The sequence below is a fragment of the Chironomus tepperi genome, unplaced genomic scaffold (genome assembly GCF_022539635.2).
Source record: "Chironomus tepperi strain 1889 unplaced genomic scaffold, CSIRO-AGI_Ctep_v1 contig_85, whole genome shotgun sequence".
Classification (NCBI taxonomy): Eukaryota; Metazoa; Arthropoda; class Insecta; order Diptera; family Chironomidae; genus Chironomus; species Chironomus tepperi.
In genome coordinates, this window is record NW_027226207.1 from 1,481,140 (window position 1) to 1,610,406 (window position 129,267).

The 129,267-nt window shown below is 31.1% G+C and overlaps 1 protein-coding gene across 1 annotated transcript; it reads left to right on the forward strand.

Moving 5' to 3' along the window:
• The first annotated feature begins 1,035 nt into the window (after positions 1 to 1,035).
• Positions 1,036 to 93,571, forward strand: side-V (sidestep V). The gene is made up of 20 exons (XM_070634431.1): positions 1,036 to 1,533; positions 14,200 to 14,994; positions 48,518 to 48,665; positions 58,173 to 58,319; positions 61,568 to 61,629; positions 61,705 to 61,818; positions 63,672 to 63,802; positions 64,058 to 64,130; positions 82,081 to 82,232; positions 82,307 to 82,460; positions 82,719 to 83,003; positions 83,234 to 83,325; positions 83,508 to 83,949; positions 87,597 to 87,709; positions 87,790 to 87,885; positions 88,012 to 88,096; positions 89,449 to 89,567; positions 89,836 to 89,935; positions 91,331 to 91,479; positions 91,702 to 93,571. The coding sequence occupies exons 2-20, from the start codon at positions 14,796 to 14,798 to the stop codon at positions 92,203 to 92,205; spliced, it is 3,165 nt and encodes a 1,054-aa protein (XP_070490532.1). The 5' UTR covers positions 1,036 to 1,533; positions 14,200 to 14,795; the 3' UTR covers positions 92,206 to 93,571.
• The last annotated feature ends 35,696 nt before the right edge of the window (positions 93,572 to 129,267 follow it).

Consider the following 129,267-nt stretch of genomic DNA (forward strand, 5'->3'; position numbering starts at 1 on the left):
ATTAACAAGGCATCATTAAAATTTGATTTGTCTTTGTTAATTTTTAACGCCTATACTCAACTGCCAGTCGTTGATAAAATAAACAAAATCCTGTGAATATTTGGAATTAATTTAACTATTTAAATTTTTCAATACCACAACACAAAAAAACCATCAAACATGTTTGCTTAATGTTTGACGGCTCTGTAAACAATTGTCGATAAATTTGATATGCAAAGAGAAAGAGAGAATGGATGTATGCAGCATACGAGGTGAAATGGGAGAAAATAATGAATGGATGTTTGTAGATATAATTTTAAAGAACTCTTTTTTAGCACCTACCACAAAATTCCCTTTTATTTTTGCTACACAATAAATACAATCAATTGATTCTTTAGGGCGAAGAAGCTTGTATCTATGAAAATGTTTTGAGGGAGAATCAGGCTGGCAAAAAGGTATGAGAGTTGTGAATTGAGAGTTGAGTTAGGGTTCGGATGTGAATTTGTATGGAGGTAAAAAGGATATTTTTGATTTCTACGAGGATATTCGAGTTTTGTACTTAATATTGCTGTAGATTATTCTACGTCCGTTGACTCTCAATTTTAGTAATTTCCCTCTCAATTCCATTTTTTACTCTCATTTCACAAAAGTAGAAAATGTCATAAATTGATGTAGAAAAGTGTAGATTTTTACTTTGTTGCTCTCATGATGAATAATACATTTATGGGACAGTTGACTTGAATATTTTATGAATAATATGAAGGAATTCCGATATTTTTGCCAAATTTTTCACATTTTTCAAATATTTTCATCTCGAAAAAATTCACAAAAATTCCCCAAATCAAAAATATTTCAAACATGCACAACAGAAAAAGTCCAAACAATCATCCACTTACCTTACCGCACACACTTCTCTCATCTTCTCAATTTCTATGCTCTTCTCTCTCTTCTCACATTTCGGTCGTACGTATAAACCAAAATTCACCAAAGAAGAAATATCAAGACATTTTTACTCGAGTATTCGAGTGTTAAAGTCGCGTAAGAGAACCGCTTTAGTATCGCGTACTAGAAAAAAAAATTTGTGGATATAAAAAAAAAATTCTATGAAGGATATTAAGCCTAAATATCAAGTGAATGTGGATGTCAATAAATAATAATACTGAAATTAAAGTTTAATTGTATAATGGAAGTGATTTAAGTGAAGGAATATATTGAGGAATTGAGAAGAATATATATTATCAAAAATCGATAAGAACGTTCAGTCGCTTGAAGGCACAAGAAGTGATTTTCGTGTTGCATGCCTGTGTCGTGTAAAAATGTATAACAAAAAAAAATAAATATTTTTAAAAGGAATAAAGTGTGTATGAAAATTTGACGAGAAAACTTACATGTTAACCCTTAACAGGAAAGAATATAAAATTTTTTCCACATTGTGGCTTATCAAAGAATAAAAACCCAAGCACTGGATGGAATATCTTTTTTGTGGATGTGCAAATAATTCAATGGATTTATAATAAAAAAAATTGTTGAGTCAAGTGGATGCTGAGGAAAAAAGTATGTTGAATAAATTTTCAACAAGTGATTAACTGCCAATAAAATTATTATTGTTGATTGTGCAGAAGGAAGAAAAAATTTTATTAAATTAAGGCAATGTTAAATATTGTCTGAATAATGTGATGATGAATTGTTTGTTGAATAATTATTGAGGGAATAATTTCGTTAAAAGTTGACTATTCTGTCGATGATAATTTATAATTGGACTAATTAGAATAAAATCGAAAAATTATTTTGTTGACAGTTTTAATTTTATGTTTTAAAATTTCTAATTGGTGCTTTGCCTGATCGGCTTCCAAATATGTCAATTAGTGGTCAGAAATTGAATTTTTGAAATATTGTGGAATAATAATGAACTGATTATTGCTGGCTATTGTTACTATTTTAGTGCAAGAATTCATTGGGATTGAAATAATTTTCAAAAACCAATAATTATTTAAATTTCGGAAAATGTTTGAAAATAATTAAATATAGTTGAGCTTATTGAATTTAAAAACTTAAAAAAAATTGAAAAATTTAATAAAACTAAAAAAATTAAATTTAAAAGATTTAAATTTTAAGAAAGTTTTGAACTTTTAAAATCTTTTGAAATTTAAAAATTTGAAAATCTTTTTAAATTTTAAAAATTTAAAATATTTTGAGATTTTAAAAATTTAAAATCCTTAAAAAACAATTTTTCAAAGTTGAAAATTAAAAAAAACGAAAGTTTTTAAATTAAAAAAAAAACCGAAAAATAAAATCTTAAAATTTCTAAAATTGAAGTGAGAAAATTTTAAATTTGAAAATTTCAATTTAAATAATTTTAAAATTCAAACAACTTAATTTAACATCCAATGAGTTAAAAATTACCTTTTATCCAGCAATCTCTATTATACTCTAAACAGCCTGCAGACAAAATCACAATTAAGCTAATTTAACAACAAATTTTCAATCTATTCAAATTGATTTATGTTATCAACAATAATAAAATAGAGTTATCTCCAAGTTATATCCATCAAATAAATTGCAAATTTATAGGATTATACAATCTGTTTGTATCGACACAAAGAATTCAATATTGAAAAATTGTTAAGCGTATCCTCAGGATAGCAAATTAATTTAATTTATAGGATGCGAATTTTCTCTTGATGTAAATTTATCATTTACAATGTTGCAGCTATTGGTTTTGATACTAACGGCAACAACTTTTTCTATAAATATTTTCTGTACAAGAGGTTTCATTTTAATTAAAATGATTAAATCGTTAATCAGTTCAGAAAATAATTAATTTTGTGGCAATTCAATTATGTGAATTTGAATATTTGCCAACTTCCGAAAAGTGGTTTGAATTTAATGCTGTTATTTTGCTGATTATGCTATAAATTTAATTTTCTATAAGAAATTTTAGAAAATTAAATTTTGCAAAAATTTAAAAGTTTGAAAAATCTTTTTAATTTCAAATAATTTTAAAGATTGAAATAAATATTTTAAGAATTTAAATATCTTAAAAGTTTTAAATGTTCAAAAAATTTAAAAAATTGAAACTTTTAAAAAATTTGAAAAGTCTAAAAAATTTGAAAAATTCAAAAAATTTAAAGTTGAAAAAATTAAAAATTCAAAATTTTCAAATAATTCAAAAAATTGAAAAAATTTAAAAAAATTTGAAAAACTAGAAAATTTGAAAAATTTAAGAGTTCAAAAGAGTTTGAATTCAACAATTAAATTTGACAAAAAATAAACTTTTAATTGTTAGAATTTTCTTCCTGAAAACCCCCAATTTAAAAAATTCTCATAATTGAAATTAACTGAAAATTACAAACCACAATCTCACAACTGGATAACAAAATGTTAGGACAAAACATTTCAATACATTATGTCATGTCATTTTTGAAATTTTTATTAGATCAGAAAAACTTTTGACATCAAATGAAATTTTTATGAGCTCATACAACAAATACTAATCGAAATGAAAATCGAACAGGCTTTAATATTCATTCATATTCATTGGCTTTCCATAATTCTCACAATCAATATTTGAATATTGACTGATTGATTAATAAGTGATATGAAAATTGTTTGGTAAATTTCAAAAGTAATTTATGTTGTATTAGGAAAATTGTCATGATGGTCATTTTTTATCGTAAACTTCTTAGCAACAGCCTACATATATTCAATTTATCAAGATCTTTTCGAATACCTCTATTTCGTTGGGATTAAATAAGAATTTCCCAATTTGTTGATTGGGAACAAATTAGTTTTTATTGAATTCGTAGTAAGCATTTGAATATTAAATAATTACTTTTTCCTGGAAAGGATGATGAATGATAAGTTTAACGATTATCCCTAGATAGTCGTCTTTGTAAATAGAATTCAAGTCTGAGCTTGACTCAATTCGTCTCGACTCCTTTATCTTCAAGTCCATGACTCATAAAAGATAAAGGAAGAGAAATTACATTTGCACAAGAAAAAGTAAATCCAAAATTTGTTCAATATACCTAATCTGAAGATAAAATTCCTGAAAATCACCATAAAATGCTTATCTTTAAAAATATTTTATGTAGCACTTGTGTAGCACTGATTCATCTTTTATTTGCATAAATAAACAAAAAATCTTACATATGCTCTACAATGACAATCCATAAGAATATAAATGTGTTATACATATGGAAACTTCTGGTTCATAGCTAGTCTACCTCAAATTCCAATTTCTCAAATTGCCCCACAAATATGGGACAGCAATAAATATTAAATTAAGAGTCAGCCAATATCCTAACTTTAATAAAAGTAATGTGACAAAGTATGAAAAATTCTAACAGAAAATGAGTAATTTGATAATAAATTTCCCAAGAAACATTACACTCATCCCAACATGCTACATTACCACTTCAAAAATTGCTCATATGGTGCCACTTGAGATACATACAATAAATTCAAATTTATCACAAGAAATAATCTTCATGTAAGAAAAAATTTCATTCCTTTAAAAATGAATCAAAAAAAAAAAAGTAAATAAATGATGACAAAAATGTTCATGACGATAGAATAACAGTCGTAAATTTCACTCATCATCCTTTCCCCATTCAAGATGGCAAATATGGTGACGTATGATATAAATCAATAAAATTATTTTTTTTATTAAAATTATTACGGATAATCCAGTGGGAAGGTGAAGAAAAAATTATTTCCATTTTTTTATAGCATCACACAATCATAAATATTAGATGCATCAATGTGAATGACATAAAATTGGGATAAAGAAGAATATATTCTTTTTTTATGAGTAATACGTAAATTGATAGAAGGAATGAAAATGTTACTAGCCATAATGATGAAGGAAAAGGAATACGTTTCGATAAACATCATATAGGTCATAAAGTATTTACTTTTCTTCACTTTCGTTACGTTTGTTATTAGCATCTTTTGTGGGAAATGTGAGATTAATGGCATCAGATAGTCGATTACTGTGAATTTGTTCTTGATTTGTAATTCAGAATCAATAAATTGTAATCAAATAATCTCTATGGCAGAGCAGCTGACTCGAGTTTTACATGGAGTAGAGTTGACTAGAGTGAACTAGAGTCTAGACTAGAATTGACTAGAGTTAACTAGAGTCGACTGTAGTTGACTAGAGTTGACTAGGGTTGACTAGAGTTGACTAGAGTCGACTAAAGTCGACTAGAGTAGTGTGTTTAAGGGGCATAAGACCCGAGCAAAACAAAATATGATAAGCAGTTTAAACAGACTTACAGTTCGGTCTAACTTTCAAATGACTTCCAAATGGCTACATTACTGGTGTTGCACGTGTTGGAACCAATAAAATTTTAATTAAATTCAAGACATTTCTCCCCAAAATGTTGTAACAATTGCAAGAAAAGCACTTGACTCTCCTCCAGAACAACAAAACATTTTACTTCATCGCCATTACTTTAAATAGTATCTCTCTAGGGACATAATAATAAACTTAACATATTAAGACACGTTCCCTTAACAAAAATTCTGAAAAAATTCCAAACACTCACAAAAAATGCGCTAAAGTCAAACCTCACAGAAAGTCATTTCATAACAATCATTTCTCCTTTCCTTCCACTCTGACAGCGAAGTATCAACATATCCATATTATATTAGATAGGCAAAAAAAAGTAAGAAGAATACGTAGTTGGAATAATGAAGAAAATGTGAGAAGTATCTAATATGAAATTTGATACCAGCTGAATGTTGTAGCAACAAACATAACAAAAAAAAAAGATGAGATGAAGAAGAAGGAAAGGCACAAAAAAAATTAATTTAGTGTTCCTTAATGCTCAAAGGAAGAAATGAAAAACGACGAAACATAAATTTTATGTTATGAAAGTGAGACTGTCTAAACCCCATCCAGCGAAATGAGTGTGTAAAGAGAAAGGAGGGGTGGTTTATGGATTTTAATATGATCCATCCACGAGAGTGGTAGTGCAGCATAATTTGTTTATTTTTCCATAAAAACATATAAAAGTACATTATGAATTCTAAGCACAACAACAACGTGTACGGTTGAAATTTAATTCATTGTTTGTAGCAAGTACAAGAAATATGTGAAATTTTTATGTTTCATGCATGATGCGTAAAAATATTCTTCATTCCTGCTTGCTCGCTTATTCCAAAAAAAATGTGTTTTTGACATTCAATAAGTTGATTGAGTCATGAGTACAGTAATAATTTTTAAAAGATTCTTTTTTCAACCCCTACGAAAAATTTTTAGACAGTTTTGTTGAAAATAAACACGATTGTGTTGAGTCAGACATGAACAGATTTGTTTTAAAATCCATTCCCAAAAAAGAAACAACATGTCATGTGAAATTTGTTAAAATAAAATTTTATGTAGAACAAAAATAGGCAGTTCTGCATGTCAAATTAGTTTTCCAAGTAAATTTTTTCAAAAAATAGTTTGAAGCATTTTTGACTGAATAATTATGGGTTTGATGTCTATACTGCTTACTGTTGGTGTATTTTGGACATACTCTTAGGTTCAGTCGTGTTTAAAAAGTAATGTTCTTTATAACTTGATATTAGTGTCATGACTACAATGGTTGAATAACCGATGGCTGATTAATTTGGGCTTTGATGACTTGATGGATATTTTGGGATGTTGTTCTTTGGTGGTTTTGTTTGTTTTTGAGGCTATGTTTGTACTTTGGTAGTTTGTTGATATCTTCCTAGAAATTTGGCAAATGTAGGGTTTCTGAAGTCATTAATGGCTAACGGCACTCAAAAGTCATGTTCAAAGTTATGCTGAAATATTTCCTGATGCAATGGGCTTGCAAAACTTTAAATTAGAATCTTAAATTGACTTGAATTTAAATTAAATCCAGTCGAATTTTTCATATTCAATCCTAGTATACATCGAGTTTTAAGAATATTCAAAATCAATTTTTTGAAATTTTAAATTAAAATCCAGTTAACCAACAATTTGATCTAAATTCCTAATTTCTAATCAATATTAAACCTTAACCTTCCTTTAAAAATTTCTAGAACTTTTTTCAAATTAATTTTTAATTTTTTTCAAATTAAATTCAGCAAATTACTTGCACAATTACCAAATGAATTAAAGATTTAACTCAAATTTAATTTCTTAAGAATTTTCGAGTAATCTTTAACTTTTTTTTGCCTTCGTGGAAAGATGATATGAATATTCCAATTAGGATTTATGAAGAATTTTTTTCATTTGTTGTAAAATTTTGTTCTTTTCTGAGAAGTCGAATTTCTGTGAAAAATTTAAAAATTTTTTGCATAAAAATTTATCATTTTAAATTGCAAATTTTTATGAAATATTTTAAGAAAAATTGAAATTTGTTTGCTTCAAGGTTGCTCTTACTGTAGAAGGATTTGAAATTGAATGAACAATTTAGTCGATATTTTAATGATTATTGGTTTCTTAGAATTAATTTGAAAGTCAAATATTTTTTTTAGGGTTTGAAGTAGAGTTAAGATGACTCGATTCCTTAAGCTCCTTAACGCCTACGAGTATGAATCAAAGTAATTTGACATTTACAAGAGTAAAGTCAACTGAATGAGAAACTAAGTTGAGTTTCGTAGCCTTTTGTCAAAGTGAAGTCGATTTTGTTTAAATCGAGTTAACATTGAAAATCTAAATTTTTTAAAATCTAGCAAAATTCAATTGATTTTTGTTTAATTTAAGAATTCAGAATTCAAAGCTATTGGAACTTTCTAGACAGCATTTGAAAGTCTTCATATTTTGAATAAATTCAGCAGAATTTAAGACTAATTATCAATCTTTGCGCGTAGGAAGTTTTGTTTTAAGTATGGATTCGATCTCTAACTGCGAATATTCCACTGAAAAAAATTAAAAACTTTATATGGATTCAATCTTATTACTCATGTATCAATTTCAAGTTCAAGTGAAGTTTTGGCCAAGTTTTGACCTTATCAGACATCTCTCAGCTCCTTCCAAGTTTTGAAAACTAAAGAAATATCTCTTCGTCAACTGATGCCATAATGACTGACAATTTTTGTCTCCTGAATAACTTATTATTTTCCTTCAAAAAAAAAAAATAACTTTTATGACATTTTGGAATCAAAAAGTTTTCATATTGACTCTCATAATGCTCATTGTTCCCCACTTTGACATTTTAAAAACTTTTCATCTTTCGTATTTTAAGATGGAATAAAATATTGCAGCCACTTTTACCAAAGCTTATGTCATATTTCAAAAGTTATAAAGAATTCAATTTTTCATATAGGGTAAAAATAAGTTAAAGTCAAAGTTTATTAAAAATTCAACTTCCAAAGTTTCCCAACCTAGCATCAAAATTTTATGACACCACAGAATGAAAAAAAAGGAGTCGTCTTGCCTCATAATCAATTATACCATCATATGCTTAACTCATGAAATATGTATAAATAACGAATATGCTACCAGTTACTTAACTAAAGTACTATACGTATTTGTATTTTACATGCATTCATTAAACACATAAAAATATATCCTAAAGTGATTTTTCATGCTCGCATACGGAAAAAGAAGTGAAGGAGGAAAGAATTGAAATTTATGAATTATGAATGTGATGAAAGGAATTTAAATTATTTCTTCATGCCATACACGATGGCATAAAAGGAGATAAAAATAAAAATAAAAATTAAGAACGTGAAATTTCCATGACACATTCGAAAATCTCTTTTTGTTCTTCTTGTTCCTTCATCTGCGTTCTTTTCATTTCTTTCTCAATGTTATTTTTTTTTGAAAAATTAATTAACATAAATGAAAAATATTTTTCCATGGAAAATTTTCACTAAAATCGCTCTTCAATTTTAATTAGGGCACATTTTTATGCATTTTGCCTGTCTTTGTGCCAGCATTCCTCGTTCTGTGGATGTTTATTCGAGTCGACATTGAAGAATTTTCTGCTTATCTGCTTTGTATTTATTTGACTTTGTGTCTATTTGACTATTCATACATTTGACTAGCTGCCTATTTGACTATACACTTATCTGCTTAGTAATCTATGACTTATCATCTAGATATTTATTTCTTTGTCTATGCAGTAAGCCGCTAGTCAATTGCAGTTGGAATTATTGATGTGAATTTAATTTATTGAGCTTTGATTGGTCTTGTAATCACTTCTGTAGCTTTTAACTTAGGAGCCACTAAGTAGAAAATAGGAATTAGATGAATTTACATAAATTTCTTCGTCTTTATTGTCGAAATATTTCTATTGAGGGGACTAACAACCATAAAAGGGGAACATCAACTAATTGAATTCGCATACATGATTTGAATATAAAATAGCCGTTGATATATTCTCAGCAAATGTCTCAAATGAAGATACAGCGACCATAATACAAATTTCAAGTTCGCATCATCCTCAGATTCACGCTTACTTCCTCAAGCAAGTAATTCCATTAGCTAATTTCATTCAACATTCAGCATTCCTCAAATGCGTCAAAGTCATCCCAAATATTCAGCGAGAGACTCCATCAGAAGTAAAAAAAAAAACTTTATTTTTTTGTATGTATGAGTGTGCTCGTGACCCCGGGAACAAGGCATGTGGAAATATTTTTTCATTGCGCCTGAAAGCATTCTCATGGATGTGTCACGCACGTTTTTCCTCATAAAACATTTTCTTGCTTTTAAAAAATAAAAGGAACAAAAAATGCGAAAAGTATACGAAAAATGCTATCGCAAGCGTATTTTTGTGACAATAATTTCAAAATATTTTAAGGATGACTGGTCTGGGGAGAGTTAAAGTTTAATTTTATTGATTCTAATGATGATTTTCATGCAATGCCGATGTAGTGCTAGTCATTACAGAAAATTATTCATGCCTACTTTCAATAGCTGCCCAAAAAAAATGTGGAACGAGTAGAAATTAATAATTTTATTATGTATACAACAGAACATGGCATGTCTATAAGCATGAAACATGAGAAAGTGAAGAAAGAGAGAGACAGAGAATGTAGAATAGAAAAAAATTATGCTTGGACTATCCATTCTGAATAGAAATGACTAATTTGTAGAAGAACAAACTATTGTATGAGAAGAAATTTATGAAGCATGGCACTTCATGCATAGAGATATGATATATATGAGAACGAAATAAATTGCTCGATACAAACATTTATCTATAAAGTCTCTATGTAGATACAATGAGTGTGTTTCTATCTATCCATGATTCCCAAATATAAAAATTAGGAAAGATAATATTTTAACTAGGGAATGTTGAGTATATATTCATGAGATCCAGAAGTTATGAGAAAATTGAGTTTCTCTGATTTTGTTGAATATTTTGTGGCAATTAAATTTCCTCAAGTTTATGAGAACGTGCTGCCTTTATTGCTGTTGCTGTAAAATATATCATTGGATTAATTTTTTTTTTTCACTTTTTTCCTTTAAATATCAGAATTTTTGGAACTGAATCACGTTCATGTACAAACTCTTTGACTGGATGATTGTATTTATTCCATAGGGGCGATCATTACTGATGTTCTTCTTAAAATGAAGCACTAGCAAGCGGTTTTAGTTATGAAAATTATTTAGGTGAGGTGATTAGTCAATGGCTGACTCTGTAGACCTGACTATTGTGGTGATTGAAGCCCAAACTATAGTCAAATACTTAAGAAGACCATACTGATCAATTAGACACTTGAAGCTAGCTCTATCGCTGTCTCTAGTTTCCAAATTCACAATACCGAGGACAATATAAGCACATCCTTCTCAAACCACACAGAACGTGAGACATCACATCCATATAATCCCAAACAAATCGCATTTTCGTTATAAATCCTACAAACATCACGGCTTGTTGCTCGCTATCAAACCAAAACCAAAATAAACGATTTTCATTCTGTCGTTCCTGACTTTTTTAACTGTAATGAAAAATTTCGTCACCGAGTGCATCCAACGTGTGATTTAAAAACACAGAGTGACATTGTAAATTCAATTTCTGTTTTTGTTCTGAACTTTATTTACTTCCAATTCCTTTTTTATGCTGCTAGAATGGAAAATAAGAAAGGAGGATTTTTCGAGAGACTTTCAAATTAACAAGACTCGATACTTCCGTACCCTTTTTAATTTCCGTTGTTGCTTGCGAAAAATTGTATAATCTTCGGAAATATCAGCGAATCCTTCAGCAAAAAAGCAGAAATAATGAAGAAAATTAAAATCATAATAACGATGAGAATTAGAGTTTGTTCTGCTTAATTTTCTTATTTTTCGGGAAATTGTTTTTGTGCCCTGAAAACTTTTAAAATATACTTTTTTTTTCTACTCGACATACTTCCTGATATTTTATTCATATTATTTTTTTGTGATAGACATTGTCGAATTTATGACGGATTTTCTGTTATTTTTTAGAGAATTTTTCAATTTTTTTTGGATGAATTTCAAGCATTTATTTAGCAATATTTATCGTGTTGAATATTTTGTCAGGAACAAGCAGTTTTCAGCTAGCCAAATAAATCGAAATCTATTCACATACACCACCAACCCTACTCAAATAATCACAATTGAGACATCAACAGCACCAAATAAATTACAAATCATAGAAATTTTTCTAAAATTCAATTCTTAAATTTACATAATTTAATTTCCGACATGTGTGCAGAAAAAATAGAATTTTATTCATGGGAAGTCGCAGCATTGCTTCTTTCCTTTATCCCTGCTGTGTGTGCTAGCTTGATGCAAATTAACTGACGTGCTCTGGTTTATTTTAAAGAGCAAAAAAACAGAAATGAATTGATTTAATTTGCAATTTGCTATTATTTTATAAGGAGTCAGCATTAAAAAAAGATTTTATTTAAATTTTTAAGACTTTTTTTGTTGATTTTTAAATTGTGCGGTCGGTTGTTGCTGATTCGAAGGTAGTAATAACAGAAGAAAATTAGGTGGGGGTTTCAGAGGCGTAATCAGAAGTTTTGTTTTAGCAGATTGAAAATTCTTTCCAAAAAGGAGGGTGACCTCCAACCTATCCCCCCCACTTGAACACGCCTCTGAGGGTTCTAGTGAACTAAAATTCTAAAAGTTAGGTTTGAATTCTCAATTAAAATTTGACAGAGGATCCGATTTCTCTCGGAAATCCAGGCTTTGTCAGTTCCTTTTATGCTTAACAGTAGCAGTCATGTTGGAGACAATTCGAAGCAACAACCAAGAAGTTCTCTCTCAAATCCGACTATTCTGTCCGCAAAGCTACTAAGTAGTCTTCATTGCAATAGCTGTAGATTAGCTTGTTTACTCACTTATTCCGCTGTCCGTAAACTCAATTGTGATTAATTGCTTCCCTTAGATAAATAATATCCCATATAAAGTACATCACAACCTCTATCAACCGACTCATCTAATGATACAAATAATTATAAAACCATAATATATTTTTAAATCAACAGATCTAGTTCTTATGCTACTCAAGACAATAATCAGAAGAATTAACTTATTTAAATAATTTTTATGAGTCAAATTCTATCACATAAATCCCCATTTTTTACGACATTTCCCAGCACTCATCATCTACATTCTAAACATTACCACAAAATATGCTCAAAAAACTAATTAAAATCCATCAAGACTAAATTTCATATCCATTAAAATTTAACTAAAAACAGACAAATATGCAGTCACAGTAAAAAACAGACAAAATAACTCTAGAAAAAAGAAAATTCCTTTATATGAGACATCAAAAAATTTCTATGGTCTGATAACAGTAAAATATTTTTTAGTGATTCATGTCGCCTCCAATAAAAATGAAAGACATTTCAAGTTGATTCTTAACGAAAATTGACAGTTCAAAGGTCTATGCCGAGAATTGAATTTCTACTTATATTTTTCGTCTATCTATCTCGGAGGGATGTTTGAGATGGCACTTATCGGGTAGTTTGAAATGAAAGATTGCAAACGTTGCTGTAGCTTCTCCTCAATTTATTAACTCTTATCACCTTTTTATCAGTTTACTTCCAATCTCTTTTGTGTCGTCCCTTTTTTTTTGCTTCTACTCTAGTTGTCTTGACTGATGACTGTAAGGGATTCATGTCAGTTTCCTGGTAAACGACCATGACATTTATACTTTAAGGACATTGCTACTTTATATTTTTGTGCACATTTTTAAAGTTAATTTCCACAGTGACTTTCTTTATTGCTGGATAATGAGCATATTTTTCAACCCAAACTAATTCCACAAGTTCTGTAAAAAGAATTTCCATTTTAAAAAAATGAGAAACTTTTGAGCATCCGAGGAGGAAAAGAAGTATTCAAGAAGTTCCTTAACTTTTTTTTAACGCTTCCTTCGTTCTTATTCATTCATTCATTCATTCATTTATTATGGCTAGTGAATCCAATTATGATATAAAAAAAAACGAGAGTGAGACGAAGAATCGTAAAGGAGGAAAAAAAATTATCGCAACATAAATTGGCAGAGCACTCATGCGATGAATGAGAAGAGATAAGGGCGTGAATTAGGGAGAATTAAACTAAAAATTATTAATCATCACATTCTTATGAGCGACGCTTCTGCAAATAATAATTTTATTGAGCACTAACCGCATTTTTAGAGATCATACAGTATTGGAAAAATTGTGGTGGATAGGCGTGGTTGGCAACTTATCTGAAATAGAATCTTAGCATGTTCTTCTGTTGTCTATGGTGTGACATCTTTTGGATGGAGTTGACTATGATGTAGTCTAAGATAAAGATCATTATCTGCAGAATTGATATTACTTTTGAGACATTCGAAATCAATTTCGAAAAATTCGAATTTTGTTCTGAAAATTTTGAATTTAATTCCGAAAATTTTGAATTTCGAATCCTTCGAAATTGATTTAGAATTGCTCATTTTGAAGAAGTTAGTTTCGAGTTTTCAAAATTGAATTAAAATTTTTGGAAATTAATTTCGAATTGCTCAGAATGAAGTTTCGAATCATTCGAAAATGTATATGAATTCAACTTAAAACTGCAGAATACAACTTTAACAAGCCAACCAAAACTTTCTTAAAACTTTAGCTTCACTTTGTAACAAGATCATACCCCAGAGAGTTAGATTCTCATTCAACTTAATGGCCACCTCAAGTAAATTACACGAAATCTGTGTCAATCACCACCAAAGTTTCCAATTCTGTATTTTAATGAACAAAAAATCTTTTACATTAAAATTAAATTGAAACTCTTTCACAATTTTTATATTTTTCGTTCTTCTTTTCATCTTTTTGCAGTTATCTCAAACACATCGTCTTCTTCTTTAGAAGGAAAAAAACATAAAAAGTTATCTCGTTATGCGGACCACCATTTACTCAATTATCATCATCAACATCATTGCATCGTTATGAATTGAAATTAAAAAGGCGCTCAATTAAGTGCAAAAAGCAGAACAGAAGAGAATCGGAGAAAAAAAATGATGAAACGTAACATATTTTTGTGCTGCATCGCGTAAAAACAATGAATGAAGAAGAAAAGTAATACTAATGAAAAGAATAAGTGAATTGTAAGTGAATTAAATGAATCAAAAATAATTTTTTTTTGTTCTTCACAAACCGAGTTGAATGATGTTGAAGGAAGTGAAAAAACATTAAAAAAAGTAAGAAATAAGCTATAAAAAAGTGCAGGAGAATCATCTGTCTCTAGAATGATAATTAAGTGTAGTGAATTTGAGAGGAAAAGGCAGAGATAAAAATTAAAATATATAGCATAAAAAAACAAGTGGATAGAATTAAGTGAATTTAATCCACAAAAATACATAAAAAAATCGTTCAGTATATATCTAAATGTGTATTATTAATGGTGTGTAGCTGCAAAAGCAGTGGAATCGACAATGGTCAAATTAAAAAATAATTATCATCACTGCAGCAGTACAAGGATTAGAAATGTAACAACACTGCTCACATCATCGTCTTTCAAACGATGGATTATTCTACTCTTTCTATTGTATAAGTTGGATTATAAAGATTATTATTGTTATGGAATCAGTAGTGTAAGCAGTGGCAACTCTGCAGCATCAAATAATGAAAACGGTAAGAATCTACCATTGACCTTTTTCTGTTCATTTATTTTATTCGTCCTCCCAAACAATTTCCATTCGTTGTTCATCCTACTGCCATGTTGCCCAGGAGAAATCGATTGAAATATACTCACGTGTGGATGTCTGGGGCGCAATAAGCTAAATTTGATTAGAGAAATTGAATTATTTTCGAAATTTTATGAATTTGTCTTTAAATTGCTGACTGTTTCTATATTTAATCACTGGAAGAATTGCCAGTAATGCATATAAAGCTTCTTTAAGCACAATAAGACTTTAAATCTCCTTAAAAGTAACATAATTTGAGAATTTTTGTAATGAAAACAAGAAAAACTGTTTTGCGTGAAGTTGGATTTGGATTCTCAAAATTTCAAAAAAAATTGTAACGGACAAATGTGAAAATCTTTTAAAAATTGGTATCCAGCTTCCAAACCTGCCCAAACTACTCTGCACGATTACAAATATCTGCCCAAAAGTCACGCTAAACATCCATATATTCATACTTATTTGTTGAAAGTCAATTTATTATCCAGACATCCTTTTTTCTTATTCCACATCATGAGCTCTTCGATAGCTTAAGGGTGTATCGAGGAGTATAGAACATAAAAACAACAACAACATCTATTAAATTGTATATTTTTCATAATCATCATTTTTTGCCGAATCTCCTTTCAAACTATATAAAGAAAGAGAAAAAAAATAATAAAAATGGAAATGGAATAGAAATAATCCAATAAATGCCAAAGGCTTCTTACAACAAAACAGATAAAATACAATAAGGAGTTTGAAAATCGAGTAGGTTTTTTATTTGGCTACTGTTTGTTTAATATTCTTCGTATCATCCGAATTTATTGGTATTGAACAGAAATGAGAGGATTTTAAGATTTAGAAGATTGTCGGAATGTTTTATGGCGAAAGCTACTGACAAGTGAGAGAAAAGTTTGATCACTTTGCTGTCTGTTGATGTTGCTGATTAAGTGGAAAAGTAATTATAAAGCATTAGGACAGTGGTGGGCAACCTATGTGATGTGGCACATTAGTATTGACGAAGAACTAGCTGTGAGTCGCATGCCGTGTGTAGCTTCGGTCGTAGCTTATCATTAAGATGTGCCGTGGCACAAAAAAGGTTGGGCAGCACTGCATAAGACTGTTAGATTATGGATATATAATCCACTTCTATGAGTTGAGTCTCAAATGTCCATAACCTTACAAAATCCTTAGACACACTTCACAGAAGTTGTCCTTTCAATTCATAAGTCAACTTCCAAATCCCCACAAGTCATCGTCCTTATAAAATATTCAACCACAACTTACTTCCAATTATCAAAAAAATCAAAGTCAACCATAAATTTTCATTGTCCACAAAAAAAAGTTGACATACACAAAAAAAGAACTTAACAAACCAACAAGTTCATTCCTCGTCGTTCGCCAAATACCACAAAGACCGCAAGAATAGAACGCGTACACAAAAGAGATTCCCGCATATAATTTATTTGAGTAAATTGAATGTGAGCACAAAAAATATAATAAAGATTCCTCCGTAGTTTGAAGGATGATTGTCGAGCAATTTTTGCCAATTAACCACACACAAACTGAATATAAAGACTCAATAATAAATGAATATAAATAAAAAAAAAAGGCACCAAGTACTTGCGACTTGAAATAACAATGATTGTCATTTGTTCGTACTCACAAGTTTTTTTAAGCACCAAACCAATTCCAGAAGCCATTTATCTAAGATAAAAACATGATTTTTGTTTCTTTACTTATTCTTCTCGGTTTTTTGTATGTTGGGTGGGAGTTAAGGCACAGCAGCAAAACACAAAAAAATCATCTTGAAGTGGGTCGTTCACTTATTACGTAACACTTTAAAGAAGAAGGGAGTCGAGATTATGTTAAGCTTCAAATGATCGAAAAGAGTGGGTGGGCCTCTGGTCAGGGTCAGAAAGTCGGTTCCGCAACATGTGTACGGACCCCAAAGAGAAAAATGGAAATGGCAATTTAATTTTCGTATCCATAAAGAAGCGATCTTTTTGAGTTCAGATAACAGACTTGTTTTAAGTAAAGCAAAAAAAGGAATTGCGTACGCTTTTTATGTATCACTAAAAAAAAATTTGTTTTGCAAATTCCCAAGAAAGACACCGAAGTGAAGACAAGGCAAGATGGAGAAAAAAAGGGTCTATAAATCAAACAGTCGCAGAGACGATACGGCGTAGGATGAATACGGTTTATTTGACCAGAAATGTCACTATGGTTGGAGCATTTTATGGAATTATCATCGTAAGCTCTTAATTTACTTTTAAAAAAGGATGATTGTTTGAAATTTGGCTGATGAATCCTATCAAAATGTCGTAAATTGTTAGAACTTTTTTTACGGTTTCCAATTTTTAAGGACACAATTTGTCACAATCTGCGTCATTTTTAAGGGAAATAAAAATAATACTCAGCAAAAGTTATGTCAGTTAAAAATATATCCATTGACTGCGCACCAGAAAATGCTTCCATCCTAAATAAATTCCAAATTTACACGAGACAATCAAATCAAAAGGATTCTCATCCTACTCAACATTTTATCACAATTCACATCACTCAAAAAATCAACAATAATCCAAAAATATATATAAAGTCGACCTACGTATTGTAAAGGAACTAAATATAGCCATCAGATATTCTTAAGCATCGCAAAAAATCGCTCATGACAATCATAAATTCAGGGATGGAATTAGGGACATAAATATATCAATTTTATAGCTTGTGATGCATCATACCCTCCGTAGCTGCATCCCTGACTACAATGTTGCTAATATGAATTGATAACAAAGCAAATAAATTTGTAATATTTTTTATATGCCATTCTTTATTGTTGATTCATTTTTTTTGCACGACATGAAATTTTTGTCGCTGCCGTTGTCGAATGCTGTATGTCTGTGCAGTATACAATGCCAATTTTCCAATCACTGAGTCAGTGGGAAATCACTTTATTACAGAAAAATTCAATTTCTAGTTGAGTAAGTTGAAGGTTTTGAGCTAATTTTGTCAGAGTGCCTTAGGTCTTAAGGGATGTGATGAGACATTGAATGGTATTGAATGGATACGTCTTGAAAGTTCTAGCAATCCTCGCAAGACTAATAGCCCACTCGGTTGATTCATTGACTTCAATAAAGTTAAAGTTTGGATTTTAATGTAGGCAGCTTTATAAAGTCACGAAAGAGAAAATTGTGGAATTTTATTCAGATCATTAAAGGATATTTGCTGCATGAAACACCTGAAATCATAGAAATGGAATCGGTGGCTTATATGGTAGATCGTTGGCCTAACTTGCCAAAGGTCCTTAGTTCGATGTTCATCATTAGTTTGTGAAGTTCAATGTTGATTTCATCCGATTCTGACATAAAGCTTGCTTCAGGTTTTGGGTAGTAATGCTTGAGTTTTTGACATTAAGCTGTGCCTCCTTTGATACGTATAAATACCCTAACAGGCAATAAACCATTACAATACCTTAAAGAAGGCTCTTAGTGGTCTTAGGGATAAGAATTTATCACTTTATGCCCACATCCATTAAAAGCGCCAATCCCACAAACTCACATTACATTCCCAACTTGTCGATGCTGTTGCTGCTTTTTTTATTCATAAATATAGAATTGAGAATGCAATAAAAAGGTATGAAGAGCGAAAAAGCATTGAGACAACCGTGTTTTAGCAACACATAACAAAAAAAAAGTAATATAATGCCATTGAATACAATTGAATCAGTATCGCAAATAAATCATTCGTGAGAATGCTTGTCGACGCGCTTTATGAAAAGAGGAGATGAAATAATAAATAAATAAATAAATAAATAAAATAAGACATGTGTACATACTCGAAGATTTTTTTGAACATGTTCATTAAGGCATGAGTACAGAATAGTTCTGGCGCCTGACAAATTTTCTACTTAACTGACTCCAGTTACAGGATGAAGTGAGGTAATATATCGCGAGCATTATTTTAAGGCACATGTGAAACTAATGGGTGTTTTATACTGTTTATTGGATATTAGGATATTGGATTCTATTCAGCTTATTGCCGCTTGAGAGGCTTCTTCTTTACGACTTTTTTTTCTTTTACTTCCTTTATGTCTCTCATACCCGATAGATTTTATCCTCATCTATCATACATTGAATAAACCATCTACATCGTCAATTGATGGTAAAATATTTATGACAACAGCATTATCGATCACCGTCATATCCGCAAATTAAAGGGGATAGTATGGCATGTTTCATTCATGAAAATGTGTAAGGCGCAATAACATGCAAATAGTCAAATTTTATTAAATTCATTCAGGCAGTCAACTAGAATTGATTAATCATTCCAGCTATAAACTAGCCTTGTATGCAGTCGACTAGTCAGTCATCTAAAGTGAAAGTGATATCTCATGTATTGTGCTAAGCCATTCTTTAAATAAATTGCTATACGTTTTCCATTAAGGCAGGCATCCTTCGCCAATATCCGAACATTTGCCGCCATTTCTATTTTTATCGTTTTTTAACAAGCTTTCCTGCCTGCTCTTACATATAGTTCTACTTATGACATACAATAAAATCACTTTGTATGCGTGAGCAATGACAGCCTACAAGTGATAATTACATGACATATTTTTAACATTGTTACTTCCAATTATTTAAAAATTAACATGCACAACCGTAGTTAATAAATAGAAGAGAAGCACAGTCAGCGGCTTAATGATTTTGATGTGCTTTGTGTGGACTTTTTTACATTTGATTGCACAATTCATGAAAAAAAAGGCACAGTAAAGTGAGAAAACGTGTCATTCATGCTCAACTTTTTAATGATTGTTTGCACATTCAATCAAAATTCCATATGAGAATTTTTGCTCCTTGCCTTGTGGCTTTATTCTTTGTTTTATTTGTTCAGATGCTAATTGATGCATGTTTTATGTGCTGAATATGAGTCATACAGTCAAGTCTTTTATTACAGTTATTATATTATCGGGTCAAAACATAAAAATGTAAGTCAAATGATCCTTTTTTTGGGTCACATTAATTTGGATATAGAGTCATATTGACTGACTTGATATGGCTTGTGTGGTCTCTAGTGGCATTTTTATTTGTCTGACAGTGAATCTACAGAAAATTAATGATTTTGGTGATTTGGGAGTTTGTTTGACGATTTGGCTGATTAATTACTGATTTGAAGTCTTTTGGGGATCTAGCTTTACTTTAGACAGGAAATAGATTTCCTCCATTATATTTTCTTAGCATTCATGCAAGTGAGAAGGAAAGAGAAAGCTTCATAATGTCCAAATTTACCTTCAAACGATTATTCATCAAATTTAATAGACACTGACTCAGCATAAATTTATCCGCATTGATTTTGAGACTTAATCGCTTGCCAATAACCAATTTCAAGTACAACAATAACAAATAACATGTGGTACCCCAATAGACAAGGAGTATGCTCATAAAATTGAGCAGGTTGCTCATTTAGCTGACTATAACTCATTGTCTGGTAAGGATATCCAGTAGAATAGCTCTAAAGCCTCTAAAAGACGCTCATGCTGCCCATACACAGCAATAACTTCATTACCTAATTTCATTATCAGTACTTATTTTTATGTACATATAATAAAGGAATGGAGAATGACTCGTTCCTTTTGAGTAAGGCAACAGCATATAAAACGGAACACAAGTGTACAAAATATAATGTCAAATGTCAAAATTGCTTTTTCCCTTTTTTTTTGTGCTGCTTCACGTAGTCCAAAAAAGATATAGCATTTCTCTCCATTTTCTAAAGTAACAAGACATTAATAATATTTATCGGAATAGGAAGGGCTGATAAAAGGCTAAAGCCATAGTTTATCATACATTATTCTCATGCTTACTTCGTTACTTCCTCACGTACCTTTATCTCACTCTCCACTCGATGACTAATTACAAAACAATTTTCTTTCTTTTCTATGTACTTATTCATAAGCAAAAAAGCATTAACATGAACAAGAGGAGTCATGTTTAACAATTTTTAAAAAGTAAATATGGTGTGCTGTATGCAGAAGAACTTTTTTGTAACAAAAAAAATATTTCCATGTTAAAATAAGAAGTATAAAAATTCAAACAATATAAAAACATAAGATGCAACATAAAAGGGCGTTCTTATGAAATATAAATAATTTCGCTTATTTTTCTTGCATTGAAGCGGATTCTTGTGTATTTATCTTATTCTGTAAAGCAGATAAAAAGGGATTCTTATGGATTTTTACAACAAAATGTTCTTCTTCTTTATTAAATCTAAAATTTATTTGTTTCTTTAAAAGCAAACTTATTTTGTGTTTGTTTTTGCAGCTTTAAAATTATTTCAGCATATTTTGCTGTGAAAATAATATTCTCACTTGTTTTGACATGTCAATGGGGGAGCTGAGATGAACAAAATTGTGTATTTATGAATTTTTATCATATTTTGTACCGTACTGCGATGTTAAATTAAAATAATCTGTTAATAAATTGGAAAATGAATTTAATTGAATATATTTTTGGTCTAGGTTGGCTATGATGTTTTGGTGATGGAGCTTGAAGTTGGCTCGGTTTGACTTGAATGAAGTTGGTTTAACTTATTTTCAGTTTAGATTAAAATTATCCATTTTATTTGATGTCAACTTCAAGTAAATCGATTCAAACGCCAACTTCGATGCCAATTTTCAATCAATTTCATTGATTTTGATGTAAAATTCCTGCAATTTTAATCTATTTTGCACCAACTTCAAGTTATTGATTTTGAAGCTAACTTCATTGCAATCATAAAGAACTTTAAAACTCCTTATATTCATCAGATTCAATTCAAATTCAATTTTATTGATCCTATTACGTTGCAGCAGCATATCGATAGCTAGAAGAAATTGCATAAATCCACAACTCGTTGAAATTTTCAATTTAAATAATCCAATAACCTAAAAACTCTGTGACATTCATCTTTAAAAATTTTAAAGCAAACATTATCGATCGAAAATAAAGCTCAAAGCTGAATAAAAATCTTAAATTTGTTCTTCATCTTTCCACAAAAACCCAGTGAGCTTGAGTTTCATCATGAAATATAAATCCAATGAAAAATAATCATGAGAAATGAATCTGATGCGAAGAAATCTGTCGTCGACTTAGTCATTATCAATATAAATTTCTCAATATCAATTTAAATCATTCCTAATGATTTCATTGCATAATAAATTAAAGAATAAATGACAGAAAAAATGAAAAACACATGTTGGAAAAAAAAAGTCTGCATGCATACGTCGGAACGCATAAAATATTTTCCTATTTGCTCTGTGCCATGATATTTGTTTTATATGTATGCTTGCTATTGAAATAACTTTATAGAGAAAATAAATAATAAAAAATCTTGTATTATGCTCGGCACAATCAAACACTTGTGTGTTAAACAGAAAAATATGAAAAGCATTATGTTTTTATGCTGACTTATGTATGGCAAATAAAAGTTTCGATTTCAGAGTTAACAGAACTAATTTTTTGTGTTTATGCTGTATTTGTATAATACAATAATACAATACCCCATTCCGAATTTTTGAGGCAAAAATGAAAAACTAACAAATAAGATATAATACATACGTAATAAAAAAAAGGGAACCATCCAGAACCAGGCCATGGTTATTTCTTCCTCCAACATAAATAAAAATAACAAAAGCACAGGAAAAAAAAATATTTTATGACCCGAGATATACGGCATTGTCATATGGCAGTCATGTGAATTAAATGAACATATTGCATGACATGACTTGTATGTTTTATTGGCTGAATGGAGCAATTGCCATGTGATTGGGTAATTAAGGAGTTTATTGTTGAAACAAACGGCATCAAGTTCGAATCTTGGTCTTGAAAAATTGTTCAGAAATGTGCAGATTTGAAGTAGATATCCTGGATTGACCTAGTTATATATGTTGAGTCAACTACGAGCAGACATTGAGTCAATACGAGTCAAACAACTACATAGTCTGGAATAGGAACCTTCAAGCTCCTTCCTGATTAGTTCCTTAAGTGATACTGCTTGGTTATAACCTCAAATAGCCAAATCATCAATATTCTCACTATAGCTTGCTGAAAACTAGCATTTTTACAGCATAGCTTCCTTCCGGTCATCATGTCCACTCATGTGCCTCTCGGTGCTGACACAAAAAATCATGCTGGTGAATAAATAATTTTTAAATTAAGCAAATTTTTTTTATTTTTTGTTTTTGCTCCTGAGGCTTGCAAACATAAAATCACTGTTTGCACTAAATGGATGTATGAACAGAATACAAAAAAAAACCTTGGATATGTTCCATATGAAAATAAAGCTTATTTGATAAATCTACCAACAAATACGATATTAATGAAAATAGATGGTTATGAGTTCCTTATGTCAATATGAATTTAATTTGAAATCGGTAATGGTTTATGATGTTATTTTATGGAAATGTCGTGTTTGGCATTTAAAATTGAGAATTTTTCCCACGATTCCTACACAGAAATGTTTTTGGCATCTCTATCCATGCTGTACATTTTCTAAAGCCCTCATACCTTTTTTATTATATTAACATCATTTTTTAGCTGCTGAAAATTCCAGAGCTACTTCCACTTATCACTACACTGTATGATTAAGCACCCATATTCACTTAGCATGGCATCAGCAATCCACAAAATTTTGTATTTTAACACCGCAGATGCCATAGAATTTCCGAGAATATTCCAAAATTAAACTTCGAAAATATTGCTGAATTCGTCCACAAAGCATATTTGCTACGAGAACCATTTTCAAATTTAAGTGCGATGCGGAAAGTTTTTCACGACATATTAAAATGCTTCCATTGAGCATTTTACAATGCCGCAGTAGATTTAATAGTTGTTATAAAACTGATAGTAAAATATCACATTATCCTGAATATAAATTCTTCAGCAGCAACAGATAAATTCATGTTGCTGGATAATAGAATGGGGAATGGATATAGGTGCTCATTCTCCCGAATAAATGAGCAGCATTCTCTACCTTTTTTGTATTTCATTTGAATAATCAACAGTAATGTTACTCCCATGTTTCTGTACGTTGGTAAGGATAATGAATTCTCATTCCATTCTCGCGAGATTTCTTACTTTGCGTACAGATAGTGCCACATAGCTACAGAATCACAAGCAGCAGCAAAAAAAAAATGCTCAGCTACATCTTTGTTATTAATGAAACATAATTTGTATAGAGATGTTTTTTCCGTCTCCTTTTTTTGCCATGCCTTAGCATCCTCATAACATGACATTGATAATATATGTGACTTAACACACGCTTCTATGTATTTTTTATTTATCGTTGCTATTTGACTTAAAATATATAAGAATATGTATACGTAATATTTTCTTTCGTTTTTCGCATGTTTGTTGATATATCCATTACTCTTGAGAATATACATACCTAACATCTCTAACTCATTTGTTGTCTTCCTTTTCTCATATCGCCTTTTATCATTTAACCTTCTTTTTTGTCTTATGTGTTTTTTGTTCTTATTTAACTAGGTTAGGAAGACAATTGATGGGTTGATTGTTGGTAGTTTGACGGTGCTTCCGATTTTGAGATTGGAATGTGCATGATGTGGGTTTTTGGCTTTGGGATCGTTCTACGTTCGCTCTTTAATCCTTGAATATGATCATAGGTTATAGCTTCCTTAATAGGATTCGAACCCAAATATTTAATATTATTGAGCTCGATGTGGTCCATGTCCTTAACTAGGAAACATTTCTAATTATGACACTGACAAGAAGCTATTCACTTAATACGCAGCCAGAAAAATCCACTTTTTGGAACCAGTCGACTTCAAACTCTGACAATACTAAATATGTAAGCCAGCACAGCATCTCTTCGTTCACTAATGTTATAGCAACCTCTAAAATAGAATGACAAGAACGACACGAGGCTCCATAGCTCAGTCCACATGGATTTGCGAGTTCAAATGAATTTGTCTACTGTGTCAGTCACTTGGGTAATAAAGTACAGCTTTATATATTTCTATACCTTTTAAATTAACGTACAAAGGCCAATTTCCTTTAACTTTCATTTATTATGTGACTCACGCTCATCACACAGAGCAGCGTCTATTTTGGTACTCTTAAATAATTCACAAAGTATAATCCACAAGCAATGTTACCATGGGAATTTTCAGAATGAAGCATAAGAAACGAAAACTAATCCCTGATTTGAATTTAAGTACCAAAGAGTCTCTCCCCCAAAAACAAAGTAATAACTCAACTAATTAGGACAGCAGCAAATAAATGCGTTAAAATCAACTTTTACAATTTTTCTTTCTTATTTGTGCTGTGATAAAGGAATGAGAAAATGAGAATTATTTAGAGAAATTACATAAATTGCTTGCCATCTTCCGTAACAAATGTTCTCCACCTACAATTCAGTGCTTTATATTTTTTTGTTGCTTAAACAAAACTTTTTCTTATTCTTTATACTTTTTTTTTGCTTTTGCTTTGAATTCATCGACAGTAATAAAAGAAAAATTAGGAATAAAAAAGCTCATGAAGGAGGAAGAAGAAGTAAAAATAAAAGCAAAAAAAGTATAAAAAAATGTTAATATGCGGAAAATTTTTTCTCTACCATGATGAGGGTACTTTTAGGACAACTTACGACGATGATGATGGCGTTGGACACGAAGAACATGCCTTCAACCATGAATGAATAAATAAACGAAGATGACGATAGAAAGAAGTAAAGTCATTTATTTTGAGACTTACTCTACGTACGTACGTTTGCTTTTAATAATATTTTTGTTTTTCGTGGATTTTTTTATGAGCTTGGGAAATTGGGAAATGTGGACAAGTTTGTCTACTTGATCGCATGCAGATGTGATTTCTTATTTCTATTAATTTATGAATTTTTCATAAATTTTTGACAGTTGATTTTAGAAAATTCAAATTTTTTGACAGTCGACTTTGATTCAAACTCGAATCTTTGACTGTCGAGTTTCGAAATTCAAATTTTTTGACGGTTGATTTTCGAAAATTCAAATTTTTTTACTGTCGAGTTTCGAAAATTCAAATTTTTGACAGTTGATTTTCAAAAATTCAATTTTTTTGACAGTTGATTTTCAAAAATTCAATTTTTTGACAGTTGACTTTCGAAAATTTAAATTTTTTGACAGTTGATTTTCAAAAATTCAAATTTTTTGACAGTTGATTTTTGAAAATTCAAAATTTTTTCGACCGTTAATTTTTCAAAATCAATAAATGGAACTTCCCATCCCATAAACAACAAAACAACTCAACTTGCTTCAAAAAAATTATTTGTCGTGACTCTTCAAGGAGAAAAGGAAGTAGAAAATTTTCCGTTTCTGTATGATTTAACAAGTTTCTCGTCTGAAGTTTGTGAAAATATTTAACAAAAAAAAAGAAAATTTTTTTCATTCCGCTGTGCAAGTTAATATTAGGAAAATTTCTCAAATCGTCAAGCAATGTTCAAAAGAATCTAAAATATTTTCAATTTTGTGTAAAATATAAGCAAAGTAAGTACTTGAGGGGATTCAATGAAAATTATCTTACGCTTCATATTTAAATGATAATGAACCCGGGTAGATCAAAAGTTTCATTTCTTTTTTTTTTGCGTGCGGCTGTAAAATATTTTTCATACTCAAATACTCTTGGGAATGTCTCCTTGGCACTCGGAACAATGAAAATCTTCAAATAATGAAGTAAGAAACACCACAAATTACCAAGTTTGTTTAAATAATAAAATGAGGGGTTCAAACAGACAAAAAATGTCGATTATAAAGTTTTTACAACTCATTTATAATTTAAATATATGCTTTAATGCTCATCGGGCATAGTTCAACAGATAGTTAAGAGATTAATGTGAGAAAATATTTTATTTTTTTTAAACATAAGCTCGTACTGTTGAAAACTGTGCTGGAATGGATCAAGTAATTGAATGCTGGAAAATTTCTCATCTCAAAAATTTTCCGTTTATTTTTCATTTTTTTGAGCAAACTTTTCCGTCTGTTAACAAAAAGTTTAGCTCAAATAGTTATCCTACATTACATGAAATAATTATTCTGATGTGTATGGTTTCTGCTCGACTTGAGTTGCTTTATCCTTAAAACTTTTTGTATGAAAATAATGAGAGCTATGCTGAATGGATGTTATTTTTTTCAGCTTCTCTGAGGAATTTGTGAGTTAGTGTGCAATTATAAAATTTGTATGCAGCTGAGTATTATGGAGTATTTAATTAAAATGAGTTATTTGTTGTTTAACATGATGCGGATTATGGTGAGAGTTTGTACTAACTCGAAATAGCTACCACAATGTAGGTTTATTGGAGGAAATTAGTCGATGTCATCCTACACCGTGGTGACTTCTGTTCAGAAAGATAGTGGCTTTCATGTTATGGGCTGTTATGAGGGTTAAGACAGGCTTTAGGTTTGGTAGAGCAAGAATTAGGGGAGCAATACTTCATTCTTGACGATATGCATGCCATATGCATTCAAATGTCAAATTTCGTACTTATGACTCAATGATTGGCTGTTTCTGTCTCAGGCAGACCCAAAGTGACCTTAATCCAACTAGAATCCTGAGCCTCAAAACTATAGACACACAATGGCACTTGATATTGATAGAATCTAAATCTAAGTATTGAATAGCAACTAAATATCCAATTCAGACACTTAATAATAATTAAAAAGAGCAATTTAATATCCAAAATCATGAAAAACAAAACTGTAAATCCGTCAATTTAAAAATAATGTAAACGACCACATGATAATCTCAAGCTTCTGTAATTTCAAACCACAAAGTGAAAAAAAATGCCGATCTATAATTTTATACAAAAAAATTAAATCGAAAATAGCTCTTAATTAGCTCATCATAATATTCAGCCACACATAAACTGTTAAGCCGCCCATAACATTGAATAAATTCGAATTTCCACTCATCTCAAGTGGGCTTGATACTTTTAAAGTGAACGAGAAAGATTACGGATAAAAAAAATTTAAATGTACATAAAGATAAGAGAATTAATGCTCAGATCAGCATACACTAAACTGCCTGCTCTTGTGAAAATTTTCTTTAACGCATTAATTTTTATCTTACAACAATAACTTTTTTGACTTTTTTTTCTCACACGACACAGCCATGAAACAATCTCAGCATTAAACTGTGAGAGGCGAAACATAATGTTATGAGATGCTGAAAGAAAGCCATTAAAATTAATCGAACAGCTTCAGGGCGAACAGAACACTGCCATTATCACTTAATTTCATTTAAGGGAAAAGAGAAACTCAATTAAAGGTCCACTAACTAATTAAGATATCGAATAAAAAATTAGTTTTTTTTTATAATAAATTAATCAAGTGCTTCAGCACATCGCCTTGAATGAATGCATATTCTAATTATAAAATCAATTTAATAACCAAATTCTGAAGCCGTTCAACAAGGTATCAGGAGATGATTGGATGTTAGGTCACACTATTGCACTCCCATAGAGGCTGGCCAGCTTCACTAGTTAGTAACTTATTCTTGTGAAGTATGTAATTTCATACAAAAGTTAGAAACTTGCTCTTGTGAAGTATGTAATTTCATAAAAAAGTTTCAAAAATTGGAAACTTGCACTTGTAAAGTATGTAATTTCATACAAAAAGTCTCAAAAATTAGAATCTTGCTCTTGTGAAGTATTTAATTTCTCAATTTCAATAATTTAACTCATTCCGAATTACGTAACATCTTAACGTCCCCTTTTAGAATTTATATGTTCTCTGCGTCTCTCTGTTGGTGACCTTACACAAATTTCTTATAGAATATTAAAGAAGCAAGTGATGGAAAATAATAATAATCATAAAAAGCGACAAAAGATAGTCAATGAATAAATTTTCTCACTCGAATTACATTTTGTGTTTCAAAAAGTCTTCTTATTATTCTCGATTTTCTCATTCTTCCTTAATTCTTCTTCAATTTTTATTTTTATTTCTCTATTGACTTTTTTGTTTAATTTATATTAAAGTCGTTTTTGGAAATATTTATTTTAAATAGTTGAGGAACTATTTCTCGTCTTGTTTTTTGGAGCATCATGAAAGGGGTTCGATCTGTAAATTACTATCTAATTTATAGATGTAATCTTAGCCTTTCCTTTCTACACGTTAAAGTGAGCATAAGAAAAAAGGGAACCAATCAAATAATCGATAAATTTATTGAATAATACGCTTTATTGAACGTAGTCTATTCGGTATGTGTGTTTATAGTTAGCTTGAGATTATGCTGTATGTTGATGCTGTTTAGGAAATGACTTTTTATCAATTCAAAAAAAAATTATAAATTTGAAAAAAAAAAAAACAATTTAAAGCAATCAGATAATAAGTTAATTTTATATTGAAAATTATAAGATTCAAACTTCAGAAACTTTGCAAATTTTTAAATCTTTCAAACATGCAATTAAATTACATTTTGATAATTTAACGAAATTTCGATTACATTCCAGAAATTCTCTTCAATTCCTCAATCTCTTCACCTAGAAAAATGCTTACCATAATTCCTCAATCCCAATAAACTATCATACTCAATTTGCCTAATGGTAAAAAATGAAATAAGAGACATAATTGGAAAAAGGTACACAAAACCCGACCATTTATCAGCGGTGGTATCTTCAATCACAATATAGGAAATGTTAATTTATTATATCCAAATTCATCTATGGGATAGATATTGAGTCAGAATGTTTGGGCCGAAGATAAAGATATAAATATAAGAGAGAAAATTAACATAAAGCTATTCACGAAAGATGAGATGAGTAGAAGGAATCGAAAAAATAGGTGTAAATGGTAGACAAAGGATCATTTAATCAATTGCCGTTGAATGCGCATATGTAATGGTATCATTTATCGACATATAAATAAACAATTGTATTACACTGTTATTGTATTCGATTGTATGTATATACAAATAAATACGAATTTAATAGAATATAAAAGCGTTTGTTTTATGTATGATCCAATAAAAGCACCTTTAGCAATACATTCTAATCGATATTCTATTCATTTATTCACAAAATTGAGGGTGCGCCATTATCTATCCGCTTTTAAAGTTCATGTTTGCTTTAAAATTCTATGCTTGCGGCACCAAAAAATGTGTAAATTTTCATTCTGACATCGATCACTTTCCATAATGTACAATGTTTCCATAACTGACATTGCATGCAAAAAGGTTTCAAATTCACGCATTAATGACCAAAAGGGCAATAACATTAGAAGATTTACAACTAAGCTATAATTATCGATTATTGTCAATTAATTTATTGACATGGGGGGCTTTTAAGAGCAATAAACATTGAATTGTAAATAATTGTTCTGTGCAAATATGAACTTAAACATGTTGCAGACGTGCTGGGTCGAATTAATTATTCAATTACCAAAAACATCCTTCAAAGTATGCCATTTAATTAGGAGAGTTTATGGCAAACACATGAGTGAGGTAAATTTAAACTTTTATGTTGAGAATCACTCCACAGTTTTGGTTTTAAAGCACCATGGTAATGCCTTTTTTGAAAAAAAAATTTTTCTATCATGCCACGCTGCATCATGGTAAATTAAAATCCTCTTTTCCTCTCTCTTTAACCACCCACTCGTACTCTCGTCTATCACTTATGTCGATAATTTTCTAGCTTCATTTCACGTACAGCCTATAATCAATCATTTAATTAGCTTTCTCAATTTGAAAACAATTTTTGAAGCCGTCTGAATCAGGAACATAAAAACTTTTTAGTGTCATTTTCTGAAGGATATAGGATGTGATGGATGTTGTTTGTCTGTTTGTCTATAATGACTCTATTGGCTTACTAACTCTGTTGTAGGGTGATTTACTATAGGATTTAGGATCTAATGCATAAAAATTGACACTGTTTGCCTGCTTACTAGTTTGTCTAATGCTTTAAGGCTTGAAATGACTTTTCTATGAAGTTATTGCTCTACTGAAGCTATTTGGCTATTCAAGCCACGACTCTTTGGCATACTCTAGCTAAATACAAAGATTAGCACTACTAGTACCGAATTGTTTACACACCATCGATGCTAAGCTCCGGAACTAGACTTATTTCGGCTCTGATACTGAAAATCTTAACATTCTCACCCAGTTTGCTTATAGATTTATGAATTACTATGAATCACCATTAGTTTGGTGCTTATCTACAATATCAAGCAATTACCCCTAGACTAATCAAATGCGCTTCCAGCTCTCATACCTGTAATCATCATCCCTAACACAAAAAGTTCCAAACGTAAAGAAGAATAAAATCTTGATAAAGTTTATAGCTTAAACTTTGATAATGACACAAAGGAGTGTAACGATGTTATTTAATCGATTGAGATAGCTAATGCAGGAGCCTCAAGGGTGAAAGACTCAACCCGCATGAGTAAGCAAAAGCTTTCAAAAAACAAATAGATGTATCGAGTGAGAGAAATAAATAAAAAAAAAACTTTAAACAATCACTTGATAAACGTTCAATCGTAATAAAATCATTCACTCTCGTTCCTTTCGTGCCATATCCTTTATTTCTTCCTTTCGCACAATTGAATTTTGAAAAAAAGAGAAACATTGAATTTTTATGAAGCAAAAGATCCTTGATAATTTTGCTTAAATTGCTCGCTCGTGTCTCAATGAATTTTCATTTTTGCTTCTTCGTCGTGAATGCTTCACACTTTTTAGTGCCATTTTGGGATATAAATTGAGTTTTAGGGTCAATTTGTGTAGTGTGGCTGGGTTGATAGTTAGTCGGCTGATATGAATTTTAATTTGACAGTCACATACATAATTTAGGCAGTGAACTAATGAAGTCAGGTTTATATGTATGTCTGCAGTCTGTCAAAATTAGTCATGATCCTTGATGGCCGCACGTCACAGACCTTGACGAAATAATTGGACAAGCAAGGATGAGTTCGATTCTCAAAATTACTCAATGCATGAACCGCCTTATGGAATTTCCTATGAATCGTATCTCAAAATCCCCTTTTAAATCCCCAAAATATGCATCAATATCAATAGTTCTGCAGAGTCTACAATAAAAATAGATCCGGAACTGATTTTAGCCAGCAGCGCTTCCACTTAATCTATTAAAAATGCGCTCATCTCGTCAATTTTTTAACGACTATTCATGAACTTTTGTTCTATAAAAAGGCAATATAGCTACGCTTTCAATCATCGTATCTTTCCAGCCAAATTCTATTGTATATTGAACGAAATGAAAATAGAAAATTGAGGAAAAAGAGCGCAAGAAAAGTTCTGAAAATTTCCATTTAGATGAAACGAGACATTTGTATTCTCAAGCGCTTAAAGGATTTCAGTATCTGAGGTAACGATGCTCTTCAAAAAATGTTGTTCATAAATGAGATAAATGTTGCCAATAAAGGAAGTATTTCGACCTTGAAACATACCTAAAATAATTTCAAATATCTCATTTGTCATAGAAACGATTGGGATTCCATTCTTATTGCCCCTTTTTTATGCCTTCTTCATTCTGTATGAATGATATCTTATTTTGATTTAAGCATCATTTCATGTTTTGCCTTTTTGTGGTTCCTTCTAAATACAATCAAGCAAATGTATTGAAGATGAAGGATATTGCGTTGATATTATCTCTTGGGTGGGAGGAATAGGAACGCAATTTATGTGAATTACTGGGAATCTTGAGTAATGCTGTCATTATTTTGTAACTGGCAAGGTTGTTACTAAGATTCAGGAATCAATCCAGAATTTCGAATCAATTTCGAATACTTTCGAACAGTTCAATTTGAAATTGTAATCAATTTCGAATTTTCGAAAAATCGAATTTTCGAAAATCAATTTCGAAAATTTTCGAAAATCAACTTTTAACTTGGAAATTAAATTTCGAATACATCCTAAGATGCAGCTCAAATTATTTAAGCAAATGTATTCATTGAAACATCAATAAACAGCTTTTCCTACTTTGTAGCAAACAAAAGTCATCAAAATAATCGGATTGGGCGTCATTCAGTCATTGACTGACTTGAATGTTTATTGAATATACAAGTCTTGACCAAAAAGAAGCATACCATATCATATAATGGTTCTATTTTCACCGCAGGATCATAATTCATGCACATATTCATTATTATGGCTGTTAAAGGCTATAAAGAATGAGAGCCCTTGTTGTTTTGGCGTTTTTTTAATTCAATAACGAATTCGGAAGTTGATCATATTTTATGTTGAAAAAGCTATACTTATTCCACATACACATAAACGTCAATTTTCAAGCAGTCCTGAATGAGAATCTCTTTTTTTTTTGCTGGTTGTTCTAATTTTTTTCCCATTATTGTATATATTTTGCTTTCTGAAGGCCTCACATTTTTCATAACTTCGTGTGTTGCTTTTCTGCCTTTTTCCTTCCTTTTAGCCACGCTGTGTTGTGGTCTCATTTATTTTTTTTACCAAGCTATTGCTACTTTTTTTTCATTCTTTTCGCTTCTATTTGTACGGAAAAAGGAGAACTCTATGTCTGTGTGGTACACAAAAAAATTAGCACATGTTGAAAATAAAGTTGAACAATTTATTGAGTTTTTGCGTGATTTTTTTGAATATTTTTCTTTACTGCCACTTTTACTTTCATTTCGTTTTGGGGACTATTACGACATATACAGCAACAACAAAAAAAATAACAAAATTTGAAATACCTAATAAAATGAATGAAGAAATATTTTACTCTATTATGTTTTTTGGAGCTACCACATATATACTACTCAATAAGAACATTTTGACTTGATCCCTAGCCATTTTTCATGGGAACGAAAGCTAATTGGAAATGCTTTTACAATGTTTATTTATATTCTATGATTATGTCAAGGGGAAATAATTTGGTGAAAATTACCGAAAAATTGGTATAAAAAATTATTTTTTTTGGTATCATGCCTTATTTTTTTGTTTCATTAGACTTGGTCTAGCTCGTCTATGAAATTTATTATGGAACAGATTTTTTATTATATTATTTATAATTCTTGTATAATTCACAACATTAGTCTGTCATTGTTGGAATTTCCAATTGCTACTTTTTATTTCAAGGCTCATTACATTGGGAGAGCATGCTGCCTGCAGATAAAATGTGCGTGCGAATTATCCATTAAGTGAATTTTTTTCTTGAGTACTCCGAAAATTGAAGTTAACAATTCCGTATATTGCCAAGACGCCCCGTCAATATTCAAAATGTACAATGAAAGCTAAACTGAAATGGGTTCTGTGAATTTGGGGAATTCTTGGAGAGTTGGAATGAGATATGATAAATAAACACGTATTTTTCTTAAGGAAGGAGTAACTCCCCTACAGCAAGTAAATGACTTAAAGCAAATAAAAAAGGTTGTAAGTGAAATTGTTTGTTTCTTTTATAAACAACGATTATCAAAAGAAATTGATGTTTTGTATCGAATAATGTCAGTTTCGAACATTAAAAATTCATTTTCGAAAATTGTTTGTTTACATTCTCACATCACGATTTTGAATTGAATTTATTGCTTCATTTTTTATTTATTCGATGTTTAATTAGTAAAAGTTTGTATAAAAAGGAGGAGCAAAGCTTGTAATTACATATTTTGACTACTAAATTACTTAGAAATGCTAAATTTTGTAAAAATTACATTGTGTAGCTTTCGAAAATCGAAAAAATTCCAAACAAAACCTCAAAATAGAAAATTTTAAACATAAAAATTCCATACAATTTTCATCTCAATTTAAAGTCCAGAATTCACATTAAATCACTGCAATAAACATAAAAATGAACATCAAATTTTCATTCATAAGCTCATCCCCAACGATGTCAAACGGGCCAACATTGCTAATGTAATTAAAATTCTAATCAATATTTTATACAATTTTATATCAAAACAGCAATAAAAATTTGGCATGAATGAATATAAACTACACCATTAAAAAATCACAGCCATTAAAATTTTTTTATGGCTTTTGAACATTCAAAAATAATTAATTTACCTACAGCTCATGTTACAGACTCCCCAAAAAAATCATTTAATTAGCACCAAAAAAAAGTCATATTTAGGAATAATAAAAACAAGTTTACTGTTAATTGATTTTAATTACCATGGAAATGATGACAAAATTGGTAAAACAAACAAGACTTCGCGTTTCTTTGATTAGAAGAAATAGTCAGTTCCATTGAACTTTATTCGAAGAATCTCAATAAAGTCGTAATTGATTTATTTATACATAGTACAGACATACAATGGTTTCAAGGTGCGTGAACTTTTGACATGCTAAGATGCTTGAAATAATCTAATTAAAAAGTATAAAAATATCAATAAGATAGTCAATAGAATGTGTTGGATGGAATTTAATTAAAGAGGTGAACAAAATAGACACGTACATGTGATTGTAGAAATGAAGTGAAGCTTGTATGTCTTATAATTATTTTTGTGTACTTAATAAATTTTACTGTGCTAGTTTATTTCCACTTAGGGATGTCTTGTGAATAGACTCGACGAGCAGATACTTTAGTAGAAATAAATAATGGCTATTTTAAAATGAAAAACGTACTGTAATGTTTGCTAATTAGCAATTACGAGCGACGTCTATTGAATATACAATAGATTGCTCTAAAGATTTATTTTTATATTAGAGATCTTCTTGTGGTTATGGTACTTAATACCAAAGTCACCATCATTTGAATTTTTAATTCGATGTTGTGTTTAGATTTATTGCTCGTTGGGGCAGGACCGAGCATAAAATTAACGAACATGAATACGAAAGCATTAATAAAAATTTGATATGTTTAGTGACAGAGCTGGATTTTGGGGATTTAGACTTATTTAGTAGGATTTGAGCTCCAACATTGAATTTAAAGACTTTTGAGTATTTCTCTGAGATTCTTGCAATTCAATCCTTTCCCAAAATTGACTCTGCGCTACATAAAATCAGCTAGATTCCCATCCCGGAACCACAAAATAACAAAACATTAAAAAATTTAATCTCCGCACTAAAATATTTTTTGACATAACTAAATACTGCTAATATGTTTTAATCTACCGCGACATGAACAGTTTAATACCTCATTGCCAAACGTAAAGAGCTTTAATATGCGTAAAATTAGTGACATTCCTAAGCTCTAATGTCAATCTCATATTGATGTATTTGTATTGATATATGGGTACTCAAGATTGATGCTGTGTAACCTTACACGGAGATCTTAATGTCGTACAATTGAAGAGTGAACTGGCAATTGCATGAAGTATGTCAGGTTTGATGAAATTCGGTCAATTTCTATACACATGTCAAAATTATTGCTATTCCAGTTTCATGTTAGCGTGCTTGTAAACTCTAATAAAAATTACATTTCCTCAGTTAGCCCTAATGACATTGAATCACAAAAAAAGCAATAAATGCGACGCAGATAGAATCAATTGATTAATTCCATGAAGAAAAAGTGTGTTAAAATCACAAAACATCCCACAAAACTTTCCCGAAAAACAATAAAAGTGTCAAGCTCTCAACTAGTCTATAAATAACTTAATAAGAAAGCAAATGGAATTGACGAAAATAAATAAAATTGTTGAAAAATGCTAAAAGTGTTTGACAATCCATAAACAGCTCCTACAACATTTTCGACAAGTACAATTGAGCTAATTGTGATGGAAATGACATCATAAAAATTATTGTCGACAAGATTGAAGTGATTTTCATAGTCTGATTGTCGTCAAGTTCCAAATTTTTTTTTTTTGGAATTTCCACACCATTGGTGTGAGGTAATTGCCTGACTGACATTTCAGCTACAAGGAAAAATATTTTTCAAATGAAAATTAATTAAACTTTTTCAATTAATCTCAATACAAAATATTGCTTACGGAATCATTCTAAAATAAATTGAAGCTTACGTTCTGCTAACATCCAGCATTTCTAATCGAACAAAAGGAATGAAAATGAAAAAAGTTTTTTATTATTTCAAGTCATAAAAACTTTTTAAAATTGTTTATATGAACAAAAATATAAAACAAAAAGAGGAATGGACAATACACAATACTGGGTATGCATATACCATATTATCGAATAACGTGAAGCAGATGACTTGCAATTCAACAAACACTGGTTTTTTACAATCGTACAGTTCACATATGTTCTCACACAGAATGAAACAAAAAAAAAAAATAAAATGATGAAAACAAATTGCTTCTCTTCGTGCTCAAATGGATGAGTTATCGGTTTAAAATAATAATAATAATGTGTATTAATGGATGAATGGGACCATTCTGTTAAGGCGAGCTGGTTTTTAAAATTAATTTATTTTTTAAAATAATTTTTCCCGTGCATTTTTTTGAATTGACTTTTGGGTGTTTTAAGAATGAGAAATTGCTTCACACTTACGGATATTTTATTATTTATATTCGTGTGGTCTCCTGGGGGTTGAATAAATTTTAGAGCTACTTAGAGAATTTTAATTTTTTTTTTGTTGGCTTGGTAGCAGTGTTGATTTATTGGCACTTTCGTTGTATCGCTTGAATTTTTGATACATGCAATGATTAATAAGATCGATCTTAAGTAGGAATCGAACTAAAATCATCACAATATAGAGAGTACAAAGAGCCTATTCTGAGCCAATTGGCTTCAGAGATCCTATTCTTCTACTGTCAGATATACCTATATGACTTGATACTACCAAATTCAACTGTAATCCGACACTACAGAGAGTATACCTTCTAGAGAGTAGAAACTCTATGCAATTCTTGGCCATGTCAGCTACAATATTTAAAGTGACTGGTCAATTTGCCTGTTACAGAGATTCGAACTCACATCTTGATATAATAGTAGCATTTTAGACTCTTAATCAACTCTCTGACCACTCGACTACTAAAGGACATCTTCACAAACTGACAACATCTTCTTCATAAACCTCAATCCTATCCATCAGATCTTGAAGTCAACTTTAATTCAATAATAAGTCAATTCCCCTTCACAAAATTGCAGTCAACTTCTAGTTTTAATATCTAATTTACCAACTCTTCTCATTTTTAATAAGATTACCCTCTTAATTCTCAAAATTCCTCATAATTATAGTCAAATACAAAATTCTTAAATGTCCACAAACTGACTTAATACAAACAACCAACAAGATTTCTAGAAATTTATAATCAGATTAAAATTCAATCGAGACTAGAAATCCCCTAACTTAAAGTAGACCATAAATCGGTCATTTGATCAGGCAGAGAGGCCCTTCAGACATCTCGAAGAATGCATAATGCATGTTTATTGAGCATTAGATATAAGAACAAACGAAACAAAAAACGAAAATGGAGAGTAATGAATTTTTAATATATATTTTTGTAAGCCATCTGTGCCTTCTTATGTGTCTTCTTTTTAACTTTTGTTAGCATTTAGCATATGTAAATATACCTTAACACAAAAGGGAAGTAAAGAACCCAAATATATAAATCCTTTTCTGTTCTCTTTTTTCGGCATCGCGTTCACAGAGACGAAAAAAAAAATCCAATTTTTTCAATGGCACAGAAAGAAATTTTAATGATTAATAATTAAAGGGCAAGACACAGTATTGAATGGTTACTAAATTAGAATTTTACCATTTGTTCTTGAACACATTTGGAGGGGTTTATGTTGCCTTTTGTGTCATTATAAATTATGCCGAGTCAGAAACTTTTAATTTTTTTTTCCTTTTGTTCTTTCTTTATGTGATTTTTGGTGCAGGTTATGTTGGAAATGGCTGTTTTGATTGCGTCAGTCTGTTCACTATTCATTCGGCCAGTCTGTCCGTCAGTCTGTTCATTACTCTTTAAGCCAATCTGTTCACTAGTATTTCGGCCAGTGTACTCACTAGACTTTCGGTCAGTGTGTCCGTCAGTCTATTCACTAGTCTTTCGGCCAGTCTGTCCGCCAATCTGTTCACTAGTCTTTCGACCGATCTGTCCGTCGGCTTGTACACTAGTCTCTTGGCCAGTGTGCTCACTAGACTTTCGGTCAGTTTGTCCGTCAATATTTTCACTACTCTTTCGACCAGTTTGTTCACTAGTCTTTGGGCCAGTTCATCTGTCCGTCAGTCTGTCCGTCAGTCTGACCGTCAGTCTGTCCATCAGTCTGTCCGTCAGTCTGTCCGTCAGTCTGTCCGTCAATATGTCCGTCAGTCTATCCCTCAGTCTGCGTTTCAGTTGATCTAAAATACCAAAATCTATATCAATTATACTTTGCCGTTTCAAGAGCAGTCTTTTGTGTAGCATAAATTTTTGTGTTCGGAAACAGCACGTTTAGAATATATTTATGAATAAATAATGAATAATAAGACATACAAGCACGTGAGACTCTCATTTGAACAAAATTTTTAGAGGCGGAGATGAAAAAAAAAACTTTTTTTTGGATTTGATTTCATTTTGATTGCTAATAGAAACGTATTTGCTGCTTTTCTTCGCTCTGCTTCTGTAATTTTTACTTCTTGTTTTCAAACAAGCCTAATAATAATCATCTCGCATGCTATTTTTATATTGTTGTCATAACAATATTGTTTTTGATGTTGAAATTTCGCTTTATAATATGAATTTACATAATTGATACAAATTAACTCACAACAAAAGATTAACATCGATTATTGATGAGATAAGCACGAAATGATGATAACTTTTATTGCTTTGTCATTTTTCGAATATTTTTCTCGTGCCTTTGTTGAGTAGAATGTGTGAATGGGTATAAATTGATATAAATCGAGATGCTGATTGCTTCATCATGTATTCGGAATTGGACTTGTGAATTGGAATTGATTGTAGCTTATTTTTTGGGTCTTTCTTTTGGGTAATGCTGTATTGTTATATAGTTTTGGAAATAAATTGCATATTTTTGGTATTTTCTATACTATGTTAAGCTAATACTGTCAAACTAGATTCCAAATTCTATGCTTTAAGCTAGTTTTTGGATTTATAAAATAATCAACATAGATAGTCGAAGATTCAAACTTTAAAATGAAGTAGCTTGACTCTTGCGAACCGCCAATAATCCTGATTAATGACCAGAAACCACAAAGTTATTCAAAAACAACTGAATTAGCAAATATTTAATATTCATGGCTTGTACCATTGATCACATTCATTATATGAGTGTGGCCTGATATGGTCAGACATAAATTCCATAATATTGACACTTACTTGGATTTTAAAATGTTGATGATACTTGAATATGTTGCTGTATAACTCATGTGGACAGATTTTGATTTTCAATATGAAAGAAGTGTTTGTGGACAACGTTGGTTCAGAACTGCTCAACTTCATCCAATATTCGAACCTTCATGTCGAACTTGATTCTTAAAAACTGTTGGGGCAGTAAAAATTGCTCAAGTCTTTGTACCGAACTCAACCCTGTAAAACAGTTGAAATGATATAATTCAAATTAATAACTTTCTATCCAAATTCTATCTTAAACAGCATATTAACAAATTTTTTGATCAGTAGGCAGCTGCTAATTATGAAAAATATTTACAACGGAACGAAAATTATGAATAATTTATAGATTAATCTCTAACATCTTGCTGATAACCAAACGATTTCTTATATGATTATTGAAAAATCCGACAGGAGATCTTTCAGGTTTTGAAAATAAATTTCTCAAGCCGACTATGATTTTGTATCAAAAAATAATCTAGATTTTACAAGAAATATTTCTAGTTCTGAATGTATCTGACACATGCTGAATTCCAAATTCTCTCTAATGAAACAATTTTCATTCAAATAGCCTCAGAAAAGTTACCAAAAATTTTATTTATGAGGTTTTTATGCCCATAGAATCAGTAGAATGAGTTTTTGAATGAAAAGGTTCATTTCATAATTCTATTTACTCAGAACAAGAACTTCTAAAAATAACATTCGTCCTCAACACATAACTTTTAGTATTCATAGAATTCATCATCCGATTTGGTGCTTAAAATTGAGTCAAATTCAGTTTTCCAAGTAAGAATATTGCAAAATACCAATACTGTACTTGAAACAGGGTAAAGACCTTACCTTATTCTCCGGTAGAAACTAATAAATAATATACAGACATCCCCTAATAAATATTGAGTATTTACGATCAAACCAACGCAAAGTTTGAAAATATGCAACAATAAAGAAATCAAAGCAACCACAAAATTAAATTTACATAAAAAATTATGAATAATTAAAAAAAGAAAGTTTAAGGGTTGAAGGTTCAAAAGGAAAAACTTCTTCCTACAAGTCTGAGAATTTAAGGATTGTGGAATAATATTGGTCTACGATGAGTTTCAACAAAGTTGCGTTTAACCTTTGCCATCTTTAAAGCATAATATTTTTGTATTTAAGGGTAATTTTAATCAATATTGCTGGAAGGTTAGATGAAAGTAATGAACAGCCAAGAGGAAGAAACTCGGAAGTATAAGAAAAATTGAGGAAAATTGCCTAAAAACTTGGTGAGTTGACAAAAAAGAGTTTGTTCAAATTGGGGTTGATTATTTGTTACGAAAAGGGGAGCTGGGTCGATTTTCCGATTCCGACTGATACGGTTCAATAGTACACTTGGTACGGAAAAGTGCACTCATACCAGTGGTCTACCTATACCACCACCAGAGTAATCGGTTTGAGGGCTAGTAATCGAGGTTCGAGTCAAAGTTGGTTAAAAAGAGCTTAAAGCAGGCATTGTTGCTAGCTTTTCGCCACATTAGCCTTCAATTTGACGCTGTCGTATCCTTTCCCAGAAATTTCCCAGAAACCCCATTAGAAGTCTGCAATATCCACAATATTCAATATTTCCATTGACAACCTTTATGAATGACCCCCAAAACCCAGAAAATAAATTGAAAATAAATTTCATAAAAAGATTTTACCTTTTTGTGTCTTTGTGTGCCTTAAAGTCAAAATTAAACTACAAAGCATCAAAACTTTGAAAGTTCATTAAACTGCTGTCAAAACAGAACAGAGCATTTCCTAGCCCCCTCATAAACCCGCAAAAGAAAAGATTCAATTTCTTCTTCCCATTTTCCTATCCCTCTCGTGTCAATAGCAACGATGAGCATTAAAAGGTCTTCCTCCAAGTAATTCACATTTTCCCTATTATGAAAATTGTTTTTCACGAAAATTTTTAAAAAGAAAATTTTTGTGCCCGTTAGCGAAAAATAAAGGAATGAGTAACACTTTTTTATTACCTCATTTTCACATCAGCAGACATCGTTCCTTTATCTCTCTGTGAGCGAGCATATGCTGTTGCTTTAATTAATAACAAAAAGGAAAATTATTATCATGAAAAACTTTTTACTAACCCACAAAAATTGTTTATTATTTTTTGGATATAAAATTATGTTTTTTTTGGTTCCCGTCAAGCATTTCATCCGGGAAGGTAGTCGGAAGGGTTATATGGGATGCAAAATTTAAGAGATTTTTGAATTTATGTCACAGAAAACCAAAGGAATTTAGTCTAAAATTGTGTCAGGAAGGGTCTTGGGAGGGTGACCCCGATTCCAATCCATCCTAGGTACGTCCCTGTTCACATCACTCGATTTAAGCCTTAATCCTATATATAATATGAAAAATTAATTTATTTTTAACTTTCGTTAAACGAAATCATTTTAAAATAATTTACTAGTGCGTGAAAATGGTCTAGATATGATGAATGTGCGGATTTAAAAATTGCCTGCGTGATTTTTTCACGAAAAATATCTTAATTGCTATTTCCCTCACACCCATATGGCTTGAAAAAGAACACAGACAGATTTTTATGTCGAAACGTTTTCCAGATATACGTTTAATATTTTTCCCACTCATATTCACGCTATGCGCCAATTTTACTTCCCTTTTCAATGATTTTCCTCTTCAAAATTTTCACTTTTCTCACATTGGAATTTTCGTTTCTGATTTTTTCCGTAGAAAATCGGATTTTTGAGTTTGGATTAATGAATATTTTAGGCAATTATGACTGAAAAAGGACAAATTTCTATGCCGAATTCAATTCACAATCTAATCTTGCCTTCCTGGAATCTAGCCCGGGAATGATGATGAATGGAGCTGAAAATGACTTCAATGTTGACGTTGATGAGCTTGTGTGCAACTGCACATAACTGTGTAGGAGTTTGACATTCTAAACACTCCACAACAGTTGCTTTGTCGTTGCCATTGACCATTGCCATACAGACCATTAACTTACTTACTTACGATGCTGGCTGTTCAGATTATCTGTGATCCATGGCCTCTCTCAGTTGACATCAAAAACTGGCTTAGTTATCTCATGCTCTATCGCTGGATGTTCATTGCCAATTACCAATACCAAATGCTTCACTGCTTCCATCAATAGTCTTTTTCTAAGCCTCTCAGTTAGCTCTAAAGCTCGGTGACTGCCTTTTGCCAACTATCAATACCGATACTTCTTGTATCTAGCTACAGCCTCTCTTCAAGCCTCTCATACCCTCTCACACCACTGATTGAATTCAAGACATTGAGTTCAAACTAAGTTTCACCCAAAAACATTGATAACTTTAAGATAACGATTAGTAAGTGTGAAGTTAACGACATTAACACATCTCAATATGGCACAAAGCATATACTAAAAAATGTGTCACGTCGTCTGCGAGAGGAGAAAAACAAGCAAAACTTTTCACATAAAATTTTCATTATGAAATCATTAAATTGTCAAGTTTTCATTACAATTCAATAAGGCATTGACTTGCTTCCCCCCCAAAAAAAAAACTTTTTACTTACTTACTATCTCCTTAATTTATATTTTTTCTCTTTCATCTTTAAATTAAAGTGCGCAATTATATATATATAATTTTAGTCACGTCGTCAACATCACAAAGACATCTGATTTTCTTATTTTCATTTCCCACGTCACTTGGCGTTTTCATGTCAATGACTATAATCTGTATGCAGAATATAGACTGGAATAAAAGGTTTAATGAGCAAACAAGAAAACGAAATCCAATGAAAAATCATTTTCCGACAAAAGTGTCAGAAAAAGGCAATCGATCGATTGTATCAATGTCAAATAACTATGAGTGCCGAAAATTAATTTCATCGAGAGAAAATTGAACATAAATTTAATGAAATTTATTGCAAAAACTAATCAAAAAAAAGAGAGAAGGAATAACAAATAGAATGAAAATAAATCATTTTCTTCTTCGTCTTCTTCTCACCCGGACGATGTCTTTTTGCTTTGATGGATTTCAATTAATCATTATTAAAGGCGCGCACACAGGGAGAATGAGAGGAAGGAAAGAAAACGATGTCGAAATTTTGGAAAGATTTAAAAATTAGTGAAGATGTGGTCGGATTTGGGTGATTAAGGCGCAGTTCTATGTGGGATAAGAAAATTGAGGAAGATAGAAGCATCAAAAGGGAAATTTAAAAAATAACGGTCAAAAAATATTTGAAAAATAACGGTCGATAAATGTTTGAACAGTCAAAATGTTTTCTAGAAAGACATTGATTAAGAATATTTAAGACATTCCTTCTTGCAATGCAAAATCTGCCATTTGCAGTCATAGACTTCCCTGTTAATCCATCCTACAACTTCTAATTTAACATGCAAAAAGTAGAAACGTCAAGTTTTACGTTACGTAATCTTACGTACGTTTTTCTACTTTACGTAATTTTACGTACGTTTTTCTACGAACTTTTAAATACTTTTAAACTCGAAATCAAAGAACTAGACAAACTGTTGCCAACAGTAACATCATTCACACAATAAATTACTCTGGAAAATACATCGACTGAGAGTGAAATGACTGATTTGAATACTGAAAATGTGGTTTACTTTTCCGGTATTGCGTACGAACGAGAAGATGAAAAAAAAGGCGAAATTAATTTGATGCCTTTCAAAACTCATCAACGATGGGCATGTCTAAATAATCTTCAAGTTAATTAATTTCATAATTGATTGAAATGATGTCTTTCAACTTGAGAATCGATCAGTTAAGTTCTCTTTTTTTTGAGTATTTAGCCAAAATTTCAATCTCCTGTTTTGTGTAATAGATAAATTAAATCAGTCAGAACTTTATTGAGATTTCTGTTGATTAATTGAAAATGATTTATGGAAATGGATAGAAATGGAAATCTCAACTCTATTCATCCGTAAATATTTCATAATTTATCTTTATTTAAAATACTTTTTTTTTATAATTTTCATAATCAAACATAGCAGAATACAGCTATTCATATAAAAAAGTTATTTTTTTTATGGTCAGATCTAAATATTTGTTGAGATGACAAGGAAAATAAACGAAAAAAAAAACATAATTTTTTGGTTCATCAATCATTCTTGAAAGAAGGTTGAATCATGGAAATAGATTATCCAAATTTTTCATCTATTATTTACCAAGTCAAAAAATTTTCATTCAACTTTTTTTTTTAAATCATCACTTTGTTAATCTAATTCATTAGCGGCAACAGCGAATCATTGTCGGTCTTTTATGCGTTTACAAAATGAATTATTCAGTTTAAATGTCGAAGTTGAAGATGAGAGTTGTAAATTAATGTTGGAATATTCACACCGTTGAAATTATGTTCTGTAATTGATTGCTTTAAGCTTTAAATTCACTCAAAATGAAGCATTGCATAAAATTTATTCAAAATAAAGCATCGCTTTACAAAATAAATCATTGTTTTAAAAGCATCGCTTTATAATTCGTCTTAACTGATGCATTGCTTCCAAAGCATCGCTTTAAACGAATTCAAAAATAAATTCCAACACTATTCAATCCCAAATCATTTCCCACTTAAAATCTCAACTTTCACTTTATCCTACCTACATCACGAAATTACGGTTCGAACATAAGGGAGCATAAGACTCTAAAATATTTATAAGCGAGAATAGAATCATACAAGGAATTAAGTCGAAGAAAAATAGAAATAGAAAAGGCAGAAGTCACGAGGGAATGTCACAAATGTCGTTTAAGTCTGGATTACATCAATTTCCATCTACATTTTTCTCGTTTTTCTAATGCTTCCGATGAAAAAATAAATCTCAGAATGTATCTTATCATGTGAAGCTGTTAATGTAACCTTCCTTTAAATGACGCACATCTATAGGATTATCGGGTATATTTGGAATGTCAAATAGAATAATGACAAAACAGGATTGACGTCGTTACCTCGACTCGAATTTTCATCGAATGTTTCTGCTTTATTGAACAGAACTGAGAGGAAAAAATTCGTTTTTTTTTTGTTATTTGTAAAATGTTAGACATGATTGATAGAAGGAAACTTTATGACATTTGTAGAAATTAATAAGGAAAAAGTTTTTCAATTCCTGTCTATTAGCATTCACATGTGTCGATAATAACTTAATGCTGCTGTTTTTTGCTAACGAATGCCAGGTGTGGGCAACATTTGTGCTAGCAAAAATGCTATGAACCGTATGCCTTGATCGAGGCTTACCACTAAGGTGTGCCACAAAAAGCAAAAGGTTGCCCACCACTGATGTATACTGTATGAATTTATACAGCCTTTTGTGTAAACATTTAATGACTTTTTTCTGCTTCGAAAAATTTTTCTTTCCGATTCCTTCGGCAATTTTTCGATATCCTTCTTCTTCATCACTTTTATTGATTTTGTTCATTTTACTTTTGTCAAATGTTGACACAATTTTTCGTCGATTTATCATAACATTTATTGTCATACGACAAATTTGCTTTCCTCTTTTTACAACATCCTCAACAAGCAAGCAGAAATATCTTAGGTCAAGCAAAAAAACACAGGAACTCTCACATGTATGAAGGACTGTAGACATTTTCTTTTGATTATAAATGAAGGCAAAAAGTAGCAACTATATGAGGCGAAGGAAAAAGGGTCATTTTTGGAGCTATTTGTTTAACTTTCTAAATGACAAGGCACTTTTTTCATATATTCGAATGAATAGATGTTCAAATAAAACAAAAAAAAAAATATATATGCAGCATATCCCCTGATGGTTCGTAATATCACGTAAAATGTAGAGCATGAAATTCAATGCGTTGACACTTTACTTGAGCGAAAAGAGAATAATTATGGGTTATTCGAACTTTGATAAATATTTGCAATGGACTTTATTACATGCTGTGAGTCTTGATGACAAGCTTTAAGCTGTTCATTCAACGGGTGTTGAATTTTCTCTTTTTTCGTATTGTAATGGCTGTTTTAGCTGCGTTGATTAGGACTATGTGATTGCTATCAAAAATTAAAGAACTAATGGAAGAACTAATATATATTACGCGTTTTCTTGTGTTTTTGTGCTGGAATGTGATATTCCACATTGCTATCTATGGAAGTAGGTTAATGTTAGTTTAAAATGTTCATTTTATGAGTTTTTCATCACTTTTTGAGGTTTTGTTTACAAAAAATTGACATTTAAAATTTGTCCTTTTTGGTCACATTTGTTGGGATTTGTTGGTATTTCTAGCTTTGCTCCGGGCATAAAAATAGAAGTGAAAGACTCTGAAAATATTAAAGTTTGTAATTTAGCCACAATTTGATGTCAAAAACTCGATGTGGAAAATGTAAACAAAGAATTTTTTAACTTAACCAAAAATTCAACCATAACATTCGGACAGTAAAATCAGACGTCCAATCCTTGACAAAATCACTTCTTCACCAAATCCCAACAAAAAAGAATTATTTATCAAGCAAGTCTCTTTGAATATAATTTGAAGTTTCTCTTGTGCAACGTGCCATGACTTATTGATTTCACATTTATTCCCCAATCAATATGAAAGCTCTTTCTTATTCAAATAATAAAATTTGTATGGCTTTATATCAACAGAATAATACAAAAAAAAATTATGGAAATATCATCGAAACAACCATAAACCTTTCCAAAGTGGACTAACAGAATGAATTTATGTATTTAGGAGAAATTGAGGAATTCTCTCTGTTCCTTTCTGACATTGCTATCGTATTCCTTTATAATACCATTGCTACTTCAATTGTTTTGACAATAAAAGAGGGAAGAACAAAAAAAAGATTCAGCATGAATGGAAAAGGAAAGGATTGAATGGTATCAGAGATTAAAATTCTTTTCCTTTTTTTGTCGATTCAGGGATTGTGAAGGATCATTTTAAGTAGCTTTAAAGTGTTGTAGATTTGTTTATATGAAAAAGATTTAAATCCACTTGAATTTGTCGTCTCATTCGCCATTCATGTTCTGTAATCTAGAAAGAAGCTTTCCCAGAAGAATCATATCCTTTTTAGGAGGAGGAAGTTGAGGCAACCCTGTTGCAGTCACAAAAAAGCTTTCACTTTTTTTGTAAGACACACATGCTCATATGATGATGTACCTACATGCCAACTGCTGGCTAAAAATGAAAGCAAAAAAAAATTTGAATGAATCCTTTCCAATTTCTCTTGTCGACTTTTTTTGTGTGTGTATGATGTACCTAAATACATTTGGATATCATTGAAATTTGCTGGAAAGGACAATAAATTGATATTTTGTCATGCATGCAAATTTTGACGTTGAAAAAGGCACAATGTATGCTGTAAGCAAAAAAAACTAAATTAAATTTTCTGTATCTTTTAACTTTCATTCCAGGTCCACTGTCGGAGGTGCAAAGTGCGACAGGATTAGATGTAACTTTACCATGTGATTTATTTCCCACAACATTATCATCACCTTTAGCACAAGATAAAGTAACGTTGGTAATTTGGTACAAAGAAGGCAATCAGAAGCCGATTTACTCGTGAGTATCTTCCTTAATGTTATATTTATGTTTACGTAATTACCCGTTTACCTAATATCGAGATACGCAGATGTATTGGGCAATGGAGAACAATATCATTTACTAAGTCATGAGTCATGACGATAAAAAGCTCTTTGCGTCAAACTTCTTCCTCCCTTTTTTTACAGTGCTATTTTATATAAACTTCCGCCTACATAAAAGTATACGTATATACGCATAAAGTACTAAAGCTTTATGTCATCATTTTAGTTAACTTTTCTTTTTTTATTTCCATTTCTTTTGCGAACAAAACTTTTTGCGCACACATAATTTTGCTGAATCAACTGTGTTATTTTTAATGATATATTTTCATAGAATCAAGCATGGCATTAAAGCGTATACATCAAAGGGGGTCGTTTGCTCATTACGTTCATGGTGAAGGAGGAGGGAAGGGGTTTGTTAGAATTTAAACCAGTCGTGGGCAACCTGTGTGTCGCGGCAAATACCGTGTGCAGCTTAGATCAGGCGTATGACCAAAGTATGCCGCAACAAATAAAAGGTTGTCCACCTCTGATTTAAACAATAGAAATTCTGAGAATTTAAATTGCTCAGTTTAGTTCAAAAAGCTCATAAATCTGTGACGTAATAAGCAAACAGCCCCAAATATAGAACTCTTTTTAAATTATTACGAATGAATGTAAAGCTCATGAGCTAAAGCCAAATTCATAAATTATTCATCTATTTCTTAATAATTCTTTAAGTAGGTTGGATATACCTCTTGACTTTATTTCTCATCTTCTTCATTTTCCATTTTTTTTTTTTTTTTTGATATTTTGTCATGACATAAAACAAATGTAGCATGACAATTGAGACATTACGTAAAAATATATATACTAGAAATCTCTTCCTTAAAGCATGACGTTGCTGAAAAATCTTAAGTGATTATTTCTGTTTAAATTGTTGCGTTTCGTGATTTATTATGCGCGGCATGGATTACTTATAATGATGATGCTGTTTTGATATGATGAGAGATGACTTTTATTAGTACTATTAGGTACTTGACTGTAGTATGGAATTCTTAGAATTTATGATATATTGTGATTAATCGATAAATATTGAATATTTGGGTATCCTTGCAGTGGTTAAGGACAATAAAGATTAGAATAAGGTGTGAAGCATAGTGAAGGATTTGAACTTCTCGAGAAATGGGGCAGATCCACCTTAGACCACTTTATAAGTTACATAACCACTTTATAAATGTGGTCAACTATTGCTTGTAGAGATTATTACAGTTAACCTCTATCCTTTGAGCTCATAAGGTAGTTTAAGCTAATAAAGACTATTACGTCATTACCCCACATTTAATCAAGTGACGCAATGTCAGACTTTTCATCATAAATCGCAATAAAATTCTTGGAAAAGCTATTGTCAGAGTTATTGTTTGCATGTCCTGTTTTGTTTGCATTATGGGTACAATAAAGTACCAAACATTAAGTTTCTTGGTATAGAATCATAAAATTAAACAAAAGTTACTAAAGAAAAAATAATAAAGTACTAGTCATAGCCAGATATAGTAGATTCTCAATTTTCGGTTCAATTCCTGCCTGAATCTCAAAATTCACCTGAACTTGTCTAAATCAAAGCTTTATCATGATTTATGATTCATAAAAGCTCCCCTTGTAGGCTGAAAATCTACAAAAAGTTCAAAGTTCAAGGACATGCAATTAAGATATCTAGTCAAAGTTTGTCGCTTCCAAAAATTACTAAGTAACAACTTATCATATTAATTCGAACCTATAATTAATAATTTAAGAATCAATCTTGTTCATTATTAAATCCTTTTAGCGCCAAACTCCCAATTTAATATTTAATTCTACTCTTTCAGCCCACACGCCTCTAAGAACAAGGCTTGAATGAACAAAAAATTCTTTTAAATTTTCTACGAAAGAATTAAAAATTGATTCGATGGAAAATACCTAACGACAAAGAAAATTATATATTAAATTCCTAATGCCTATTTTCTTTTCCCTTTGTACAATGGCTTTATACCATCTAATAAATCCCAAAGCCGACATTCTCGGATTCTTTTTTGAGAATATAAGAAAAAGCGACTCCAATAATCGCACGAAATCTCGAAAATCGATTTCAACACGCAAACCAACTTAACAGAAATTAAATTGGATAAAATGAATCAATCAATCAATTTTGATCTTGTTACTTATATACCTGTAAATAGGGGTATGACATTACATTAGCAAGGCTGAATGGTGGCAATTTGGTATAATAGCATGGTTAGAATGTGATCGAAAAATATATTTATTCTTTTTTTTCCTTTATTTCCTAAGGATTTTGTGTAAAACAAAATATTCAACAATTGACATTCAATTTTAATGAAAGGCTGGATGATTGGACGGTTGACAGGATGACAAATTGGATGATTAAATGGGTGTTTGATGACTTTGAGAATGTATTTTTGCTTTTTTATTTTTTTGTTAAACAGTTCAATGGCTGGATTGACTTGAGAGTGATGTGTGGGATTGTTGACATTATTGGTCACTTATTGACTGCACGAATCGATGAATTGGTTCTTTTAGATGGTCAATCGTTAGTATTTTGTATGAACGAATAGGATGTGTGAGGTTTTGTTCTCAATTTCAATCACCAGACCATCAATTGCAGTCATTGTGAATGTATAGAGAGGTTACTTTGTTTTTACGTCCATTCTGAAGCCACAGCTCTTAACAAAATAGAAGCTATACCTAAAATACACAAAAAGAATCCTAAAGCATCTAAATTAAAGCAGTCAAGGGAACCGAAAATGTTTACATAAACAAATAACTCAAAAGCATCTCACCGACCAGAAAAGTGACCGCAAAATGGCACAAAACAAATCTATTACCCAAAAGATTGCCTTAAGCACCAATTTTCTATTTATATCAAATTCCTCCTCCACCATAAAAACACAATAAACCAAAATCTCTGCCTGTTATTGCGATTTACAGCAAGGAATTTATTTTTTTTTGCTCCCTCCATCTCCTCTCCTACACGAACAGAAAAGTGTATTTACGGCAAGTCCATATCCAAAGTAATTTCCTATTCTCATTTTTATTCCAAATATTTCCACAAAGTTCACGTGACTGCAATTTTGCGTTCTATAACTAAAATTGAAATGGACTCTCTTGTCGACATAATTTCTTGTAGACTGTCTAACGTCTGCACGATTTCTATTTTTTTTTTTTTTTGAAAAATAACTTCAAGAGGCGCTATTTTGATTTCATTGTGAGGCAATCGAGCAAGCTTCCTTCCTCCTGACTCGTTTTGTTATGTTTTTAATTTCTTTTAGTAAGCTATGATATGATCAGGTACAGTGGTGGATTAGGGGAGCTATGCATGAAATTGTTTGGCACTTATTGGTTACTCAGATGAATAATTTGGTTCTTTTGGAATGGGGAATTCATAGATTTTTGTTGCAATGGATGGGGATGGGAGGGATTATACTCTCAGTTGGGAACTTTGGATCATAGAATTACAGTACTTGTGAACATTGTTCGAATCCTTATCATATTGACGGCACACTTATTAATAGATTTAAAGGGTTGAGGAGATTGATCTCGGATGGGAATCGAACCTCCGCAGTGATACAGTTTTCCGGTCTATTGCTGTACCACTCGGCCACAAAGGCCTAATTCTTGCAAAGGCAAATCCGCCTATTTAAGGCTCGATACCACAGATTCAGCTCTGCTCACACACTTCACTCGGCTACTCGGCATTACTCTCACACTCGGAGATTCGCCTTTATATGGTCCGATATTATAGACTCCTTTGTGCTCAGACACCACACTTGTATTATCCAATCCCGACAGACTCAGCGATTTCCACAAGAACTTGTCAAAATCATGAAAGTCTACCTTAAATCCTAACTCCGCCACTGACCAGCTTACAAAACTTAAACCAAGCAAGAAGGGAAGTCGATTTAATTTCTACACAAAAAATCATAAAATACGAGTTTAGCATAACAGAAATCCAAAGCGTCATAAAGCGATGCAAGCTGGTCTAGTAGTTGAAGAATGTGTAAATATAAATAGATGTTGGGGGAGTTCTTTTGATAATACTGACTGAAAAAGAAAGATTTTCAAAGCAAAAAACAGAAAGTATGGGTGGTTGGCTTTATTAGCTTCATAAAATTATTTCTTGTTTCCCGCTATACTCTCGCATCGTTTCCTCATTCATTTCTTTATTTGGCTTAATAAAAGTCATAAATAATAAAGTGGATTACACAATAAACGACGATGAAGTGACTTTGCTTTTTGGCTTCCATACATTTTTTGTCTTTTAGTGTCATTGCTTCATATTACAACACCCCTTAATTTTAATTTACTCATCGTTCTAAGTCGTTGTCATTGTTGTAAGTGACTATAGCCGTGGCTGTGTATTAAATATGTATGTACAGAGAAGAGCAAAAAAAAAATTTTTTTAAATGCTTTTATTTTTATTCACATAGCACATCTTATTCCTTAACTCTGTGCTGTTGTGTTGTCTTTAAAGAATTAAAGAATAAAAGGAAGACTTTAACATTAAAAAAAAATCCCTCAAAGTTTATTCTTCCTATGTTCTTTTTTCGAGGGGGATTGTTGTTGGTTTTGTGCTGTATTTTTAACTTTTTTCCTTTTGTTGTATGAAATGGACTCTTGAGAATAACAAATAAGGATTATAACGGGATAGAAATATGGGCAGGATTGCTTTCATGGTTTTTGATTTAGACAGACTTTATTTAAGAATTTATTATTAATGCTAGGGAAGCTGAGCTGAGATTAATCTAAATTGGGCGGAATTACATTCAAAACTGCTTACACTTCCTATTATTCGGAGTTTATGTGGTGTTGGGGTAGAGCAGAGTCTGGAGTATCAAGTCATATGTAGGTCAATCTGGCAAATCAAGAGTTACTCCTCTGTGGTCAAGTTGGTTAGAATTTAAAAGCTGTAGCTCACTATTTTGTAAGAGCGTGGGTTTGATTCTCATCAGATGCGACAGTAGAGAGACTCCTGTACTATCCCTAGTATCCAAGTTGCCAACACTGAGTAGCTGTGTGTCTCTTCATTCCCCATCCTTCAACTTCTAAAGTGTATCACTTAAATGTAGTAGGCGTTATAAAGATTGACAATTTATTTCTATAAAGCCACCTTCCCCCTTCGCAACAAAACATTTGCCTTATGAACTCTATCCCATGTTATCATGCAGCCATAGAAGGAGTAAAAAAATGAGAGAAATTTTTTTTTATTATAATAAATTGCGTTAATGTCTATAAAGCTCTTAGCTTCACATTTATTTCTCTGTATTTCCTTTATCTATGTTCCATGAGATAACCTATATAAAGCCGCTCTTATTCTTTCCATACCATGTTGTGTTTTTCTTTATATTCGTGTAATTATTTTAAAAAAAGAATATAATTAAAAAGGTTTGAAGAAATTATGCTGGGAAAAAAAAGAAGAGACTCTTCAATGATAGACAGATGAAAAAAGCATTTCTGAAAGAATTCCTTTGTTAATAGCTTAAAGGGATGAAAAAAGTTTTAATTTTGTTTTTAAATCTGCTGGAAATATGTAAATATTTTTAAGCGAAATTTTGTTAGTTTTGATGATAAAAATTGTATTTTAGTTGCTGGTGCTGGATAGAAAGGAATTGTTTGAAAGAATTTTGGGTATTCTTATTATTTTACAACACTATCAAGTGGATTTCCATCTAAAAAAATGTGCAAAATTTCTATTTAGACCTTCCAGAAATCCTAATCCTTACAACAACATCCCATCTGTACTTCAACGAAAATCATTTTATGTGAAAAACTTTACTGTGCCATTTATAGCGTGCCTAACATTCTTATTTTTTTATCACAAATGTATTTTAGGTAGTAAATTTGGCAGCTTTTTTGTGTTTTATTCAAGTTTTATCTTAACACCGATATAGGATTATGATTTTGAATAGTTTATGCTAATGCATTATTGACATAAATCTTATGGCAGCAATAAAAGATATCTGTGCAAAATTTTACTGAGTTATTGCCTTTTGTCTTGCAATCGTGAACTAATAAATTTGAAATTTATTTAGTTTTATTACCTAATGGCCTAGTTTAGGGTGGATATAAAAAAATCAATAAAATATTTCGTCTAGCCATTTTTGTGGCTTAATTTTGAAGAAGTGTGAACTTTTATTTAGTTTAAGCATGACTAACGGCTTTTAAAAATTCGAATTTTTACAACATTTTTCTAAATAGTTTAGACAACAAATTTACAAATTTCGGACTTTCTACTATCATTATATGAATAAAACTGATCTTAGTAGCTTTGCTCACTATTTTTTAACATTTTGCAATCAATTGAACATCAATTGAACTGCAAATAAGGATTTTATTACCGCTCAAAATCTTCAAGTGAGAATGTAAACAAATCATTTTCAAATCTCGATTCTAAATTCAATTGCATTAAGAGTTCCAAGAAGATTCAGAATAAAGTCTGTCTGCACACAAAATCCAAATTTCCAAAAATAACCTAACCAGCTCAATATGATGAACGAATTATCATAAATATTTTGATCTGTTCCTCATTCTCTTCTGATTTAACAGCAATCTGATTGAATAGCAATTTCAATGCATATTAAAATGAAAAATTCATAATCCATAAATATGGTATTAGCCTTAAGCAATCATCAATTTTGAAGACTTAATCACTGCATCGTTTAAATTTTATTGTTTTGCGAACATTTTTGATAAACTCATAAAATCGAATTGCAATTTATATCCAACTGCAAATATTAACTACTAGTGGACGTGCTCGTTATGGATCTAGAGAGTATAATTTGTTTGTTTTGAGAAGTTCTTACCTTTTCGTTTTGCAAACAAGATTCAAAACCAAATACTATATAGTTTAATCATTGCAATGCAATACAATAAGTGCTTTCAAGGATATATCAGGCATTAAATTTTCAATAATACAGCACATTTTCATTCTCATCTGTTTGCTGAAAAAGCAGCACAATTGAGCAAAGACAATCGCTTATTCATGAGATAATCTGAAAGATTAAATTCTCAAAATAAAGAAAAGAAATCAATAGAATCATCAAATGTTGAAGGAACTGAATGTTGAAAAGGGAAAAAATATATAAAAATCGAATTTCTTTACTTGCTTATCGGTTGTTCATTAAACTTTATCTTTTCGATATATTTACTTGATATGTTTATTTACTTTTTTAAAGAAATGAACTTCATCGTTTCTTCACTTCCCTCTTAACATTCACATATGCATAGAATTAAACATTTATTGACTTTACATGAGTAAACATGAAAAAGAAGAGGGGGAAGCGAAAGTAGATTTAAGAAGCAAAAATAAACTCATTACATCAGCTGGTTTCCGGAACAACTTGAAAGAGATGAATTTTTTTTTGTGACTTTTTCTTCAAAATTTCTCATAAGACTCTAATCACTTCTGATTTTAAATGAAATGAGATTATATATTCAATGAATCGATATTTTAATGGAATTTTAATCTCAATATTGAAATTGAATTTCTCTTGTGGATGTAAACTGGAACAAACAAAAAATTGATTAAGGAGATTAGATGTTGTAAGTGAGTCAAGGTTCTTGTGGATTTCAAAGTGTTTTATGTTGTGGGATGAATAAGCAATTATGTAACTTAGTAGGTCAGTTATTAGATTAGGATTATTTAATTTTATGCTGATTTGGATGAGTTTGGAAGATGAACTGGATGTTGCATGTTGATTTTGTATCTGTGGTTGATATTGAGACATTCGGAATGTTTTCTGGATTTGTAATTTTGATTTTCTGATATTGAAACTTTCGATGGATGATTCCATCTTAGATTCAAATATGGTATAGATCCTGGATCTGTATCTGATCTAGGTTGCTATAAAATGCTTTCCATCTAGCTCTATTGCTAGCTGTATAGCAAAGTTTGTACAAATTATTTTTTTTTTGCATCTATCTGAGATAAATCTTCTCTTAGAGCCGTCCTACCCCATGCTGCTCATCATGTAATACATACTGCAGTTTAACTCTATACTCCTCTAGTAATTTTCGTGAAAAATTTCATTAATTTCCCTTTATTATGAAAATAAATTTAATTAAACACGATTCATCGTTAACACAATTTCCTTAACATTTTCACTTGAATGCACCACAAACGCGAATGTCCGAGAAATAAACAAATACACTTCATTTCCTTTAAACTCTCACTCCCATAAAAAACAATTTTATTTTTATTACAAAAAAACTTAGTAAGAATTTCTTGTATTAAAAAACTTTTGAAAATTATTTCCTTATTCTGCAGATTCTACTTAGAAATTCATGGAGCGAAAATTGAGAAGATATTATTTTACAGTAGAAAAACTTTATAACTAACGCAATTCCTTTTTGACGATGAAAAATTATCTGCATTTTATAAGGAAATTTCTCTTGCATTACAAAATGAAGAATTTTCATCTCCTTTAGTAATTGATAGCAAGCTTTGTGCGAATCTTTACAATACGAACTTGAAAGTAAAATATAAACTGAGCACAAAAGGAAGCACAGAAAAAATAAAATGTTGGATGTTCTTTCTCTTTGAATGACTTGAATCTTATCTTATTAAAAGTTCATTTCAAATCCCAATGGACAGTTCCACTACTTTGAGCTGGAGAATTTTGTTTGAGACTGTAAAGGAATATAAAGGAGGAATCTGTTGATTATAATTTCTGAGAAGTTGTAACTGCATAATTTTACAAGGAACTCGCTATCATTGGGGAAACTTGAAATCTTTTGAAGAGATTTGACCTTAGAACTTGGAGCATAACGAACTAGAGCTTGAAGTCGACTGGAATCCACACAAAATTGGAGTCGATTTCGAGCTCTGGGACGAAATTGACCCTCTTTAGATCCATTTTCTTTTCTGAATAAGCTTTTACATACTTCTGACTTGTTTTCAATCACATTCTTGGAAGATATAAGTCATTTGTATGATTTTATCTACAATGTAGTCTTATATACAAAGCATTGACCTTCAGACATCATCTCAAATAAAAAATATGTAGATAATACCCAAAAGACTACCTTATAAGTCTTATCAGAACTCAAACAAAAGTTTAACCTTCAAAATCACCTGAATATTCAGCATAAAGGAGGTGTGACGTCATTGCAACTTCTTAAACTGTTCTAAAAAACAAAAAAGTTTTGATTGACCTTTAAAAATATCCATATTTTCAATATGCTGCTACCCTTATAGATGTGCATCTCAATTTCCAAGAAGTAAATTTTCGGGTACAGTAAGTTCATTCATGATATTTTGTCTGTGGGCTTGCTGTAGGCAAGAATTTCTTTTGATGAATGAATTTCGAATACCTTTTGATGTTATAGCTGCCATGGTTAATATGTATTTCAAATAAAAACCCACACATGACAATGACTTAGATGCTGATATTATAATGAAATTAATTTTTAAATAAATTTAAGGAAATAACCGAAAATATTTTTAATTTATTTGCAGTTTTGATGCCCGAGGGAAGAGCTTACAGGAAGCTGTGCATTGGCAAGATGACATAGTGTTGAGATCAAAGGCCTACTTTTATTATGACACCATCCCGCCAGCATTAAAAATTAAGAATGTCTCAACAGAGAATGTTGGCATTTATAGGTAAATATAAAGTTTTAAAAAATGAATAGAAAATCATTCAAGAGGATGCATATATGCTTCATTAAAGTAAATTATATTTGTTCTATTGAACGCAGAAAGAACAATCATCTTCTTATTCGTCTCATGTCGCTTTATGCGTCTTTTGAGAAATAAGAGAAATGAATGGAACAACAAAGAAACAAATAAGCACGAAAATGCAAACAATAGAATATCATTTTGTGTGTACTTCTCGTTTTAGAACATGAAAATTAAATTAAAATAATAGAGAAGAAAGAAAATCGATTGAAATTGCTGTCGAAAATTCAAGAGGTAAACAACTGTGGTGAAGATAAAGAAGAAGTTTATAAATCGATTTTATTCTTCCTATTTCCTTTCTCTTCTCGGCTTAAATTTCCTTTTGTTTTGTTGATCTTTTTTTTTCTTCTTATAAACGTGAGTATTATTATCACATTTATAAAACAGTATGCTGTAGGCATTCACATAATCATACAATTAAAATTCTGTGTTCTATACCTATGATGATTCGGTTGTTAAACTTGCTTTGTCTTAATAAGATCCAATTATAATTTTTATTCGATTAATAATTGTAGTTTAATTCATAATCGAATACTATAACTGAAAATTTAAATTTAAAAATTGAATTTTTGAAAATCGTTTTATTTTCTCACTTGGAGATTTTGGACTTCATTTTTGGCTTAATTTCATGTTTCTCAGCTATTTAAATGATTGTAAATTGTTAAAAAAGAGTGAGCAAAGCATTAAATATCATTTTTGTACAGTTAATGAACTTGCATTGATAAAAAAAATCCCAAATTTCAATAGTTTCTAAAAATTCAAAATTGATTTTGTAAAATTGACAATAATTCAAATAAATATCATCCGTTATCGTTCATAATACTCAGTAACACTTAAATGTTGTAAATAATTCATCTAATATTACTTATAACTTCTTCAATTGTTCACTATAATACAATAAAATAGTAAAGTTTTATTATTTGTGTCTGGGTGTTCTTTAGTTCACTTCCTATTAGGAATATCCATAATAATAAACATTGATTATTCCATTCATTCGTCTTTCGTCTCACAAATAAGTTCCTGAGAAATTTCACAACTCTATATCTATTTTATTTACTATTTAAAACCAAAATGCATAACAAGACTTTTCCTTCAGACCTTAAAGGCATTCATATGATGAGCTGGAAATGAATAATGAAGAACTTTTCATTTGTATCGCTTAGAAAATCGTAAATGTGGGATTGGATCAATTTTTAGTTTATTAAATATTTATCAAAGACTTCAGCAACATGGGAATTCATTGTGTATCTTTGCATACATATTCTTTGAATATTTTATTTACAAAATGCTTCTAACTTTATACGAGATGTAAGCAGGTATATTGTAAATTGTTCAAAATATATACAGTGCTGTTTGAATAAATAAATAGAAAATGTATCCAGATATTATGTGATTATATACTAAGGGAAACCCACATTGGATTTAGAAAACGGTAGACGTATAACAAACAAATTAGCAAAGAGAATTTTTGTGCAGGGGGGAGCTTGCTCCGGGGTAAAAGAAGCAACAGCTCTGTAGAGGATTGAATTTAGGAGTTGTATACAAGGTCATGCCAAATTCGAGTCAGAAAGGCTTTAATATACGGATTACAATCCCATTGTCAGGTAGATCCATAGCGATATCTTATCTTACTAGAGGAAACCAAACATTCATAGTTGCAGACCCCGAATTCCCAAATTTCTGTTTGTATTTATCTTCAAAGGCTGATGCATGAATAAACCGAAAATAAATCTCTTGTGTTACATTATGCGACTTTGCTTTTATTCGACAAAATTAATAATAAACTTGAATAAATCTCAACAAATGTATTCATATATTTTAATGAAACAACTATTAATAGATAATTTTAACTTGTTGACAGATTAAGTTGTTGAGAATTTCATAATTTAATGTTATATCACAACCTGTGGACAAAATCAGATGCTTGTTTAAGCATGAATTTTTGGAAATTAGGATCTAAATTTTCTGCATGAAATTTCAATTCTCGCATTTGCAAAATTATCATGTTGAAATGCCTGAGGATTTACAATAAATTAGGAAATTGTTCAACACCTACAGATTTCTTATTCGTTTAAATGCTTTTTCCGATTGATTACTTCAATCTTGACCGACTTGAGTCAATTAAGAAAATGGTGAGAAAATAAAATTGAGATTGATCAATTAGAAATTGGACCGAGATGCATATTGTCTGTTAGGAAGATGGTAAAGTTGCTGGGATTAGCTTACATAGTCTAATTGACACTTAGTGAACATGGTGATGTCTCCATCCGTAACTTTCCCTGACAGACAACACTATGCTCTTGTGAGCTTGCTCTACTTAAATATATTAGTCAAGTATGCTTGCGAGCATTACTCTCAGCTTGCCTAACTCTTGAGAGCACCCTCTTTGCCTGCTAGGGTATGTCATGTACGGTTCAGACTGTCACATAAAAGGCTAAGACATTGTCTATCGTCTACAATTCAAGCAAGAACTACAAAACTCAAATCCATACCCATTCCTTGCTCGGGCATGTCAATCAATTGAATGTTAATTTAATCGACAAATATAAAAGTAAAGACAGCAATTAAGTAATTATATCTGAATTGCATGACATTAATGAAGAATTCTCTGCTATTTCAAGAATCACAAAAATTGTCTGCATTTTCGAGCTTGAAAGTCTCTGCAATTTAATTTTGCATCATCATCTTTTGTCGTAATAGCTACACAACAAAATTGTATTTAAGGTTCCATTCGTCGTTCTACATTTTGTATATGATTTCATCAAAGGAAATGCTCAACAATCATTCATTTCTCAGTGACATAAAATTTGCATTTTCATGCAGTCTGCAGTCAAAAATAAAGCTTATGAATAATGTTTAATTAACAAATTTTATTGATTTTTCAGTCATTAAACATGAAATTTTCATTTATTTAATGATTATATTTATTATTTTAATGAAGCATAAATGCATTAAATAATTAAATTGTATCGTGTGTCTCGAAGAATTGTGCCAATTTATCATAACCTAAATTCACAACCTGTCGATATTTCAATAACAAAATGATTTTAGACATTTAATGCAAATATTTCTCTCTTTTCCTTCCTTTTCAATTTCCATCTCTGTGTGATACTATTTTCACATGCATAACATCGTATGTACAATAAAAAAAAATGTTATTATTCTCATGCCAGATGTCGAGTTGATTTTCAAAAAACACCGACAAAAAATTGTAGAATAAATCTGTCAGTTCTGGGTGAGTATTCAATTTATAAAGTTTTATTTTTATTACATTTCTTAATCCCCAATTTTCATTTTCTTCTTCCTTTAGTTCCTCCTACACATTTAGAGATATTAAACGAACATGGAAGTGTCGTGTCGAATAGTGTAATTGGACCCTACAAGGAGGGATCAAGTGTGAATATAACATGTATATCGAGTGGTGGTAAGTACCGTGCTTACATATCTATCTATCTCTTGAAATGATGGTACAAATGAGGAACATGACATACATACATTCCACCTATGTACTGCTCTCTTTAACATACAATTACATCATTTCTATCCTTTCATTTCCGTTATTGCTTTTATGGACTTGAATTTACATAATATTATGACTTTAGAGTCGTTTTATATTCTCAAAATGATATTCTTATGTCTGGCTTGATGCTGCTCACTGTTACACCCCGAACATCATATTCATGAACTGAAATGGAAGAGAATCCTGAGATTTAAAGACATTGAAATTTAAATGAGATTTTCTTCTTATTCATTTCTGGTTCTGCTTTTTATGCGAGTTTTATAGAATATTTGGAGGTTAAGTGCTCATTTTGTTTTGGTTTTTTTCTATTTTTATTCTAAGCAAGTCATTTCGTTTAATGCCGTTGGTTGTAAATTTTAATGCTGATAGCATTAAGCTTTTGGTGGATTTTTTATTGACTTTTTGCATTGTTTTATTTAATTGTATAGTAAAAGCTAAACACCTTGAAGTTGACTTTGGGTGATATGAAGTTGGCTTTGGATGATTTGAAGTTGGCTTTTGGTTACTTGAAGTTAACGTCGATGAAATTGTCAAGGAAATTGAAGTTAGAAATTCTAGTTCTGACTCAAAATGCGCTTGATCCAAAAATCAATAATAACTGACTTACTTCGCATTCTTCTCTTTAAACATCAGCCTCTCCTTTCATATTCAAAAATGTAACGCAATCTGCTACTTATTTGTCGCATACATTAGCCTCAAAATTCAGAAAAAAAGAGTAGTTTAGACGATGAATAACCCGATTATAGTAATAAAAGGCGTTACAAATGCCATAAAGCACAATATAAATTATTAGATATCATAACCCCAAGAGCTATGTAAATTTTCTTTTAAAAATAAAGAATCATTTACAGCGTCAGCAGGAGAAAAAATGTCATTTCATTCTTTCCATTTCTCATCCACATCGCTATTGTCTCCGAAATATTATTACACGGTGCCGAAAAGAATAAATAAATATTAATCTTGTCACATAAACATAATAAAAGTTTATCTAAATTACACGGTTGTGACAAATTTCTTATGCTTTATTATTATATTGCTCATTAATTTTTCAAAAAAAATTGTATTTTTTATGGCCCAAGCTTTAAATTCCTTTTTTTTCTGAGAGGAGTCAAGGCAATTTGTTTCTTTTACAAATTTAATATATGACCTTTTTGATGACTGAGGCTTGCGTATTCGGTATGAGATGATAAATTATTAACAAAACTACTTAGAATGAAAAATTGAATAAATTAAAAAGGATACCATATAGTAATTACATGCCCACAATAAGGCAATGAATAATTGCTGACTTTTTCTTTTCTCAGAATATCCTATTATAGCTGTAAGATGGAAGGAAGTTTTATTTTGTGGAGAAAGTTCAAGGATAAAGTCTGTTGATATCCTTCTTAATTAAAGAATGTTAGTTACAAAAGTAAATTTTATCAATTAATATAATTGGAAGGCAAGATCATTATGTCATTTATAATTCTAACCTGTAACTTATACCTTAATATTGAATTCACAAAAAATAACCTCAAATCAAGACTCATTCTCGTGTAAAGTATCAATGTCAAACAGCACAGTCTCGTGTCTTTAAGAAATTATTAAAGACGTCCATTTGCCAAATGTCGTAGCTTCATAAAACCAAACATCATTTGTGACCATCATGAAATATTTTCATTCCATCCGCAAGCCTATTCCCATAAACGCGATTGCCGTAAAAATAAATTTTTTATGCATTATTACAATAATTTTTTTTCTCTCATTCCTTTATTTAGGTATGCCATTACCCCGCGTAACGTGGTTTAAGGATCATGCCCTCATCGATGACTCATTTCATGAGCTGTCGAATGGGAGTGTAATAAATATTCTTCATCTTCCAAGAATATCGAGAATTGACTTAGAAACAGTAAGTATCCATTTTTAATTAATCGATTGAAATTTTCCTCATTATTGTATGGTGAAAATTAATTGACAAAAGGCACGCAAATTACGTTTTTGAGGTTTTCGTGGAAAGACGAAAGAATTTTTTAACACGTTCATTCAATTCCACCTTAATTGCTTTCTCCAAAAAATTTGTTAGTGCCACACAAGCATAATTATTAATTGAGGATATATTGTCATTCACATTTTATGTCACTTTGTTTTCTTGTTTCTTTCACAGACATATACGTGTCAGGCGAGTAATGGACACATATTGCCACCCTTGTCGAATAAAGTTATATTGGATATGAAATGTGAGTAGCTATAACAATAGTCTATTTCTGTAGATACGAACAGTTTCTCCTTTAGCTTCTGCTTCTGGTGTCTTTTTATTAAATGACATTTCAATTAAAATAGCGTGATGACTATGATGAAAGCTAAGGAAAATAGATCTTATGGACTTATTTTTAATCGGATTTTGAGGTTAAAATATTACTGATGAGTTAATATCGTGGAAGAATCTTGAAAGGAACTAAAAATATAAGAAAATAGCTGTTTAATTAGTTATTATACTTACCAGTTTACTTTGTTGTTCAGCTTCGACTTGAAAGACTGAAAAAGAAGCCACTAAAATAGTCGTAAAAGATGAAATTAAGTTTCAACTAAAAGTACACAAAGGGGAATGCAACTTACTATAAAACACTAAAGTTTGCTATAAAATTTAAATTTAAAATGACAGTTAATTTCCCAAAATTGTAATTTGAATGTTTTTCTCAACCACAAAAGCTCGAATGAAGCTACTGAACCATGTAAATTAAGTTAACAAACTTTATTCATTTAAAAATTAAAAAAATTTCCATCAACATGCCACATGCTACAGTAAAAAAAAGACTCGAGCAAGCATAATTATTTTCCTGCAAAACTTTTTCCTGTCATTCAATATATTCATTTTTCCTTGAAATATAACACAAACATCAGAGTGATTAATTTTTCAATACCACTTAAAGTACCCTTGTTTTTCCATCCTTCCTTTCTTCAGGCCAATTTAAAATATATCAATCAAATAACACCTAACCTGTTGACAACTTAAACAAATTTATTTGCTACTGAAGCAAATTAAATTTTTTGCAAAATGAAAAAAAGAGAGAATTGCTGTCAACAGTGCCTTGTTACTATAGCATAAAATATATACACGTCACTTAAATTGATGTTTTAAAAGCTTTATTCGAATATAACAACAAGAAAGAATTGTCAACAATTTCATGTTTTATTTTGTGAAAAATTTCAAAATATGCTGAATGCTTTTGTCCTTTTGAGTAGTTGTGCTGAACATTTTTCAACGTCTGGAATAGTTTTCATGCTAACTCAACCTTCACATACCTTGAATTACCTTTTTCAAATTGAAACTCGAATCATTTTGCTTCTGGAATGTTTGGCTCCAAATAACAAAAGTTAAGCAGCTCCTGCTTCATGTTATACCAAATGCAAATGACAGAATGTTTTAAAACATTTCAATATATATTTTTTTTATGAATGAAAGTTATTAAATTAAATATTTGTGTGAATTTATCATACCGCGAGACGAATGGTAACCGATACGAATGTAGTCTAACACCTGTCGGCAGAAATAAATACGAATCTAAATATACACACTCTTTTAATCTCAAACGAGATCAAAGAGAACGGATTGGATTACAAGAAAAAGCGAGGAGAAACAAATCTGGTTTTTTTCATCGATGGGAATTCTTTTTTATCATCCTACAGAGACAAAACAAAAGTACGGTAGGAAAAGTCAGCTGGGTTGGGTAGATTGAGTGCATTTTTGTGCTATCTTCAAGGAATTAAGGTTAAAGTTCAAAAATTAAGGGCATTCACACTAAGATCAAATTATTCAGATGCTTCTACACTAAGTTAAGGTGTCTCAACACTATGTTAAGGTGTCTTTACATGAAGTTCAATAAATTCGGATGGATTGACACTGAGTTCAAAATGTTCAGGTGTCTTTACATTAATTTCAAAATTTTTAGGTGTCTTTAGATTAATTTCAATTGATTCAGGTGCATTCACATTAAGTTCAAAATGTTCAGGCGCATTCACATTAAATTTAAAACATTAAAGTGCATTCATACTAAGCTAATATCCCCAAATTACATTAATTTGAAACAAAAAACCAATTTAAATCCAATTTTGCATCTTGAATAAATCCATTCAATGTTAATAAACCAATTAAATTGCATTGTGCTGCTCATCAAGATGATAAACAGCTCATACAGCAAATTTCTCTAATTCCATCCTCATCTTTAAACCACAAATTATCTAAAAAGTTAGTCAGACGTAAAAAAATGAATACATTGCCTCACCCTTTTCATTGAAAACTGCTTTAAAGCACTGAGAATTTTTGCCATTGAATGATATTTTAATTGGAAATTAAAATTGGAAGCATGAAAAGAAATTTCTTTTATCAACAGATCATTGAACCGAAACGAAAATTTTTTTTTATGTCTTATGCCAATAAATTCAAGAATCTTAAAGAAAACCGAAAAATGTTTTGAGTGTTCCTTGACAATATTATTCCATCAAAGGTAGATGCCAACCAATTTTGAAGACGATAGGAAATTGTTGTGAAAATTAATTAATTAAATTTTGTGAAACATGAAACCTATTGTGATTGATTAAATTTATAGAATTTCATTAATTATTGAGATACTTTTGGTTGGAAGGCTTTTTTGCTGTATATTCCATTAAATTAGTTTTTGTCGAGCACGAGGCACTTCTTGAATAAATATTTTTACAAGTTATGCCATGCTTATTTTGTTTTCATGCTTAAGGAGACGAAACATATTTAATAAATGAGACATATGTGCAAATATAAACATGAGAAATATTTGAGAAGACAGAATTTAATTGAAATTATAAATATTGAGATTGTTTTGAGTGCTTTTATGGGGAGGTTGGTGACTTGATATTCAGAAATTTAATTTTTCGGATGGGTATGCATTTTAGTTTGATTATTTAGTGACAATTTGCTTTAATTAAACAAAGTTTTGATTTTGGGATGCTTTGTGATTGGGGTATTGAACTGTTTATTGCAGTGGTGGGCAAACTGTGTGCTGAGGCACACTGAAATAGCTTTGATACGTATAATATGATTTCATTCAAGAGTTGGCTACAGTCTAGGAACAGTTTTACCGTTAAATCCTGATTTGTACCCCCTGGCAGACAATCTGCATACTCACCTAAATGAGCAATATACTCATAAGCATACTCTTTGTCTGTTCAAATAGCAACTTAACAATTGCTTGTTGCCAATATAATGCCAAATCTCTTCAATCTGTGATTTTCGAATTAACATTCCTCAAATCCATCCATATATCCCTTCAATCCCCAATCATCAACTTTACAACATTCCAAACAAATTTCGTCCATTAACCTTTCCAATCATACAAAAAGATGAGAAACCAAAAAACGCATTATTGAGTTAATTAAATATTAAAATACATTATACAAGCCATACAATATGAAAATAAAAATTCAGACGAGCTGCCAACAGTTCAAAGTACCACCAGTCATTGTGATTCTTGAGAATTCATTAAACTGATGGAATTGAAAATTAAAATGAATATTTCGACATGAAATAATCGAAAAAATAAAATTGTTATAAATTCCATACGAATAATTAAAAACGACACTCTGAAAAACACTCATGGATGGAACTCAGCACAGAATTTTTGCAAAAATTAATTCCACTCTTTTGCTTTTTTTGTGTGTAAAAATTTCTCAATTTACTGAAAGCGTTCAACCATTTAATTATCATTTAAATAAAAATTGTATAAAATTAATATTTAATTGGTGCCATAAATGCAATTCCTTTTTTCTGTATTTATTTCATATTCTGCACGTCTGGTTGAGTCAAAAATGTAATTTTTTTATAAATGAAATGATGATTATGTTGATTTTTAATATACACATGTAGTTCTCATGCATACATATATGATGTTCAATTGTATGTTATAATTCTTAATAATTCTGACATTTATATCGACATTTTTTTTTGGATGGAGGAAGTATGGAACAGAGGAATAAAAATGAATAAATTGTTTATATTTCTCGTCTCATTTCCATTCAATATTAATAAATAATAATGTTAAAACATTGTATATCATCGATATGTTGAAAAATAATTATTTAATAAATGCTGAATCCACACATGCAAATTTAAAATGAGAAGGAATTTCTCTCACTGCAATGCGTGACAACCACGTAAAGTTTGTTTTCATTTTATTTCAATATTGGAAAAGTTTGAAATTTATTTACTCAAATGTTGGCTCGAAGCGATTTCCTAAAGTTATTAAATTAGTTGCAGGAACTTAAATAAAAAAGTTCAAGTTCTATTGCTGTGAGCTACATGTACAGCTGGACTAATGGGAGTTTAATGATTGCGGACTTTGGCTAGATCTTTTGATTCAAATCATGAATAAGAACTAATCATGTTACCTAACACCTTTCTTAATCATTCATTTTAATTAATACCCGAGTGAGCAAAAACTTGTTAGAACTAGACTTTAACTAGCTTTTAATTAGTTTTAACGTAATTTTCTGGGAATGACCGACAATTCAGCCTCAATCCAGCATGAGCATGACTCTTGGTTCAGGCCAAACTCGATGCAATTCTCAGACTAGAATCAAATCGACGTAGAAATGACAAAAAATCCAACACCAGGTCGAATTGACTTTGGCCACAGACCAGATTCGATCAAATTATCAGACTAGAGTCAAGTCGGCGAGGAATGACCGAAAATTTGAACCAAGGTCGATTTGCCTTTAACCAGAGGACGAATTTCATTGAATCTGGTCTAGGACTAGAGAAAAACAGGTCTGAAGCCGCATTTTCAGTATGTATTAAGAATTTACGCTCGATTCCTAACTGAAACTGATAAAGTTTATTTCCGAATGGGATACAAAAATTCATAATTCAGCATGACATTGGCTGGGTGGTATTCAAGCATAAATACCAATACCTTGACGATCCAAAGTCAGATTATTCACCTACATACCTTTATGACATTCATTGGCATGCCAAAATTCCTTCTAAATATAGAACCTGACAAAACTCTAAAATGACCGCTTTTACCGATTTCCAACCTACATAATCTCCTTAACAAACTGCAATTCTCAAAAAAAAATATCATAATTCCAAGCTCATTCAAATATCATCCCTTACATCCAACGCATTAAAGTGCGAATAGCAATCGACATAAAAAAAAAAATTCAAACATTTATATTTCAGTAAATCTCTAACGAAATCCACAATAAATAGCCTACACAAGCCCACTAGCCCACATGCAAACATAATACATTTTCAGCTCATATATTTATTTACCCTGCCAGGCACACCAAGTGTAGTAACACACAGCAAAAAAAATGATATTTTTTTAAAAAGAAATACACTTTCCTCTCATCTGCTGCTTGCTGCTCGCTGTAGATTGATCAATTCGCCAATAAATCTGCGACTGAATGCATTCATAGTATGTTTCAACTTTCATAAATCAATATTTGTTGAATAATTTCTGTAAACAGCAGAAGCGAAAACTGTATAATGAATACATACGATACAATACAGCATCATGTGCTGTACAATGAAGTATATATTGGAAATTTATTTTCAACATCCGTTAACGAGCAATTTTTCTTTTTTTTATGAATTGTGAATTTGGCTAGCGAAAAAAAAAATGATGAAAATGTAGCTATTGACCGTCGTATGACAATTAATACATTGCGGTTAATTTGGCCTCAGAAGTGGGTCAATAATTTACTATAATTATAAATGTTCTACAGAAAAGAAATGAGAACGTTCTTTCATGCTACATAAAATAATGTCATAAATTTATCACACACAAAAAAAAAATGGCAGTCTTTAGCTCTATGTTTGCTTTGTATTACTTGAAAATCATAAATTTTATTTCCCTCACACTAACTCTTTTCAATATAATTCTATAAAATTTATATATTATCGGGTTTTGTTTCAAAAAAAATGGAATATAATTTATGAGTGAATAAGTCAGCATAAACAATAACAACAGCATGCAGCGATAATTAATATGAATTTTCTGGCTGGCTATATGTTATTTGGTTCTTAGTGATTTAGCTTATATTTTGGAGGATATTTGGAGATTTAAAGTTATTTTGTCGGTATGGGTGCATAGTTAGTAGATTTATGGAAATCAATTATTCAATGGGATCCAATAAAGAACGGGATTTTCTGAGCTAAGTCATCTTCCAGTCATCTTAGTCAACTGTTAGCTTATTTAACTAAGGTCCTAAGTGTAAGGAATGAAAATAGACATTCAGAAATGAATTTCGAAAGATATAGAATCCGTAAGATAAGTTAGAGTGGGTAAATAACTACGGTGTGGCGTTGACCCCAAGTTGATCTCAGGACCTGAGAATGCCCTGACAAGAACTAAAATCTCTTAACTTACCGTAAAAACTACAGGATTTGGCTAGTAACATCAAGTCTGCATTTTCTGTATTTTTGATGCACGGACAAGCAGTTTTGGGTTGTACTTTATAGATTATTCAAGACTGCAGGTTGCGTTTTATGTCTGAAGACCTACAATTTTGAATAAACCCTAGAAAACCACTTTGCAATTGCTATAGAGCCTAGATTATGGTCTAAGTCAGTCATTCACCAATATCCCATAAACACGCTCCATTCCCACATCTTACCTGCATTCCATACTTTAATCAAACTACTGCTCCTCTCCATACAATTTTATTTTTATATTTTTAATTCGACGGTGGCGATATGAGTTATGAATTGTAATTAATAAAAGTATATACATGATGCAAAGCGCACCCCATAAAGAATCTCCTCCTCCTTCCTCGTTTGTTCCTTCTTCTTCGTGAGTTGCCAAAATAAAGAATTTTTAAGTGAATTTCGCCGTCGTTCTGTTGAAAAATGTGCGGTAATCATAATAATTTGTAATTCGCTTTTATTAACAACATACCGAATATACGATCCATATATTATTTTTTTGGTGAATGAAACTTAATGCTGTTTAGTGTGCTGCTGTTGCGGTTTCATCAAGATAAACGGAGTTCATCCGATGTTTAGTATATTTTTAAATGAGCAGCTTATGATGTGTTCAACAATGAAATGAATTTTAAATGCTTAAAGACGACGATAAAATCAGTAAAAATGTGTTAAAAGACCTCCAATAAATATCAAGGGATTAAAATAGGTTTTAAAAATTTTTTTAATTTATTTTTTGAATCCACGATTAAAGTCGGCTTATAATTTTTGGGTTGACGAATGCTCGCGCAGACTTCATTAATTCTGATAAATACAAAACAAATAATTTCTTAAGTTAAGCTTAGTTTAAGGCTATAGGAGAAAGATATTCCCTGATTCATCATTAATCATCCCCTCGTGGTTCTGGTAAAATCAATTTCTAGTCATTATGATAATGAAAACAAGATCTTTAATGTTCATTCTCACATGAAGTGCTGCTCTTCGGACGAGAGTCGAGTCGAGAACAAATAATTAATTGAATATCATCAGCCACGCTAATGAGCATCATTAGAACATGAAATAAACCAATAACAAAAAAATCATTTAGTTTCAATTGAAACGCATTTATGTTATGGCACATGGTATACTGTATATGGATAAATACACATAAAATTTAACCAAAACGTACATAATTTTATTTTCACTTAAGAGTTGAATCGCGTGCGGGCAAATATTGTTTTTGAAAACGCACGTAAAGGAATGATTTATGTTGTAGCAACAACGTATGGAATTTAATTAGTTGGCAGAAAAGTTTTTCCTCCTCTTTTTGCGCTTATCACAAAAGCTTTTCATAATTCCTTGCAATAACTAAATAGAAGTTTTGCTTTACTTACAAATTACTCTTTATGAATGTTTGACAGGATGAAAAGGTTGTGTTTAATTTACTTCCAGAAAATTTCTTCTTCTCAGGGTTAAATAAATTAGTTTTGTAATAACACTGTTAATTAATATTAGTGAACTAGGTGAAATTCATTTATGAATGTGCAATTTGAAGTGTAATTGCTTAGCTTTTACTCATGAATTTTGTGAACAGAACGTGACTTGGCATAGTTATTGCAATCTTTGATGGTAATTGAGTTATTAGGGAAAGAGAATTAACGGCAATTTAGAATTTGAAATATAACGGAAGATTTTAAATTCAAATTGAAGTTCAAAATTTGAATTTAGTAGAAAATCAAATTGAAGTTCTATTTTTGAACTTAATCAAAATTCAAATCAAAATTCAAAATTTGAATTAAAATTCAAAAGTTGAACTTGATTTTATTTAAATTCAAACTGAAAATCAAAATTTGAATTTAATTGAAATTCAGATTAAAATTCAAAATTTGAACCTAATTAAATTTGAACTTAATAGACATTTAAATTGACAGTTAAATTTGAAATCAAATATTTGAACCTAATGAAGTTTGATAAAAAGCAGCTTGGCATAAGTTTGAAGATCTAATCTATACCGATAGGCTGCACAGAATCTTGTACAGTATCAAAACATTGAATTTTATGAAAGAACACAAAATTATCAAAAAAGAAGAAAACGCCAAAAAGAAAGTTTGCTCATTGTACAAAATACTGATAATAAAGAAAGTAGTTTTTTCGACAAAATGGACACAGCCAACTCTTTAAGTAGTAAAAGCAAGCAGATGTGTTTATAAAATGCCAGTTTATAGCAACAACATCATCAACAGCATTCCAAAAACCATCTAGCCGCTGTCACTTTCAGTCAATGATATTGCCAATTTGTAAGAAACAATTTATCCCAATGTTTATGTTCTAAAATCCCAAGAAAAAACCCCAAAAGCAAAACATAAAACTCCATCATTATCCATAAATAAATTTTTTAATACACATTATTTAAAGTCAAGAGGAAAAAATGTCATTTGCGGGGAGTAGCATTAAAAATTTAATGGGTTTTTGGATTAGAAATGAAACATTCATTTCGAATCAGTAAATTTATGTTTGACGTAATCCAATGTTTAATTTATTGAAGAAAAAAGTTTTCCACTCTACTTGATGAAAAAAATTCTTTTTTTTTGTGATTTGTTAATTTGAAATTAAAAATTGTGAAATCATTCGAGTGTAATTTGATACATTTCTGAAAGATTTGCAAGCTGTGCTGTGGAAGTGTTTATTCTAAACATTTTGTTGGCAAGATTGAGTTGATATTTGACTATTTATACAGCTTGGAATATATTCATGATTTTTATTAAATGTTGCCTTTAAAATTGTCGCAGAATGTTCGATGTAGCACATATGGTCAATAGCTTGATTGGGGACTGAAATAATTTTTCCATTTTTCCATAAATTTAAATTAATCTTCAATATTTCCATATTCATGATTTATTTCTACAATATTTCAAGTAAGACACACCAAATGCGCCTTAATCACACTTCAGTATTGCGAGGCATACTTGCATTTTCTAATTTCCACCATATAATTACGTCATTATTAAAGAACAAATGTGTATCAAATTATTTCAAGGAATAAAGCCGACACATAAATATACCATAATGCCCCATTATGCCGCGCACTTTATGCCTTGCTTTTTATGATCAAAAAGTTCTAAAGCATTTGCATATTTCTTCAAAACACTTCATGACCTCATAAACATACTATCGCACATTTATTTTTAATTCACATTCGCATATTAATTAAATTAAGAGCCATTTCATGCGAATGATGATTGCGATGAATTCAATTGGATCGTTTTAATTCATTTTATTGATGCCATGGCTTTCAAATGTGACCTTTTCAATGCAATGAAGAATTAAAAGAAAAAATGAGAATATAAAAAAAGCGAGACTGAAAAGAGAATTGTAAAGTAATGTGATTAAAATATAAATAGATTTAGTTCAATAATGCTTGAGATAAATCAACAAAGTTTTTTTATACATGCGAGAGGGCAAGCTGAATGTTTTTTTTTTTCTCACAAGACGGACGCGAACGTCAATAAATCACAAGGTCATTAAGCATATTTCGCGCCGACTTCTTATCAAATAATGACTTTCACTCCTAATGGCATATAAATTTTGGAGCATTTAGTAGTCAATTTTATTCAATTTATTACAGACACATAATTTAATGGGCGAGAAATGTTGCGTTTGGTTCTGATCTGACTTCTGATTTTAGATTCTGAAAATTCGAAACTGAAGTTTTGAAAAATTCGATTTTCGAAATTAAAAAATTCGAAATTGAAGTTTCACAAAACTCGAATTTCGAAATTCAAAATTCAAAACTGAAGTTTTAAAAACTTCAATTTTTGAAATTCAAAACTGAAGTTTAAAATTTTCGATTTTCGAAATTCGAAATTAGATATTCGAAATTCGAAAATTCGATAGTTTAAGATTTATGAGTCAAAATTCAAGAATCGAAATTCAAAATTCAAAATTCGCAAAGTTAGATTCGATATTCGAAATTAAGGCTTCAAGTTTTACATATTTTGAGATTCACAAATTAGATATTCGAAATTGAAAAAATAAGAACTCACAATAGCTGAAGAGCTATCAGTATGAATAAATCATGAATAAGTCTAGCTAAGGCGAGAAAATTCGAGCAAACTTCAAAGCATTTATCGAATAAATTGTATATCACATGTTATCTCGAGCTATCAAAGCCATTATAATTGTTATTACAATACACTAAAGGAGAAATGCTTGTGGCCAAAAATAAAACGATCGAAAAAAATAAAAGGGAATGAAGGAAATACCAAATGAGAGTGAGATCTGTATGAGATTAACGTTGTTAAAGGGATCACGAGTCATTTAATATCAATTAACCATATCATGATATTGCTCCCACACTTCCTCATCTACATACATATATAAACATACATTTAATGTAATTAATTAGAATTATATTACATGTGATCACAATATGTATGTAAAATGGTAATAGCTGAATCGACTCGCGTAATATAAATTTATATTTATACGAAAAAAAGGCAGAAAATTTCACGAATATGTAAAACAATAGGAATTTTATTTGGTGATATTATCGTCCACTCACGTCGCATTGGCCACTAAAGTCTGGTATCGTTGTTTTTTTCGTAACATAGTATTAGTTTATTGTAATTTAATTCTCATCGGGAAGTGAAAAATAGAAAAACTAAACCCATTTTCGTTTGATAACAATCTTCATGTTCCTAACCTTACTTCACAATTTTTTTTCTCTACAATTCTCACTCAGTCGTCAACGACAGTTGCTAGTTTAATGGTTTTTAGCTTGTTTTTATTGAATGTTTAGAGTTTATGGTCAATTCGGGGAGTCTGCAATGATTTCGATTTGAACTGGAATTTTTGGAAAGGAATTTAAAGAGTTTTGTTGTGGTTTTTGGTCTGTTGAACTGTTTTTGGCTAGGCAGATCAACAGGAATTGCTTTTCTAGCTTAAACTTAGCAATTTATACTCACAATATCCTATTAAATTGAAAATTTTGACAAAATTGATTGAAAACAATATTTTCCCGCCAAAACTGTGCGCCAACTTCACATCAATCTCCAATTCCCCTCAAACCATGCATTCTAATTTCCCTAGAACAATCATAAACAATAAATTTTCCTATTCAATAACACCAAACTAACCTAAAGAAATAGAAAATAATAGAAATTAATGAAAAGTGAACTCTATAAATAGTCAGTAAGTCCTACAAAAAATGATTATATTTCTCCATTCTCTTTCAAACTTTTCATGCTGAATTTCCAAACGACAAACAAAACGACATGAATAGAAATAACACAAAAAACGAGTGTGTTTTGTGAAAAGGAAATTTTTGTTCCTCAATTCTCTTCTTAATTTCAATAAAAAAACGATACTGAGGCAGTTCTTGAAAAATAAACACAGAAATTCTTGCTGTGTATGTCTATGGCTCAATGTACTTTTTTTGTGTGTATCAATTGAGTTTGAGAAGAAAGTATTTAAATTAAAAAGTTTCTCTTATCTTCGGTACGTCTCCGTAAATTGGTGTATTCTTTATTTATGTATACAATTTAATGGATATGCTAGGCTTATCCACTTATTTCTTCTTATGACGGAAATGGCAAATTGAAAATTTTACTTGATTCATGCCTCAAACTTTCTTATCAGTTTTTATTTGAGTTTCATATTTTTTTTGAGTACACAAAAAAATTTAATTCCTTTGCGGAATGGAACGAGCATTATTGCCGTTGCAAATTGTATAAAGTAATAAATGACTATGAATTTCCTTATTGAGTATACAAGAATATTTACATTAATGGGGCAATTATATTACATTTTATTTTCTCATTCAATTACTAGTCATCTATACATCCCACCAAACCATATTACCAAGTCATCTAATTAAGATAATGAATTTCCAAGCCTAGAATGTATTCATGAATGCATGGCAATAAAAATAGTACAAAATTATGAGCATATAAGAAATTTTCCTTACTTTATGCGCCGAAGTATTTTTGTGTATAATGAAAAATACTGTATATATTGCACATGCAATGACGTAAAAGCACCAACTTCCGATACATATTATACTGTAAACAAAGAATAAACTAGAACTCACAAGTTGAATGTGGGGCAGTTCTCTGTTGATACTGAGGAAAAAGTTGAAAGAGTTTTCCTTTTGTTTATGGATATTTTTATGACTTGTTCAGTCAATTTATTGTAGATTAAGAGGAGATTTTTTTAAGTTAAGAGGTCGATGAAAGATTTTAAACCACGTGTAACAGCCAATTACCTTAATTACCTTTGAAGTTCTTCATCATTAGTAGAAAAATAATCATATTACAGTATTGACTTTAATATTCATTAGATGTTGCCTTTTGAGACTTAATTACAGGGTTTCTATTGGATTTTTTGCAATTTACTTACTTTGTTGGCCGTACACATCAGCAATGATCCATAGTTTCTATTAATTAGCATCTGAAACTGGCTCTATCACTGGCTGCCCTTTGCCAATTACCAATAGCAAATGCTACTCTCTATCAAAAGCCTCTTTCCAATAATTCTTTGGCCGTCCTCGTATTAGGTAGATTTTTGAAGGAAATTGAGTATAAGTAAGTGCGACTAGGAAATTCCTCTTACTAAGAACTGTAGATCTACTGAGTTTAATAACGGCATAAAAAGTTTAAAACAGTGTCCTCAGTTTAGCGTGGAAGTTGAGAGTCATGTCGGCCTGGGCACTATTTTCCGACATTTTAAATTCATGAACCGTTCATAATGCTTTGATGTACTACCAGTATGAATAAATTACGGCATAAAATACTCAAATGAATTCCCTAAGAGACAGCCTTTCCCCATTAAATAATCTTCAAATTCAATGACTTTCAAATTAAATATTTGGACTGCTTTTCAGCCATCATGAAAAAAAGTTTTTCATCAACTTCTTTTTTCCAGTATAATCAAAGTCACAAGCATCTGAAAAATTCATAAAAAACTACTCAAAACTCTTCGAAATTATATATTTTTTTACTTTGAGCAGTACCCAATTAATTTGATTTTAATTAAATTTTCATAAAACTTTTCTTGTCTACGAATTCGCCCACATTTTCCAAATAGTAACTCATTTTGTAATTTTATTAGCTGAGTCATTCATTTATATGTTCAACAGTCTCTTCTGGAACATTTTAATAAACACGAAAATAACAAAAATATTGCAATAAATTCAATATTTAATCTCATATTTGTACCACTTAATTCTTCTTTAATTTAGATGAAAACTTTTGGCATATAGAAGTTACTAGCTTGTTTTTACTGTTCATATTGAAGCAATAAAAAATATCCTCTGTAGGAGAAAAAATTTAAGGAATTTATGTGTCGCACAGGGAAAAGTAATTTGTTCCTTATATGAAAAGGAATGCTTCGATGCGCTGCTGTATTAAAAAGAATATTTGTTGATGCTATGACAGAGAAAGTTTTTGTGTCCCTATGAATATAGTGAGTCAGGGTTGGGAAATAAATGTTAATTAGGCATAAAGATAGGAAATTTGTGATTTGCCTTGCGTAATTTGGAGTCAATGGATTGAATAATGTTAACATTTAGTTTTAAAGACAATTTACCAATAGTCACTGACCTATATTAAAGTTCTATTAAAGATTTTAAAGGAATATCCATTACTATATTGATTTTTGAATTTTCCCGCGCAATTTTTTTGTTTACAAATATTCAAATTTCGAAAAAACACACATTATTCACTCAGAAAGTCTGATGGAATGATAAATGTGTACATAAATCCTTTGCTCACTTCTATTTCATCCATAACTATCAACAAAACAACCATTAAACATGAAATGAAGCTGAAATCAAAGTTCAAAATCTCCATATGAGAATGTAAACAAGTCACTTTCAAAAACCAATTTTCTTTACTAATTGGAAAGTGTTAATTGATTCTAGAGATCTAAAGTGCCAATATGACCTTCATAAATCTGATTTATAACTCTCTAACTAGTTCCAACTCTGAAAAATTGAATAAAAATTCTCGAAAACATGAAGGCAAATTAATTATAAATTATGTTGCTAATAAATTCCTCGTTCTATTCTCTTCCTCCTTCCATTATCACATACAACACATCGAAAACAGAACTTTTTTAATATCGTTCATACCCGAAAAACCATAGAATAACGCATCCATATACGCTGAGACTAACAATAGAGACAAAAGTCGGACAGGAAAAAACAAAAATAATATTTAATTTTATTTAGACTAAAAATTGCCCTATCTAATGTATACATGTATATGCTGTCGCAATAACATGCCCACTTTTGTATAATTTTCAGTTTTTATGTTTCATACCACAAAAGAAAACAGAAGAGATATATACAAAAATAGGAAAATCTTCCGTATTTTGATTTCAAATGAAATTCTATTTTTATTGTCGCCGCTGTTCTGTTCTTATTTTTTGGGGTGCATGGAAGTGACAATAATAAAATAAAATAAATACCGAGGGCCTGAATATACTGACAATAATATTTAATTATACTTTTTTATGTGACCTTAGATTGTTGTTGTTGTTTTTTTAAAAAACTAATTTTGATCCAAAATAAAATAATGAGGAGAATAAGACCTGAAACAGCATCCGACAATAGAGAGATATAGAGAGTTTAAAAATTTGTTATGTGCCTAAGGTGTGGGCGCATTTTATGAAAATTTATGCTCAACAATGGTCTTCATTAATATGAATATAAACAGTAGCTGCTTCTACATGCATATTTATGAGCTTTCACGTCACATAAAATATAAATTTTTGAATACTAATTGAATCATACTGATGATTGATGGTATTTTTAAATGGGTAAAATATTGTTCATTCATGTACAATTCGCATTATACATGCTTGAATTTAAATTTTAGGCTGAAATTATTTTTGGAATCCTTAAAGTCACCTTGTAAGCCCTCCAACTAGGGTATAAAATAATTAATAATTTTAACATTTACCACAGTTAAATTTATAGTTGCTCATTAAGCAACGCCTAAACAATTGAAAATGGTTCAACGTACCAACAATTTATGCTACCTAGGCAATAACTCATGTCATCCACTCGTGGGCTGAAATTTACTTATAATTTTAGATCCACACGTTTGTCAGCAACAATTGCTTTTACATATTTCCTTGAGAACCATCATCACTCGTGGATAATGGCGGAAATATAAGTAACTATGGTACAAGAATCAAATTGAAAACTTGTGTTAAATAATTCCGAGGAAAATATGAAAGTTTGTCATCGAAGTAGGAAGTTCAATAACTTCCTGAACTTTTTTTTGTAAGGTTGTGTAAATTAGAAATTGATTTGATTGGTGCGTGGGTTTGAATCTCTTCATATTTTGAGATGTTATTGAACTAATTAAATGTCAATTTTGTGTTCAATAGCATAAAAGTTATTTGAACCTTTTTTACGTTTCTGTCGTTGCTTTTTGACTTTTGCACTTGCTTTACTAGAGTAGAGGTGGGTACTTCTTGGTACATAGGGTACATTGTACAAATGGGATGAATTTCATATGGTTTCGAGGAATTGAATGCGGTTCTTTAGTATGACTTGACACTTAGGTTGTGCAACACTGTACTAGATTATGAGATTCTATATTCTCGATCCTATATTCTCGATCCTAGAGCAACGGCGTAGCCAACCCGGAAGGGAGGGAGATGTATTTTTTTATATGGATTGACGTACCCCCTACTCTCCTAAGGATGCCCTATCCTAGAGATTTGGAATAATAAAGAATAGATTCTCTAAAGCCATCAAAATATCCATCCAAGATAGTATACAACTCGGTACTTCCAAAATGTGATTAAACAATTCAATTCAAATTTCCGCTCCAAAATACAGACAATCTGAAACTTTTTCATTTCTTCATCTTTTGAAAAATTTGTGTCGCTAAGAAACTGAAACAGTATCAAAGAGAACTTTTTTTTATTATTTTTCAGTGCCTGCAATATTTTATATGCATTTCTTTTATTTCTCCTATTATATTTGTAGGTTGAAATGAAGAAAAATTATGTTGTCGAATAAAAAGAGAATTTATTGTTGAAATCATACGGAACAAAGAAGTAGAATGCATTAAAACTGTTAAAATATTTGCTAGAATGAGAAGTGGAAATTCAAACCTATGCAGAGGCAAGAGTCTATAAGAGAGAAATTCCATCTTTGTTCATAATACACAAAAAATGTCTCGAGACTTAATTATCTATCTTTATTTGTTTTTCATTTTCTTCTCAGTTCTTTTTTTAATGCCATAGTGATGAGACTTTAATAGATTAGTTTTCGACTCGATCTCTTGATCTTTGACTCTCTTTCAGGCGCTTCATTTTTTTAATTATATTTTTTTCATCTCGTTCGTGTTCACTCAGTTGTAATCTTAAATTAGTTTTCTAACAAAATTTAATGAATTTGATACTGATAACATGGTGAGGGCTGTTACTGCCTTTTACTTTTCGAGAATGTAATTCGATGTTTTAATTACAGATTCTTATTGGATTTTGTGACACTTCTCGATATACTGTGGGTTCTATGTTGGTCAATTTGGGTCTGTTTGTATCCAAAGTTAATTGTTGTACTGATTTGTCAAATGAGAAGTTACTCAGAATTGATACTGTACTTAATTTGGGCAATTGAATCTTCTAGACTGCTCCTAAAATTACATTCTTGAATGTTGAAGATTAAGAGACAAATTAAGATAAGTTGCTATCTGGTATAGACTTCCAGACTGTTACTGAATCTTCTGTCTGCCAAACATTACCTCTCAGATAAGGAGTGTCGCCAAAATGTAACAGAATACTCTAAATCTGTGATGGGCAATCTTTTATTTTTCACGGCACACCTTGGCGGTCAGCCTTGCTCACGTTATTTCCTGCAATATTGTACACAGATTGCCCACAACTGGTTCCACTCAAGATTCCACTTCACAACGATTCTATAGCCTCAACTATAACAAATTGAATAAATCTACAATACTGCTGAATTTGTTGACTAAGGCCAGAACAATATCAAAAGCACAAACATCTAAAGAGGCATGTTATTCGTCTAAGACTAAGTCTAGACTCCTCTAGTTGTCTAAATTAATAAAACATTGAATAAATCTAAGACTAAGTCTAGACTCCTCTAGTTGTCTAAATTAATAAAACATTGAATAATTGTATCACCCTAGCTCAAATTATTCAAACAATCGTCAAAATTAAATTATTCTAAGAAGAAAAATATCAATTTCATGTCTTTTAATCTGACATGTCGGAACCAGTGTCGTAAATGATTAACTGGTTAACAATCTACATATTTATTCAACCGTATCTAATGTCTTTTTTGAAGATATATATTTTTTTTTTAATTAATTTTATTCCTTCCTCAATTCCATCGAATTTCAATGGAATGAAAATCAAGTTTGATAAAGTGCCGAACTAAAATTACTTTACGTGAATGATAATGACAACAGACGAGATAATTACTTCAACTTTATCTCGATAAGCTCTTCTTGATAACATAAAAGAGCCTTTCATTTCCCGTTCTTCTGATGTAAAACCCATCAAAGTCGAATACAGTGATGAATGGATGGGAAAAAAATAAGAAAGTTGATTTTCCTTTCTTCCTTATAGTGGCTTATAAAGTCTTTTTTTATATAGAAATATCAAAAGCAGAAGCTAAATAAATTTATCTTTCAATTTTCTTATCATCTTCATCTAATTTGATTCACTGCTATGATTTATTCATCTTATACTTTATTTTTATGTCTTTATAGTACCGCCATTGTATATATACATTCACGGATTAAGTCATCCATTGACGTCGGGAGTGAAGGTCCATTTATCGTGTTCAACAGCTGGTGCTCGACCAATTCCAAATATTGTGTGGACAAAAGGAACACAAGCCATGCAAGGAGCTTCTCAAACTGTAAAATAAATTGATTATGTCACAATTTTTTTTATTCTAATATTTTTTTATATGTCATTTTCTAACACAAATAGACATCAGCTAATGGTAATTTAACGACATCAGATATCGTTTATCTGCCAACACCAGAGGATAATGGCAAAGTCATTGCATGTTCTGTACCTGTTGAAGAGAAAAATAATGCACCTACATTATCGATAAAAGATACACGAATTTTAGACATTAAACGTGAGTTTTCATTAACATTTTGCTCAGAGTTGTCGAGTTGGTGTCTTGGATGGATGTGAAGCTAGAGTTTTGGATTTAAGCTGCAGAACTGTAGCTCATACAGTAGAATTGACAAACCATCACGATGAGTAACTAGATATTTAGGTTTGGCAGTGTCTTCTAGGGTATCAAACAGCATCCCAAGCACCAACTCTGGCCTTATCTAATCCCATAACCTCAAATCTTTAAAAATCCCTTTTCTTTCTCTTTTTCATTCAGATGCCCCCATTGTCTCATTATCATTAGGATCAAATCTCGATCCTAAAAATTTAGCAAAAGGCACAGATGTGTATTTAGAGTGTCGTCTTGAAGCTAATCCACCGATAAAGAAAATTGAGTGGTATCATAACAATAAGCCATTACAGCCGACACGAGGTGTCATCATTACAAATCAATCACTCGTTCTTCAAAGCATCTCAAAGCAGACGCACGGTCAATACATGTGCCGTGCGACAAATGCGCAAGGCTCTGTTAGTAGTAATGATTTATATTTAGACATTAAATGTAAGTATCGGTTGAAAAATGTGAAAATAATGATTTGTGGGAGAATGATGATGATGATGATTATGATAAAGGTGACCATGTGGTGATCGATGTCCCGAGTGCGTTTTATAGTCTTTTTTACCACTTATAAGGCTGAGAATTATGATATTTGACGCACATTATCTTATCATCAAGTGTCATTAATTGTGTATGGCCATAATGTTAAAAATTTTACTCTCTCTCATTTATAGATCCCCCAATGTGCCAGTACGAGGGCAAAGTAATAAGGGCAGCACTGAAACAAACATTAAACATTACCTGTGATATTGATTCAAATCCAATGGTATGTACAGTTATAACCATCTGTAATGGGTATGAAGATTGCAAATTGATTGAAATTTTCTCTTCTTTTCTCTTTCGTTTTTCCATATCCAATAAACATTTATCCATTCGCAATATACATACAATCATCATACGTTCGTTCTGTAAAATCCCATTTAAATATTATTCATGGTGGAAAAATAGAAAAATTTAAAATATAAGTGGTCATTCAACAGTACAATCGACAATTTAATTGAATTACCATCGTATAGCAACGATCCAGACCTACAATACAACTTACAACAGTATGAACATCATCAACCGCAACATATCGAAACAATATCATACAAAACCAAAAATAATTATAATTCCATTGAGCTTCATCCGCAACGTCCATATACATATTCAAAGAAATATCATCCGCAACAGCAGGGTCAGCAGAATATTAATTATCAAAATTCAATTAGTCAACCTTATAACATTGATTCATCATCATCAAGTCACCATCATCAAAATCAGCAACATGTTAGTCAAGGAATTTATTTCTATAAGGTTGAAAACTTTACATCATTTGGTACAATCAGTTGTTCAGCTGACAATTCATATGGAACCAGTGGTCCATGTCTATATCATATCATGGTAGCAGGTGAGTGTCTAATTCTTCATCTTGTTCATGATTGCTACATGCTGAAATTGTAATGGGAAAAGTTTTATCTGATTGAGGGATGGGATGATCGTAAGTGACGTCATCATAGATCTAAATTCTGACATAATAAGTAGATTAATGAATAATGAAAGCAAATGATGGACTTGCTTGCTTTAGGAATGTTTTTGAAAATTTTCAAAGCTTTACATCTCTTCCTAACCAAAATTGAGTTATGCATCAAATATTCTATTAAAAGGCTTGTTACATTCCTCACTTTGTGGTTGAATACACAAGCATAAAATATCTGCATCTGAAAGTTTCTCAGCAATTTCCATTCAGATCTTCTATATCAAATGTGGGTGTATTTATTGACGTTATAGCTTTATATCCTTCAATTTTCAACCCCAGAAACTAAAATAAAATCGCGTCATTAGAATGAATGGCATAAAGTTTCTCATTGTACAGATTCATTACGGAATTTTGGGTCATTTCTATGACAATCTACAAACACATCACATTAATGAGAGATGACAAGCTGCTATTACTGCTACTTATTGCTTCTTTAATTAAATCCCTTCAAACCGGAAAGCATTTCTTCCCCATCACATAATAAGGATTTTTACATTTTGCACGTTATGTGTACAATAAACAGCCCACATTCTCTTTCCTTCCTGCCTCACATTTTTTCCCTCCCATATACATATACATATGCTGATACATAAATGTGTACACTCATGTACATAATGGTTTATGGAAGAAGATATGACTAAAGGACCATGAAGCACCCAAATGCAATTTACAATAATATATATGCTGTTCATGAAAGCCATTATGGCTTTCGGAATGAGCTTTACATCGATCACTTCTTGAGAGGTTTTTTGTGTCCTTTCTAAATTTTATCTAACAATTTTCTTTCGGGTAGTTTCATTATTTGGAATGTTTCCGAGAATTTCATGTGCTAATGTTGTATGGGATCTTCCGGGGAGGACGTGTTGGATGTTTTCAAAGCTGTATTGATTGGAAATATTAAAGATGATGAGGAGATTAACTGTTTAAGTTAGAATTCTGTCAAGTATTCACGAAAGTTTGGTGGCAATGTGGATGTACATTGAAAATTGTAAGGACATGAGTTCGCTTCACATTCTGGACAAGCTACATAATCGATTTGATTGTAATCAATCTGCAAAGTTAATTTGCACACAGTATAGTCAATCCTTAACTTCGGAATCAATGCTTGTTCATTAAATTTCAGATTCCTAATCTCAGTCTTTCCGTCTTATAATACTCAGAGTAGTCATTCTCATTTACATCAAAGAAGACTCTTGCTTCAAAAGTATTAAGAAGCTCACCCCACAGTCTTCATCATTTGCTAATAAATCTTTAAGTTAATTCTATGAATTTATGGTTAAAATTCTGTTGCTTGCTGAATCGAAAAGTGTGTGATAATGTTTTTATAGTACCATCATCGTCATTGCTATTTTTATGCAAAGAAGATTTTTATGAAGGGTTATTTTTAAGGCTTTTATAGCACCTGCTAAATGAGAGAAAAATTGCTGAATCATCTTTTTATTTCTAGACTGCCTTAATATAGTTTCCTTTTAGAAAAAAATATCAAAGGAAATTGCGTTCAAGACAACATTCTGTGGAAAAAAGGCATGAAAGCTTCGTCTTCAGAGTTTTACGATAATGCTTTAAACTTTGTAACCCTAAGCTCAATAATCCTTCAAATTTTCAAGTAGAATGAGGGGTGAAGGCACACAACAATGTCTAAGTCTCGATTTATTCGCAAAAAAATAAAAATTTACATAAAAATGATGCGTATTTATCGTTTTGGAAAGAGTTTCGTAAGGATTACACGTTTGATCAATCACTTCAATGATTGATATACTTATACATGCTTCTTTTAGAGATTATTTGAGACTTGAGAGCTAGGTATTATTTACTTTGTCGATTGTCAATGTTAAATTTCTCGGATATGATGAAGCTATTGTAATTTTGAAGTTTTTGAGATGTGGATTTGAGTATTGAATAGGAATTGAATTTCTGTTTTGAAGGATATGTGACTTACTCTATATAGATTGACTAGATTTCAATGCATGAGATGCTGTGTAAAGTTCAGTTGAGTCTATAGATTCTAATTCAATTCAGTAGCATATCCAGGCAAAGAACAATATGCCAAATGAATTTCAACAAGCAATTTCATAAATCCAACATCCAAAAAAAGGCTCTGTTCATTTATTATTCACAATATGTGAGCCTCTTATGATACACGTGTCATTTCTAACAATAAAAAAATATTCCGAATGAGGATTTAGATCCACAAAAATCAAAGACGTAGAAATATTATTTTTCTGTGCTGTTTCTCGCAGAATCAAAAGAAGAAACTTAATAACCTCAAAAAATTATTTTTGGCATGTCTAACAAAAATATTAATTTTTTTCTAAGAAAATTGCATCAACAACCCTTTTTCCACTGGATGCTCTTAAAAATTATCAAAACATCATGGGAACGTATAAGGGATATATTTTAAAGGACACAACTTCGAGTAGTCTTGTGAGAGAAATAAATTGCGGCTTTTACAAAGGGAATGAAAGTCTCAAAAAATAATATTTTTGTGTGTGCGATAGAATGGACAACAGATCTCAAATGTCTATGCGATTTGGCCTTTCTTTTCATCAAGCATATAATAGGATCGATTTTCTTGCTTGTGTTGTTTCATATACTCGACAACCCTTCAAAAAGCTCCTCAATCAAATTCTTCTTCTTCTTCCTTTTTTTGCGACGATAAAATTGAAATTTTCTTTCTTTCTCTGCCTTTTCTGTCTCCAATTTTTGACATATTTTTTTGTGTCCTTTGAGTCAGTTGTGTGTGATGATCAATTTGGTGCTTCGACGAAGCTATGGGAGCTTGAATTGGTAAAATTTCTTGTTGGATCAGCTGATTATCTGAGTCAATGGTTGACAAGTTGTTTGAGCCGAGGTATATGGGATGAAAAATTGGATTTGATGGTCGAGACTATCCCTTGATACATGATTTATTTTAATTGATGTGGCCTTAATAGTCTAGGTTAGGTCACAACCAAAGGTTTTCCATTTGATGCTGTTGTTTGCTCTACAGCATGTCACTCTCATTCAGTATATGCTAGTCATACTAGAGTATATAAAAGGGATATTCCCAAGAGTCATGTCCCAAAAGTAGTTCATACTCTACAGTCTACCGAGCAGCCATCTCTTGACATTACCAAAACATCCAGCTTAATTCAAAAAGGACATCAACCCCATACATGACTATTTCCATAAAATGATCAAGCGCTTTAATCCACCACACAAAAAAAATTAATACAAATGCAACTTCCATGTCCATTTTTTACATCCTTTCTTATCATAAAATCCGCATCTAGATATGTCAACCCTTATCCCTAAATCCAGCAAGAAAGGAAAGTGTTTATGTGTTTTTTAAATATTCGTCATTATCACTGCATGTCCAATCATTCAAACATTTAATTATGATAAAAACACTTCCGTATAGGCGACCCTTTTTTGTGTGCTACAAATGAATAAGGTGGTATATTCGCGAACACAAAAAAATAAAGCTTCATGACATAACCCTTCCTTAATATAATAATTCCATTTTTTTCCCTTTTCAGATTTACCAGACCCGATAGTGAATTGTACAGCATACAATGCTACTGCTTATACCATGCAATTTGCATGTATACCTGGAAACGACGGTGGCATTAAGCAGTCATTTTTCGTTGAGGTAATTGATGACTATGCTAATGAAGTTTTGCGACAAAATTTTAATATACAATATATTTATAAAAAAAATTCTTACTTAAGGTATTCGATGGCAAGGAGAAAATATTCAACGTCTCATCGGATCTGCCAATGTTTCAACTTGTTCGTCTACCAAGCGACTCGAGGCTTATCGTGCGGGTAATGAAGCATTTTATGAGAAGCTTTTCAATTATGGGCACAAAAAATAATTTCTGTTTTTTTTTCTTCCTTTCTCTCCTTGTACTTATTCCGTTCCTTGGTTTCCATAAAAACTGATTGAAACAGATTACGCCATACAATTTGCAAGGAATGTGTAAAGACTTTTATCAACTTCGGGTAAAAACAATGCCAGCACCACTTATGAGAACAGGTAAGTGTGGTTTTTCAACATAAATTGAACTTTACACATAAATGTATGCTACATACTGGATAAAAAAAAATAACTTTACTGATTTTTCAACGTGAATATATGTGTGTATGTGCGGTTGCGAAAAGTTTCTCGTCTGAAAATTCTCTTTTTTTATTTTATTTCCATCTACCACTGCACAAATTTATCATATTTTCAAGAGAGATAGAAACTTCCAACAATAGGAAATAAATCTGAAAACCACAATTTCGCTTCTTTTTTTCGTGGATTTTTGAGTGAGAAAAAGGTTTTTGTGGGTTTATTTTGTCTGAGGGTGATGAATAGTGAGCTGATTAAGTTGTTAATGTGCAGTATAGTGGAGGAGTGGCTTAGTATATCTAGGCTAATAATCTTAATACTGAGAGAGGAATCTTCGGCTCGGTATTTATGTTATGTAAGAAGCTGGACTTATCTGGGCATATTCAAGTGTCTCTAAAGGTAGTTGAGTCCATCATGTATGCAGGAACACTCTATAGTGCAACAGTCAAGTTATTTACTTAAGAAACTGTAACAAAATGCTTTCCACCTGACTCTGTTGCTGACTATTTCAACAATTTTGTAAAAATTCACTATCCGCTCGTTGAGCTAGCATTCTTTCATCACTGTCCTGCATCATGGAGCTTTTGTAGCTCCAGGAAGTAATTTCCTGAAAAATAAGAGAACGTTTTTGAAGCACAAAGCAATATTGACAATATTGACAAGCAATAAGGGAGTCAAGGCTTCAAATAGTTCAAAAGAAATGCCTCCATTGCAGTCCAGCCAACTCAAGTATAAAGTACCTACTGTCCTTCAAGTGTTTGAGTCACATACCCTAACCATTAAGGAACATGTTGTCAAGAGCTTGTTCTTCTTTAATCTACTAATTAAGCATGCTCAAGAGTGTAGTTTCAGCTCTTAAAAGCATGGCATTTGCCTGCTAAGTACATTTTCAAAACCAGGTTCCCAATCTAAAGTTATCCCTTTTGTTTCAACAAGATTAATTCCAAAAAAGCCATAAAAATGCGTACTCACTGCATCACAATCTCTCCTAGACTCTCATACTCCATAAATTCCCCAGCTTACATTTATTTCCCAAAAAACATATTTCAAAAAAAAAAAGACAAACTTTTATGCGAATCCTTCGCTTTTTTTCATTTTATTCCCCGTGCCTCGATTGCAAACATCTTTAAAGTCGTAAATGGAAAACACAATTTTATATCATTTTTTTTATCAACTTCCCTTGACAAACAAAAAAAAAGAGAATCGTCAACAGGAAGAGAAGAGAATTTTAAAATTTTTATTAATTTTTTCTTTCCTTAAATTTTATTTTTTTGCAGCATCATCGCGAGCTGTGCTTGTGCAAATAACACCCGTTCTCGGTGTTCTTGTGGGTGTCGTCGTAACATTAATTCTCATTGCCATCTGCATTGTAATTTTTGTAAAGATAAAAAATAAGGTGAGAGAGTTGTTTAATCCCTTTTTACTCATTTTTACAGTTGAAAAGTGTTATGAATATATGCTGTAATGCTTTTAGCAGATTTTTCCTTCATTAAATTCGTAGAGCCCTTTTTATTAAATCCTCCCCCAATTTTTTTTTTGGTGTGCCTTCAAACCAAAACCATTTCTCATATTTCTTGTGCTTCCCATAAAAACGTATAAAAATCGCTTGAACATCACCATCAAAAAAGTATTTATATTGTATTATTTTTTTATGCTGTAAACAGAATGTAAAGAAGACACCTAAAGAAACAGATCCAAATGATGGACCGGATAAAGGTAGCGCGGAGCCATTAAGCCGTAACCTTGGCAGTCACTCCAGTATCGGTAAGTACAGCTCGACTTCTTGGAAAATATATTTAAATGAAAAATGAGGAGATTATTGAACATCATTTGGACGAATGGAAATGGAAATGCTGCTTAATTGAAACGATGTTGAATAGAAATTGAATATTTATGCCATTCCATTCTGTAGAAGCTCTTTGACTAGAAAACATTTTAAATATGCTAAAGAAATCTCTTACATATAAGTCTTACATATAAAGTAGTTTCGAATGTATATCCTTGACTCACTATTTGCTATGTAAAAGTAATTTGCAAATTCTCATTTGAATATCCTGATTGAGTATCAACAATGTAGTTACTACTAAAGGTTCTCTTTAAGCTGCTTGCTTGTGTCCTCTGAGGAAGGAAATGTACACTTATTAAAGTTTTTTATGCTTTAATTAAAGGAAGCTTTGAAGCAAAAGAAATTACTTTGAACTATGGATGAAATGTGAAGGCTTTGATGATTCAGGCTGTGGATATTGTCTAGTATTTTACCTTTAATAGCCATAGTAACTAAAGGAATATTGAAAATCGAATCATGAGGTCATTTAATGTCTGAAAACTTAAGACTGGTTAGGTATCGGTCGAGCATGGCTGAGTCATGCTAGATACTCGAATTTAAAATGGAATCGAGTCAACTTTAAACGAATTTCCAATAAAAAAAGTCGTAGCTTGAATGACGCAAAAGCCAATAATCCGAAATGGGGTTGTCATGTTGACAGCTTTGGATTAAGTGCAAGCTAAAAGAAACCGGCATCATGCCCAATTTAGAATTATCTCGAATGCCACAGCAGCCATTAATCTGGATAGACTTAAATGATTCAGAAACCAATAATTAGGCACTCAATACGCGTATTTCAAGTTTCCAACTAGAATTACGAGTCTATTTCCATAACTAAGGATTTACTCAATATGGGACAGATGCAAGTTGCATACTAGATTCTCATTCTGGTCCGAAGCTAGCATCACAACCGATCATGGTGGATTATTTAACTCTGTGCATTTTAAGTTAGTCAGGAATCAATGAATTATGAGGAAAAAGTAAAGCACTTCAAAAAAAAATCCATTTCCATTGCTTCAACTTTACATTAACCTCACATTTCCTTACTCTGAGAACTTAATGGCTAGAAAATTCAACTCAAGCATTCAAGTAGCATAAAAACTTTAAAAGATGCATTATAAAATGTGAATTTATTGTGCAGTAAGTGCATTACAAACAATCTCAACTCTATCGTTGGGAATGAAACATTCGACCATCTATCTCCTGTACAGAAATATGATTTTCATTTTTTTCTTTCTTATTTTTTCTTCTTATTTTGCTTCTATTCTCTTATGGAATTATAACTCACTCAATATCAACGGTGGGAAAATACACATGACTATTATCGCTTGCAGACGAGAAAAACGATCCAGACTTGATACCTCATGATAATAGTGACGATGAAAAAGAATTCGAACGATTGTATACACCAACAAAACTAAGCTACGTAAATAGACATTCACCAAATTCAATTTCACCGACATTACGATTTAGTGAGAAACAGGTAAGCAATCTATCAAATATTAATTGATTTATGGTGCGTTGAGAGAGACTTTCTCCACGGCACATTTGTTCAGTAGGAAATTTTCCAATTATCTGATGAGTAGCTGTGCCTTAATTTTCTCGTACATGTACGGGAATGTTTGATGTCTAATTATGAACAAAATTTGCTCATTTTTACCTCTGTCTGTTCTTTTATTTATCAATGAAAAATACACATATGCAGTTCGGCGAGCTATCACTTACCACAAATCCTGGATTTGCATTGTACAACAATCCAACGATACGTAAATTCAATGCTGTATCATCACCAACTAGTGCGAACAATCCAAACATGACCACAACTACAATTTTACGCTCGAAATCACCGCCAAATATCTACACGCGTCTACCGATAGGGTTGAAAGATTACTCATCAACATCATTATCACCGACATCACAAATATCACAGAAATTAATGACATCGAGTCTTGTTGGTTTTGGCAGTCAAAATTTATCACCAACAAAACATAATTTGCTTGTTACGACAACACCATTCATTGAGAATGGTGATGTAACAACAACAACAACAAATTTAGCGGATCAATGTATTCATACGAGCATTCTACCATCAGTCCGAATGCCATTGCTCAATGTTAATTATAAGGCCGAAATTAATAATAGGATAAATAATGGTATTATCACGAATGGTAGTGCCATGAGTCAATTATCAAATACTAACGAATCATGAAAACATTTCTATTTTTGTATCATTCATTTGTGTTTGTATTAATCATTTCCATTTTTCTCTTTTTTGGCCATTCTTTTGTTCTGTTTGTTCCTTGGAAATGAGGGATTTATGTTGTTGCTGGAAGTTTGTTTAACCTTACTTCTAGGAACACAAAGTGTTGATTTAGTCAAAAATTTCTAAATTGGATCTTTCATGTCATCAACTCCAGCAGACTTGTTCTTAATTTTACGTTTGGGATGCAGGGTGTGTAGACATAGGAGGTGGGGGTGGTGATGGGGTTAAGTGTCAGGAAGAGGGATAGATCCTAATAATTAAAGTTTAGATAGAATTTTACGAAAAGTCCTAGAAAATTGAAGAGTTTTGTTCTAAAAAGGATGTTGATCCTCTTCCGCGAATACGCACCCATCATTTACGAACGACCCCAAATTGGGAATTAAAGAACTTTTTCCAACTTTTTCACATACAAAACGTACACAAAAGTCAAAAAAAAGTCTCAAACAAAGCAATTATAAACACAGTCTCTTCATTATTCATGAAAAAATCTACATTGTATATCCACTCGAATGTCGAGAGAAAGCAAAGGGCGCATCTTCTTGTTAAGAAACGTGACAAGGACTCCTAAAAATGTTCATTCTTCCTTTATTTATATCAGTTAATAATGAAAAGTCAAGTGTGAGGAAGCAAAAAAAAAAAAAGAACGGAAATTGATAATTGGAATTGAATAATCTATGAGATTAGGTTCGGAATATATAAAAAAGAGAATACAACTGGCATGAGAGATGAAATTATTGTGACATGAATCGACAGCGATTTTCAATTTCCTCTCGAAAATTATTTAGATAGTTGATGATAAATTTCATTAAAAGTTTTATCATTGAGAGTTCTCGGACATCCATAGCAATGATTTTGTCTCCCTTTTTTTTTCATAAAATATTGAAACCATTTCCGAAGTGAATTGGAAATGAAAAAATTACCATCCAATTTTTGAAGAGGCTTTTGGTTTTACTCATTGAGCATTTTTTTTTTTGTCAAGTTCCACTTTAAAATTTTATTTCGAGTCAAAAAGTTTCAATTTTGATTTCAGCAAAGCAAACCAATAAAACCAAATGAAACTACTTTTGTTAGTGCTTATTCATGTGACACATCAAAAATTTTGTGTGGTTTTCTACATCAGTAGTAAGAGACTTTAAAAGGGTGTTTAGGAGGAGATGAAGAGTTTTTTGATATATTATTCAAAAGTATGATTTATTGTGAAAGATGTCAGACTTTACTTAGTATGGTAAAAATAAAATTCATTTGAAAATATGCTTTTAACATTAAAATGGATATAAAAGTTGTGAATTTGCTGGAATGATAGATTCACTTATGATGTCATAAATGATATTCAACTCTTTGTGATTAAAGAGAAACTCAAAATTTAAAAGATTTTAAAGATTTTAAATTCTAAAATTTGAAATTTTTTAAGTTCAAAAGTTTAAAAGATTTTAAACTCTAAAATTTGAATTTTTTTAAATTCAAAAATTTGGAATTTTTAAAATTCAAAAATTTGAAAGATTTTGAAATTCAAAAATTTTAAAGATTTTAAGTTTCAAATTCAAAAAGCTTTTAAAATTCAAGAATTTTAAAGTTTTTAAAATTCAAAAATTTGAAAGATTTTTGATTTCAATAATTTGGTAGATTTTTAATTTTAAAAATTTGGAAGATTTTTAATTTCAAAAATTTGGAAGATTTAAAATTCAAAAATTTGAAAGATTTCAAAAATCAAAAACTTTAATATTTTGACATCATCGATAAACAGTCCCCAAAAAGTAATTGACAAAAGAATAACATTTCAAAACTTTCTCAAAAATTCTTAAATTGAAATATATTGATTCCTTACGCAATTGAATCATCAATTCCCCAACTAATTCTATTCTATTACTACGAAGTAAATAGAACTGCAATGACATCAAAAGTTTTAAAATAAATCATCCCCGACAAATATTTTTATAGGAATTTCACTGACAACTCAAAACTCCTACTTACATCTCAATTTATTTTAAAGAAATTTTCCTTCCTTTTTTTTCATCCATAAAAAAACTTGATAAAACCATTTGGGAAATCCTTCTTGGAAATGGAAATCCTCATAAGAATCAAACTTGCTGTGGGTGTGAGGTGCTCTCGTGAGAATAAAAAACCCTTTTTTTTGGGTACGAATTGAAAGTCGGTCGATTTATCAATTGTCAATCTTGTCCTATTTTAAAGATATTTTTAGAATATTCACAAAAAAAAAAAAAAAAATAAGAAAAATGTAAAAATCTAAAAACGCAAAAAACCGCCTTTTTCCAAGAGAAAAATTACAGGCATTCTCGGAAAGGAAATCTTAATGAAATTCTGCTAAGATAATACCAAAGAACGGAAAGAATTAGTAATTATGTTGACGAAGAATAAAAAATATCGAGCTTCCAATTTTAGTTTATCATCATTATTGCGTATTTTCTCAAAGAATTTTTTCATTTGAATTTAAGACTTTTTAATTACTTATAAAGTTTATTTTAAGGCACGACGCGAGTTATACTGAGTTCATTTAAAAACCATAAACATTGAAGAATTTCTTTGTTGAGTTTATTTTGGAATAAGAAAGAATTTATGACGTCGGAACTGAGTATGTACAATTAATCTGGTAGATTACAAGATTTAACAAGTAAATTTCAAATTTGTTTGAATTTTAAATTTGAGGATTTTCGTTCACTTTTTGAGGTTATGCTCTAAATTTAGAATGATGAAGTTCTAAAACATCTTCAATTTTGGAAGTAACAGAGCTTGAAGTCGACTTGGATTTTTAAGGTTACTATCAACTCGATTTCATAGTCAACTTCAAGGTCTAGTAAGTAGGGTAATTTCCGGGTGTCACAGGGCTTCATTTGAAAGACACAAGCTTCAAACTTCAAACTCCCAACTTTTAAAAATATTCCACCATATCCAAGCAGCTAATCCAGCCCCTTCAATCAAAATAGTAATAAAAAACGAATTCACTCTGAAATAAACACTAAGATCAAGTTTCTAAATGAAAATATTTTTATAGCTCGCGGGATGAAGCATTTTCGGATATTAAATTCAAGATACAAGAACATTTTTTATGGGGGCTTTGGATATAAATTGCAAACATTGCAATAAAATAAAAGTTTTACTGTGACAAAATCGAAATTTGTTGAAGGATTTATGGGAACTATGATATCTGATCAATATACATTCAAAAACTGTAAAAGAAGAGAAAATTGCAAATTCACTCCATTGCTAGTGCTGTTTATCGTGACGATGGAAATTGGGAGCAGGAGTGGATTAGGAATTTGAGGGACATTTTTGTGTCATCATAACCTAATCAAATGCTAGTTAATGTCCAGTTAATGACTAGTTCTAATGAATGCTTGTCCACTCGGGCACATTAGAGGCACATTAGCCATAAAGAGAAGAATCTAAGCAATTTTAGATTTAATCTAGCCAAATTCATAGGAATATTGTAGAGTTAGTCCAAAAATTCAGGCTTGCAGACCAAAAATGTAGACTTGCAGACCAAAATGCAGGTCTACAGCATTGGACAAACTATAAGGTACAACCCAAAACTGTAGACCTGTGCATCTAAAATGCAGGAATGTAGTCCTACTGTTCTTGGCCGAACCCAATGCAAATGGAAAAAATACATTAGAACTAGTCATGAACTGGGTATTAAATTGCCTTTAACTAGTTATTGTCCACACAAGAATCTAGTGAAGTTCATAAGAGTATTCAAGAAGAAATCCAGCTCTGACCAGAATACCAACAATCCACCTTGAAACTTCTCTTCAAGATAAGTTCATGAAACTTTTATTTCGCAATATTTTCATCCATGACATTTTTTAGAACAAAACATAACAAATAAATGGGATATAAATTCAATTGTGGAAAACAATAAGTTATTCTTGTAAAAAGGGATATATTCTATAGTTTTAAAATAATACATAACAAATGGTGCTCATAATTTATTAACAACTACAACTTTATCATAAAAAAACAACAACAACATTGTAGCATATTGAATATCTCATGCATCATCTTACATTGAATCAATGAACTCTCCATGTTCTTATCATAGTGAAAAAAACAACAGCTTATGCTTGCTAAAGCTGAAAAAAAGAAATCTTCAAGGATTATTTGAATCATTTTAAGAACAAGCAAGAAAAGTTTGAATGGTACGACATTATCGTCATGTCGAGGAAAGTAAATAAAAAAATAAGAAGTGGATGTAATAAAATTTTACTCGATGGATTTTTACAATCAATAATGGATGTAATTTTTTCGGATTATTTTCCAACATAAATGACATTATCTAATTTACTTTTCATGTTTAGTACACAAGAAATGAGCAAATTGATGAGGGTTCATGAACTGATTGATTTTATACAAATGTTGGATCTAAATATTTTAGTTCTAAACCTTTTTGTCGTTGAACACGTGGCGCCGTCAGAAATTTGAAGATTTTAAGAGGATTCTTGACTCAAATACGTCCTTAGACTAATATTTCATGTTACAAGCACCACAAAACCATCAACTTCAAAGTAGAACAACTTGATCGTTAGCCTAAACTACCCACATACACAGAATCTTTAATCTCATTCAATGACAAACTTTCCACTTATAAATTAAATACTGCAGAGATGAAAACTTTACCAGACAGGCAAATCAGGCAAAACTTGTTGCTGGGAAAAATTAAATGATTAAAGCCAAAACTTTCCATCGGTTGCATAAAGTTGACTGTTTATGCTCAACCGCAGTAAATTTTAAAGACGCAGATCCAAAAACAAATAAAAAGTTTTACTGTACATCATCAAAATATTTCTTACCTCCGAAAATGTGGGCGGACAAAAAGAAAAGTTTTTTCTTGATTTTCAAAAATTCCACAAACTGAATGAGAATCACAAATAGCTGAAATAGCTGCAAAGAGAATTACAAAAATGAGAAAATGAAGTAATTTCATTTCTTTTATTTTTTTATTATTGTACATAGCATGAGGAAGAACCGTTCAAACTGATGTAGATAGACATTTTAAGTATAAGAAAAAAATTTCAGTCAAGTATTTTATTTTTTCTTGTTTTAGTTAAGAAATTTTCGGCAGGGTTGGGGTGGGGGGCGATGAAGTTGTTGGATCTTAGCCAATGATTATCATGCTTTATTCCGCGACAGAGTAATGCTGCGATATCTTGACTAAGTTGATCATTGAGAACAAGTAGAAAATATTCAGTACTGAGCTAGTTTCAGGTCGATGTCAAGTTAGATTAGTCGTGGAACTGGTTTTTAATAGAGTACGGCCAAGAACCGCAGCATTGCGTTTCCCGAATTCAGGATTCACAAGCCTTCAGTTGTAGACTGTACCATTTTGATCGGAACCTAGTTTTATGCCATCAACAGAGTCGGATATCCAGATCCAAAAGAGTATCAGGTTAGATAAGACATAGATATGCCTCTTAATGGGTGACTAAGTCCACTATCCGATACCAAATCGATATGAAGTTAGGTAAGGTTAACAACTATCTCAAAGTCGGCAACTAAGTTGAATGTCTGATACAAAATCGGTATCAAATTAGATTAAGCATAGATATGGCGCTTAGCAGTCATAATGCTGTATCAATTACTTTCTGTGCCATTAAATGATCCACAAGAGCTAGTTTGCTAATATAGTGCATGACTCAATGAATTTCCTAATTTAGAAAGTTCCCCATCTTCTGCAAGCTAAATTCCATAATCATATCCAAAAGCTCTATAGAAATTGCCAACAACTACAACTCTCCCAACCCTGAAAAGCAGCATCGAATGAAGAGAAAATCGTTTTTCAGATAAATGTTGGAGATAAACTTTCAATTCAAGTTTCCTTTTCGAAAGGTATGAACATAGTACTTGAATCCCTTTATCTCCACTCAACAAAAATGGGTTTAAATGCAATTAAAATTTTCTTCAAGTGCCATTTTCCTGTAAAATTAAGTTGCTTTTGGTAATTTCATTTTGAAATTAATTATACGATATGGGAATGAATTAATTACAATGAATTTCTTTCTTCCTTTTTTTGCTTTGCTTAATTTTATCTCAAAGTTTAGAAGTAAAAGTTTCTTGCAAATATACTGTATATCCATGAATTTATTAAACGTTGTTGTGTCTTTAGTATAAATTTTAATTAGCCATTATTTGCGAATTAAATGAAAAAGTAATTGTCCCGAGCAGCATAAAGCAAGAAATCTCATTTTTTGGACGTAAAGAAAATCGAAATCCGAGCGACACATCTAAATAAGGCCCTGTTTCAAAGTTTTTAAGGCTAAATCTTTAGGAGTTTAATGGATTCTAAATGTTCGGTAACGAAGCCTTACTTATGGTGTCGGAACGTCACCGTATTAACGACAAGACGCGAAGATACGCTGATGTCACTAATCGAGTGTAACAAATAAAGAATACTACGTTGCAGAGCTTTAAAGCTCCATTAAACCACTTTAGGTCTCCTTAAAAGTCTTAAAAGCTTCGTTAAGGAGCCTTCTTCATTTGTGTCGCTCAGGTGGTGACGTCAGAGTAACTTCATGTCTTATCGTTCAGCCACAGTGGGGCCGCAGTGCGAGACACAAATTCCAAGAATTCCATTGTTCATTTTTGAATAAAATTCATTATTCTCTAAAGTAATAACTGAACGATCCCTATTCTGCTCGGGTATTTGTTAGAATATTACGGAATTATTTACGTTCTTCCTTCAATGGCGAATAATTAAAATAGTTGATATTAAGTTTCCCAACATAAAATTGCAATTATGCTGTCGCAACTTTTCCGTATAAAGTTCCAAATAAGTTTTTCCAATATTAATTAATTACATGCTCTATACGACCTGAAAAATCATTCGACAATACTTTGTATAGGTTAAAGATCCTTAAAACTCATTTTATTTTAATTTTATTCATTTTTTTTTCAATACCAAAAATTCTCTTTTATCTCATCAAAAATTCATAAATATTAATTTAAACATTATAAAATTTTATATAATATTACAAAGACTGGAAATGATAAGAGAAACAAAAAATATATTTAATAATTTCATTTCATAAAACAAGCATAACAAAGTTGATTTCAAAATTTTTGAATCTCTTGAGTGTTTAACAAAAAAAAATAAATTTATTAATTCAAGCTTGTTGAAATTTTTCAAGACATTAAATTTTAATTAAAATTCGATTATGTACGGTTTTCATATTTTAAATTTAAATAAAATTAAGAAAATTGTGTGTGGGATTGGAATCGAATGTGGGATGCAGGGGTGTAGCCAGGAGGAGACCCCCTCCGAGAATTAAAAAATTGTAAATTTTTAACGGTTTTTTTATTTTTAAAATTTTTTTAAAAAAAACGAAAATTGAAATATTCTGGCAACACCCCTGGTGCGTAGCCTGTGTAATCCCCCATTCAATTCCAATCTCACGCAAAAAATCTGTTTTTCGTGATCAAAAAAAAAAAGAAAGAAAACCTTCATTTATCTAATGTACAATAATAATATTAAATAAAAAAATTAGTTAATAATGTAAAGCTACTAATCTAATCAGTGAGAATCGAGAATATACGTGAATATGGATGAGAATGATGAAAGGATTTAGATTAAAAATGAAACAATTTTTTTTATATATTTAAATGCTAAAGATTAGATATTTTTTATTAAAATAATTAATTGTGTATAAATTTTAGGTAAAGAAATGAAAAAAATAATTAAATAAATAAAAAAAATGAAGAATTTATATCAGATGTTGAAAAAATATAAAAAAAGTGAGAAACGAAAAGAAAAATAAATCAAAGAAAAAAAAAGAAATAAACTGAATGAGAAGTAAAAATTAAATTTAACTGATTTTTTTATTGTGTAAATCCCTTTTTTGATACGTGATTTGAGTGGTTGATGTTTATGCTTTGCTCTTTTTTTTCAGGGTGGCCGTTCTCGTGGAGTCTTTTGAGCATACAACAGGGACAAATTGAAGATTTGTTTCTAACAATTAGAGGGAGGGAGGTAATGAGTCAAACCCTCTCCTCTACCCCTATGAATACGTCCCTGGTCCCTGGTATGTTAGTCAAAATAAGTTTTATACAGAATTTTTAAAAGATTCAGCATTCAATGGGCGATACTTAAATATTAACACTACTACTTCATCTCAACTTAGTGGACCAAGTGGTGTCTATTTAGCGATGCTGCTTATTTTCGACAAACTGTCTAATCTTGACCCAAAAATGTTCTCCTGGCAATATTTGAGTTTGTTCCTAATATGCAAATAGAATGCTAGCTTTAACGCATTTTAGATGAGCAGGTCTTCAGTTTTCGGCACCTTATAGCTAGTCCAACCCTGCAGGCATGCATTTATTGTCTGCAAGCGTGCATTTATGAACTAATGACTACCCAAGATCAAATGGAAGAAAGCTCATCTTAGAGACAATATTGAAATTTATATTGGACATTGACAAGCGATAGAGCCAGTTTCAGATGACATCAAAGAGATGCCATGGATCACAATTGATCTCTACAGACAGCGAGGTAAGTAATTCTTTTCATTTCTAAGTTATGGAATTATAAATGATAAAGTTTAATTGTCAATCAAAAATGTATAAAAATATAAAAGTTTGAGTATTTCGCATAAATGCTAGCGGTTCAAATCCCAAATATTGTAAATTATGTCTTTTATACTACCATGTATTGAATAGATTGACCTATCTTTTTTTGAATAGTTTTCTTTTTTTGCTGAAATTCAATCCGATTTGTAAGCACATTTCAGGAGCATGAATCAAATGTCTATAATCCTATTCATCAACAATCAATAAACACCAACATAAAAATCAAATAAAATAAATATCTATGAACAAAAGAGAGACCGAACCATCAATGTGCAGTCATTAACGCCACACATCTGATGATCATAATGATGTTTCTGATGAACAGTCATAAAAAACTTTTTTCATTTAACCGAAACTGAGTTAATAGTTCAATCACAAAAGGAGTTTCTTTTTAGTGCCTGAGACTAATGAGACATTAATAAAAAAGAAGAGTAGATGATATCCAAGTCTTATTGTGTGTTCGTCTAACAAATTAATTTGCGGTGCCTTTTGATATCCATTAGAAATTCAAAAAAAAAATTAAAGCCTTTTTACTTCCAACAAATGTTTTATTTCAGCATGTTCGAGATTATCAAAGATAATAAAAGAAATTAAATATTTCAAGGTGGAGTCGACGCTGATCATAAAATTAAAAAAAGTTTATGCATAAATATAAATGCACAATGTGTATAAATAAATATTCCCTGAATGAATTTGCATATTTAACAATGAAAATTGTTTTTCATTTAAAAGTTCTTACAGTTCTGTTGCATTAGTTTTTAATGCTATGCTGAAAAATAAAAATGTAAGCAATAAAGTTTCGATGGGGAAGGTTGAGTTTATAATACGTGCTTTTTGTTATTCAACATTCTCTATTTTTGCTCTCTTAAATTCATTCAATGAGGAAATTATCATCACCTTAAAGTTGTTGAAGGTGTTTACCGAGTAGCACATTGAGTATGGTGAGAAGTTATTTAATTTATATTGGTATAGACGTAGCTGAAAGATTAAAGGGGATGGTATATTAGAGGAACTTTAAGTTTAATTAACTGCTGGTATGTTTTTTAAGATTAATTAGGTACGATGGATGTTAGAAGTGGTGTCTTAAAGAGTTATAAGCTGGCTGGGGCGTTGCCAGGAATTTTGAAGAAACTTGTGTCAAGGGCGCATTTAAGACAAGCAAAAAAGCATCAATTTGCAAGGGTTTTTCGTGATAAAAATCCAAAAATCCCTTTACCTATCCAGAACTACCTTCTCAAAAAAGTTATGGCTGCGTACCTGACTTGAGTCGAATATGAGGTGATTTGACAACCAAATCTGGTCTTCCTCCCCCTTAATTTGGCTTTGCTTGCTGTATGTTTAGATCAGAATAAGAATGAAGTTGTTAATTGTTTCTATGAAGTAATCAGCGTGATACTTGGCTCAAATATGGTTTTTGTAACTCGAAAGTCATCGGTTCGAATCATACCATTTCCAAATTTTGGCTTTTATCAGAAGTTTAGTTACTTTAACTGCTCAATGTACGAGATTAAGGCAAAATTTGACTTCCGTGACTCGTTGGATTAAAGAACGGGTTGGCACCACTGTTAGTCAATAAGCACAACCCAAAACTACACATCATTATGCAAAAAACTCAAAAACTTCACAAAATGCACGAAAATATTCCAAAAATGTAGCAAATCAGCATTTATGATAGTCAAAAAATGTTGAGGAATTAATGCCTCGACATTTTTCATTATCATTTTAAAACAATTCACTGAACATCGCGGAACATAATCAAAAGCCACAGCGCACATATCCAAAAAACTAATTTGTTTTAGATATAACATAACATGTTTCTAAAAGCCATATCACTAAATGTTTAAACATATTTACGCACATTTTTTAGCCAAAAATCCATGTAAGGCTTAAAACTCGGAATTCCAATCACAAAACCATCCCGTAATTAACTTTTGTCACATAAATTTTGTGAAATTACCTCCATAAACATTTATCTAATCAAAATAAACTAGTTAAGTTGTTCCTCAATAGCAATTTCTTGCCTCTAAGGTATTAAATATACAAATTGCTGATGATTATACAACCTCTAAAGACATCTCGGCTAATAAATCAAATTAATTTCATTATTATTCTCCCATAAAATCGTTTTAATAATTTAATCAACGGCTTAAGCAGCCAGCTTGTCAATTCAGCTACATCAGCAGAGATTTCAATAAAAATAAAGATCCATAAGAGTACGAAGAGCGTGGAGAGAAATAAGAAGTCAACCGCAAACTTAATTTCTATTGTATTATGGAAGAAAATTTTCAATTCATAAGTGAATGGCACAAGAGTCGACGACGACAGCAGAGGGAGAATGAAATTCAATACAAGATGATTGCCGACTAATTAAGTAATTAAAATTCAATTTAATCGCTATTGTAGTGATTGCTTCAAGCACTTGTCAGCATGAAAATCTCTACCATCCGGCAATTCTTTATATTCACAGTTATCTCAAGTATTCGTTCATTAACAATTCAGCAATTCTTTTTTTTGTTCAGCATCATCGAGTTTTATTCTTTTATTGTACTATGGATATACAGAATTGCTCAATGTCAAGGCTAAGTCAGCTATGAAAATACACTCACAGAGAATATATTTCAATCTGTGAATCAGTGAACTGATTAGAAATTCGCACAAGTATTTGATTTCTCGTTAGAATTTCAGATTTTCTTTTTTGGTTCGTTGAAAGCATTGCAAATACAGATAGCATAAACATCACATAGCAAATTTTAGACCGAATTTAGAATTGGTGATTGGAACGCATATTTTATGCCTAACTAGTATACGTTTCTTTTGATGTTTAGGTCTATTTAGATTTGAATTTTGATATTCAGGTGGATTTACACTAGAGTTTTGATGTTCAGGCAACTTCACACTACAGTTTTGTTATTCAGGTGTCTTCACACTAGAGCATCGATGTTCAGGTACCTTCACACTAGAACGAAACTAGAACTTTTCAAATCAAAATGCTTTTACAGACCATTTTATCAAGCAATATTGAACGTCATAAACGAAATGCTCAAATATTCAATCCACAAAATCACAGCATGCACATCAACATATTTGCTGAACGAAATAAAAAAAAAGCTACACTAAAAAGCTTTCAAAACTGCTAAATAAATTTTTAAAATTCCATTACGATACGCAAGCAAATTGCTTCAAATATTTGCAAACAACTTTCGACAGAGGAGAAAAAAATAATTACATTATGCAATAAAAATGATATTCTGTCTCGATGGACGATTGGGTAAATACATAAATAACGAGATTTTTCCATATATAAAAAAATTCACAGCAAAATGTTTTTCAGCAACAAAAAAAGAAGCATACATTTTATTTGCTGAATGCAGAATAGAAAGCAGCACATTTTGACATTTTGCAGCTCCAACTATTACTGGAAAATTTCACATCCTGAGAAATGCATTTCAAAAATTATTTTCTGCATGAGAAATCTTGATGACCAGATGTTATGCTCGAAATTGTTTATTACCATGAAATAATAATAATTTTGGCATTGAACTCTATGAAGGACGACGTAGAAGCTTAAAGAATATTTATTTGTGACTCACTAAAATTCCAAACAAGTATTCAATGAGCGGATCTAATGGAATTAACTTAATGAACATTAATTATGTTTATAGATAGCATGTCATCTTGTGTATCAAGTCATCTTGTAATAGACTTCTTTGTAGAAATATCGATTGGTCGTGTCAAAGCATCTTTAAGGTAATAGTAGATGGATATTAGTTCAGTCATGCTTTAAATGACTGATTATAGTCTTGAAATTAGATACTTAATTTATTCCTTTTTGAATCAAAATGAGGAATATTGGACGGATCTTCCTGTGATTGCATGTCTGTGATATTATTAAAGGATCATAGCTTGAGTGCTTAAGAACCTGAAAATCTAATAATCTGGAGGATATAGACACTTATTAATTACAAAGTTCGAATGCTAGGAAACCTAAATCGGAAATAAATTAATGTGAAGGTACCTGAATCAGTCAAATTTAGTGTGAAGGCACCTGAATCGGAAATATATATTGTAAAGACACCTGAATCAGAAAATTCTAGTGTGGAGGCACCTGAACATTTGAACAGATATGTAAAGATGTCTGAATTCTACATAGCTCTAGTGTGAAGACACTCGAATGACATAACTCGAATCTGTATAAATACGAGTCGACTTAGTGCTCTATACGTAACTAAATCCAAACAGACATTAAAGACATTCAAAAATCACCAAACTTTTTAATGTCATCCAAACAAAAAACAAGCTAATGACTATGAAATTTATTTCAAATCAAACCCGACATCAACACTTTTTTTTAACCCCGCGTGATTTTGTCATTTGACTAATTGAATTTTCATCAGCAAAATTGAATTGATAAAGCATTTGCCTAAATTGCCATAATCCCATTTATTTTCCTATTCAATATGAAATCGTTTTAGACTTAAATAAATGTTAAAGATAACGCCAATATATTAAACAACCTCTCATGAGCTTTAAAATTTATTTCTACGATTAAGCGAAAGTTAATAGAGTCGTCGCCATAAAAAGCACTAAAATCCTCATATATCTTCTCAAATATTGCTCACTTCGCCATACATTTCATGTATAAGTGCATAATATAAATTTCATTCCGAAACACGTATTTAGAGTATTTTTTTCTTCTTCCTTACTTACTCACTCCCTTGGTATGGAAAAATATAGAGCAGCAGAGAAAATTAAAATTGCATGAATGTCCATTTTCGAGTGAATTCAAATTTGAAGTGAAACAAGAATGAGTGAAATATTATTTAGGTGGGTTAGGTTAGTTATTCATTTATATAACTCCGAATACATGTATGAAGCAAAACGTGCATCATTCGAAATGGCGCTTTTGCATAAATTATTCAACAGTGTACAGTATACAGTGTAATTTATTCCTTCCACTATGAGACGTTTTCCACTTTTCTTTCTCCCTTCTCTTTCTGTGCTTCTGTTCGTTGCCTTTTTTTATACAGCTTGAAAGAGAATATTTGCCTTTTTTTCAATTCGAAATAAATGGTCAGTCATGAAATGATGTCCTATAATTAATGTGAGGGTTTATGAGCTTCATAGCTAAGAATAATGTCAAGGAGACTGTACTGTTGCATACTGAATCTTAGTTGTCTTCAAATCCTAGTTGTAGTATGTGAATGGCAAGATTTCTCGGAAATGTTTGGCTGAATGCTCTCAATTATCTATTGAATTCAGCTAATCAGAGGCTAAATGCATTCAGTAAACTCATCCAAACATTTGGCAGAATTCATCAGAATTGTTGATGAATTCGGCAGATTTCGATCACTAGTAGGAATCGAACTAATGTCCTCTACCGAGTATATTTCAAATTTCCAGACTCTTGCTCCACATCTAGGCCATCAGGGACTTAATCTTGAACAAGCAGATCACCCTACATAAAGCTCAATATCCTTAAACACCCCGCTATTTGCTATATGAACATCATTTACAAACAACCCCTAACAAGTACGAAGGATAATTGTAAATTCAGTGAAATTGTATGATAATGTATGCAATCCATACATCCAACGCTATTTTCGCGTGCAATTATAAAAGTTCAACACCGAATAAATGCATGAAAATCTCTCGTTGGCATCACAGAATGCATATAATGGAAGTAGATATTATCTTGCAGATATAACAATATAATTTTATGGTACAAATGATAATGTAATGAATAGAAAGCAAAGCGAAATGTAATAAAATGAAGTGAAGTAAGTGCTTCAATTTGTTATTAGTTTAAAATGCTGGTTTTATACACAAAAGAGAAGTCTCAAATTATCATTAAATTTCAGTTTATTATATTTAATCAGCTTGATTTTATGACTGTCATTAACTTCATCGTCGTGCCATGATCAAGATGTTTTTGGATACTTTTTTGATTTATTAATATTCAAGTTTCAGTCTCTAATACTCTATAAATTATAAATTCCTAAAATTTTTAATATTTCTGAGGTTATGCTGAATAATTTACATAAATGGTCAGTCTAGAATTGTTAACATTTCTTGTATGGGGGTTATTGGTCAGTGGCAGTCAGTTATGTAGACTTAATAGCATTTCTGCATGCTTTTTAGTCTAATGTTACTCAAATGTTGCTAATACAGCTAATTTAGTCATGAACGATATAAAAACACTCAAATTTTAAGGTTAAGTGTGTGAATTTAATTTCAACAGATTCCCAAAATCGCGATATCCTGTTATGACTCAAATATAAAAATTCACATATAGCTTTCATCAAACCTCTGACATAATCCGCAATGCATAATTTATGAATAACCCTTTAGTAAGCCACAGAATAATTTATTTTATACCTACAAAATTGAACATGATTTTTTCGGAAACCAACATTTCTCATATGACTGCAACTCATATGTACTTTAGTAATGTTCACATTCAACTATATAAATTAGTTTCGGAAATGCTATAGCTCTTTTGACGACTTGACCGAAATAAGAAATACTGAGCATTTAATTATGGGTTATTAAAGGCAATAACGACTCTTTCAATAGTAATTAAAGATGAAATATGAATCGAAAAATGGCATATAGCACATTATAATTGGTACCAAGACTACATTTGTATTATGTCTATCTGAATATGATTATGATTTGAAATACTAAGAAGAATAACACGGACTTTCTTAATCAAAACTAATGCGCAGTAAAAAGAAGTTAAGGAATAAAAGTTTTGTTCAACTGAGCTGTCTGTTCTGTAGATGGCAATACAAATTTCATTCCATTAGGGCAGTGGTGGGTAACCTCTGTGCTGCGGCACATCTAAGCCTTGAACAAAACCTAAAACAGCATACGATGTATGGTATTTTCAACCATTTTTGACAGTACACTAGTGTGCCGCGACACACAGGTTGTCCACCACTGCCCTAGCTAGCAGTAGACCATAACAATATTCAGCATGAGAATTTTAATCCACAAAAATAAACAATAACATTTATTTACTATCGTAGTCCGAAAAAATGTCTTAAGATAGTGAGAGGAACAAGAAGAAAATTTAATTAACATGAAATCGACAAGTTATGTACACAAGAACTATCAAATTTCCCAAATCTATAATTAAAATGCCTTACTTATCAATCGAATGGCTCTCACAACATGAACATCTACATCAGAACATGAAAGAATAGAACGATAAACAACTACTATCTTTATTGCCCAATAAATAATCCAAAAAAAAACACTCAAAGTTATTAAAAAAATGTAATATTGGAAGGGAAGAAAATGTGTACACATAAAGTTATCGTTTTTAGTGCTTAACTCACTTCATGCTTCATTAACATCAAATATGAATATTATTCAATATTATAATAACAGAGAAATAAAAATCATAATAAACTGTTTATGAATAACTGCCCTTTATGTACCTATTTGTATGCGTGCATTCATAAATGCCAAGGGGGTCCTCGGTTTCAATAATTGCTTTGTTTCAAGGAATCATAGTCAGATTGAATTATTTGATTCAAAATTAGCCAAATTTGAATCTCAAAATGCCGTCAGAAGCAAAATTTGAAATTTTTAAAATTATTCAAACCGTGGACCCCCTTGTATTGCACATAGAAAAATTAATTTCAAGGAAAAGTCGAGTTCCTTTGTGAAACAAATTTTTCAGTTTTTCCAAATCATAAAACATAAAAATGCATGTTTTCGTTTCTTCTTTATTTTTTACGATTTTTTGATTGCTTTCTTTTCTCCTGCCTTGATCTTTCTTTGCTTTATTCTCCGTTTTTACGATTCCGCTAGCTCAAGTGAAATAGAACTTTTTTTTTCTTTCTTCTTGCTGTCTTAAATAAATTCTCATCTTTCATTATTCTCATTTTAACGCATTTCTGTTTTTGGTAGAAAAAAGGCGGCATTGTTTTTACTTTAATCATCTGGGTGTCAGTCGTAAAAGTGCTGATTTTGAGAACTTAATTTCAGGGAGTATGTGTGTTTGTTGTTGGATGTGTACACAATGTTGAGAGCTGTTAATGCATTTTTCAGGGATATTCATGAATACGTTAAGAGGAGGTTTGTAAATTGTTAATGCTTGATGCTACATAAAGTGCAAATTAACCTTAAAATTGTTAAATAAAATAGAACGGACTCAAATTAGAGCCTGAATCAATCGGCACAGTTCAAATGCTGTATGTATGGGGATTGAGGAGATATATTACTTAGAATTTAACATAGCTGTTGAGTCATTAATTGTATTTTAGTAGAATGCCCTATCTAGCCAGCATTTAGATATGATCGACATCATTACATGTCGTTTGTCGAGCAGGAGTCGTCGTTTAGTCTTGCTCAACACTAGACAACCTGTGTATCGTGGCAAATGCCATGGATAAACTGTGTGCAATTTTGGAAGTGCCATGAATCATATCCATGTTCATGACTCCAAGTATACCATTAATTTCAAAATGTAGCCGACCTGATCTAGCTTCATGTGTCATCTAAAACAGGCCATAGATCCCAATTGATCTGTACAGTCATCAAAGTCTTAAATTAATTGAATCTCAAATTTCTACATCCACAAGCATCCATATCATTATCACAACCATCAACAGCGCCATATTCATGAGCTAATAAGCACTTCCCAAAACTCATTTTTGTACATACTAAAGATTCTTTTTCCGAAAGCTCTTAAAAGGGTAATTTGTTGTTCTTTCAGCTCAGCAACTTCTTTTTATTCATCGTCATTTGAGAGAATGTTCCTTCCTTATTTTCTTAAAAAAAATCATCAATTTAAAATTTCGATGTAGGCACAATACTAAGGGCGCCACGTTTAATTTCTTGTTTCTTCTTTATACACGATGTAACACGATACGAAAAATAATTAATTATTTAGATTAATTATTTTGAATTATTATGAGGAATTATTTTCAGTAAATTAGGAGATGAAGCCGTTAATGTTGCTACTTAAAGAAAATTAATTTTTATTTTTAATATTCATGACATGTTTCTGTATGAGCGATGGAAATTCTCGTGTATTGGATAAGCGGTGAGCCATAGAATTTTTAAAATTGATGCTTGATAAAGCTTTATGCTGGAAAAAAATTTAATGGTAAAAATCCATTTAAAAATACTTTAAATTCAGCATCGCATTTCAAGACCACTTGCAGTTTATGACATCAATCATCCATAAGAATGCAGTACTTGAAGCATACATAATAGTAAACAACTTGCTATACTGAAATTTTGCTACAGTTCGTAACATTTTCCAAGTTCTCAGTAAAACCTCTTATGTTGAGAAAAGGAAAAATGAAATATCAAATTAAGATTTCATAAGGCACTGCAAATGCTGACTAACGACGAGAGTTTCAGTGAACATGTACAAGAACTTTTGAAGGATGCTCTAAGGTATGATGTAAAATGTATAAGTTCTATTATTAACTAAGTTTTATCTAGAAATTTGTTCTATAAAACCATTAAAATTTTCGTATTGGGTCTTATTGATATCAAGGAGATCTTGTAGAGGAATTACTTGGAAATTTTTGGATCCATTAAGTTAAGAGTATTTAATTGGTTAGTTGTTTCTAACAGCGAATATAATGGATATGTTATCTTTAGCCTTAAACTTTTAGAAATTCTGCATAGATATTATCCAAGATGAGTGTGAACTTTACTGGAATATTTTCTTAAGATTCTTCTCAAACCCCTCTCCTATTTCCTCCTCCTGTGCACTTTAGTGTGACACGGACTATAGTTGAGTAACACTATACCAGGCATTAAATAAGGGTATGCTTAAGACAGAGTATAAAGTTCCAGGGAGTTGCAGAGAGTTTAAGACCGAGACGAGTCCAGTCCAGTCTAGTCAAGTTAATTTTTCCATACAAAATCTGAGTTGACTTCGAGATCTGGTAAAGAGTAACTCGATCTTACCCACACAAACCTAAGTGTGTGTCCTAAATATGTAAGTGAAATACATCAGCATTCTCACATAGCAGGAATCAGCAGTGATGTACAAGAATGAATTAAGGTAAGAATAAAGTAAAACGAACCTAAATCCAATGCATCAATGATAAAGAGAATGAAAAGAATTTACACTATCAACTCTCTTTATTCGCTATATAGCACAATTGTGTTCTATAGTAGAAGAAATTTATAGGAGAACTAACAACACCGTTACAGTGATTAGAAAGTAAGAGATGATTTTCATCACAGACTCCATCAACAATTCATAATTAAAACCATTCTCGAAGCCTTACTTTTATTCCATGACAAATCCTCATCACAAAACAATTAAAACTGAATCAAAACAGCAAACAATAGCAGCAGTAGAAACTACAAATGACTAAATTAGCTTTCAAAAACTAACAATGTTCATTCATTTACTCAATTAATTTTAAAACAGAAACATCCTGAACTTTTATTTAGACTTCAGGAGCTTCCATTCTTACTCTTTATACCTATTTATATTTTAATGCTATTCATATTGCAAATTGAAATTTCTTCCTTCCATCTGAATAACAAAAGAATATTGATCAAAAGAAGATGAAAAAAAAGTCTCTCTCTTTTTATATAATTTTTCAACTGAGAATCCTGAGCTACATGCTTATACATTTCATAAAAAGAGGCGCAATTAGCAGAGGAAAGGGATACTCAGGTATCTTTATAAGCAGAATAACAGTTGAATATAAAAAAATTGCATAATAATAATTTTCTGCGCTGAATACTGAACAGACAAAAAAGGAAGAGCAAGCAAGAGCAAAAATAAATGCGAAAAGAAGTACTTGAAATATGTGAAGAAATGTATTTCGCTCTTCACTACTGGGGCTGTTCACTTATTAGGTAACTCATGATAAATTGACTTATTGAAACCCTCGCCCCTTCCATCCACCAAACATTCTTGCTTACTAGCCATACAGATCAAATGTGGTCCATGGTCTCCCTCAGTTGGTGCCTTAAGCTGGTTTTATCGCTTACCAATTACCAATTCCATCCGCAAAATGTTAAACTAAAATCTGGAGCCACCTCCCCATTCAAAGTACATCACCTAACATGCGAACGATCCCCAAGCTTAGTGAGTAAACGGCAAAGTGCCCCAAGACATAAAACAAAGTTTTTTTTTTCATCTTCAGTATTAATTCATTCTTTTTTTCTCCTCTCCGTTTGATGTTTGCAGTCTTTCTATCTACCCGTGCATCATTTGCACTGAATTCAACTTTACCTCTCAACTTGGGAATCATTTTCATGTGAAAAGCATGAAAGGGAAACAAAAGAAAGAAGAAAATCCATTGCTTGATGAATTGTAAGTTTTTTAAGAGACAATGATTGCACACAAAATAGTGAAGAAGAAGAGATCTCTTTTCATACCGAAAAAATTTTCTCATTCCATTCTTGTTCTTTGCGTTCTGTGCATTTAGAAAAAAAAAGGTGCAAAATTTCACATTTATCAAACTCCTCGACATTTGAGTGTGCAATGTAATGAGAGATGCTTGTAGAACAATATATCGTAAAACATGCTAAAATTGTCGAATTGAGATTGGTATGATGACTGTTTAATTGGGTTTGTATGGTGATTAAAGCGCATTTTGGGATGTAAATGAGCTGGATAAGCTACGACGAAAAGGTGTTGGGAATGACTGAGCATTTGATCTATTCAGGATTAATTTTGTCCATGATGATGAGACAGATCTTCCTGATTGACGCCCATATTCAAGAATTAAGGATCCTTCCCTTCATGTTCATGGATTCCACCTTTTCAGCTTAACTCCAGTGGATGTGGAAAGGACTCTATTGTGTGCTTCCATAATAAAGTCATGCCCTCGAATGAGGTTAACCTCGCTTTGCAATACCACCTCCGGGAAGAGGGGGAGGAGGGTCCCTTTCAAAAAATTTCAGTTACTCCCCTGATCCATAATGATCTCCTCAGATAACTCCTTATCTCAAATTGTCTGCAAACATTTCACTAAAAAGTGTCGACGCTAAAAAATGATGAGCTTATCCACCCGAAATATGAGCTTATAATTACACCAATTTTCCAGACAATCGAGTAGCTCTACATTCACTCAATCAGTCAATTAGTCAGCTGGATGTTATTAAAAATTCAATGCATTTTATCAGTAAAATGTGTGCTAAAAAGGTGCATAAAAATCCGTCCTCTATCGGAGCACTTAAAAACACAAAATTGAAAGGTAAGTAGTACATATAAGCGCTAAAGTTATCTTGATGTTGAAATATAGACGCACAAAAGAGTTGAATGGGCAAAAAAAAGAATCATAAAGTTCATATCGCATAAAAAGCAGCCATTAAGAGGATTTATTTGAAATTGTCAAGAGCTATTGGATGAACATGAATGAACAGAGATTATTTCAACAGCGATAGTACTTTAACTGCTTAGTGATGGCATTTTTTTGAATATGGCGGTAAAAAATTAACTACAAATTCCAAATTTGGGTAGAAATATTCAGACTTAAATATAAAACAGATAGGAGAATAAGACCAAGACAAGGTTACATGATGTAAGAACAGAAATAGAATTGGAAATAGAACATGAAATCATGTCGCCATGAGTTATTTATATTTTTATGATTATGTACGTACATACATTCTGCTTTTTGAAGATAATTCAAATTCCTTGATTGCTAACATCAATCTTGTGCTTGTTTTTGTGGTCGATGTTTTATGGTCGCCGTAATGTACAATTCTTCTTTTAGAGCAGACAATAAATGCTGAATTCTATTTGAGATTTCATTTGTTTTAAGAGTGAATCATTTTGAATGTTGATGATAAGTCAGGGGAATGTAGCAGTTTAAGCGCATTTTATCACGTTCATTTGGTTTCATGTGTTGATTTATTCATTTACACGTCTTTAAATACTCTAGATGCTTGGACATATGTAAGTATGATATTAATGGTCCTCATGTCGATTAGTAGAATAGGAAACCTACATTTTAAGGTGTTGTTTTAATTACTTCTTCTCCTTCCTAAGCTGGGGCGCAAGTGGGCCCATTGTCTAAAGCCGATTCTATCGTTCGAGAACTTCTGTCAGTTCTGAATGTTTGGTCGTGTCTACTTAATGCAAATATCAAAATGAATCCGAATTTATTCTAGCCTGACGGACTAGAAGTTGTACATTTATCCTTCGAGATGTTTGAGCCTAACCTCAAACATTATTAACCTAATCTCCTTGCTTTAGAGCAATGCTGCACATCCTTTTATTTTTTGGACAAAACTTTGTTGATGAACCTGTACCGAAAACGTACACAACATAAGTTTCATATCATTTGTAAGGCACACTAATGTACCGCGGTACATTTGTTACCCTAACATGCAAAAGACCACTTTTTGGCACCGTTACCAAGATTTTTCTGAATCACAAAAGCATACTCATTGTTTGTTAATTTTACTCATCATTGCTCTACAGTCCAGACAAAGCCAATAAGCACCAAAAATACTCAATTATTCATACAAATACACAGACTAGCCAGACTATAAAGATTTCTTTAACAAAAACATGCCAAGTACATACAAAAAAATATAATTCTAAACAACAGAACAAAAAGAAGAAGTTGCATCCATTGTCAGAATTGTAATACATTCATGATATCCAATCGTCAAAACAACAAATGAGAGAAATTATGTTACTCATTTATCTTTCATTTAATAAATTGGCGTCCCGCAGGGCCACTTCTTGTAATATGATCTCAACATTTTCTTAATATTCTTCTCATTCTTAATGTTGTCAGTAGTTTCTTACTTAGTTTTACGAGAAGGACAGACAAATAATTTAAAATGTTTATGTGGTTCAAGATAATTAAAAATTTATATCAAATGGTGAAACTACTGGGCGATTTTGATTAGATTTTTATTGGATATAACTAGAAAATACGTTTTGATTGAACGTCAATTCTATTTTTACGAGGCAAATCATCAAAATCGTAAAAAGAGCGACAAGAAAAATGCGCCATAAAATATAATCACAATAAATCATTTCTTCTTTTGTGGAACATAAAAGTTATTAACATTTTATCGGATAATTTGTTTTTTATTCTTCTTGGCTTATGTTGAAAAATCAAGGTAATAACAAATGATCTATCGAAACATATATATAGACTCTACATATTAATAGTTAGTAGGTAGTACTGAAATGTTTGTATATACATAAAAAAAGTTGATATTGATCTTTGGGGATTGAAAAGGTGAAAAGATTTCTGTTTACAATTTTGTTAGAAATTAAGTAACGTAAGTGATAATCAATAGAATACCAGCTTCAATCTTAGTCTTCTAAATTTGGAGTCAAAAATCAAATTCTTGTAAAATTGTATAGAAATGGGGTCGCTCAACTGATGGGTTAAGATACCGGAGAGGTTTTACGTCTTAAACATTAGCCAAGTTATCAAGAAGGAAAACGAAGGAGAGAGGGGGTCAAAAAATTCGCGTTACGTAATAAGTTAACCTATGGTGATCAACCACTAGGCAGTATACGCTAAAAAAATTTCTTTAAAACTGAAAGATTTTTGTACATTTTAATAGATACTAAGTTCGGCCAAAAACCGTTGACCTGCATTTTCTGCATTGTAGATGCGCAGAACTGTTGTTTATGGTCTTACCTTTTAGTTCATCCAAACCTGCAGTCTTGTATTTTCGTCTGCTTTTTTTTAGAATGAACCCTAATAGATACCCCAGATTTCACTCTGCCTGCGATGTCATAAACCTCTAATAATCTCTTAATGTCTGCTTCCAAATCTTTCCATTTTGATCATAATTTGAATATATTTTCTAAAGTAATCTATTCATATTAAATTACTATATTAGTCAGATATCTAGAGATTTCAAGATATGATGCCATACATCTTATCTACAAGATGTTCAACAAAATCTCAATAAATATAACTTTAGCTCCCGAGCTAAACACGAAACTAAGGATTCATATTGATACCTGATGGATTCATCTTGATTCCTTATGCATTCATCTTGATTCCAAATGGAATACTCTACTACTCGGAGCTGTAATCAACTTCACAATTATTTTTGAAAACTTCATCTGATGCTTGGTTGCATCTCACACATTAATTCTACAATCTAATAACACCCTTGCTCCTCACAATCTAACGTCTCAGTGCATCAATAATCATTTTTAGTCTTCAGTTAAGGAAAATTGAACATAAAGTTTACTGATTTTCAGTATAGAGAAACCACAAAAACTCACATCATTTACGTGCAAAATTCATCTAAACTTTCTTTACTGTCTGTTAACAATCAATTCATAACAGATCGATAAACTGTGAGAAGCAGAATAAAATTTAATTAAGAGAACTTGAATGGCGTTTCAAGAATTAAGGAATAGAGAATTTTTATTATCCAGCAGTTGATTCCTAGTCACTAAAATGCATGATGTGTAGTTAGGGATTTGTGTGAAATTTGGTGAAAAATCAGCTCTGCTACTTTCTTATTTCCAGTCTCTGACAAAAGAGTTTTAGACACAAAATTGACATCCTTAGCTTCAACTTGATTCCTAACTTCCTAGATCCGCCTCTGCGACATCCAAATAAATTACATTGTTGTGTGGTTAATTACTTCATATGGCGTTGAATTTACTTCCAAGCTTTTCATAAACTTTCTCTCTCTTCCTGCTTTTTATAGTTCACATCCAATGATTATTCGGTATACATTCTTATTTGCTCCGAACATTGAACAATGCAGGAAATGAGCAAAAAAACTTTTCCTTTATCTCCTTATGTGAAAAGTTTTTCCTGTTCCTTACACACATATTCATAATAAAAATACGTAAAAAAACAAACTTTCTCGCAATTTACTTCCACAAAAGTACTTCAAATGAACAAAAATTGTTGGTGCAAACTTTTTCATTCCACGCCTAATTTTTGTAGATGATGCGAAAATGTATTATGATTATTAGGCACATGTCTCAAATAAATTTAAATTTTTTCAAATTAATTATAATGCTAATGAAAAATGCTTTTTTTGAGATGAGAATTATTAATTCTTAATGAAAACGTGTCATGCTTGTTAAAAGAATTCTTCTAAGGTACACTAAATGCTGGAAAATTCTATTAGTGATTCTTAGAAAATATTGATAAGAATGTAGGTTAATTTAATTGAAATTTTGTAGGAAGCTTAAAGAATCTTTAATTAAATATTTCAAATTTCAGTTCCTTTAGTAGACACAAGAGAGTGTTCCTAGAATTATCTTGAAATGTCTTATTATTTGATTAGTTTAAGGCAGTTATGGGCAAATTTTTTTTTTACCATGTCACATTTTGATGATAATCCACGACCAAAACCGCACATAACACGATGCTCTAAACATTTCGGCTGTATACTAGTGTGTCGCAGCACACAGTTTAAGCAACACTGATTTAAGGTGTTCATTTTCACATAATTTCTCCTCAATGTTCGATTGCTGTTATACTTTTTGCTATAGAGCTGAATCTTTGCTGAACTGGTGTCTATTATCTCGCGAGGTTGGCATGAGAAGCATTGTAAGACTCCAAAAGAATCCAGAATTGACGCGATTTGACAAATTTACGTTATAACAGACAATGTTAAGTTTATGTCCAGTTGATGCCTTGTTCTAAAATATTTTTGTCCACATTGAATACAAACTAACTCTTTTTCAGACAATATTAATTAAGTTTACATGATTTTTTGTAAAGGGCCAACAAGAATAGCTCTTAAGTGTCACATGTCGAGCAGTTCATCAATAAATTTTATAATATCCTACATCTTTCTCTATCTTGCCATAAAAATTAGATTCTTCCAGGTACTTAAACTATCACATACCTTAATAAAATACAAAACCTTTAGTAAACACATCTTTGAGCCTCAGAAACTTCACATTTATTAATTCAAGACACACACAAGCAGCATATCTTGTACAAAAAGTGTCAACATAACTAAGCATCAAAAATAGAATCCTAATTAAATTATCTCACCTTTTCTATGTTTTATAAGATGGTTTTTTGATAATTAGATCTGATTAGCATGTCTCGAGTTTACTGTCAATACAACAGTCAAGTGCCAATCAAATTATTTAGTTCATGTTAATTGAATTAATTATGTACCAGTTACTGGTTTTAATTAAAGCTTGCTTTTTTCTCGCTAATAAAATTTTTAAATATTACAGCCATTATGGCTGTAGTCACACCGTTAAATTTAATTAGTGAGAAAATTAAGGTAAATTATAGTGTTTACAGATAATTATGCAATAAGCGACAGTAAATCAAAATTATGTTCTGAAAACACAAGTTTAATGAATTTATAGCTTATTAATGAATTGATTAGATTTTCAAATTAGGTGTTTATGACTTTTATGCTTCAAATGACAAGAAATGAAGACACTTTTATGGATTTCAAAATGTGTGAATGCAGTCGATAGTTCTATGAATAGAATATCGAATCTAGTAATAGTCATAAAGTCAGAATATGTGTCAGTGATGTTGTAGAGTGGCACAGGCAGGTGTGTGATCCATAGCTAGATAGAACAGTGCTATTTGTTTTTTGTGCCACGGCACACCTTGGTGGTAAGCAACGATCGAAACAACATTTTCAAAAATATACAGCGGAACACTAGAGTGCCGTGACACACAGTTTTGACAGCACTGAGATAAAGAAAGATCCATTCGCAGTTGTACTTCAAAACACTAGATTTTTGTGGATTTTTTTTAAATAGGAGACATAAATTGTGGTCGACAAAGTTTATACATAGATAAGTCAACAGACAGTAATGTAGTCTCTCAGCAGATAGACAGATCTATCGAAGATTCGAGTAAATAGGAACTAAGACGTCAAAAAGTCTACAATTTAAAAATTTTTAAATTTTTATATCAGCATTTTTTATCATGTCAGACTTGTGACTATATTTATTTCATACCAATTTACTTTTATCTTATTTGCCAAAAGCAAACATCCAGATAACAAAACTGACGACTAAAATAGAAAGCAAATAGAATCACATCATAAATATCAAATATGTAATCAAACAAATCTTTTACGTATTTACTGACTGAAACAAGTTCCATGAGCAGAAGCAGATTAAAAAATTTTTATTTGTTTATGACATTCATAAGTCTGCCTAGATATTACTGTTGAAAAATATACAGCATCTTGAATTTTAAACAGTTGATTGTTTATCAGCATACAGAATAACCACAATAGAGCTGATTATTTCTCAGGTAGGTGTGAATAATAGCCGCAAAAACCAAAACGTCACATATGCTAAATTTGCGATTCATCAAAACAAAATAGCAAGTCATAAATTCCATTCACGGTAGAAGTATGAGTATAAGTCGATGAATATGCCAATTAAATTAATTTATTTCTTATATATTAGCCATATATTTCATCATAAACATCTTTTGACATGATTTAAGCTTGAAATTTTAGAAATGTTGAGATTCAAGGTCATGTGGATTGTAGTCAGGGATTGTAAATTTAGCAGAATATGAAGCTCTGGGGGTGTAGCTTAGAGATTCTATATAAGAAAAGCTTATGATTATCTTAGCCTACAATATAGGTAGATTATACTCAAAAAGCCGGTTAGTAGCAACTTTAAACTTAGTTTTTCGCAGAGACACAGCCAGGAAGGAGGTTTTGAAGAATTTTCCAGGAGACAGGACCGCCAATTCCCATGAATACGCTCCTCTACCTTAGCCGTCAGGATAAAAGGATCTTAAATCCTAATAATAGTGCAAACTTAAGGAAGTTCATAACTCTCTTATTTACATAATTAAGACTTCATCTCTAGCCCAGTCTGCAACAAGACATCAAGTAGAACGAACCTGCATTACATTTACGTCATGAATAATTCAGCTATAAATACTAAGAATGTTGCAAAAGGAGATTAATGCTTGTTATGTTGTTATGTAATCAGTACCCCTGGCTACACTCCCATCTAATTCCAAAATTCAATGTCGCTTTAAATCAGCAGAATTTAAATTTTTTCTTTTGATAAAAAAGAATTCGCTAATTCGTTAAAATTAATGATTTTTCTTGTTCCTCAGCATAATTTTTCGTTTTGTTGTTTTACAACCAAATAAACGCAGATGTGAGACAACTCAACTTTTTAATTAATAAATTTTTTTTTTCGTTCATGCTCTCTTTCTTTTGCTGCCTCATCGTAAGAATAAATGAAGTATGAAACAAAGCTTGTAACAAGAGTTTACGACTTTTTCGCATCATTTGTACTTGACTTTTGATGAAAACAAATTTTTTTATATTATTATTCTTATTTTTACAGCATCTCCGCGTCAGCCTATATATTTAAGATAGACATTTTGTCAGCATGTCATGAGTTTACCACAATTTTGAGTAAAAAAAAAATTTGTTTAATGTGTGCATGAGCTTAACAAGAGATTTTGAAGGAACATCAAATTAAACTGTGTAAGGAGAGAGATTATGGATACAGAGGAATTAAAATTTATGACATCCTCTGTTTCAAGGCTTAACTTCTAATGGAGGAAGATTGATTAAAAACTTTTTAAATAACCCCAGATTGTTTTGAGAAAAATCAGACTTGTGGGAGCTGTGAAAAAAAGACTTCTTGTTGTTGTATCCAAAATATCAGATATTTACGTAGAAGATGATTTCATCTTAATGCTGTGCTTACATGTAGGTATTCATGTGGGAACTTTTTTTTGCAACAACGCATTCTCTGACATTTAATGTTATTTATTCTGTGAATAATTCCTCCTAAAATAAAGGATAAGATGAAATGTTTCAATAATTATGCGAATATATCCATCATCTCATTCAACTCCCATACACAACTGACATCATTTGAGTATTATTGATTTTAATTAATATTATTTAATGATGTTAAATAATGCTATTTGCCCTGATGAGAATTTCTGATAATTTGCCGGATATTTCCAGGAAATTATAATCAAATTCCTATTGATGAAAATGATAAAATTCTATGGAAGTTTAGGAACAAAATAGTTAATGAAAAGCTTGAATGATGCATCATTATAGAGAATTTAATACAGTTTAATGTAAATTTACCATAATAAAACTGAGCAACGACTATTTAACGTACAAAGCTCAGTTTGTTGCTCAATTGCTCAGTAAAATATTTACATTTTCCATGAAAACTAATTTAAAATTTGAAGTAATTAATGCATTTTCTAGTAATGTAATGCTTTAGGAGTGTAATTGCATTTTAAATGAACTGGTTGTTATTTAAATTGTCTGGAGTTCAAAAGAATTAACAATAATTTCATAAAAGTTTGTTTACATTTGAGAAGAATTTGAGAAAATATTGAGCTTGGATCTCAACTTTTGAGAATTGCACTAATGACCTACATTTATGAGGTGAAAGTATGAGCAACAAAAAACAGGCAGAAGCAAACATATGGATCCTTACAGACTCTAAAGCTACGTGAAACTTAAAAATCTATATAAAAGAAATTTACATATTCTCAATCAGGCTTATGCAGATTATAACACCACAGTCTTTGTATTAAGCTTATTGAAGATTAGAATATTCCAAAAATTATTGTTAAAAAGATTAAATAGATTATTTAAAGTCTATAGTCTTCAAAAAAATTTCATACAAAAGATTATAAGATTATAATCGACAAAAGTCATGTTCTCAATATTCTCAAAAACAGCATCAAAATTAATTTCTGTTCCTGAATCCCATAGCAAATTCACGCATAACAAATACTCAATGGGGCCACCCACGAAGTACGAAATGTTTATACAAATTATTTTCCAAACACAACTTATAAGGTATGACACAAAAAAGAGGAAATGACGAGATGTGCCAATATAATACAGTCATAAAAAGAGCCATTTCATTTTTTTAAAAGCTTCCAAATGACGGTATGTTTCCGAATGTTTTTTTTTTGTGCCATTCGTAAGGGCACAATGAGAAATTCTAATAAGATACCTCCGAAAGGTGTTCAAATGGAATATCAAGAAGAAGTCAGCAAAAAAACGTTAAAAACATCGCTTGCCTGGCATATTCCTTTACTCTGTACAATCTTTGTTGTCAGAATATACAAAATGAAATTAATATATGTGGAAACATGACGTGAAGAAGCGCCTTTGCACACGAATTTAATTTTTTTGATGGATTCACATGACTTTATGTATATACGCGAATGAGAAATCATATATTCATATATTCTTGTATATCCTCAAGACCTTTCTATTCTTGAATCTTTTAAAGAATTTTTTTCTTATTTTTGGCCTTAAAAGACACTTTTTTGATATCGTAGCTTTCAATAATTTATAAACTCATAAGCATTCAGCATTTTCATTCATGCTTAATACATAAAGTATGCAAATACAGACTCAAAATGAATTTTTTTTAATGCATCGACAATGGCAAAAGGTTTATGACCTAAGATACATAACTCTTTTGTTTTTCCTTCAATTTTTCCCATGTAGCGTATACTTTATTGATGTTTTGTTCTTACTCAATTTATGTGTAAATTTACGAACTTGAATAATCGATTTGTCTGACTGTGCACTTTTTTTTTTCTTCACCAAGGCTGATAAAAGAAAATTGGATGGCACAAAATATAATGAATTGCAAACTTGATTTATTACGAACTTTTCGGTATGCTGATTCACCTTGTTAGTGAAAACTGCTGTTGATTTGCTGAATAGAGTGACAATGTTGATTTTTTTTTATGAAAAGGTAGTTAAGAAGACAAATGGAGCTTTGTGGAAGTAAATTTAGGAGGGGTTGCTGACATATTACGTCCATCGCTTGACACTTTATAAAGGGAAAATCAGTCAAAAGTCTGGAAAAGTGTCACTTAGCTGATATTTTAGTGTTTAGAATTTAATGAGTTACGGATGCAAGGTTGGGTAACTTTAAAATTCTGTCTAAGCCAATAATTTCAAACTGGATCTCATCAAAACTCAAACTGGATCTCATCAAAACTCAAACTGGATCCCATCAAAAATCAAACTGGATCTCATCAAAATTCACTTTCCATAAATGTCATTGGGTCATGATTTATTTACCGTTTATAGCATAAATGTCAAGAATAACAAAAGGTCACAAATGCTACCTAATTTTAACATTATTCAAAGTTCCTGTTAAACACCAAACACCTAACTTCCCTAAAAAAATCTTTAAAAACAATAATTCTGGACCGACTGTTTAAAAAGTCACCTAAATATTTTATTCTTTTCAATAAATGCCAAAAGTTAAGCCTGAAGGAAAGTTGAAAACTTGTCAGTCTTGTAGAATATTCAATTATGTTGCCTTTATTACTTAAAACTTGTGTTCACATTTTTCCTTCCGCGAAAACAAAAGTACATGGAATATTAAAACATACTTTTTTTTCTTTGGGATTCATCATGCATAGTATGCTTTGAAAAATTATTCATAAAATATTGCCTCAGAGTCAGCTTGTTCATTCATTGTAAGAATATCTGACAAACGGATGCTCTTACATACTTTTTTTTACTTCTTTTTCTGCAATTCGTATTAAATCTAATTTAATTACATGGTTTTGTGTACCTCCTTCGAAATGTAGTTCTTGTTTTTATTAAAATAAGCTGGAATTTGATTAAATGTAGTGTTGCACCAAAGGATATGATGTGTGTAAGGGATCGAATGGTAAGGTATGTAGTTGCTTCTGGGTTTGTTTTAAACTGTGGTTAAAGTGTTCGAAAAATGAGGCTTTAGATTGAGTACAATCATTACCAATTACTGATTTTCAATCACTGTCTATGGAAATGTCCTTGAACTCCCAAGTGCGTCACAGTCATGGCAACACATAAGTATCTTTTTCCATCTTTCAACTCAAGCATTCAAAACCCTTGCAACCCAACCAAGAAGTCTCAGAACTCAACTGCGTAGTCCATACTCAAAATATCATTAAATGCTTTAATACTAGCTCATATCTCAAAGTCTATGCAATATAAAATTCAAGAATTAATCAAAAATTTATCTAAAAAGCAAACTTAATATCAGTTCCTTCCTAAACATTGCCAGGGGAATCTCCATAAGGATTTCTACATAATTCACTTCCATTGAACTTCTTGTTCGTGAATATTTTGCTCATCTCCATGAGTTTACATGTTCAACAACGTTTTTGCGTGTCCGTTTCATTACTTTTTTCGATGATTAATTATATATTTTAATTTGCTACTCTTCCCGATCTACAATGTTTTGATACCTCAAAGTTAACTTCTTCTCCTACTTCAAATTTATCATAATTCCTTCGTTTGTTTGCAGATATGGAAGGAAATTCTTCTGTGATTTCTTTCCCTTCGTTTAATTGAAAACACGCGATCTCTAAATCTTTATCCATTCATCAAAAGTACGCCTATAGACATTTAAATGTAGACTTATATGAATTGAATAAAGATACTTAATTATAATTGGACTTGAAATGAAAGTGTTTATCAGACAGGCATTTAATTGAATAACTGAAGGTGGATTTCCTTGCTATTTCCATGAATTTTCTTCCTTAATTATCTAATTATGAAAATGTTAGGCAAATTTAATGAGGAATCACTCATTTATTTATAGAAATTAGTAATTAACGTGTAGGAATATGAATTTATTCATCTTAGTAGTCGTAGATAATTGATTAGCTTATTACTTAATTGTAATCTAATTAATCAATTCTATAACTTGTTAATGCATGAACTGTAAAGTCCATATTGAGTAACAACTCGACGAATTAGATCTTTATTCTTTGAAAATCGAAAACAAACTAAATTTTTCTGTTGAGGGGACTAACAACTATAAAAGGGGTAGTTAACTAAATGTGGTTTGGCATACATTTTAAATTTCAAATGACAGTTGGCATATTCTAGTCCAGATTTGAAATGTTTTCGGTTGTGTTAAACTTAAATCGATCAATTACTAACTTTAAGGTTGATTCTCATAAATCATTATTCACTTCCGTACATGTTTATACTTTCACAATCAGTTTCCCTTGTTTATTCAGCACGTTACATTCCCATTTCTAATTAAATCAACCCAAAATATTAAAGAATAACATCTCTGAACTTGAACTTTTATATAAAATTTTAATTCCAGTGATTGAAAAATCTCATAAATAATTCAGTCTAAAAGGTCTTCAAGAAAATATTTCAGAATCAATTTAATCTATACCTAAATATTTACGTTAATCATCCACTCGCATGTGCACGCTTAAGAACCCAAAATCCTTCTTAGAAAACTTCTTAATTCATTCATTTTAGAATTATTTATCACTTTCTTTTCATGTTCAATCAACTGTGCTAATTCCATCATGTTTTCAAAGATGTTTATCGACATGTCTCCTTGTTGCTGTCTTTTTAGATATTACAAAATGCTTTTCAAATTTTACAAAACATTCTCAGATCTTTTAAAATGTAGACTCTTCTTGTTGCTACCAAAACATAAAGTAAGGAAGAAAAATCATTTATTTTTTATAATTAATGTAGCAATTAATAATTTTAATTCTTTTCATCGTACCTACTACGTCATATCTACCTTATAAGTGTAAGGAAAAATATCTATGTAAATTTATTCATGCAATATTTTATGTGTCTCATAATGGCTTCTTATGATTTTCTTTCTTTCTCTTTTGAATATTATGATAAGAACAGAAGCAGCAGCAACAGATTTTGGTAAGAGGAAAAAAGGAATTGAGAAGATGTATACCATCTGTAGAAAAGGGTTTAAGTGTCTTAGATGCAATTGGGAAATAAATTTTATGACTTTTTAAGCATTAAATTCTCTAAGATTAGAATGAGGTGATCATCTGCTGGATCCCTGTCCAAGATTTTATGCTAAAAATATCAATTTCAGGGTTAATAAAATGAAACAAACTTTTTGTATTAAAATTGAAGTTGACAACTTGTTTATAACTTGATGGAATCAGGGGTGTATTCAGGGGGGCTTAACACCCCTTCCTTCCTTATTTTGAGGAAAAACTCATCGATTTGCAACTTGCTAGGGTATTTTCCCTAATCCACGTCTCATCTACGTCACCATTCCAAGCAACACTCCAAATAATTGAAAACAGCCATTAAAATGCACAATAATCTTCCTCAAATGACAATTGCAAGTGAATTTCAACAGCAATACGACAGTCAATCCAATAAAAACTTAATCGATATCAATAAGTGAACAGCTGTGAACAGCAATTGCAATTTAAATACCCAAATTCTAATAAATTTGTTGTTATTCCACCACAACCTCCATTTCCACATTTCCACAAAGTGAAAAATCAATCACATCTCTAATCATGTGAAAATTTTCATTATCTTCAATAAAAATACCCACAGTGCTACGATAAAATCACCATGAAAACTGTTTATTGCGGCATATCGCTAACAATCTCAATTCAGTAACAAATTCTATCAACGAATATGTGCACACAGTCATTTAATGCCTTTACATCGATTCTCGGTACTAATTTAGGAGGTAATGCGTGGCTGATTTTCAATATATATTGGAAGCTTACAATATAATACATGAAAATTGGTACACAAATCCTTTGAATGAGATTCCTGAGAAATACATTATTACAGTCATGACTAATTTAATTTTAAAGCTTTCAATGATATTGCAACAAAGTGCTTCCCAGTTCTTTTTTTTTCTCTCATCTTCGTGCATGATACAGAAAATTGTTTTATTACAATTAATGGCATTAAAGTTGATGGTATCAGGTGTAAAATTTTCCATTTTATGGTCAAAATGGGAAAAGTGCTGACAATAAAAAATTTAACAATTTCCTCTCGGTGTAAAAAAAAATTTTCCGACTTGAAAAAGTAATTATGGGTAAAAAAAAACGAATTTAAAATGCTGATGAACTTTTTTGTGGGTAACCCCTTTCCACATTACTGTCGAAATTAACCAATTTAAAAAGTAGGAAATAATTGTACTTGTTAAAGCCATTTAATCCAAAATACACACTCAATTAATTTCCTAATGGAACATCTTGATGGCTTTCTGACATCAACTAATAGCTTCTTAAAAATGGTATTAGTCTCTTTCGTGATCCTTTGGAGGCTGTTCGTTGATGATGTCTCAAATGGATTGAATTTTTAGAAATTTGTCTATAATTCGGCAAGGTGATTTGTTAGGGAGTATGATGAGCATGGAGAAGAGTTCAAAGTAGACTCGAATTCAGTATGGAGTTGAATCGAGTCAAGTCAACTTTTACATACAAAATCTGAGTCCACATCGAGCTCTGAGATGAATTATAAATCTTACCCGAATAGCACAAATCGGTTAATCGATCAAAAATTCGACTCCAGACCGGAATGACTTTGACTTGATGTGTAATTCGATTCAAATTCGGCACCATTTCGGCATCACGCCAAACTTGTTCCGGAATTCCTCGAATCATAAAAGAATTCACTTCTAATAATCTACAAATCCTAAATCATCCCTTATAGTCCCACACATATTCCTCTCCACCCCTTCACATTCAAAATCTTAAACATCATAGATCAACCAGCCCCTAATAAAGATTTTCCTCTCTTTTTTCTACTCTTAAGCTCAAAATTCTACATGAAAATGCAAATAATATAAAAAAGGGTAGTCCATGCAATTTCAGTTTTCATGAAGCAAAAAGAGATCTCCGAGTAATTAAAAAAAGGTCTTTAATCACGCCAAGGGAATGACTTAATTAGATTTAATTAATTAATAAAAATACATAGCATTCATCATGCATATCAAGTGCTCTCTATTTTTACTTTCTTTTTAAAAATCTTTCAAATCCTCGTGGAGTTAAATAAATTTTTGTGGTAATTTATCAGAATTAGGAAAGTTATGTAGGAGTTGAAGATGAGGCACAAGTTGATGCTGTGGATTCTCAATGAGGATACAAATTTTTTTGCAAAAGTATTAAATGAATTACATGAAAAATATTATTAGAAAAGTTTAAGATCAGCGCCTGAGAGGCTGCTTGTACATTTTTAACACTCTAAATATGGGTTAATTAAGAATAACTACGCATTAAATCGCTGCCAACAACTTCTTAGAATATAACAATGAGTAAATAGAATTTTCTAAGAATATTGCTTGATTCAATGAATATTAAATAAGGCTAGTCGGATTAAACGCTCATCTTCAATAGAATCTGTTAAGACTTTTTACCATTGGCGAGAATACAAGTGTCTTAATGCTGTTTGTTGATTGTTTTGGTTAATTCTTGAAAACGGCCGTTATGAAAAAAATTCAAATTTTGTATGATTTTTTAGACTGTTGTACGGTTTTGAAAACAGAAATTTGTAAACAAAAGGAATAAATCATGACTTGATTGAAGCAAGGAAGTATGAGAAGTCAGAGACAGAAATGTGAATTGATATAATTACGGATAATTCCAACAAAACACCAGAGGAATTAACTTTCTACTCTAACTTTTATATTCACTAAAATCAGCACTTTTACTGCATTAATTCGAAAGTTCTAATTACTTCCTCATTCATATTCTATACTTATTATTCAAGTACCATTGATGTACATGGCTAACAATGATTTATTACTGCCTCTTACACCATCCTTAATTGACATGTTGTCAGCACTTCTTCCTTATATATTTACTTTCGGTATCATGCGATATTGTTGATTGATTTCAGTTCTCTTTTTTTGTTATTTGCTTATTAGAATGGAATATTTCCAAGAAAATGTTATGTATTCATGTTTTAATGAATGAATCTGAGCAAATATTGCTACTTCTTTAGTTTCTAGGGGTAAATTATGGATTATTTCTGAATTCCTATCCAGTTTCTGTATTTAGATTTCTTGATAGAGGAATCAACAATAAGCATAACAACATGCAATGATGAATCGGTTGTATTTCCTGTTAGAAATGAAGTTAGACATTATTCTGACCTTGATTTGCTAAGTGTACGATATCATATATAGTTTTAATGTAGACATCACTTGTCAGCACCACTTAATAATTTGAAAAATCAAGATACATGCATAATTTAATTTATAATTGATTATATTTATAGATTTTGTCTGGATTTGAAAGGTCATGTCGAATTACAGCACTATTGGCTAATTTGTGTTGCATCATTCTAACATTCTGTACACTACCTAAATTCGCAAAACCATTGAGGCCATCACAGTCGCAAAAATCCACTCAATCTCAGCAATCATTCTTATTCAACTTTCCATTGCTTATTAAATTACTTTTAGCGCGATTAGCTTCATTAGTAATGAGCTTAAAGATTAGCTTTGTCGGACTGACTGAAAAGAATGAAATTCTGTAGAGAAGCGCTTAGCGGTTTCTGGCATTCGAGAGGTTTAATTTGGAGATGACAGAAATGCGCTTAGTCCATCCGTTCTCATCTATAACAGCGGTTCCTAAACTCGTTTGAGTATTTAACTAATTCGTCATTACAATAAATTTACAAAAGATTCTCCAAGTCATTATAAAAATTCAAGGTCAATAACTATTAGTTCCATCATCAATCCATCAACTTTACTACTAATTC

Excerpts from the sequence above, each read along its gene's own strand:
- side-V (XM_070634431.1), top strand. The coding sequence starts at position 14,796 with ATGGTCAAATTAAAAAATAATTATCATCACTGCAGCAGTACAAGGATT. Across the intron at positions 87,710-87,789 it reads AGCAGTCATTTTTCGTTGAG|GTATTCGATGGCAAGGAGAA; the intron begins GTAATTGATGAC and ends TTCTTACTTAAG. Across the intron at positions 88,097-89,448 it reads AGCACCACTTATGAGAACAG|CATCATCGCGAGCTGTGCTT; the intron begins GTAAGTGTGGTT and ends ATTTTTTTGCAG.